The following is a 144,179-nucleotide window of genomic DNA, read 5'->3' on the forward strand; positions in this document are numbered from 1 at the left end:
GCTGGGGAGGAGCAGCCACCCCATGGCTTTGAAGAACAGGTGGAAACCATGGCACCAGTGCTGAGGAAATGCATTTTTTCAAGCAGCAGACACCCCTCCATAGCTATTGCTCACCAATACCCATAGCCAGGGTGCTGAGGGGGAAGAATAAGCATCAGTCCTTTGGCAGTACCAGACAGTGCAGTAGTGCCATTATAGTTGATGTAAAAGACATGCTATTAAAAAAAAAAGAGGAAAAATATTTTTGGGAAGAGAATGTCAACCAACCTGGCCTAGTAAAATTAGAAGACTGCTAATTGTTATTTCTTACAATAATAATCCTGCAGCTCAGAGCTGCTCTTTGTCTTGCAAACCTGAATCACTTTTTTTTACAGAAGATGCAGGTGACCACTCAGGGCTTCGTTTGGGTTTGTTCAGGGCAGACATATCTGTCATTTGACTGCTGAACAATATTTTCAAAATTTAAATTAGTGTTTTGCCTTTAGAAGGCTTAATTTGGTTGTTTTATGTTATTGATTTATTTTGATTGGTTTTTAAAATTTATTTTGATTAAAGAGCATTAAGTCTGTACAAAACGTAACCTGCCATTTTTATGTGAGGATGTTTACTGTGTATACATAGGAAAAGGAGACATCATATAATTACACCTAAGTTCAAATAACTCTCCTTCCAAAAAAAATCCTCTGCTTGAGACTTACTTTCTAGCTTAGTTAGAACTGAAAAAGGAAGAAGAGCTTCATTAGGAAGGACTTACTACTCGTTTATTACCTGTTGCCATTGACCAGAGAGTGTTTTTGTCGTTTTAACACTTCATCTGCATTCTCTCAGATTCTTTTTAAACCTGGCCTACTAGATGTTTCTTGAATTCAGAGGCTGGGCTTTAGAACAGAGCACTTGTGCTTTGTTTCCATGGCTTCTTCAGCAAATTCAAATACACTTAAACTCCTGTTGATAATTTTCCAGGGAAGTAATTGCTACACATGAAGTATTCCCAAAACATCTAAGTGGCATATACAAGAGCAAGCCAAATTTAAGACAAAATCAGTGTGAAGCAAGTGGAACTGGCCCCATAGGCCATTTGCTTCTGGAATCCACTTTTTTCTTTCCTTGCATTGTCTTCCCCACTGTGGGTAGCTCCATTCATACGTGGACAGCTGCATTCAATCCTTGCTGCTCACTTCATGCCACTTACCCACCCCTCATAATCCAGACCAGAGGTTAACGAATTCAAGCTCAGTAAGGAAAAGTGTAGAAGCATATAGGTAAACAGAGTTATAAAAGTTTAGAAATTCTCCAGGCTCTATGTTTTGGAGTGTGTTCTGGGATTTTGGATATTTAGCTTTCTTCAGGTAAAGAGCCTGTTTGAGAAGTAGTGTGTTAGATAAACATGGCAAGATATGTAGATGGTCCTGCTTGAGAAGCCTTAACAGAAAGCAAATAAACATGAGCTTTACAGACAGATTCAAAGGAAGAATGTGATTGCTTGGGAAATGTGTTCTAAGGACAACTGAAGTGCCGTAGATGCCGCTATTTGGTAATTCAGTATGCTAATGACTTCAAAGTGACCTGTGCTCCACTATGCTGCAAATAAATTCCTTTGTATTGGTACACACAGGCTTGTGCTTTCTGGTCCATAGCCTTATTCATTAATCCTTACTGACATGTATTATTGAATTTGCCTTCTCTAAACAGTTGGTTTCCACCTCTGCTATTAAATCTCCATCCTAGAAAATAGATAAAAACTACCTTTAAAACACAGCCTAGTGAAGACACAAGCTAGTGACTCAGACATCCTTTTTTTCTGAAGACAGTACCCCTACTGTTTAAATATAATTTTTTTTTTCTTTTTTGTAGTTGATATTCACATGTGTGTTCAGATCTGACAACAGTTTTGTTCACTTGGTGAGGGAATTTTTCCTGGAAGGTTACAAAAGCCCATTAATAGAAGCGCACAATGCAGTGCTGAGGAGCGTGCATGCATGAACTACAAGTCTGCCAGCTTTTTGTGAAGCTCTGCATGGGGCAGTATACTGAAATAAAGCCTTTCAGACCCTTTTAATGTAGTTCTGACCTTCCACTCTATATTAAACAGATGACTGGAACCAGAAAGATAGGTCATTGTGATTGCAGTTAATATTTGTAAGGACCAAAGCAGCTCTCAGCCTTTGAGGTAGAAGGGAATCATCTTAAGTGTGAAAATGTATCATCACAAGAATGGAGAGGATCAAAGGAAGGCCAGCTGGTGCTCGGACATCTTTTCATAACCTTTATTACAATGCTAGAATACACTAACCTCAATGGGAAATCCATTCAGTTCATGTATTTCAAATAGATAATCTGTATTCTGGTGAAACAAAGAACGTGAAAAAAAACCCTTTCTAAAAAGGGGGTGGTCAGCACAAATTGCCTATGATTTAATCATTTTGGTTTTCTAAAATCAGCTTAGCTTTTTCAATGCAAATATATGAATGTTTAACATGCTAATTTTAGAAGTGATTGAAAATTTGTAAAATTTAGATGCAGAGAGTTCTACCTGATTTTACTGTGGTTTACTTCCACTTCAGAATTAATGCCCTCCATATACTCATTTCCCACGTACAAAAAGTAAGACATAGTATTTCAGGGGAAAAAAAGGCCATACAACAACCATACACATTAAATAAGCCAGAAGGCATGCATATGTGGAGTTGTGAAAAGACCAAGATTAAGGCCGATTAGTTTTGACAAATATCCAAAATTTAAGTTCAGGCCTTCAGGGAGCATCATATCACTGTAAATATGTATGAAATTAGCAATATCAAAGCAGAAAATCGATGAAGATTGCTCTTTGTTGGTTGGCTGCTACAGTGCAGTCCTGTGCTCACAGGCTGAGGGCTGTGCCACCAGTTCCATGCTAAGTGGACAGGGAAAAGCAGTGGGACTGCAGGTACAGACCAGAGGTGGGAGCTGCTGCCAGGATATTTTTTAGATGGGGAATGCTGTATATCACTAGAACATCAAAGTTCAAAGTCAATTGTTAAATGGTTTAGTCATTGCTTTTGTATTTCAATTTCAATCAACCACTTTCTAGATTTATTCTGTGGATGCAGATTATGGAAAGTATCCCTTCTACTTGTTGAGCAGGGACTTTCTTCCAGCCAATTCTATTTAATTTTTTGACTAAAGATTGACACCAATGTCCGAATTGCATTATTTATGAAGTTAGGACTTGCCAGGAAATGCAGTAGTCAGTCTCTTAATATTTCAAAATGCCAAGTGGACAAAAGGATTTTACCTTTTCCTACCCAGAAAGTGATGGCAGACAGTCATAGCATCAAGCTGGATAACAACTGTAGCCTGTGGAGCAGGTCTGAGGGGCACTGAAATTCTGACAGCTCCGGGAGATGCAACTTCATTTCAATTCAAAAGTCATTAAAATAATTTCTGATTTCTAAAACTCAGAAGAAATGGTATTTAATTTTTTTTCTCCAAGTAATTTGCATGTCAAATCTCTCTCCGTCTCTGTCACACACTCTCTCCCCCTCTCTCCTGTCAGTGATGTCTCTCTCAGCAGCTGTCTAGTCATGAATCACTCCCGTCATCTGAAGCATATTTTTAACGCTTCTGGACGTGCTCTAAAAGCAAATGCTGTTAAGAAAACAATTTGCACTGTTTTTCCATACACTTCCTTCACTTCCCCAAACCTTTCATAATCATGACTTTAAAAGCTGGGTCACAGGGGAATCAGGTACTGGAAAATACAACCTTTTGTACTTGTGAGAGTATCATAATGTTACATCAAGTTCTCATGTAATGCAGATATTGTCTGACTTGCAGAGGACTTGAAGTTGCCTGAAGGTTGAGAATTCAGCTTCATTAAGATTCATATAAATGTTGCCTTTGGTTTCACCCATTGTGTTCTGCACCCTCTCAAGCTCAAACTTCACTTTGAGTTTAGGAATTGGGCAGACAAAAAGAAAATCACTGTCAAAGCTTACTGCAGCTGTTGTTACGGTAAAGTAGATTAGATTATGCCATGTTTGCTTCAGAGTAGTTACTTTACAGCCTGAAATGGAGAACATAATCATGGAGCTGATTATTTTCCTTGTAATCATGAGTTTCAGAGGTTCCAGAAAAATTACAGTGACCAAAAAGGTTTGATCTTAAAAGCTTATCTGTTTTTCTCATCTACTCTGGCAGAAGTATGCCTGCTGGGGCCTTAGGGCATCAAGGATATTTGCTAAGTGCCTGGAAGTCAAAGAGGAAGAAAATCGTGTTCTTCTGCCACTGGCTAGTAAGTGACTCTTCTGGTAACTTCAGGAATACAAGTTTTTGAGCTCCAGATCCAGATCCAAATGATTACATTGGATTACATGGGCAAAACAGGAATCCTGACTATGACCAGCTGGAAAGATCTTTCTTTTTCCAAATAAAATGTGACTTTTAAACACCCAGGTTAAAATACCTGGGTATTTAAATACCAGGTTATGTTTACTTTTGCAAAGATTAGAATCAATAACCCTAAAGGATGCTTTTCTCTGAGTCCTAATGAAAGTGTTATACAAACTATGAGCCATGTACTTCCACTTCATGTTTGCATCTGGAATGTTTCTTTCTTGCTGCTTTGATGTCACATCGCTTTGTATTTTCAAATGCTTAGAAGAACCCTTCTGTGACAAAACACTAAATAACACTTGAAGTCTGGAACCATCTAATGTATTTATGATGAGGAGTGCTGTCATATGATCAGTCAGTGGCTGTGATATGGATGAGCATCTTAAGCACTCTGACTCTCTTGGGTACATCATTTCATCTTTCTGAGTAGCCTGGCTGTAGTGGATTCATCAAAGCTTCATCACATTGGAAAGCTTTGTTTTAAACAAGGAAGCTTTGTCAACCACCAGTAATCATATCACCACTATTCAGAAGCTTAATTATGTGATTTGTGCTACTTGCTGTTCTTAAAAATCATTCCCTTTGAAAAGAGGATTAAATCAAACCTACCTTTGAAAGGGGCTCGCACTTCTCATTGCAAGAAAAGCCTAACATACTTTAAGTGCCGGGAAATCAGAAGACAAAAAGCATTTCAAAGTATCTCCGTGAGTGTAAGCTGAGCAGTTTATTTTCCCCCGCGAATCCCCAGAGCCCGTGCTCCTGATGCACCACTGCCGGTTCAGAGCCCGTTTGCCCGCCGGGTGGCAGTGGAAGCCTGAGCTACAGAGCTGGGCTGGGCTGGGCTGGGCTGAGTAGGTTAGGCTGGGCTGGGCTGAGCTGGGCTGGGCTGGGATGGGTAGGGCTGGGCTGGGCAGGGATGGGTAGGGCTAGGCTGGGCTGAGCTGAGCTGAGCTGAGCTAGGCTGGCTGGGCTGAGTGGGCTAGGCTGGGCTGGGCTGAGCTGAGCTGAGCTGAGCTGAGCTGAGCTGCTCCGCTCCGCCGCTGCCTGCCGGCAATGGGGCTGCGGCGCTAGCAGCGGTGATCAGCCTCCTCCCGCTTTGCTAGGCAGCGATAATGTGTGAACTGTTTGTTATCCCCATCTCTAATGAACTGCAGGGACATCATTTCTTGCCCTGGGGCGTTCCCGGCCAGCAGAGCTGGGATTGCGCTGCGGAGCGCGGCCGCGGCTCAGTCCGTGCAAACTGCGATGTGTGTGACACCAGCACCATCAGCTCTGCCCTGAGCTGTCCTTTGTGCTCCGCCCGCCGCCTCAGCCCTTCCCAGCTGTTTCTGCCGCTGCAGGCTGTCACACAGAGTGTGACAATTCCCTGGCACTCCTGCAGAGGTCCCTCGGGAAACACCGAGCCCCGGCAGCGCTCTGGGGCCTCTCGGGACCTGCATTTCCTGATGTTAGTTTTCACACAAACCCTTAACCATTTCTTTCACACGAAGTGAAAATGCTCAGAACAGCATCTCTGCTCTATTCTGATCTTACTGGTAGCCACCTTCTGCCATTCTTCGGCTGTATGATGCCCACCTGCCAGCTTAGGAAGTCACTCCCCACTAACCCTCCCTACAGAATGAGTGATTTGGCTTCTCCTGGCAAGGATCTGAAAATACTGCACAGCTGCATGTGTTCAGGTTGGAAGGGCAGGGATCGCAGGAGCCAGACAAAGCATAAACAGTGAGAAGTCTGTGTTCAGAATAGGAGTGGGAAATGCAAAACTGTTCAGCAATGTCCTCCCCAGAAAAGGAGGAGAATAGGTCAAAAATAATTTTTTTTTTTAAAAATCTGAATTTATTTCATGTAAGTGTAAGCAGAAATGATCTTTTAAAATTTATAGAAACTGAACTCTAATAGTAAAGTGAAAAGCATGGATTTTGCTCCTTACATGTAATTTCCAAGGATGTCCTGATACGGAGTTTCAATATTTGGCTTTGTGATTTTGGCTGTACAGCTCGGTAGTAGATACAGATCAAACACTATTATTAGTTTTAAATCTACTTACACACCTGGCAGCAAAAAAGATGTGTCCGTAAGGTGTTGTAAGTCAAACAGAGTGATTTTGTCAATACCATAGCTTTACAGCCCAGCTACATTTCATTGCTGTGCCACTTGTGGTGAGTGCTGGCTGTAACTGGCATTGCCCTGTTGTTAGTAGCTGTGCCCACAGCAGAATAGCCAAAAGGGATACAGGATGTGCCTCTCCCTCTTGCTCCAACAGGGATTTGACTGCAGTAACATTTTCAGCTCCGTTCAGTTGTATTTTTCCAAGAGAATTTTAAGTAAATGTCACTGTGCTTATTTGTATGTTATTACTTTTCGAAAGCACTGTGCCTTCACAGAGTAACAATTTTCAAAAGTTTTCAGAGTGTACAGCAGCCGATAACCACAAGTACTGTGTTTGTTTATCATATTGTAAATACCCAGCCCTAACAGAATTATCAATTGCTCCATTAGTAGACAGTTTTGTAATACAGATCTGTTCAAATACTGTTCCATAAAACCCTTCTAAACCAACTTGAACCAATTATTTTCTAGAAAACAATTACTTTCCAAATATTTTGGTAATAGTATTTTCTCATTAACTTGGTTTCCTTTACATAATCTAAAATAGTTTTGTGTATTGGATGTAAAGGATATTCAGGCTCTTTATTAGATTTGGGAAAACCCTGAGGTGTCTCAAAAATGCACCCTCCTGTACCTACCTGTAACCATAGAAATATGTAAAAATGTCTCTAAAAGTTGGTTTTGAGTTTCCAGCAGAGCTGGTCACTGGTTTTCTTTAGGGCTTGTACATACAATGTATGCTGGGTTAGCCACACCACTGAATGAATGTAGCGTCAATATTTTCTGTCTATTTGTAGTCACTGTTATTTGGAGTAATAATTTATGCTTGACATAGATAAATGTATTTTTTTCCAAAAGAGAGGAAGAACAAGCTTGATGAGGATGAAATGTCTTTACAGAAATGGAACTGCTATTGTGTGCTGTGTTGGGCTCTGTAGGCATGATGACACTCTTTGTTTGTTTTTTTTTTAAACTAAACAATGTCCCAAACTCATATAGTTGTAGCCTAGGCAAAAGTTGTGTTTTGAACAGGCTTAAATTTCACTGAAATTCCATGAGTTAATATGCTGATCCTCCAGAAAAATATCTTAAGAAAGTAATTAAAATCATCTATGCATCAAGATCACAAGACTTCCCCAAAAGAAAATATTAGAGACTTAGACTCACCAAAGCTCAATGTGATCTAGTTTAAGAAAAAATGTCTATATGGATTCAAAGTTCTTCCCTTACAGTGGGAAGAGGGAAACCAGTCCTTGCTGCTGCTACTTCTAGAATGCTCTGTAATATCCTGAGCTGCCCAGTAGGACTAGACTGGCAGAACAGGCAGGAAAGCTCTTGAATGGCTGATGTCCTCCTTTAGGAGAAGTGATAAATTCTTCCTTGTCACTGCCAAATATTCCCTTACACTCCTTTTTGATTTTCTAGGAGTCAACATTTACATGTGGTAATTGGAGGCAGATGAAAACAAGGACAGACTACTGGGAAACAACAAAAATATCCACCTACTATCTATGTCCATTGAGCTGTTGCTTTATGATCCTATGACTATCTGCAAATTCTTTTGCTGGTATTAGCCAGTTGGATTGAGTTCAGACAAGCAAAACACAGTCAGGCAGCTGGGAGTATATTAAAATATACCACTTGGTATCAAAATATACCACTCTGGACTTTTCTGTAGGAATTATGACCAGGAGATTCTCACTAAACTACCACTATTAATTAGCTTGGCCATCCCAACACTCTTGAAGAATTGTCCTCTTCTGTCTCTCAAGCCTGAGGCCTGATTTGCTTTTCTTTTGGAATTCATCTTTGTCTGTAATAGGAAATGGAACAGGGAATTGTTAGTTCATCTTTGTCCAGTGCTTTGAAGATGTAAAATATTTTTGGAAGCTGCTTGGTACAATTGCCCATATTCTCCTCAGGGAAACTAATATAACATTTGTTCTTCACAGCTCTTAGTGGAGTATTCGAGGAGATCTCTCTTCCCTTCTGTCCCCAGAAGGCAACTGGACGTCTTTACTGCCAGTTCTGATTGAAGACACTGATTCAAGAACCCAATTTATGGGGAGTCTTGAATGTATTTGGTAGATTTCTTCAGCTCATGTACTTTAATGTTTAGTGGGAATCCTGTCTTTCTGGAACTGTTCCTCATTTGTCATTCTTATTTTCTATTTTTCACAACATTTTCATGTTGACTAATTCTTCTACAAATGCACACAATGTTTAGAGATTTGATTGATTTAAAATTCATAAGTATTGGATTGAAATTTCTTAGCATATAGGGTGCTTAATGCCCTCAGCTGCAGTTTCCTAAAGTAACATAAGTAATTCAAATAGAGCGGTGACCATGTTGTGCATTATACAGAATACAAATAGAGGGGTTTAAGTTCTTAGATCTCTTGCTGTGAAGTACCAGTAATCCTGTGGTAATCAACATCTGTGCTGTCTGGATGTAGTTGGCCTTGGGTTTAATTTTTTTCAGCTAGCAGAGAAAGAATTGTTCCTGTGAAAACCAGGGTTAATAACCATTTCTTTGAAGTTATTACTGAAATTGCTTGCTACATCCTTTTGTCATTGTTTTTCACAGTATCTCCTGTTGCATGGATTGTCAGTTTAAAGAAATGCAAAATGGGTTACCAGGATAGGAAAAACTCTGCTGTTTTAAAGCTATGATCTTACAGATGAGTGTGCTATGCAGTGCAAAGCTGCACTGCAAATCACAGCTTTTTGCTTTTACAGTTCTTAATAACAGGCAAGTGTAAAACCCCTTCATTCAGAATATAAAACTAATGATATTATATGTAAATAGTAGTACATTTTTAATCCAAGAGTACCCTTCTGATATTAGTTAATTAGCTACACAGTTCTATTTAATTTATTGAGTTACTTTATTTCACATGGGAAGAGTTCAAAGGTGCACCAGGAGAGGTTCCAACTGGACATTAGGAGGCATTTCTCTGCCGAAGAGTGGTCAAACACCAGAAGAGGCTTCCCAGAGAGGTGGTTGGTGCTCCAAGCCTGTCAGTGTTAAAGGGGCATTTGGACACTTCCCTCAATAACTTGTTTTCACTTTTGCTCAGCCTTGATTAGGTCAGGCAGTTAAACTAGAAGACAAGTTTAGGTCCATTCCAGCTGAAATACTCTAGTCTGTACTGTCCTATACCATTATTTCATTCCCATAATTAGCTGCTCCACCCACCCTGAAAAATGTCAATATAATCATAAGCACAGTACCTTGTTTTTTAGTAACATCTCTGTTTGCAGTTCTTTTTTCAATATACCATATTGAAAGCTTTAAAAAAAAAACCTTCAGAGGACAGCTGCTGCAGTCTAGGCACCTAATTCTAATAATTCATTACTTTCTAAAAGGAATAATTCATCCTTCTGGTAAAGGTAGCTGGCTCATTCATGAGTTGCTTTGCAGGCTCCCTCTTATTTTTCCACTTGTTAGTCATCTGGAGTGAGCAGATGTTTTGTCCAACCCCCTCTTTTGTTTTTGTGACATTTAGATATCTGTGTAAATAAGCATATTTAGGAATCCCCAAAAAACTGCTATAGTGAATAACAGAATTAGGCTTCTCTGTCATTTGGCTGTTTTGAACAACTTTTCCCATAATGATACACCCCTTTCCATTCTTTTCAGCATGTCTTCTCATCATATCTTTAGATATCAAACATATTTTTAAATTCTGACCTTAATTATCAAAAGTGATCTATAATTTCCTATGTCTCAGATTTTAAGTACCCAAATAAAGAGTGAACCTTGACTAACTACCTTTCTTCCCTTGAAGCCTGTGAGAGTCCCTGCTAAAGAATGAGGTACACCAAAATCACTTGGTGCTTCGAGCAATTTCAGTCAGTGAATATTGAAGAGAAAGTGAGATCTTAGAACTCTATCACACATACAAATTGAATGAAAGAGCACAGACACAAAAGATACAGAGCTTTGAATTTACATGTACATTAGAAAATGTCTGATTGCTTTTCCTGCCCCTCCGGCCAAGTTCTATTTGCAAGCTGAAATAAAGCAAGATCAATGCCATGTGCAGGAACTTAAATGACAGCTTTTGAAAAATTGTCCCATTAACATGATGAGTTTCTAATTACAGTAAGATATAAGAGCTTTTTTCCTCATGCTATGTTGGATTTTGTCCTAACAGGTTTTTTTAAAAGCTACCCTGCTGTTAAAATAATTTAACTGCAGTGTTTGAATATAATTTGTCCTATATTTCTTTTGCTTTCTCTGAGGAGTTACATAACTTTTTCATTTCTAATGAGGTTTTCTAAATATAAATTGTGATGTTATATTATGCACCTCCTTTGGCTGCAAACCAATTAATTTGAAGTGGTTCAAGGCCAAAGAGAAGTTTAAGATCACATTCTAGCATTCCTGGTGAAATGCACCTTTAAAAAAAAAATGAATGGTTTAGTGGTTAAGTCCAGCTTCTGTTTGAATTGATCTTACCCTTTAAATTCATGTAATACTCTAAATTAATAGAAGATTGTTTTGGACTACATGACCTTGTGTTACTTAGATACTCTTTGAAATCCATTTGTATAATAGCCAAAACATTATTGTGCTTCTCTAAATCAAGTAACTTTAGCCATGTAAATGACTGTTTAAATCATAAGCAGGATTAACCTGGGAAGAGATCAGTAGAAGATCAACCTCACTTTACCCCTAAAGCTGTGCTTCCTTGTGTTTAAGTATATCCCATCACTGTTGTCTCCCTAAATTCCTCTGCCAGACAGAGCTTTGCCTCCTCATCATAGGACTGTCACTTTTCTGCCCCAGCTCAGCAAAGTGATAGGTTTGACATTTGGGAATAACAGGAAACCTGGAGAATAATTCATCTTCCTGAACTGATTCTTCTCTCCCTTTCTCCCCAGACTCATCTCCCTGCCATATTTTGGCACCTTCTCTTCACCAAGAGATGAACCTGCAGCCTACAGATGGTGTGAGGAGGCACAGGACACAATCTGCCTCACAGCACAATTTATCCCTCCTGCTGCACCTGCAAGCTCGGAGCACTGATTCTCAGAGCAATCCTTCTGGCTTTTACTGCCCTGTATTTCATGTGGGTGTTTCACTGATGGTTTTGTCACCATTTAACAAATGCTGCACTTGAGAATCTGGGTCCTTAGAACTTGTTCCATCTCAGCATTATTTCAATGTGTGGACTACATTCTTTCTGAAAAATCTTATTTAGATAGCTGTGTGAATTCAGTATGATTAACCTAGGGATGCCAGACTTGAAAAATGTTTCAATATTTTAAAGAATTTCAGAGCTTTCCAGTGACCATTTCTCAATTTTCCCCAAAGAAGAATTTAAACTCATCCTTTTCAGTAATTTTGGAAATAACATTTGTATTCTTCAGTATCAATACTTTTATTTTCATTTGACGGTTCTACAAATCTGACAGTAAGTGAAAATCACTATTTTTTCATATTGCTATTTTCTGTCATCAAGGTATCACTTTTGTTCATGCACAGGTTCACTATTCGTTTATCCATTACTCTTTTCAGTATGAATGCCACAATTCTAGATTTGCTCACACATAAGCCTCTCACACACAGAAATCCAAGAATAAAATCCTAAAGAAAAAGCTAAGTTTAGCTTCCCTGCTCTCCCAGTCTGGATTTGCTGGGCAGAGGGAGGCACTAAAGGGGCTGTATAAACTTAGCACTGCCTGCTGAGTGGAACTCCTGGTTGTATCATGTGCTAGTAGCCATGCAGCTGGCTCTACCTGGCTGACTTACCATGCATTTCCTGCACCTCCTTTGGTAACATCACTTAATCCAAGATTCCCTACTACTGACCAGGAGTTTAATATAATTTCTGAAGTTTATTGGCTTCCTAAAACTGATTGGTAAGAATGCTCCTCTTCTTTGTTATTTGTAAGTAACCTCAGATACCAAAGGGACTGGATGCTTTAGGGAAAATAAATGCTGGGACACCTGACAAATAGCAATAGGTAGTGCTGCTTCCCTTCAGCAGTTTGTTCCCTTTCATGAATGCTTATGCTGCACAAGCAATTGCAGCATTGCACTGCATCAGCACTGTTCCTAATCCTGATTTGGAAACATCAACTGGTAACTTGACAAAGCGTGACACATGACACATTGAAGTGTTTTCAGCTGCACTCACACAACAAATTGTAATGGCTCCAGAAGAGACATTTCAGTTGATTGTGTCAGTAAACTACAACTCACAAAGAAAAAACATGGCCAACCTGAATAAAGCATCATCAAATCACAAATAATGGATTAATTGTCACAATTTAGGCCTCATTTTTAGAAAAACTGTTCTGCAGGGAAAAAAAATCCTGTAATTGCTAGATGTTTTGCCCATGATGAATCAGAAGTCCAGCCCTATGGAATGTAGCAGTTTACATTTCCCTAATTTCCATATGTAGAAACTGTGTGACTTTATTCTACATGTTTCTGCTTCAAAAGAAGGGCTTGGCAAGTGGTGAAAATGTAGGCTGTCCCATGCAGTTGATCTTTCTCCAGCTTTTGTGAGACATGAGCCTACTCTTATTTAAAAAAGGCTTCCGAATCGTTTTCTAGACCAAGTGCCAGCAAACACAAGCTTCGCATTACTTCCTTTTTTTTCTTTTTCTTTTCCTCCAGTAGTCACTTCATTGGAAAATACTACACCTGCATGATGGTGAAGTGCAAATTTTCTGCTTTCATAGTCAGGCTGATGGTACATAGGTGAATTCTAACCTCTCTGAGACCATTAAGGGTTCAGAGTAAGTAAATCAGGGTACAAACTGACTTAATGAGAGCAGCCTCTAGGTCATCAATTCTGTGTGCTGGCTGCTTTTCCTTTTGCCACACACCCACAAGAAGCTCTCATGATTCCTCAGAGATAACTAACATGAGATAAAGATTACTTCAGTGGCTCAGCAAAGAGGTGGGTTATTTGTTAAGCACCTGGAACCCAAGTTACTTTGAGGACAGTTCCTTCGCCAGATTTAAAACCTCTGAATAACCATAGCAAAATGACCTGCAGCAGGAGCCCTGGACAAAAGACATGTGCTAGTTTTGATTAATCAGTTTATTTTCAAATAATGTCTATGCTAAAATACACCTTTTCGCCTTGTTAATGCAGGAACTTCTGACTAAAAAGCATATCACTTTTGTAACTTAGCTACTTCGTTTTTCCCCTAAAACCATCAGTAGCAAGTGATAGTTGGCTATTTGACATCAGAAATTAAAGCCTTTCAATTGCTCATTTTACATAGCTGGCAAATAAAGACATTTATTAGTCACAGATATTTGTGTGTGCATGTACCTGCACACAAATACACACAGCTTTTTTTCTTTTATGTCATAGTACATGGGGTGACATGCACCTAAAATGAAAAAGATGGAAGCCACTGAGTGGAAGTACTGAGTGGTAACAAGAGTAGTGTCCCGTTGCTTATCAAAAAGATTTTTTCTGAAAGACTAGAGAACCAGGCAAGACTAGTTAGCATAAGTTCCTAAAAGGCAGATACCATTAAAGAAATGCACAGTGGCAAAGAGCATACCTCACTCTGTAAACAGGCCATCCAAATTTCTCCTTTTCTCTACAACAGACACTAAAACAGAGTAACCTGTGCACATGCTTCCATAACTAAAAAAAAATACTTCACCAGCCAGCTGGGGAATTTACATCCATTCATCTTAATCCAACACTGATTCTTCCTCAGGCACACACTTAATACACAATTTCCTTAAGCTTTTGACCATCTTCAGCCGAAAGGGCACAAATATAAAATCACAAAAGCTAGAGATGAAAGAACCTAGTCAGTCAATTTGTTAAACCATTTGCTGTGTTACTTGGGCTCCCTGTAGTATACTGTCAAATACACTTCTGATCATCACTTGGACTTTTGATGTCATTTGGGTTCTGTATGACTTTGGCTTCACATACAAATGAATGATTGCACTCATCCATCTGTGCGTTATTCATCTGTTCTGTTCAAGAACACTTGTAAGACAAGGGCTTCGCCAAAGTTAAGTAATTCAAGTGTTTCTTGTTTTCTGAGAAACCCCTTCATTTCCAGTCACAGGTGCAATTTTCTATATAAAATGAAACTCTTTTTCTTCTACTTAGCACACACAAGTATGATTTATGAAATGTTACTCAGGTAAGACAAGCTTATTTTACACGTTATTTACTCAGGACAGAACATTGATGGGAGAAATAAATGAGATAGACAGGATGATCCATAGCTGGAGACACGACTTGCTTTGTGCCACAGCCAGAAAGGGCCTTTAGCATTACAAACCATTGACCTCAGGAAACGGGATGCATGTTGGATTGGGAAACTGGAACAAAGCACGCAGAGAGACTGCTCATGCTGGCATCTGTGAGAAGAGGTTGGTGGGTTTTGAAGCGTGAAACTGGCTCTAGGCTGAGCACCTGTCTGCCTGCTCTCAGAGCTGCCCACCAGCCCGGCACTTGTTGCATCGCCCGCAGCGCTTTCGCTCCGCTGGCTGGGAAGCAATGCACCTGCAAGAGGAGCGCGCTGGTTGCCTTGGGTCATAGGGGACAGCGCAGCGCATATGAATCACTCTGGGTTTTTCCGCCCCGAGCCAGCCGCGCTGTAAGATGTCCTCTCGCTGTCTGGGCTGCAAGGCTCCGCAGCACGCCTTGCCCCGGAGTGACGCGAGCCCGGCCCCGACGTTCGCATGCCCCGCTCTGCGGAGCGGACCCGGGGCCGGGCTCTCCCCGCGCTGGCCGCACGCCCGTCCCTTCCCCTCAGGAGGGACCGCAGGGAGCGGAGCCGGCCCGCTCGCCCCGGCCCAGCGGCCGCCGGCGGGAAGGCGAGGGAGGGCCCCTCACCACCGCCCGGCGTAGCGCAGCATCCCCGCCCGAGCCACCGCCGGACCCTGCCCGGGCTGCCGGGACTCGCCGTGCCCGCTCAGGCAGTGCTGAGCGGGGCGGGGCGGGGCAGGGCAGGGCGGCGGCCCCGGCCCCGTTAGCGCAGCGCTCGGCGCGGCCCCGCCCGGGGAGGGGCGCGGGGCCGGGCGGGACGCGCCGCCCCCTCCACCTGCTGCCGCTGCGCCATCGCCGGCTGGGGGAGCCGCCGCCCGCTCGTCCCCGCGGGGCCCCTTTGTGCTGCTGTTGCTGCTGCTCCAGAGCTGCCTCAGCCAGGCGGCGGCTGCGTCACGGCCCCGGCGCTGCGGCCGCCCAGAGCCACCCGCGGAGGGAGAGCCGCCGCCTCGCCCCCCGCTCCGCCATCGCTGCGCGGCCGCGGCGGAAGGACGCGCCCCGAGCCAGGGCCGGCAGCCGCGGCGGTGAGTGCGGGTCCCCGGCCCTGCCCCGCGGGGGGAGCCCGGCCCTGCCCCGTGAGGGGGGCCCGGGGCGGGAGGGGCGCGGGCAGCGCCGGGGCCGCGGTCCCGACCCTGCGCACCCCGCGGGCGATGCCGCACCGGGCTGACGTGTCGGGGATTTGGGGTGCTGCTTTGTGTGCGCGGTGCTTCGGGGTCTTTTTAATTTTGTTCGTACTTCCCAGAACGCCAATACATAACTGAGTCATAACGATCAATATTTATTTTTATTTTTTAATTTTTAATTATTTTTTTTCCAGAAGGTATTTCGGGTCCCCCGAGGGCTGGGCAAAGGTCCGGTTTCTGATATTTTGCATTTCTGTGCGTGTGTGCCTGTGTGTGCCAGCAGAAAAATCCCTCTATCCTGGAAGAATGGTGAAACTGGGGAATAATTTCAGCGAGAAGAGCACAAAGCAGCCCCTTTTGGAGGATGGATTTGACACCATCCCCCTGATCACACCCCTGGATGTCAATCAGCTCCAGTTCCCACCTCCTGATAAGGTACAGTAGGCTTTAGTTTCCACCCTGGAGAATCACACCCAAATCTCAGGCAAGCAACAAAAGAATAGGCTATGGGTAAAGAGCAGCTTAGAAAAGACATGAAATATGGGGTATTTCAAGGCATGCTATTTCCCTCTAGGGAAAAACCCAATCAGCTAAGCTCGTGAAAATCCTTTAATGGTGATTTGCATTAAAAATCAGTGTGAAATGTTAGCAATGTAGAGATTTCAGTGCTGCTATATGAAACATATACTGTACAAATGCAAGCTTCTCTATGCTGTGTTGTCATAGCCCTTCCTTTTCTGTATGTTTCTTGCGTCTGGAAGGTCCTGTGTATTCTCTGTGAATAATATGAATTTTCTGTGTTCAGAAAATGCCCCTCTGATGGGGGAATAGTGCCCTGCCTTATTTCTTTGTAAGGTGGGCATGGGCATACTTGCAACAGAGAGCACTTCCATTTTCCTGCTGTGCTTCAGAAACTAATGCTATCCTCAGACAAGCTGAAATAATGAGATGAGAACAGGCCGTTGAATTTTCTCCTTGGCAATTAATTTTGTTCAAAAACCTCCAAATAGGTGACTCTGATATCCTCTGTAGCTAAAAGGGGGCAGTCCAATGAGCTGCTTACATGTTGGAAGGGAAATGTGCTGCTTCCTGCATTCCTCATTAAATGCCTTGATTATTAGGGATTTAATTTTAAAGATTTAGAGAGGTGATGTGATAGCCTGTAAATATGTTTATTGTCCTCACAAGAAGGAATTCAATAAGTGCTACCACACCGGAGTCACACAGGAGCAGGATTTTTTCAGGGTATTCAGTATCCTGTTTTAATAGGATTCTTACTTGTAATTTCTCATATGCATCTGGTAATAAAAAAGCTTTGTGGTCTTCATACAGTTTTTATTTTTGGTCTTGTGTCTTCCACAAGCTGAATTCTACTTCTAGTTAAACTAATACCTATACATTCCTCAAACCTCAAAAAAAATTCACTTAATCTTAACTCAGGGTAAAGAATTTTAGCTTGTAAAATTTTCCTCGGTAGAGTGTTGCTTGTAGGCAATACAAATAAATGTGTGACCTCCATTTTAATTGCTATCAACACCATTCTGTGTTGTGTGTGGTGACCAGTTGGCAGGCATAAATGCAGTAAGCCAGAGCAGCTGTTCAGGAGCCTGAGGGTCCATTTTATGCCCTCAGTTACATGGGTGTAAATCTTGTAACTGAGGACAAAATCACACCCTAAGGCTTTAGAACAAGCTCAGTCTGATACATCTGCCAACTGGTGACTGGATATAACCGATTACCAAGGACCAATGACCAAAGGAATTAGTTCTGTTCCTGCACTGCTAAGCAGAAGTCTGAACAAGGGATCTGCATGGTAATAGCTTTAACCTGAGCAGAGCCTCTGTAGTGAACCCAGGGGTGTCTGTGCCAGCCTGTTTGCTCCTACTAGAATGGGGCAGAACTCCTCCCACCTGGATGGATGTTATTTGCCTTGAATGAAGGCAAATGTCCAGCTAAGGTAGCAGCTTAAATAAAGGAATATTTGATTGGTTCTTCTACTCTCCACTGTCCAATTGTATATTAGCTTTCTTTTCCTTTTGCAAACATAGAGGAGGAAGATTAAATTTATTGGTCCTGCTGGTGTCCTTCTGTAACTGGTTAGTCATGTCAGTGTCTCTTTACTGGTTGCTAGAGAGCAGCTCTGCAGGAGCAGAGCAACTGATGTGAAAAAAAAGAAACAGTATTAAGAAGAGACTGACATACAGATCAAATTCTGAAGTATGCAGACACTCTTGTATAATGAATAGGAGTACATACTTCATATATCTATGCTTATTATTCACTTGCAAGTCTCCAGTGTGGCAGTGAAGCATAACTTCTTGAATAGTAGTTACTACAGCACTAAGGATTTGATGATTTTGACAGTTTCTAAATTAAAGGGATGAAGTGATTTAAATTCATATTTAGATATGTTAAACAAAAGAAGACATTACATAACCAAGCAGTTAGAACTGTACATTCAGTGTCAGCTGAATGTGATTTGAGTTGCTTGAGATTATGCAACATAAAGGGGGGAGGAAGAGAACTAAAATGTTAAAAAGCATTCCAGAAATCATCAGGCAGTTAACTTCCAGGATGCTGTTGGGCAGCTATAAAGTTAAATAGGTAATAACTACTATCTTACTAATTATAGTTGAAAATAGGTAAGTAGTTTTTAAACTTATATCTTGAACAAATATGTGAAATATTAATACTGAATAATACTGTGAAAGTGTCTAATAAGCTTCATGGTACTGAGTCTAGGTACGGTTACATGTTCTAGGTACCATTCAGGGAAATGAGAAGAAGGGAACCCAAAGCTTGTCATTTCAATGTCTGGCTACCTGAAGTGCCACTGTCTTAATTTCAGAAAGATGGAGAGAGTCTGTTTACAAGGGGATGTAATGACAGGACAAGGGGATATGACTTTAAATTGAGAGTAAGTTTAGTGTGAGGGTGCTGAGGCCCTGGACGCAGGGCCCAGAGAAGCTGTGGATGCCCCATCCCTGGAGGTGTTCAGGGCCAGGCTGGAAGGAGCTCTGAGCAGCCTGGTCTAGTGGAAGGGGTCCCTACCCATGGCATGGGGGTGGAACAAGATAATCTTTAAGGTCCCTTCCAACCCAGGCTTTTCTGTGATTAATGTGTTTGCTGTCAATACCACAGGCTGTGCTAATGATAGAATTTGATTCTCAAAAATCTAGAAGAGAGGTATTTATTCCTTGGAAAAACAGAGGAAATTGAGCAAATTGCAATAAACTGTACCCTAGCTTGAGAACAATACATGGAAAAAGTTCCTGAAAAATGCAGAAGACTAAAATGAGGCAAATAGGTTAGGTATGTGAAAATTTTGTATGATTAGAGTGCCTAGGAGAACAGCAGAGACGACTGACGTAATGAATATTTTGGGAATACAGGTAAGGTGCTAAATTGTCTAGCTTGGGGCAGTAGTTCATAGCAAGGAATGAACTGAAGAGCCTAGGGTGTTTGAAGAAATCTCATTAACACAGGGGTTCATGTGCATCTTGCTGCTTGCAGCTGATAATTCAGAAATTAGATGTTAAAAATAAGAGTGCTAAGGGCCATAGTCAATCACATGGTGAATAGCAACTAGACTACATGGGTTATTTCACTTTTTTTTAAAAAAACTCAGAATCCTGCCATCAAAGAACATGGCATCATCATCTGCAAGATTTTTATGAGTACTCTTCAATAATCTTCTGTTGGTGTCCAGTTTGAAATCCCATTAATGGAATTTCCTGAAGCAAATGGAAGTGTCTGTTTTCAAGCTATACAAAATGGAAAGGTTCATGATTTGGAATTGACCTATCCTTGCCTAGTATAAGAGCACAATATCACCACAGATGAAAAAATTGAACCTTTGCGAAACTGTTGCATAACAAGTCTTGCTGTAGGTCCATCAAAACAATTTTGAGAGGTAGGTTAGTTGATGATTGATATACTGGAAAAAATAATGATTTAGAGCATTCAAAGAAGAATTGCACAAAGTGGGAGGGAAAAGATATGGTGCTAGATGTGCTTGAAAGCAGATAAAATAAGAGTTAAACAACAATTAAGGTTTTTGTGGCCAGTTTATTTGACAGGTTTGTGATTGATTCTTTTTCTTAAAGGTTGTGGTCAAAACAAAAACAGAATATGAACCCGATCGCAAGAAAGGAAAGTTCCGTACTCCTAAAATAGCTGAATTCACAATCAGCATCACTGAAGGGGTTTCAGAAAGATTTAAGGTAAGCAGTGCAATGTGAAGATGTTAATGACTCGCTTGTGTTCGCAGAAGTGCTTAAAAATCAATCACTGATTGTAGTCAGAACTGGCTATAACAGAGTGCCTGTTGTGGATATAGCTGGACATGAGAAAAATTAATTCAATGTTATAATAGTTCAGTATTTAACAATTAGAAGCAAAATCAAATCTTGCAGCATTATTGGTTGTAATCCCTCACTGGCAGATAAATTCCGAAGGCGTTTGTCAGTGTGTGGGTTTCAGAATGTGGCTTGCCAGGGTGTGTGTGGGCTGCACAGGGGGGGGCTCATGGCATAGTTCAAGCTCCTGTTTCTGCTGAAGGACAAGAACCACCAGAATGTTTATTTTCTTTTTGGCTTCTTACTTATCACTATGGCCAAACCATTCTCTTAAAAGCACTGTCATAGTCCATTATGTATTTTTCATAGTTAAATATATGACTTTGCAACCCAGGGATATATACCAGAATTCCTTCTCGTCAGTTTTCCTGGTCCAATTTAATCTTTAACTTTGGTGATATCTGTTAATGCAGTTCAGCAAGAATCTGACTCAGGTTGTGTCCACACAATCCCTGCATTAGTCCCACAGAAAACCTGAGATCTTAACTGGTGCAAGGCTTGAATATCCTTTCCCCCTTCCAACTAGAGGATAGTTTTTCTTAATCTGTGTAATTAAAGCAAAGCAGGAAAGTTGGCACTTCAGCTCATGCTCCATTGTTCTTTTAACAGTAAGAAAGCAGGTTTTCAGTGCTTTTAATTTGGCATCTTACCCAAGGATACCAAAGCACTTCTAAGCAGTAGGTGACCATACTCTTCAATGCAGAAGTACAAATACCTTTGGAAAGCCTAACATTTAGTATGAGGAGTTTCAGTAAAGGTGTGGATTCTGTTGCACAGTTCTAAACTCTGTCTGCGTGACAGGAGTGTTAGGGCACAGATAGAGATTTTGGTACTGTTGTGCCTGAGCAGTGCTCTAAAAGCTGCCCAGGCCCAAGCTGACCTTCAGAAATGTAAATGCAGCTCTCAGTGGAATCATGCTAAACAAACAAACTGAAGGCTCAAGGAGGGATTTGACTGTATTTGGACAGGAACTTTGCAGAGTGTTGCTGCGACAAATGCTTTAAGTGCCACTCACCTGGTGGAGCCTTCAGCCATACAGTGAAGCATGTAGGTTCTCACCCCAGACAGCCAAGAAGAGATGTTATGGGGTGTGGTAGGGTTTTACTAAGGAGGTAAGAAACCTGGTTCCAGCATTTCCTATTCCTTGGTTTGTGGCAAGGACATCCCATTCCTCAGGGAAAATGCTGCATTCTGACTCACATTCTCTCTTTGTCCTCCTGGCACCATAGTCCCAGTCCTTGAGAGTAATCCCCTTCCTCTCAGGTGAGGGTAGGGTAAATGCAAATGGACAGCTCAGAACAAGGAGAGCTTATGTCTGGCTGTCTTTGTCCATATCCTGGTCACACTAAGGTGACTGGAAAATGCTTACTATGTTGTAGAAGAGAAAGGAGAGGCAGTTTTTGGTTTGAGTGCCCTGATAGGACTTTGGTTCCAAGCAGCTGAGCAGAGCCTATAACTGAAGAACTTTGCACTTATGGTTTAGCAGTAGGGCCTAAGGGATTTCATTGCTGGAACATTAAATTGTAGCTAAGGAATGGTTTTGAATCTTAGTCACATCTACAAGGCTTCTGCATCCTTTTGTAAATCTGGGGGGTTTTATCTGTCTTTGTTGGGAGAAGTGAGCGAATGAGACCTTGCTGAAAACAAGTAAATAGCTTGTTATGCTGTTGGTTAGTCTTTTCTAATTTGTGTAGCTGAACAGCTAAAAACCTGAGGATTTTTGCATTGCATTTTAATATACCTTTGGATGGCATACTAAATATCCTTTAGATATTACTTTATGATGATCGCTCTGGGGTTAATCTCGTATTACAGGGTTGCTAGGTTTTGCTGCTAGGTAACTACTGCATCAGAGAGAGATTTCTGTAAGATTTGGTATCTCTTGGGAAATGCAGGGTGATTCACACTGTGGCTGTAAGTCCAGGTTTCCAAAGAAGAGTATGGGGATTGATCAGTTAGGAAAATTTTGGTTCAGTTAATTGAAAACAATGTTCATGCAGAACATTCAGGTCCTGAAAATGTTCCTTAATCTCGATTTAACAATTTTAGAATTGAATTATGCTGCTTGCAACATTCTAAAGGAAATGACTAGTTCTCCAGTGGGGATGGTTGTCGTCTTCACCACTCCCAGTAGTTAATATTACATGAATAGCTGATAACATTTCATAAATATGTAGATGAAAAGTGCTGTGAGGTTTTCTCCTGGGTCCTTATTAATTGTGAACCATCATGTTAACTTCTGCTGTTGATTCTCAGAGAGCAAAAAGATATTTGTTTGAAAATTAAATATTTGCTGTAATTATGAAATGCATTATTTAACTGGTGAGATATTGACTTTGGCTTGTGTTCACGTAAAAACTTTCAGATGCCATTTTAATGACTTCAGTATGGTACATCACCAATGCACAAGCTTGCCACAAGACACAGCCCAAGCATTGTGCTAAAAATAAAGCAAGTCAGTCATATTTACAAATAATTCGCATGTGTATTCTAGGATGTACTTCTTAAATAATGACAAAGCAGATTGTATTTTTGGGATTCAGCAGTGCAGATCATGTAAAGCTGTTCTTCTTGGGAAGTTACACAATATAACAAATGAAGTCACTCCAGCATGTAGATCATTTGGTGTTTTAGCACCTGCTGAATAATCAATTATTTTTCTGCATTCAATTCACATTACCACAGTTATTATAACAGAGCTGAGAATGTTTTCAAAGAAAACTGCAAGCATAATTTTCCTCTATGAAGCCACATTCTGAATTCAAATCAGAATCTCTCAAAAGAATGTGAAGATTTCCTGATTCTGAGAACCCTGTTGTCTTAATTTATTTTTATGGCACTAACCATGCTAAGGAAAATATGATTTTTTCACTTATTCCCCATTGAGAAACAGAAGTCTTGCTTTTGTTCTCTGAAGAGTGTAGGTTGATGTGGAGAGTCGGTTCTTCACATCTAGAAAGCAACTTTGAACAATGCAGATTTTTCTTTCTTGTAAATTCTCCCCGAATTTTTACTCTACAGAGTAACAAAGGATTCTTGTGAATCGGGACATAGGAGGAAGTTAGGGCAGAAGAATATTGATGGTCTAGGTTACCCAAGGCCAAACCTTTGCCTCCCCTATTGACAGAGCAGTGTTTTTACAGCCTGCAGTTGGATTTTGTAGTAGGATGTCTACTCTGGGACCCACTGATTGGGCTACAGCTGGCAGCTGTGTACAAACACACCAATTTAAAAAAATCTGTTGTAGCAAAGCATTACTTTTTTTTTTTTTTTCTATCTTTGAGAAAACCTCAATAAAGAACATTTAGAGGTATTTTGAAAGCAAACACTGATTTTTTTTCATAATAAATTTCAAGACCTTAAATAACACCAGCTGTGATATGCCTTCAGCCTTTGGTTTCTGTTCAAAAAAGTTCAGTTCTTCTGACTTTATCCTTGACATCTCTACCTGCAGAGCCAAAGCCTCAAGCTTATCTCTGTGCTAAGACCATGCAAACCATGTGCTATCGAGTAGCAAGCAGCTGTTGCATGAGGTTACAGAGGATGAATTCAAACTTCAAGATCAGTTCTCACAGTTTTACCTGGTCACTTTAGAACTGCAAAAATGTATGCAATGTATATCTAATGGTTCAAGGTTTTTTTGTATTTTAAAAGGGGCATCCTTCAAACATATTTCTGCCTCAACACCTGTGCTTCTTCTTAGTAATGCCAGTGATTATTATTGCTGCAAAAATAATCAAAATCGAGGGAAACAGTTCTCTTTGCTGCTGTGTGATTTATTTGTGTTGAGTAGCTCTTTGCTCCCACTTTAAAAGTCTGTTAAGAGCAGATGTCAGCTGATTCCTGTACAAGTATCACTTCCTTAAGTAGATTCTGTGTCTGTCACTTAGTGCTGGAAGAGTGACAGGTACTTACTGTCTTTAGTAGTTCTTTCTCCAGTGAAACTACTCACAGGATTAAAGTTGCTCACAAGTATAAGGGTTTGGCAGGCTTTAAATTTTTTTCATTACTACTTCAAATAAGAAAGATTAGGGAGGTGTTTTTTTCAAGATAACAATTCTTTTAAAATAATTGATATAAGTAAAGGTACTGCATGGCAACTGTCACTTTTCATTTTTTTATGTTTTATATTCTCTGATGTGACATTGACAATCCTCCTGTTAAATTTTTGGTTGAAAATAATTTTATAGTCAGAGATGGAAGATTTAAGTAAAGTGGATCTTAACACAACTCCCCTGCTATAGGTCAGATGTTCTCTGCCACTGTCTCCATCAGAAATCATTTTACTGGAACAGAACCAGTCACACAGGTGACACAGAAGATGTTTTGGATCCCTCCAAATGCATCACTTAAATAACCTTTCTTCTCCTTTAATAACATTATGCAGCCTTTTTCCTGGCCTCAGTAATATCCTCTGGGTTTCTATGGGAAGGTAGTAAGGTTCTTATCTTATTGGTGCCACAGGGTTTCTTGAACTGCTTCCTCAGATCTCTTTTGTTAAGAAGCACAATGTATGGTGCTGTGTGATAGAAGATGACAGGAACATTGCCATGAACAGCTGAGTTAAGCTGCACTTCCAGGATCTCAAGGCCAGTGCCTTGTTAACCTGTTTTTGTGTAACAGTGTGTCCCTCAGGTTTCATTAATCAATTCCCTTGCAGACTGGTCCTGTTGTCTTGCACTGTCGCTGTTAATAAGCTCTGGTTCTGTAGCTTCTTTTCTGTTACTGCCTGCCTTTTTTTTGCCTTTTTTGCTGCTATTCCCAGTCATCTCCAAAGAAGCATCCAAGACAATTTTCTCCTCTTTGTCATTTCTATTTGAGAAGGTCAGTATTTTGATTTCTACTGCTTTTTCTCTAAAATCTGTCCCCAAAGTATCATCCTCTTTGAGCATAAAGTTTTGATGGGAGTGTTGTGGTGAAGAAGCTGAGTTTAAATAGATGGGTACCAGCTAAACATGACATGGAATGTTAGAAATACTCTTCTGAATCAAGGCACCTGGTTGTCTTTTGAAGTCACTGGTCATCCTGTATATTCCCGTAGCAAGTACAGGGCACTGCACCAGGATGTTCTGTGTAATTTGCTTTGCTCTGTAATTGAATCCAAGTCAAATATTACATGTATAGATGTAAATGTTCCTTTTTTTCTTTCACATTGCCATTTCCCACAAGGGGAGCATTCCTTAATCCTTGAGTGTGTTGTTTCAGACGTGTTTGTTATTTAAACTTCCAGGGACAGGCTGAGGTAATAGCAAACAGGGACATAATTTGGCAAAAGCAGTGATAAGTGAAAAGCTGATTTTTGTGTTCTCTTAACATGCTGGTATAGAGGGCATTGTGTAGCTGGAGATGCAGGATTTTAGTGGAGAGAGGTGAAATGGAGGTCATGGCCATTAACAAGAAACTCAGTGCAACGTTTTACAAATTTTTGTCTGTGGGATGTAGCCAGACACAATCTATAGTAATTTACAGGCCGTCTGCCTGAAATTCTCCTGTAGTTTAAATTGGATAGCAATAATCTTAATTTCCTGTCCTAAGTAGTTGTACAGAGTTGCTGTATTTCACCCCAGAGGTCTCTGCATTTTGCTGGTGAGCAAAGCATTAATTGGCTATAAATCGTTTCCTGTGAAAGATGCTCTGTAAGTGTATGCTTTCACTCCTCTTGTTCAGTGCTAGCAGCAAGTCTGTGCCTCGCACTTTACAAACTGATCAGAAATGAAAGTTGTGCTCCCAAGAGGCTGCAGTTGAAATAGATAATGCATAGATGTAGAGCAGAGATGAGATGTGACTAAGATCCAGTGATTGAGCAGTGAAAATCATTGCATATCTTGTTAGTTCTTCTAATAATAGGAATGCTTCTACATGGGTTTGTGTGCTGACGGAAGAAAAAGCATGAAAAAAGGCGTGGTGCAGAACAGCACAGTGGGAGTGGGTTAATGAAAGAATCTCAGGCAAGAGGAGATATTAGATAAGTAGAAGTGAAGGCAGAGGCTTTAGTGGGACAGTGGGATAAAATAAACAGCAAAATGGATGGAGCTGAGAGGAGCAAAAAGGGTAGACTTGGGCATGCCTTGAAATATGACCAGGAAAGGGTGTGAAAAGGAGGAGGCACTGTTGGTGCAGCTGATGAATTTTGCTGTAGTATTCCAGCTTGATGAAAAAGGGAGTCCAAGTAACCATTAGTGGAGTGAGGAAGGAGGAGATTGCAGTAGTCAGGCAGAGAAAATATTGTTTGCAATCTTTTGCAGTTTGAGGCAAAATAGCATGGACTGATGAGGAAGATCTGCTAGATCTTATGGTAAAGGTCTTATCACAAGCTGTTTACATGATAGGGTAGTTGTCAGATCTGATGAGTTTAATTTGTTCAGCTGACTGCTTACAGAGTCTGAAGACAGGTTTTTTGCTGTGGGTATGCTTAGTTCATTCATTAGTCATCTCTCATTTCGATTACTCTAATGGCTTCTGGCTAGACATTGTCCTTCTTCTGCTCTTCACTTACAATCTATTAAAAAATCTGCCACATACATAATATCTTGTCATCTTCTCTGTTCACTTCGTTTTGCTGCCAGATCCCCTTAAAACTAATTTTAAATGTCACACTCAAGATGAAAGCAAAATCACACTTTGAATTCCTAGTTAAAAGAAATGGTTGTTTGTCCTATCTTATAGTTACTTCAAGAAAAGTATTTTAAAAGCCCATCACTCTTGAGGTGTGACAGTCACTTGGGAGTTCTGCAGGATGAATGGCTGTGAATGAGCACAGTAATTCACAAGACTTCTGCTTGTGAATGTACTGTGTGGGGTCCTACATTGCCAGCTGGCTACCACAATGAAGGAGATTTGAGATTTTCTTCCAGAAGAAGGGAGGTGGTGCATGTGCATGCATTGCAGCTGCTCCTGCCTGAGGAAGAGGTCAAGTTGTGAGTTGTGTGTTGGTAAGAAGTGAATAACTTTAGTTTATAGCGAGTGTTGTAAAGTTGTTGTGGAAGAAGGCAATAAATGATAGCTTTGGGGTTGCTTGTGATCTGAAGAGCTGCTTGTTGCCTTCTCTTTTTTCATGCTTTTATTTTTGAAAAGCATCTGGCAGGAGAGGGCTCAGAAGGTGAGGCACAGAGGTAGGGTTGCACTGTGTTAGTGCAGGGAGAGAAGCTGACTGCCTCAGGTTCAGAAGTGAACATAGGGATCTAACCATTGTGGACCCTCAGTGGTGGGTTATTATGAGAGTGAAGAAAAATGGCTATTAGAGGGAGAAAAGGATTTTCAGTTTAAAAGGGGAAAGTGGATTAACAGGTGATGGCAATCACCTTGGAAAGAAATCCATTGCTAGATTCCATCTGTGCCATTTTCATCTTCAACTGTCTTTAAATAGAAGTTATTTGTATCCTGAAGGATGGTGAGAGAAGGGAGCTTCTCTCCTAATAGGAAGGAGACAAGAGCTTACTTGATTAGGGATTTGCAAATGGAGTGTGATTGCAAATCATTGGAGATAATGAGAGTAAAAATTTACATGTTAATACCAAAATTAGTAACATTAGGAAATACAGTAAGTGAGAGAAAAATATTCTGTGAGGTTTTTGAAGCAGGACCCATAAGAACTCTTCCCATGGCTTATTTACTGTGTGGCAATGGAAGAAATTGTATAAGCAGTGAGAACTCACAGCTCCACGCTGTCACTGAAAACAGATCCCAGCAAATCACCCCTGAGGCCATGGCTCTGCAACTTGACAGGCTTCAGCAATCAACACAACACTGGGCTCCTATCTTCTTTTAAAGAACAGTTACTTCTCAGAGCAGTTTTAAAGCTTTTAAGAGTGATCTTGCAGTAATTGTGGAAATACAGTTTTTTCTTACTGCCTTAACATTTAGTCTCAGTTACTTAACAGTTAGTATGTTGTCTCAGTATGTTCCCCAGACCTCATCATAAGTCAGAATGGTTACAGCTGGGAAATAATGTTACAATTCTACTGCTGGCTGCTTAGTAGAAGGGCCAGGAAATATGGTTAAAATACTTTGGGACTTGAGAATATTTTTCAGAACATTTTAAACTCTTAGCTCTTATCCGTGGTGGAGACAAATACGAGCTGAGTTGATCTGTGCCACAGCAGTTCTGCCAATGGCCATGTTCCGTGTCACAGGCCTGTGTTCCCAAGGGAGCAGCCTTTGCTGAAGGCTGCATGGAGTCAGAAGCTGGTAAAAAACCTATGAGCTAGGGCATAGCTGGACCAGGAATTGGGATGTGCACACGAGTGTTATGTTCGTTGTTATTAAAGTGGGCCACAGAGAATGACCAGAAAGGAAGGTGAAAATGTACTTTGTCTCTTGGATTCATGCAGGACATACTGAGGCATGGGAGATCTAAGGAGAACACACAAGGTTGGCAAGACAGAGTGAGCTATCCATGTTAATTTTTGTGTATGCAAACAAGTAATAAACTTGGAAAAAGACTAATTAGATACAAAAATTGTTGTCAATGTGAAGTTTTCAGAGGTTAATTAAGAAAACTTTTTTCCTTTTTTGTAATCCAGCGACTGTTGAGAAACTGAACGTTATTCCAGAAAGGTCTTTGCTCCATGTCTCATTTCAATTGTTATTGTTACATTAATATGTACATTTCTTCTGCTGAGTTACTTTTTGATCTGCAGTTCTCCTTGCCACTACTCCAACTTTCCCTTTTCTTGCTTATTTTGTTTCTATCAAAAATCCTTACTAAATCCTTGGCTTCAGCAACACACAATGCTCAACCTTGTTTCTGCCAGGAAATATAGCACTTGGCTGTTGTCTGCCCATGATGAGATTTGCTTTCACAGGATGAGAAGGCCCTTAAGTTTATTGTTGTCCTGAAATGTTTTAATACCACTGCCACACACAGTTTAAAGTGTTGCAAACTCTGTTAATTCAGTGGTTTATCAAAAAGGGGGGGTGTATGGTGGCTGTTTGTACCAAGAGGCAAAGTTACATTTTTTTATTTTTGCTTTTTCAAATACCAGATTATTCTTGTTTCAATTAATGGACCCTGATATGCCTAAGTTTTTTTTTTCCAGGGGGTGTATATAGCTGGTTTACTCATCTTACTTTAAAATTTAGATCAAATTATACTTTGTTTTAAAAAATGAGTCATATAATCTTGTTTGTTTCTGTTTATGACTCTTTCTTATGCTATAGCACATGCCTACTTCTTTCTAACTTGCCAAAAAGAAAATTCTTCTCAATCACTCCTACCTTGTAATCTCCATGACCTACTAATTTGTCTGTCAGTAGAAGTTTTAGAATAATAAAAATACACATCCGGGATATTTTCCCAGGTAATGAATGCTATTTGCTCAGCTCACACCATCCACCAAAATGTATCTGAATTAGAGACCTTTGTACTGTAACTGCTGGACAAAATTTTGTGCTTTCTCTCGTCAATGGGTGACATAGTTCTAAATGTAATTCTGTCTCGTGACACACCAGAAGGCTGCTGGTCTCCAGCTGCTCAGTTTGTACCTGGGGAAGGTCAGCTTGATACTGACACTGATTTCAGGTTTGTCTTGAGGTGTGCCTCGGACTTCTCTGCAGCCCAAGTTCAGGGGCAGAGAGGTACTGAAGGACATGGGAAAAGCCTTGCAAGGCTGTCTGTAATGGCTTTTCTGTGAGCACTGTGGAAAGAGGTGCCACACAACTCCTGGGGGCCAGCCCAGTGTTCAACATGGTGCACTTCCTTATGGATCTGGAGTGAACTACTCCTGTACAGGCTCTGTGTGATGAGGTAGTACTGTTTCAACCTATGAATTGCAGATTGTTGAGCAACTGGTGTAGCTGTCTCTAAGGTCAGAGCAGGTGCAGCAAACTCTAATCCTAACAAGAGAGGGCAGACATTACTTTTTCCATGCCCTGCAAGTCACCTCTGGATGACACCTGTGCTAACTTACTAACACCTGACTCCATTCTTGGACAGGCACAGGGAAACAAACATGTTTATCAGCTGACATAAACTAGACTTAGACTTACATCATCCACATACTGAAAAAACAGCAGACACAAGCTACCTTGGTGTGTCCTGGCCTCATGTGCCTTGAACAGAAATGCAATCATAAAAAGCCTTGCAGTACAGGCAATGGGCCACTGCCCAGATGATCTGCTTTCTTCTCTGAGGAGGGCAGAAAGAAACACATGCTGCTTCTCTGTTCTCCCTCAATAATTAAGCATCTGGTTTTATCCTTTGCTTGATTTTACTGTAAAGTGCATTCACCGCTGACTTCTGCTGCCTGCAGTAACAAGCAACAGAACAAGCAATAGAATAAGCAGTGCATTACTAACATAAGTATGTTTTATTTTTCTTTACAGGTAACTGTGCTGGTCCTTTTTGCCCTTGCATTCTTAACGTGTGTTGTATTTCTGGTAGTCTACAAGGTTTACAAGTATGATCATACCTGTCCAGAAGGATTTGTTTTCAAGGTAAGTTGCATACCCATTCTAGAAAAACAGAGTATGTAATATTCTGTGTTGTTTTAGCCATAACCTTGATTAAGGCATGCTGTATTGCACAGATCTGGTGCTCCTTTACAAAAGTTAGTGTGCTTCCTGCTATGCTTTTGCTTTGTAATTTATAATTGAAGTTTTACTATTGCACAATATTAATAGTGTTATTTTGCTAACACTAAACATTGAAAATATAGCAAAAGTCTAAACACTGGTATCTTTCAGACTTGCTTCACCTGCAGTTGTCTGGACAAAGCCCTCATTTGTGGGTCATATGGTTTAATGTTGCACATTCTTTCAAATTACTGTGTCTTAGGAAATAAGGAAATGATAAAATGTGGAGAAAAAAAATCTGGAATATGTGTCAAAGAAAAAGTGATGTTCTCATTAAGAGTAGTAGAGTTACTTCAGGGTTATTTTTGTACAAAGAACTTCTTGTTCTAGAACAGTGACCTCCAAGCCCTACTGCCAAAAGTGATGCCAAAAAAGGGAAAACATTTATTGTAAAAAATACTGGTTCTAACCAAAAGGGAGGCTGGGCTCACTTTATTTGTGTGAGATGGTGGTGCTGGGTCCTTTGCTATGACCTGGGCTGAAAGTCAGAAAAGTAACATTGACCTCCCAGTTGTAAATTTAGCAGAGTTGAACTTGGCTGTAATTGGGTAAGAAAAATAGCAGTGATAATGGCATTCTTCCCTTTAGTTTTTTAATAATATTTAGTCAAGTAATAAATCAAAATGGGTACCCAGTATGAACCTCAAAAGGATTTAAGAAGGGATGGCTGCCTCAGCACTCCTCAACAATTCTGTTCAGGATTTTATCTGTCACTTCAAGCACATAAATATCTTACAAGAATCTAGTCCAAAATTATAATCAGTGATGCCCTTCTGGATTAATTTAGGTTTGAGCATTCAGTTGGTTACTGCTTCTCCTTTGTTCAAGGGCAGAAGATACTGTGGTTAGAATACTTGGCTGTGACTCAGGATATCCAGCTTTTGGTTCTGCTGATGACTTTTTGTGTTGTCTCAGGCACTGAAACCCCTCTGTGTTCATGTCTCAGGGGACAGTAGGCCTTTTTTTCCCCTAAGCTTTATCTTGGCATTGAGCAGTTTGCAGTATGGACTGTTATGCTCCTTTCAAGCCTGTCTTGATGAGATCCTGACTTGACAGGAACAGGCAGTTCCATGTGAGTCTCGCAACAACCTCCTGCTTCTGCCTCCTTTCACACCGAGTTGTCCTCTCCTTTGAGTTGCAGCCTTCTGGCTTCTTGTGGGGTTTTCTTGCCAGTGTCACAAATACTTCAAGAAAGAACACTTTCTCAGCTATATTTCAGTTGCCTTGTCACCAGAGTCTGGTTGTGTTTCTCTCTTTCAGGTTCTGTGTTTGGGACAGAAGTTAGGCAGAATGTCCCATAGCTCATACTCTGTTTATAAGGTGCAGCACATACACAGGGCTGCATCTTGGTTACTCTGCTGGTGGTGTTCTTGGAGCTGGTGTTCTGTTTCCAGCTGCTTGATGGCATAATGGCAGGAGACACAGCATCTTTGGTCATGTAACTCTTTTAAGAAAGAGTTCTACAGGATAAGGATGTTGGCAAATGATGCGAGGGTGAAAACTGCTACTGTTAAGATGACTTTGTATTTATTTGTGTCTTTTTTTGGAGGAGTCCATGATATGTGATGGCATAGCTTGGCACAGATGTCCTAGGAAACATGAAGTCTGTCACCTTGTGACCAGTGTCTCTGTGGACCTGCTTCTTGTTTCAGATGGACTCAGCAACGTTCTCTGGCCTGGATGTTCCCAGGTTTTAGATGCTGATGTGATTTTTCTGGTTAAGGGCAAAGGTGTGCCTGCCTCAGGAAGCCTGGTACTGCAGGAATCTCTGCATAAAGGCTGAGCTAACCACAGCTCTGAGTCAGACTCACTTTCCTCTGCTTTGATGCTCTCATACATGGAGCGGTTCCAAAGGTTTCTGCTGTGCAACGCCTCCAGGGCATGAAGGTGTGCTTTAAAAGGTGCTCATTTTCCTTTGTACAGCAGTCTTATTTCTGTGCTTGCTTAAGCTTTCTGAGACAGCCTTAGTACTGCTGCTGTGCAGATTGCTTCTCTGGAGCACTCATCAGAACCTACTGGTGAGACTCATCACAAAAATCTGAGTGCACTTACATCCTGAAGAATTTCCCCAGGGTTTCAGTATGTTCTGTACTGTATCTGTTGCCCTTTAGTTTTTGTTGCCAAAGCACCTGCATTCTGACAGACTTGTGGACAGTACAACAAAGTCATTTCAGTGCATTGAAGACCACACCATCATCTGTTAAATTGGGAATTACTGACCCAGCAAAGTTAATGTGACAGAAGATACTATTTATAAGTAAATACCACTGGGATCTTCATGTCAAAGGAACAAAAGGAATCATCTTAATTCAGCCAAATATAGACTGGCAACCAGGGTTTTCTCTGGCATCAAAGGCCATAACCTGTAACAAATTTCCAAAATAGAAGGCTTGTGAAAAAATGAAAAGACTGGCAAGTCACTCTGAAGCATCCCAGTTTCTCCCCATGGCCTTCCTTCTTCCCTCACCTGGGAACCATGGAAACAAAAAGGATGGAAATAAATGTTCTACATACGTGAAAGTCTCAGGCAAGTGGTAGGGTAAGAATCAGCAGCAGTTCCCATCACTCTGTCACTGAGTGTGCATGGCTTACCTTGACTGGCAGGTAAGCCAAGGGACTCTCCTTAGGCAGTACACAAGGGGCAATGAGTAAAAGGAGGTTTTCCCATCTCTTCTAGAAGCATGAAGTCCCAGGAGCAAAAATGTACTCAAGAGGGAAACTGATGTGTGTTTCTTTAGGCTCTTCTGTCAGATGTCTTGCATGTTTGTGACTACAAGGCCCCCCTTGCCCCCCACAAAAAACCCAACCCATTACTGAGTCATTTTTGCCTGCTGCAAAGCAAATTGCTTCTGAAGGCAATACAAGATTCTGTAGCCTTTTTTCAGACTGTCAGTAATCTTGGCTTGTCTGCAGCTCTAATAATTATATTTGCTTGAATTTCCTTGGCAGATTTCATTAGTTCAATGGATTGTGTTCCTTTCCCCATTTAAATATTTAGAATTGTGATTACATCCCATGACTGAGTGAAATAATCACTACAAATATGTCTGTGTCTGTGCTTCTTAGTCATTTTATCACATCAGAAGTGGTGTCAGTTATCCCAGATAAAACATGGATAATACTTCCAGAAGATGACACGGTTGATGTATATGAATGTGCATATCAAATAGCTCTATTCCATATTCTTGGATTATGTTTTTATATATCTAGGTCCTAGTCTTGCAGCTGGCAAATACATTGACTATGAGCGTGGGAAAGCCTCTGTTGATTTACAGTGCTGAATGGACACAGGTGCTGTTTAGCCAGGGTTAAATCTCATCTTTGGGATGCAACCACCCAGCTTTGTGGTGCTACTTCAACAAACCTGGCAGGGAGACTTGCCCTGGCTGCTGCCTTGACAAAAGATTACAGATAAAGGGAAGCAGGGTGGCTGTGGAAACCCTGGGCACTCCTGTGAGTCTGACACACTCTGAGGCCTCTGTCACTCCTGTGGGTTTGAGCCAGTGAGGTGCTGATGGTGGGAGGGCTGTTGGTCTTGTGACAGCGAGGCATCTTTGAGCCATCACATGTGCCAGGTGATTGAATCCATCATTCATCAGGGGCAGGCAGGTTCTAAGACTACCTGTGGGCCTCTTGTTTTGGCAAGTATTCCTTTCTTCTTTCATACCTTCTGAGGATTTTTCCATGCTAGCCTTTTTAGGAAACAAGATTTGTATTAAGCCGAGACTCTCTGCTGGGTCTTCACCCATCTTTTGTTTTATGACTTGAAACTGTTGTTACTGGTGCTTGTCTATGTTTGGTTTTTTTTGACATGGGCAAAAGTCAACTCAGAAGTAAATGTGGACACTTTTGAGGTAGAATCTGGTCCTAAAACCCATGGAATTTTTGCATATTTTTTTCTGCTGAGTAATTCCCAATATAAGATTTTGTTTTCTGAGTAGAATGATAGCAGTTCAAAGCTGCTGTGCTGTAGTATTATAAATTTTAGTCCTTTGGTGCTGGAAGGGAGAGGACTGAATATCCTGTTTCTTTTTAAAACAGCCAGAGTAGAAGTGACTGAATGAATTTTTCCTCAAACTGCAGCTATTTCTAGCTTGCAAGAGTCAATTCAATTGCTCAGGTGACTGCCCTAACATGTTGAAGTATAAGGCAACACTGCCTGGACTGGGCAGTGTGGTAACAGGACCTGCAGAGAGAGCCCAAAACCTTCTTGGGAAAACCTGGTGCGGGTCACAGTATATGTCTAAATAACTTTTTTCTTCAGTGCAATGAGCTGCTCTGTAGGCTCTTCCTGCATTGTGACTGGAAGAGTTCCTGGATGATACCTGTGGCAAACACAGCACAGGCACATTCACTTTGGCTTTTAAGATGACAGCAAAATGAATTTGAATTTTATTTTATTCTCTAAATTACCTATTTCACTTTCCAAAGCTCTGAGCATCTAGCAGTTCTATTTAGTGTTCTTACAGTCTTGGGAAATGAAATCATGTAGTCTCACAGCTCCAGAGAGCTTTTTAAAAGCCTGCTGTTGGCTACATCTCTCTGACAATCAGGAGTGAAGTATTTTGTATGTGTGTACACACTTGCACATATGCTTGGCCACCCACACAGTATCCCTGTAACGTGTGAGCTACTGGGCTGTAAAACTGTTCATATCATGGCACCAATGTATCTGTATTAGTACCTGCCCCTCAGACTGCAAACACCAGGGTAAATTGCCTGAACTTAATCTAACAGTAGGAGACGGACAGCTGTAATTGTAATCCAAACAGTTGGAATTTGGTGGGCAGGAACAAACAGCAAAATGTGGCTGGAACTGGAGACTGAATAATTTCAAAAAGAATTTTAGCCAAGCACATTTCTTGTACGTTAATTGTTCTGGCATATAAACCCAGATTGGTCTTTCTGGCAAATACACGAGTAGTTTAAGGATTGCAGGGAAGAAAATTTTGAACACAGTAGGACAATACTGTTGTTAATTGCTGTATGTTACATCTTGACTCATAGAAAGTGACTGTTGCCTTTGACTTAAAAGAAAGGAGAAAAAACTCCTTAACCTGCTTCATGTGTGTCAGGGAGCCATATCTGAAATCTAAGCAATGGATTTTCTTTTCAGAATAATCAGTGCATTCCAGCTGGGTTGGAAAACTACTACTCTGAACAAGACTCCAGCGCTCGAGGGAAATTTTACACAGTCATAAACCACTACAACCTGGCCAAACAAACCATCACGCGCTCCGTGTCCCCGTGGATGACAGTACTGTCAGAAGAGAAACTGTCTGAACAGGAGACTGAAGCTGCTGAGAAATCAGCTTAGTATGATAAGCTAATTATTAAAACTATGTCATTTGAAGGTAACTAAGGGACTTCAAGGAACTTTTCATTAAATATAATTATGGATAATTTAGAGGTTACTCATGTTTATGGTGTAACTGCTTCTGTTTGCTGATACTGCTTTGCAAAAAAAAAGTAAAAAACTGAAAACAAAAACTTGCTGCAGAACATTCATGGGCATAACCCCAGGTGCATATCAGCATTGCTGTAGAGCTTTGACACCATTTTCAATGTTAAAAAAAAAAATCCAATGTTAGATATGTTCTTGCAGTTTATTGGATACTGATAGATTTTGTCACTGGATTTTCAGGGCTTGGACCTTAGATAAATCATGTGTTCTGTTGTCTGAACAGATACTTAAGTTATTAAGTTTTTGAATTCTTTGCCATTTTGCAAACTGAAACACCCCAGCCATAACTAGAGTGATCTCTTGTTTAGCTGAAAGCTGTAAGCAATGTTTAGTTTGGTCTCAAGCAGGAATGATAGTCAGCACTGACATCGGGGCGTAATGTAATGACTTGTATGGAGAAAGAAACTGTCAGGTCGCATTTTTCCTTACGTTTCCTTTACTGTTTTTTGTAAGTGATAATGAAGTTCTCTGCAACAAGGCATGCTCAATGTTTTCTTATTGCTGTCAACAGGATTTAACTGCATTTCCACTGTGGCTTTAGCATCTTGGTAAGGATGTGCACTGAAACACAAACTAGATAGGCATTTTGGAAAAACACAGGCAGTTTTAGTGGTGGGTGTTGAGGATAGTGTAAAAAATATACAGTTCAGGATGTTCTAATGAGAAATGACATCTTTTGATCATACTAAAGAGAAAAAAAACCTATTCACAGTACATGTAGTCCACTATGTCATTTGTTGGATACAGCTGAGGGAGTAATATGTCTAAATTTTCTCTTGTATTGCATTCACATTTTCCCTTTTTATTAGTTAGAAAGAGTTTTCTGTTTGTGTATGGTTTGCAGTTTGATACTTCTTAGAACATGGAGGATCACCAGTGAAACAGTAGCATATTAGATACCACAACTGGCTGTTAAAGCTGTATGTGAAACAGAGTGAAGAGTAGAACTGTTTGTGTATGGCTTGGGAGGGGAAGACGTAGAAGAACATAGTATTGTGGATGCACGTTAAAATTCCATTGTAATTACAAACTTACCTATTCTTTGTGTGAAATCATGTTTTCATTTTTATTATAAATCTTAAATATACATTATAAAAAGACATCTTATTAATTTAACATACAAAAATGTGTGAAGCATCTGGGCAAGCAAGTTGCCTTTTTATTCATGTAACTTGAATGGGACAAGGGAGAGTGGACATGTCAAAAGTTTCTTTTTCCTTGGTAGAGTCTGTACAAAAATGAAGGAAAAACATAAGTATAGGCTGTTTCTCATGATCTGTAGTAGAACAAATGTGGTCAGCTCTACTTCTGTTTTTCTCCAGCAGAAGCCTGTCATCCCAATAGAGTAAAAATAACCATTATGACTCAATGTCTAAATTCGATAGGAAATGTGCATTACACAGTGCAGCTGTAAAAGGCTTTTTATTAAGTCATCATGGTATGTGGAATGCCTAAGAAGCAATAAACTATGTGCCAGATTTTTCCTTGCATTTAAAAATACCTTTTTCTTTGCTTATGTTAAGATCTTTAAAAAATACCGTTGTTTGCATTTTCTAACAGGCATCTGCTTTATTGAATATAATTAATTCACATGTAACTTTTGACATTTTCACTCTGTGCAGAGCAAAGAATAAGAATGATGCTGCCTGTTGCATAAAATGTATAGAAATATACATTTCAGAACAAAGACAGGAAAACACACACATATCAGTGTACTTGTAGAGGACATTCAGATTTTACAGGATGGAAAGGTCTGTTTCCCAAGACTGTCTTAAATAGAAATTCACAATGCATCTCCTCCCCTTAAATTGAGGACAATAAAAACTTTAATGCATAAGTAAATACTGATGAGAAACAACTTATTTTTCTCCCCATAACAATAAACAATAAAAATTAGTAAGCCTTACAATCTAGAACAGATTGTTTATGCTTCTTGAAGTCAAAACTATTTTCCCTCTGCTTTATCAGGAGGGAGTTTATTGAGTCTTATCTACACTTGTTTTTGAGACTTTTTTTAGTTAACAAATTGCTCCCAGTTTCAGTACTTTGAAGAGTCTGACTTTAATTGTCCTTCCTTTGGCTTTGTTCCACATCCCAGAACATCTGTTTCATTGCACAATCTGCGTTGTATTCTCTCTCTTCACTTACAAGTAAAGCTCTTTCATTGACTCCTTATCATTATTACTACCATTAGATCAAGCTGATTTCTGAGTCAAGTAGTTTCAAAGGATTAGAAGTAAAGGTCATTTATGTGCAAAGTGATCACTGTGTACTGAAGTGGTGTGATGAAATAAACGCCTGAGACAGTGTAGATGCTTTTGCACAGTAACAGTTTTCTCTTGATCTGGGATGGGAACTGGACTTTGCACAGCACAGGTAGGTGGCTGTGACAAAACCAGTATTTGTTGTTTTTTCTTCTGTTAGCTCTGCTCCAGCTTGTAGCTTTCTTCACAGCTCTTTCAAAGACTTTTACATTCTCCAGAGGACAAACGTGGTTTTATGTTTGATACAGGAATTTAAAATGAATGTGCTAATGGATATGTGCACACATTTATTTACTGGAAAATATTTCCATCATAAAATTGTAAGAAAATGCATAAAATATGCAGGTATGCTGTTATGCCCCCTCCACTGAAAAAAAAAAATCAGAACATTTACAGAGTATGGAGCCAATAGTATGTTTAATTAATTATCATACCAGTCCAGGAAAAGCAAGGAGAATGAACACATCACAAGGAAGAAGAGGATCCATACTCTAAATCCAGCATTGTTTTTGATGGCCTGTGAATGAAAGGTTATCCCTGTTACCATTACAAGTAAATAGAATTTCAACAGTGGCAACCCAGAATGCCTTTTTATGGCATCATCCTTCCCTCCCTCAAGGGAAACAACAAAATTTGCCCTTAATTTCAGGTGAATACAGGTCAGGTTAGCTGTACTTCTTTAGATTTATCACACTGAAGTCACACTCAAAATCTTAAAATTGCACATATGGAAAAAAATAAAAACCATTAAAATACCAAGATCTCATGCAATCAAACACAAAGAACTATATCAGAAAGTACATGCTTCAAAGTTAGTTTTAAGTTCCAAAAGTGAAATTCTGTGATTAAAAGTAATCAGGCCTTCATCTTTCTAATAAAGATCTGACTTGGAACAAATGAGAAAACAACAAAACCAACCAACAAACAAACAAAAACAAAATCCCTGACACCTCTGGACATAACTGAGTCACTTATTTCAGTCTCAGAGCCAGTATTTTTCTCTGCTTCTCCTTTCCAAAATTGAGACCAACAGGGGACTTGTTTTTTGCTCTTGTTTTTTAGATTTACATAAAGAATTTTTCTTAATGTGCTACAAACACTAATGTGAGTAACAAAGTTTTTTATTTGATCACCTTTCACTACTCTTCCTCAGGATGAAAAAGTGAAGCAAAATCTAACTTCAGTTCTTGCCATATTTGGTGCACTTTTCAGAAGAGCAGAGCAGTGGATAACTCATCCTTGAGATACCTTTTCTGTGTTCTCAGGAGGGAGAAAGAAGTGAGCCACTTACTCAGTAGCCTAAATCCAGAACTCAATTTTTATTGCAATCTCAGTTCCCAAAAGAAAACAGCCTTTCCTTCTAATTTGTAAAAGAGTGGAAGAGATTTGTTTATTAGGAGCATGGTGTTCAGGGTGGTAAAGAGTCTCCTCTGCTAACACTCAGCATTCTGTTTCAGCCATTTCATCACTGTCTTATATTCGTAGTCTGCAATTTCTGACTTCCCCTTCTTTTTTTAAAATAACTTCACAGGTGCTTAAATGCAAGCCTGGTGACCTGGATGTTTAAAAAACTGCTGAGGCTGAGTAGATTTCTGCAGTCCTGTGTATCTATTCAGATCATGAACTGTTGAGAAGCTCAGCTGCATTGAGCAGTTTTCCCAAACCCCTGTCCTGACACCCAACCCCCACTGCACCGCTCCCATGGGTGAGCTCACATGTGCTGTTTTAAAGCAACACCTGGAAAAAACTGAAAGTTAGGAGAAACAAGTCTAAAACACAGCTTCAAGATATTACCTCTCTTATGTCTTCATTGCCTTCTTTTATATTCTCTGTTGCACCCACAACTAATTGATGGATATTGTCAATATCAGTTTCCTGTTTAAAATAGAAATAAAATTGAGAAACAGTAATGAATGTTATGAAAAAAACACTTCCAAGGACTTGGGGAACAAGCAGAATTCAAAAGTAAAATAAAATCTGGTATAACTAACATCTTTGTTTCATTGATGCAAAGACAGAGAGTAACAGATTTAAGTTGTAATTTCTTTATCAGTGATTTTATGAACCTGAGTGGAAACCACCAAACCAGAAGGAGGTCTCCCATTTATCTAGAGTCAATTTTTCTGATTTTTCACAGCTTTTTTTGGAAGACGTGCCAGCATTTCCAGGCAGGATGCTGTTAAATAACATTTAACAGGACACCAGTTCTGAAGCAGAGGGATAATTCTAACACATCTCTCTCATTTTCCATTCCTGGTACATACTAGTAAGTAACAACAGTAAATTAATGATTTTTAAATTTGAAAAACAAACAAAAATACTTTCCTTCACATTTGCATTGAAAATTTGTTAATTTTATGTACACAAGTTGGCAATCAAGACCAAAATGCCCCCAAGAAAATCTCAAGTTACATTTGCTGCTGTAGCATTAAATTATACTAACCTGTTGCAAGACTTTCTCTGTGAATATCTCTTGTAATCTGGAAATTTCCACCACTTTTCCTTCAATTTGTCTGGGCAAAGAACAGAAATACTCCATTAGAAACCAGCACAAACATGTCTTGCTGCTTCAGATTCAGACCCTCCAGCCCAGTAAGTGGCTGCTCAGGAGGCCACTGCTTTGTCACTTATCTGTGAGGCAGCACTAGCCTGGACTAGGGCTTGCACAGTGCCAGCCCACAGTGCAGCCCTGGGAAAGGCACCCCTAGAAGTGCTCAGTGAGCAGCTTTCACTGCCAGGGTTTCACCTTTCTCCCTTCTTCCATTTAAGGCCCATGCAGTTGATTTTGACACCAGCTGCTCTGGTGTGTGCAGTTCACTTTGTTTAGGACTGATACCCAAAAGCCAGTTTTTAGCTCAAACAGCCTTTGAGTGTTCTGCACAGCTGGGGAGAGTGAATGGCACCACTGCCTGTCTCTGCATGGGGTCACAATGGCACCTCCCCTACTGCTGTCTGGATATCCAGCAGACAATGGGACAGAAATGGAAAATTTACTTTAAAACTTGGTAAGGTAAGGGAGAATGTAAACCTTCCACATGTAACCAGTGCTAGCATTCTTTACAGTGTGGGACAGCACACGCTTCCTTTCCTGGGCACTGGTGTTTTGTCCCAGCTCTTTCCACAGCACTAGAGCAGGAGCAGGCAGAGCAGGAGCAGGCAGGTGTCCAGCAGCCAATGCCCTGGGACCAGCACAGGCCACCATCTGTCAAGTAACAGAAAATTGTACCTGACTTCATCGAAGAGATTGTTCATTTCACCAACAAGTCTCTGGTTCTCCTGTTCAAACTGGAAAAAGGGGAGAAGAAAATGATATAAAATTTATAGGTTTAATTTCCTAGAAATGAGTTTGAAATAACAGGTATGTGTTTGAAAAAGGGTAACAGTCAATCTCACAGAGAAAGGTTTAGTCTTTTGACACAGGCAATTTCTATCATAAAGAATGAAGAAAAAAACTTTATTTAACATCCAGATTTCTTCTTGTACTAAAGGCTCACTGTGCACCTCGTTGGTAAGAACAGCCTTCTCTCCTGGGTTAAAGGAGAGTCTAAGAGGAAGGTTACTAGGCACTGCCACCTTCACTGTGGGGTAGAGGTGTCAGGGAAGGTGCCCAGCTCCATGAATGAAAGGGGAACATACTGCACAGTTCCATAAAGTCCCACTGATTTCCACTCTGAAGATCCAATGGTTTTGTCAAATAAAATAATACCACTGTTGCAATACATTCAAGTGTCATTGTCACTGCTGTCTGTAGTGACACCACCTACAGAGCAGAGCATTTCTGAAAATATAATTGCCTAAAATACAGTGATATTTATTTCACAGCAGCAGATGGCTAAAGGTGTTTCATCACTGCACTGCTTTACATTCATTACTATTGCATGTCTGGTTCTGGTGGAATCACCTCACAACAAAGCCAAGGCACAGAGCAATGAAGTAGAACCATGAGATTTAGCACTGGGATCGCTGGTTGATCCCTGAATGATTAAGTGGGGCTACCATGCTGCAATCGTTTTTTCTGACTTCTGTAAGGATATCTGTACAAATATTCAGCATTAGAAATTCCCTATTTTGCTGGCTTAAAAAACTGAGATGGTAACTAATTGAGAAGACAAATTTTCAGTAAAGAAACAGTGAATGACTTTAATCCTTTACAAATAGCACAAATCCACTTGAGAAAGTATTCTTTAAAAAGTCCCTTTGACATTTAAAACCTTCCACTGGTGCAGATTGCTTTTTAAACTGCTAAATGATCTTTGCAACTTGAAATCATGGCTGATGGAGTGCTTGCACAGAATGCAGTTAAGATATGCTAAAACAAGCAATTGAACAAAGGGTTTGAGCGCTGAACACCTCATATACCAGTGCGTCACAAAGGGATTTACATGATGGGAAGATAAAACCAAGTTCTGGCAATCGGCACAGCTCAGTGATTTATGGCTCATTGAAGTAGCCTCTTTTATGACAGTGAAAGATTCTGTTACCAAAGTATGGCATAAAGTGACGAACTACTTTATATATGGCTAAAAATCCAAGGCATAAAATAAATAATCACTATTCCTTTTAGTTATCCCATGAGAGAAGTAATTAGATGTGCTGTTCCTGAATTTAAGACCGACCAACCAACCAACAAAAAGATAAAGCCAGAGAAGAGTAGATATTTTCATGACTCCAAACAGCAGAGAGATTTTTCTCACTCTATGCAATCACAAGACATCTGCTCACAATAACTGTAAAAAACATTAATATACCTGTATTCAGAGTTATAAACTGAAATGTATTGTGTGAATCATGCAGCAGCCTACAAACATTTTGAACAACATCAAGCTCTCTCCTGAGGGTAAAAAAGCAGTAGGAATTGGTGCTTTAGCAATGATAGGGCTTTAATTCATTATTTTATCTACACAAAGGATCATGGAACCATGATTCAGGATTTGCTAAGTATGATATGACACAAACCTTCCCAATTTAAAACCAACACAGCGGTTTGCAAACTGCAAGCTACCCTTTTCAAAGAATTGTTTAGGATAGAAAAGATCTTAAAGATCAAGAAAACAACCCAAGGCCACCACTAAACCATGTCCCTAAGTGCCATGTCTGCATGTCTTTTAAATACTGCCAGAGATGGTGACTCCACCACTTCCCTGAGCAGTCTGTTCCAAAGCTCAAAAACCCTTTCAGAGAGGAGATTTTTCCGATGATCCTAGGCCTACAGGACACAAGCAGCATTTAGTTTTCAGTCAGAAGGCCCTGTCAAAGCCATCATCCTCAACTCTCATTTCCCCTGTTTCACTGGAAGCTGACAGCAAGGGGCCTAACAATATTGTGCCTAAAGAAAGGAAAATGAAAATATGTGAAGAATTATCTTTTAAAAGAAAAAAGAAAGCAGGAGTAAGCCTCTAGATTTTAGATTGGCACTCAGGAACAGTATGAAAGCATACAGAGCAGCCTCTCAAAGTTTTCTGTTTAACAAGCCATACCATAATTATGTGCAACTTACTCATCTTTGACTGGAAGAATGATGTGTGCTGTCTGGGAACACCTCGAATCACTGCCAAGGAAGCTTCACAAAGTCATACTGCTGCAGCCCTTTGCCCTATAAAGGGTACTGTTCTGATATCTGCACAGCTACTGATTGAAATCAGTTTTTCTTTCTTTATATAAACCCAGGCAGTGTGTGCTAATGTAGAGTGCTTTTCTAAGAATTTTGAGCTATGTTCAAAATGCTAAATTTTAGGAATATCAAAAAATCTGACAGGTTGTCAGCAATCATGCCTATGTCAAAGATTTCCTATTCAAATGTAAGCAGAATCGTATAAATCTATAAACATGTTGATAGCAGAGAAATGTAAAAATGTTAAAATTAATGAAATTCTGTTGTGACAGACACCTTGTAGCTAATGCTTCTAGGAAATCAATCTGATTTTGCTAATAAAAAAATAAAAAGAAATAAAATTAAGTATAACTTCACGGTAATAGTTAAATACGACAACTATTTGTGTTCTAGAAAATATCCAAGAAAAAAAGAGCAAACAATTTATTCTTTCAGAAGTTTCATAATGATTCTTCTGATGTTGCCTTGACTTCTATTGTTTCCTAACTAAACAAAGCAATTAGCAATTGTAATGCTAGAAAACAATTTTAATTTCAATTGTTGAAAGATAGTTTTTATTAACTTCATGTCCCTATGTAAATATTTTGTAGCATTTTTAAATATTAGCTGCTGCCAGAAGAACCAGGAAATCTGAAGCAGAAAGTGTATCTTCTTATGGCATTATTCTGCATAATTGTTAAAAGTTAATGTAGGTGAATCTGTACTCTTTTTTCCTACCACATGTGAATACAGAAGAACATAAAATAAATGCACAATTAGACACAGGATAAACATACCATTTGTATTTCTTCAGGGGACAGCTCATCTTCACCTCTGCCATCCCCCCATAATCCAAGGTTACTTTGGGCATCGGGCAGATTTCTGTCTGTAAAAGAGCCACCAAACATTTCAGACACTGAATAGTACAAGGCACTGAATAGTAAAGTCAAAATAATTTTTCATCCATGTTAGACTGATGATGAAATTGTTGTGTCTTCTTTGTCAGTTACTGAGATTCACCCTGTATTTACAGCACAAAATTCCATCAATAACCTTTAATTTCCAAACAGGGCCAAAAGTCTTCATGTAGGTTTAATTTTGTGAACTAAAGGGAGTTGCATTAACATACTGACAAGAGAAGGATGTAAAACAACTCATAATGCACTAAGAGTTTTTAGGGCACAAAACACTGCAGTAGTTGTCTTTTAACAGAAAAGCCACACAATTTTCAAAATTACATTCTATTTGCAAAGTATCATCTTCCAGTGCGACAACAGAACAACCAGCCTCTCCTTGCAGAAACTAAAGACAGAATCTCAAAGATGTTTTGAACAAAGCTCAAAGACAAACTTGATTTTGTCATGCTGTTTAACTTCCTATTACAGAGCAAATCCCACACCACACTGTGCAAGAGGTCTTCCTGCATAGAACAGGAATCTGCTCCAGCCCCACGAATTAACCATAACACATCAAAGCTGCTTCATTCATTTCAGTTGTATTTCTCCTTTGATTAAAGCTACTCATCTGCATAAATCTTTGTATGTGTCAGGCATAAAAGATCTTGAAGGGCTATTTCTGAGATATTCCCTTCTGGAAGATTTAATTTTAGGCTTAATTATATACTTCTGATTATAGAGGAAGGAGTTAGAATGGGAGAGAAAAGAAACTGTGCTACATGAATCTACTGTTTCTGAAGCTGTTCCAGCATTAGTGTTTAAAAACCTTGTAAGACTGCAGCCTAGAGAGAGCCTCTCTTCTCCCCACTGGCTGTAACAGCCTTACAAAACCCAAGAGAGATCTGCACCGCTCCACAACGGATCAACCCTCAACCTGCTTTGATGCATCAGGTGCAGGTTGCAAATTAAAACACAAAAAGATTTAGTTTCTACCTTTTCATACATTTCAGGCTTCCTAATTATTCCAGTCAATCTTTTAAGCATTTATATGTATTTTAATTTGTTTTGTTATAACTTCCTGGATTTAATTTTTTTCAATTGCTTAAGCAGCACTGATGCATCATCATTCAGAGACTGACTTGTCTAGGGAAGCCTCTGAAAGGAGTAGTCCTATTTATAATATGGAAAGAGATATAAAGAGAAGTTTTCCCTTTTATCCTTCATGATAGTATTTGTGCAAACTCTTGAAAACATTAATTCTGGAAAAGAGTATTGTGTATGTTTCCTTTATAACCTAACCAGGGTGCATAAACAATGACAACTGTTTACAAATGTTACAAATTACAGACATGGATAAGAAATATAATGAATTAAAACAAATAAAACCCAAACAAAAAAAATAGATCAGTTCTTTTTATTAAGTAGTAAAATATAAACCAAACAATCTCTTTAAAGATTGTTTAGAAAGCATCCAACTATTTTTTCCATGGGTTACTATCAGTATTTCAAATCTATTTCATAGATACACAAAACTTACTTGTTTAGGTAATCAATGTATTTACATTATATCAAAATTACAATAAATTATTTATCATATTAAAAAAAAAAAAGACAATTAGTTTATGGAGGAAAAAAAAGAGAAAACCCCTCCTATTTTATCCCAGAGGAACCAATTAGTTGCAGGCCCTGCCAGCACTGTTAAAAAACAGCACCTGTATCCCACGTGATGGCTAATAAGCAAACATACTTATGGTAAGAGGTAAGCAAGAAACATGTATCTCCCCAGGGTTCCTCCTGTCACTGTGGGATGTTTTGGACTCTCTGCAGCTTTCACAGAGCTGACATTAATGCTTTTCTGCAATTCAGCCAGCAAAAAAAAGCCAAACTACATTTCTATTTCAGAAAGAGAAGCAGTTAACTTGTGACAGAGATATAAAATAATGATCAAATCCTCTGAACCTTTTTCCATGCTGAAAGGAGACAGCTGCTAAGCTTGTGGACCAGTTCAAAAGCTACCCATTATTTACATTTATTTCCATAAACTAAATGTCAAATTTGTAATATGCAAATAAATAGTGCCAGTATATAAAAGCGCTCTCCAGAGAGACTATTCTCCTACCATGAGGCATGTCCACTATAATTGTAATGTAAACAGGTGCTTTGCCTCAAAACAAAGGTAATCACATTTTGCTTTGGTTTCTGCCAAAAAAACCAGACAAAACCCAAGTTGTGCTTCAGCACATCAAGTAGCACATTCAGCTGTTCATCCTAGTGTTCAAATTAAGGACAGGACCACAAGCTGCTCTCAAAAGTATCTTTACAGATGAGATTTAACCCAAGGGACACAGGCATGCTGCTGATGGCTAATTCATTCAAAACCAAATTAACACCATTCTCTAAACCACCAACATCCTGAGGATGAAAAAGCTTATTTCAAAATGCAAACGTTTCTCTGGCTTCCTAAAAATTTGAAAAGTTACTTGGAAAAAAAAGTATAAATCAAAGACTGTAAGATTTAAACTGAGCTTCTTGTTTCCTAGTCATCTTGTTCATGTTATTTTCACACTTTGACAACCACCTACCAGCAAAGTCACAAGGCTGATTCCTATAAGCAGCAGCAACCAGCACTTACCCTTAGTGAGGAATCACAGTTTGTGTGCATTTGCATAGTGTTCCAGACAGATTTATTTTGATATACAAGTTCCATAGTTTTCTCAAAGTCTAGTCAGCAGCCCCTTGATAAGTACTGCAGCAGCACCACTGGTGTGGCAGGACCCCTACTTTCTCATAAAAATTAAAGCAAAAATTCATGAAAGGGAGAACTGGAATAATCAAAATTAATGTGCAATTAAAGAGCTGCATTTCTATTTACTGCAGTGGTTTGCTGTGTCCAAGGCAACCAAGGAACAGTATTTTCCATGGTGTGGCACAGATTTTTGGACCTAAAAATTGTAATGACACTATGTGGTGGGAGTGCACACTTCCAGAGATTGCAGGGACATTTGGTGACAAGGAAAGATCACAGGGCAATGAAGATGCTACTATGCTGCTGCTTTCTCCAGTGGCACCAGCTCACAGCTGCAAAACACTGATAACAGGTTAAGGTAAAACTCATCTATGTGCCTGTGTGCTGCATCACTTATGACACACTATAAAAAGGTAAGCACATAATCAAAACCTGTACTTCTTACAATAAATTCAGTGTCAAGGGGAGAAAAAAGGCCCACTGATAGGGCTGCAGAAGTACAAACTGCTTAGGAAGATAAGCAAAGCCATTTTCAGCAAATGAAGTCGTTCACACATTGTGAGGTAATTCAGTGTTAGAGACTTCATCCAGAAGCAGAGCACCCACTTCACATGAATCCACCCTCTGGATGGCCCTGGAGTCACCTAACAGAAGAACTTAACTCTTTTAATAAAAATGACTACAACTGTTTATCAGAATAATATGGCTAACCATTGCATTTGTTCTATCCTGATATAGTCCCAGTGAAATGAAATCAGAAGGGAATAACTTCCTGCTGTAAAACACACTAAAGGAGTACCTTGGTCTCCTTTAGGAAACCTCAAGTCAGGGAAAGCAACTTCAGAATCACAGAAACAAAATTTCTCTTTAGGCATGAAACCTGAAATTATCTGCATAGTGGTGGTACTCCAAAAGGCACTCTGCTCCAAAGCTCTGCCAGCAGGACAGGCTGAAATGGCCAAGAGAATTGAAATGGCTTCTATCCCTTAGCCTGAGAAGCAGGCAAGGAATGAGAACCAGTGCTTGCAAACCCCATCCAAATCTGCACCATCTGAAATGACCTCAAGGTCAGAGATACTGCTTTGGACTTCTGTCTATCTGCTGCCCACTGAAAGACAAGACGCAATCCTCCCAGCAGGGCAACTCAATGCTGTCAATAAGAAAAAGAAAGCCCCAAAACTACTGGATCTGACCAGCCATTAGCCTCCTCTGTGAGCATGTTCCACCTTCTAGTTCCTACTGTAGAAGTGTCCAACTCAAGATCTCTATGCTTAAAAACTACAGAATGTTCCCAGGGAGTTGTTGACCTACCTTCTAATTCCTTGCATTCACTGAAAGGAACATGGTAAAATCAGACAAATTTCAGAAGACAGGATATTGATCAAAATAAATGAAAATGAAAGAGTTCATAAAAAGGTTATTAAGAGGATGAAGAATTCAGCAAAGCACATGACTTGTTTAGCCCACATGTCAAAAAGTTTAAGATTTTGCTTCCTTGGTCTCACAAGATGCTTCACAGAAGCCTGATCAGCTCAGGGAAGATGAAAATGGAAAACATGCCAGTCATAGCAATTGACCCTTCTAAAGTGAAGGAAGTGCTATTGACCAGACAGGTCTTGCCACGAGAAGTAAAATTTAACAACATTTTATTCTTACCCTTGCTTTCCTCTGCAGAAAGTTTTTCTTCAGAATCCTCTGAAGGACTCTGTGAAGATTTTTCAGGGGAAAGAGGTGATTTGGACACATTGCTCTGCTCAGGTTCAAGTTTGGACCTGGAAAAACAAGAGCCTATGAGTTAACTGATACTACAGAGATACATTTCTCTAAAATGAGAACTAAATTCAATACTTTAACTCTTGTGAACTTCACATTAAAGATTTTCCACCCAAGATACAAAATGTACTTAGCAACTGTCAGTGAAATATTGTTATGAAGGCCAAGAAAGCATGAATAGTATTTTTGGACAAAACGCACCACATGCTCAGTCTTGAGAATATGGAAGGTTACAGCATAAAAATACTGACACTTTATTAAACTTCCTCTCAAAAATCCAGTGTATTAATTTTTATTTTTTTTAAAAGTCGACATTTAGGTCAATACTGAAAAATCTTAGCAGCAATGGCAAAACACTACCTCTTTATTTTTTTCAAATGGTAATGATAATTTTACTTTACATTTTCAATTATCATAAAGGGAATACGATAGAATTAGTTTTCTTATGTTACTTCTAAGTCCCTATTAGGTAATTTTACAAGACAATGCAAAACATGAGAAGATTCAGTGATTATATAGCAAGTACTTGTCAAGTATGTTTCAGTGTGGCATAAAAAATGCTGAAAATTAGTGGCAATGTGTTTTTTCCCAGTAAATTTCTGCAGTTTATGTTGTCTATAATGAATTCTGTAACTGCTACATAGAAAGCAGTTAAATGTTTAGTAATGCTGTTGGAGAAAATAAAGAACAAAAAATCCAAAAACCAATGGGTGGTATCACCGGCTGTGCCACATGATTCCACCCTACCCTTTATCACTTCCTACCCTCTCATATATAATCAACAGCTAATCTCACTATAATTTGCAGTTCTCCCCTGTGCCTAACAGAAGGTATTGCTTTTTGTGTTCCTTCTCTGCATTGTGTCTAAATTCTAACCCATAATTAGAAAATTCTGCGAAAAACAGAATATAATGCAATTGTCATCACTGAGTAATTGCTACTTAACAAGAATAGCTGTATAATAAACTATAGCAGGGAACCATTTTTAGTTATAAAACCTCTGCAAGTACTATGCTTTTGGTAATTTTACAGAGAAGAATTCTTCTCTCATCTCCTCCCTCTCAAATTTGCCTAAAAAGAAAAAAAAATTATCTACATATCTGTGCAGTTCAAATAATAGTTTTAATACTAATAAAACACCCATTCCCCAGGTAAAAAAAGTATCAGCTTGATTTGAATAATTGCATACATAATTCACAAAATCTTCTAATGGAAAAAGAAGTTTAAAATTGAAATTAAATATGATCTTGAATACCAATAAACACTAACACTGAAAATCACACCCAAGTACCTTTACAGAAAAAAATGCTTGTGTTTCTATTTCTCAGCTTTTCTTTCTGCAAAACTAGTCCTAACCATCTGAACATTTTAATCAAAAATGTGAGTGAATACATAAAGGCAACCTCTGTAAACACTCAGGCAATTTGTTGAAGAGGATAGGTATCAATATAAAAGGAAACATGATGAAATATATTTCTATGGCAAACTTTTCAGTATTGTCCAATATGCACACATTTTAAATTGACTACACTGCAGAAAGGAAGAGCTGCACTAGGATTAATTTATTTCTAAAGAAACATATTCCTTTATTGTTTGTTGTCCTCACTGTGCACAGTATAGGAATACAGGAAACTTTCAATTTAAAATGAACAAAGTGTCTGGGATGCACTCTTTAAAGGATGCCTAGTTCTTTTAAGAGAAGGTACACATTCTTATCACATAAAGCACTTGCTGAAATCCTCAGGGAAATTACAAATCAACATTACTATTTTTCTTTAAGTCATAATAAAGATAAGGTTATGCCCTCTGATTTATTTGAATTGAATTTTAATTTAAATGACAATCTACCCATTACATCACATCTGCAATGGATACAGACTCCACCAGGTCAACATCTGTTTTCTAGTTCTTGCATCCATAAAGAGAAGAATAGAGAGATCCTCCAATAAAAAGAATGTATCTTTTGAGTTAATTCTTAATGCCTTATTGCTCTTTAGTTAAGTGGTACTCTGATTTCTGAAATAATCAAATTGAGGTTTTTTCTCTGTTTATTCATCTGAGAAACCCTGAACCTGGGTTTTCACATGGAAACAGTAACATAAGAGTATTCATTAGCCACAGCTACGACTGCAGGAACAATGCTCTCTTTCTTTGAAACTCTTTCACATGAAGAATACTGATAAGATTCTGTATTTTTACACATTAAAAATATCACACAGTGTGTTTCTGTATGTTTGGTTTATTTCCTGAAAAGTGGTGGGAGCTACAAAAACAGTAATGCCTTACTTTTCTCTTATTACTTCTTACCAAGTTTCAGAAGTGATTTGTGGTATTTTGTTTCCTTGATTTTGGTCTTATCCTGCACATGTACTACTATTTATGTCTCATGGGTATATATTTGAGTGGATCTAATTGTGCTTAATCAGGCTGAAATCATTCTATCAAAATCAAAATATACCTATGAACTTTTGAAAACATCTCTCTGGGTTCAATGTAACTGCAAGTTGATCAACTCAAACAACAAACTGATAAACCAGCATCAAGTCTTGGAAAAATGCTCAAGAATTAATTTATGTGCATGTTCTAGAATTATATTTTTTAAAATTAAAATATAGATAATGGACCTTAAGGTTACTATTCAAATAATGCAGAGTGAGAAGGTATTAAATATATTGCAAACCTGCTCACTATCCTTATCATTCTCACAGCTGGGAGTATGCAGAAAAAGAAAGTGAAGAAGTAGAGGGTTTGAAACTTGACTGAAAAAAAAAAAAATCCCACCAGACCAGAAAGGCAGCAAGCACATCAGCTGTAATGTCCCCTAGATATTTTCAGCTCCACATTAGCAGCCTTAACAATTGCCACTCTAGGAAGTGGAAGCTCTTGTTTCAGTTCAGAAGTTACATTCTAGTTTTTTATTTTCATCATGTTTCTGCTTGCCATGAACACCTATCATGTCAAGTAGTATTTATTAGCAACAGTCATTTGTTTAGAAGAAAGATAGGACCTTTGGAAAAAAGCAAAAAAAAATATTTTTGTGGGTTTTTAGAAGTTCAATAGGTTTATTAACTCACATTTTACTGATTTGGTGCTTTTATCCTTTACCTGAATGAGAACTACAACACTACAACGGCACTCTGCTGCTTTCAGATTGGACTTCACACGCCTGAAGTGTAGAGAGCTCTCTGGAATGTACCTGTTGACAGCAGAAGTCGCTCATCCAACCACAAGCTTCCACTAAAACAATCTCCTTAGAATCTAAACATGAACAATAGTTTTGCTGAAGGTTCCACAAGTGAAAGGCACAGTTAAACTATTTTTTTACACTACTCACAGTCTTTTCTTATCTACCACTCGCTTAACTCGGATGGCTCTTTGTTCAGAATACAGCTTGCACACTCCTGTTCAAGAGAGCAGTAAACAAAATTTCAGGTTTAAAGAGCAAGATACTTTTCTTGGAAAATACAATCAGCCATTTGTAATTATTCAGTAAACTAAGTACTTTTTAAGTAATCTTCAATGAAGTCCAAGACAGCTGTTCTGTGCTCCTTCACCTGAGCAGACTGGACACCCTTGTGTGCTGAAATACAAAAGAAAAATATAAAACAATCTTTTCACTTTTTACTGAATTCCACAACAGTTTGCACTTTCAGTGGATATGCAAGCTATATTCAAAAGCCTAGTCACATTTTACATATATATAAGTACTTCTTTTAAACATAGTGATATTTAAATTTAGATTCTCTATAACAGCAAGTCATTATAACGAACCAAAACCTGAAAGTAACTAGTGTCCTATAGTATTATTATATATGCCACAGAGGTCTATTATGTCAATTAAACTCTAAACAGGAATAGGTGGCTAAGAACAGCAAAACAGATCTAGAGATTTATCTTGCTTCAATTATCGAACTTCTTCAAATTCTCCAGTATATAGACTATGTGGAAATTTTTGGCATTTACTGTGTCAAACATCCTTTTAATTCACATATATAGATATTTTTCATTTTTATACTATGCAGTTCCCATGCATGACTAACATTCAATGATTCTCAATAATACTATAACTATGTTTAGATGGCATTTTAAAGCTGATTAAAATCTTTTGTGCATCAATAAAATACAGAGATGCAGCAAGCCAGCTTGAAAACGGCAACACAGAAATTCTCTCTCTACAACTTTCACAAGATAGTGTAGTAAAGGTATGATTCCATATTCAAGTTGTCAAAACCACTTTTAATTTATCAGGACTCTGTTAAAGTTATTTAATTATCTCAAACTTGGAAGTATCATACCTGTAATACCTTACAGGCAGACAAGCTTGTAAAAGATAACCATCAAATTTAGAGAGCTTTGGTTTAGGCCTCTGTGTCACACTGCTGAATTATTACTCAAGTAGCAAAGATTTAAAACTCTTTTTAACATTTGTTAACTGACATATTTGAACACAAGCAAAGTTCTATGTTCTGGCTTCTCTTTCCACTATCATTAAAGAAAATGGAATTACAGTACTAATCAGCCAGTGAGATTGCACCAATGTAAACAAAAAGGCAATGAGACTTCCCCAATCTTTTTCTTAAAGCATTTAAGATTCACCATAATTCAGCATTACCTTAGTCTTTATCAAGAACTACAAACACCATGTAAGAGCTGCTTAGCTTACCTTCTGTTCTGAGCTGATGAATGGCATCAGCACACGTTCTCATGAACACCTGGGCATCTTGATCTATCTGGTCACGCTCTGTATCCGTCATCCTCACATAATCAGACATAATATGGCTGAGAAACAAGACAAACTTGTCACTTACAAAATCCCCAACGTAAAATCCCCAAGTACACACCTTAGATGTTCTTGTGACTCACCATCTTCATGAGAACTTCTCTGCAACACTGATTTTCACAGAAGAAGTACAGTAGTTTCATGATTATAAGCCACACCTGATTATAAGACACACGTCTGGGTGTCGGCAACTGTCTTGGGTTACAATACAGGGTGAGATAAAAGGTATCTATTCTATCACCATCTGTTGAGGGTGGGGGCAGTGATCCTTATCTCAGTGGGAGATATTCTGCTAATGGGCCATCCATTGAAACCAGGCAGGGCATTGTTCTTTATCTTTTCACAACCCATCCTTCCTCCAGAGAGTCATTTTCTGCTAATGGCCCATTGAGTCCCACTGTGTGACTGATAAAATTACTGCATCCCATTGGAAGTTGCTCCAGCCAGGGGGAAGAGCCCAACATTTCTTACCAAGATAAAAACAGAGGTTTTGGGACACTAAGGGAGCCCCTTTCTCCACTGGACTCCAGAGGAAAACCGGATTTCTCCACATCACCACTGGACCTTTAGAGGGAAACTGCACCTTCTACAGGAGCACTGCTCCAACTGAATCACATCTGTCACTGCAGGAGGATGCAGCCACCATTTAATGGGACTGCTACCAACACCCTGCCTGACGGGGTGTCAGGCTGTACTCTGACTTTGTCAGGGTTTGGAGTTTGTTTCTCTGTAGTACTGTATTTCTATTTTAATTTCCCTAGTAAAGAACTGTTATTCCTAATTCCCATATCTTTGCCTGAAAGCCCCTTGATTTCAAAATTATAATAATTTGGAGGGAGGGGGTTTCCATTCTCCATTTCAAAGAGAAGCTCCTGCCTTTCTCAGTAGACACCTGTCCTCCAAACTAAAACAGCAACTTTTCGTTCTTTGTCCATATATTGGCCGCACCTGATTATAAGCCGCACTTTGGGTTCAGACCAAAATTTTAGTCAAAATGATGCAGCTTATAATCGTGAAATTACTGTAATAAACAGTAACTACCACTGATAAAAATGGCACTCCTATAATACTGGGAGGCTTTTTTGAGAACACTTTTACTATTAAAGTATGTAGAAAAAGCAGTACCTTCTATGATCTTGTACATAACCAAACACAGAGCAGATAAAAGAGAAATACAGCTAGAAAATATATCATTGCCCTCGGTACTTACTCCAATGAAGTGTCCAAAAACCACAAAGCCAATTAAGATAAAGGGATAGCTCAAATACTGAAAGAAGTACCAAAAAAGGAGCTTATTTTACTTAAATATGCTTTCATTATGCTAAATACAGTGCTTCATTTTTAAAGAAGATGTACCATGAAACTGTGAATTCAAACTAGAGGAAGAATACTAGAAAATAATGCGTAACTTTAGTATCAAATTGACTGCAGTATTTATTAAAACCTTTTCCCATTGTTTATTTCTATTTGAGATTATACGTTATTCATTTAGTATTCTCCAATGTTAATATATCTTTTTGTTGCTAAATTAATAAAAATGGAGACCTGTCCTTAAAATATTAACTCACTGTAGGTAACCAGTAGAAAAGTATACTGTAGCAAGGTATTTAACAGTGTTTCCACAGCCATAGGTGACAGGATGATAAACTCTGTTACTGCAAAAAAAGGTTCATATTGGGTTTCCTGATGATGCAGTGATCACAGCCTATTATATCTGCTTTTTAAAAAAGGAAAGAAAACCTTAATTCATACCTGCATTTGAAATTTTTTATATGTGAAAATTTCCTCATGTGTAATACAACTACATTAATGCAGTAATACAAGTAAAAAGAGAGGATCTTCAATATTTAGCCTGATATTCTTAGAGATCTCTTACACACTTCACTGCAGTAATGCCAAAGTTCCCCTGTGTTTGCTGCAATCCCAGCCACAGGAATACCCACAACCAGTTCACACAAGCCCATCTCAATTCATCCTATACAAACCCAGCAGCTCCTTCCTGCATCATCAATGCACTGCAAGCATGGGTCCAGATCTCTTCCACAAAGCTTTAAGGATACTCTAAAGTCTTTGAGTATGATACCAAAATATCTTAATTCCCATCCCACGTTACTGGTTTTACATTAAAAATCAGCATATGGCCCATCTGATTTGAAAATTAGTTTCTGCTTATTGGTCAGCTAGTACACAAGCACAGACTAGCAAGTAAACAGGAAGACAAATTAATTAGAAGTAATATTCTATATTTTACATGTTTGTTTCCAAAACTGCCATGTATTTGACATCTAAATATCAGGGCTTTTTTCCCCCCTCAGGTTAAAACTATTCTAAATGTCATTAAATTATCTTTTATTCCTTAGAGAAAGCCAGCCACATGTAGAGTTTCCATTTATTTTTAGTAGCTCACTACTCTCCTTTGTTCAAGACATACAGGTTTCATAAATTTGTGGCAAAATCCCTATCACAGCCATAATCAGTGTTTTTCTACGCTGAAACTCTTCACCACACTTGCTGAGAAAGCAGCTTCTGAAGGATGAAAGATTTGAAATTGCCTGATTTTAGAAATAGCTGAGCAGAGAGAACTTCCCCAACCTGGCTAAGATGATACACTGGCAGTTACAAATGCAACATAAGATAACTCATACTGTTAAATATATCAGGGCAGACCTCTCCCCTACTCCCTCTTCACAGCTTGTATAGGTGTTTTTGTTGCTAGTCTGTTGGATAAGCAAGTTCTAAGCATATGTAAAGTCAGGAAATCCATCCTACATCCATCTCCACACAGGCCAAGACAAAAGGGGACCATTAAGACCATCTGGTATGGTATAATTCATAATATCATTCAGTGAGCTCAGCCTAGAGAGTTACTTGAGTTTTTTGGGGCACACTGATTTAGGTGGGAAATAAGGATGGAATAACAGCTACATGAGGGGCTCCTTGATGAAAGAACTCCACTCTTCTATTTCAGATTACACAAATAAATTCTGGTTGATTTGCCACTGAACAGGATATAAAGTTCTTGTGTTTGTATGTCTAGCTTCTTGTACCCTTCCCAGTTTTGTAGTATTTGCAGAGCTCTACACTTTCCAGGCACTTTTTAACATAAGAGGGTAAAATAGAGATTACAAAACACAAACCAGAATTTTCTTTTAAATCAGACTTAGAAATAAATATGAAAAAACTTGCCTCAGGCACACTTCATTTTTTATTAACAGTTTAACTAGTGGTAGTGTAGTGATACACTGAGGATAATTGCAACAGCTTTTTAACATTGGGAACCAAGTTGTTAAGTTACTTTTCCTAGTTACTTATAGAAAAACAGGGTAGATCAAATTCTTAAATAGGAGTTTCACAGCTTCAAAGCTAGTAAAATGCAGCTTAATCCAGTAAACAAGAAACAGAATACTTTTATAACTGCTTACAGCTTACATAGCGTCTGGTACCAGTGCTTTTGAACATGAGCTGGTCAAGCCACTCAGAGGGAAGGATACCTGAAACCCAACCTCCTTGGGAAGGCAAGAATGGAGTCATACAATCACATCCCATTATGTCAGAACACATATGGCATCCACTAGTACTAACAGGGTAGTGAAGTCCCCACTGCACCCCCCAGTAAATCTGGAGATTATACTGAAAATCCATTTAATCACCATCCTCTACCGGAAGAGGAACCGTTCATTAAAATAAAACAGGCCAAAGAAAACCAAAACCACATAAAAACATCAAACAAAAAACAACAGAACAGAAAAAAAATTCAGCTATGTCTTTTATGTCAGAGATAGAAATGCATGCTTGGAAGAGCAGTGGCAGTATCACAGCAGTGGACTGTTCCATCACTAAATCAAGAAGGGCCAAGCAAATCAGGTTTGCAGGAGCAATCAGAGTAATTAGCCAACATATGTCCAGATAAAGAACAGAGAAAGGAGGAAAAGAAATTCCTCTGGATTTTCATCCTTGCCAATATGAGAAAACTTCTTAAGAAACTTGGGCTAGAAGGCAACTTGGTTTATTTGTGATTTTTAACAGTGGGTGAAGAGTACAATGAAGACAGTGACCATCAAGTAGGCAGATTTCATCAGTCTAGAAAAATGAGTAGGCCAAATAGCAGAGAAAATGCAAACCTAAAAAGGAACATAAAAGAATTCATATGAAGTAGTAGTTTTCATACAGAAATTACATTATGATCATTTGAAATTCTGCCCTTGATGAAAAGAAAGAGTAGGCAATACAGTGAGAGAGAGATCAACTCAGCCTTGTTGAGCTCAAACAGAAAGATCAGAATACAAAGTGCAAATTAGTTCTGATTTCTACTGACAAGTCTAAAGAACACAGCATTCAGGGACACACTCAGAAAAGGATCAAGGGCAGGGTGAGACACAACTGGGAAGGGATGTCAGTGGTAACAAGAGATTGCTTTACAAACACTATAGTAAGAAACACTTAAGAATGTGGTCTTGGCTTGTTACTCAACAGAGAAGTAATATTATATGCAGAGTATGAATTCATTCTAGATGTTTATGGCTTTGTTTTGGGTTTTTTTGCACTAACTTTCATCATTAATGTCACTTGAAAGCTGCAGTTACTATTCTTTCAGCTTACTGCATCTGAATAATCTGGGCCAAATTTAATACTTGTCATTTTAAAAAGGTCATAATTCTTTGTTGATATTATCAACAAGAGCAAGTGTCAGACAATGTATTAGTCAATAGGCTGCTGAGTGAACAGTGTGTGAGAGAGAGCTACATGAACCAGGTCATAGCACAAGGGTACCTGAAGGTGCAGTGGCTCCTGGGACAACGCTGAAGGTAAACTTGGAGAGATGCAAATCCCTCCTATCTGTGTGACAAAGCTGTGCTCTTGAACGAACTAACCAACTTCCAAAAAAGCCCAGGGTGTATGCACATTCATACAGTGTGCAGAGACAGGAGACCAAGCCCTGGAATAAAATGGGAAATGCATCAAATGACAGGATGTATCCTCACTGCCAAGAATTAGGAGAGAATAAGCAAGTGACAGTTTGATAAAAAGACAAAGGTTAGCAACTGTCTTTGAAAATAGGGTTAAAGGGACAAAAAAAGCACAGAAGACTTGTAGACCACTCCATCTAGAAAAATACATGAATAAATAAATAATATTTAAGCACTTAGAAAAGAATAAAAAGATTACCAGCACCCAAGATGTATCAGTAGTACATCATAGGCAGTGTAATTTACTGCTGGGATGGAGTAACAAGCGACCACTACTATATTTTGGTGTGGGCTCTTGTTATCATCTCACATAACATTCTCACAAGCTACCAGTGAATGAGTGAGTTAGAAGAAATAAGCACCATATGCATGTGAAACTGCAAACTTGAACTTGGGGGTAGTTATATACCAAAACAGAAGGAAACACTGAGTTGTGTTTCACAGGATCTTGTCCCAAATCTGATGCTATTCAATACTTTCATTAACAACTTAGCAGAATGGAGTGTATACTTACTAAAATTTCAGAGGCATAAAGTTAAGCAAATTAAAACCATATCAAGAAAAGAAGGCTTCAATTCAAAACAATATCGCCTGGAGAAATGACACAAAAAAATTTAATAAGGAATGGTCAGAAGCTCTTTCCTGCAACAAGAACAATTATCTGAACCTACAGAGAATGGGAAACAACTGATTAGGGAGCAGTTCTTCAGAAAGCCATCTGGGATCATCCTGGATCATGAATCAAACACAACAACAACAACAACATGCTGTTGCATAAAAAGTCATCATTACAATGGGATACATTATTCTAGTAACATGGGTAGGGAAACAGGAAAAAGCAGAATGAGAATATGAAATCTTCACTGAAAAAATATTTAAAACAAGCAAAACACTCGTCATTCTCTTTTTGGATGTTTCAGCTGTGGTCCTTCCAGCCTAGCATTTCTATGATCCTATTTTGCTGGCAAAGCACAAGGAAGCAAAGCCAATGTCACGTGAGCTTTTGGAATCAGTAATTCTGCTGGTACATAAAACATCTTCTGCCTACTAATCCAATAAAGACAACAAATCAAGAAGAAAAATGGGGTTTTCCTCTAACAGTGTATTACAAAAAAGTGAGAAGCAATAAACAGAAAAAAATCAGTTGTAAAATAGAAGAGATTTGCCCAACTTAACCACCTGCAGATACTGCCTTGCAAATCCACACAGTAATGCTCCCCATGTTTTAAGTGCACATATGAGTAAGTATAACCTTAGGTGCAAATACAGCAGTCACATTCTTCCCTTTGGGCATCTAGTATATTTTAAATTGTTTGATTTCTTACTTAAAAAAGTTTTATGCATTTTCATTTACTGCCTTTTCCATCCAAATACTGTCTGACATAAAACCAAGCTAAAAGGTCCTTGATTCAAATGACAAAACATTCCACAACAACTTTTACATAGTTTTTTTTAATTCTGCATGGAAGCCTCAGCTTCTAGAATAGGTAATACAGGCATACCCCAATTAGCACTGGTAGTTTTGCAAAATACTGCTGAGATATTCTAGAGTGCTACTATGAAAAATTACTATTTCTGAAATGTGGTAACTTAACTTAGTGTCATTAAAAAAAAAAAGGATAAATAATTTGAAAATAATTTCCTGGAGAACAGAAAAATATACTTCTCCAGGAAGAAAGTCTTTAGAGATAATCTATGTTTTACTACCTCAATAGAACAAAGCAAGCCTTGCTTCTTGTAAAAATGTGACTAAGTCAAGAAAAGAATGCAGCCTGGCATTGTACAGAAGTCAGTAAAACACTATTTTTAGTGTCCTTTAATGGTTACCTCCTTTATTGTTAAATACAAAGAAACACTCTCTACAAAACACTGCGTAAGCATTCAATGATTTTCTACTGAGTGGCAAATGATGTAATAGATTTATTGCCTTGAGGCAGAGAAATGCTTAAGACAGAGAAATGCTAAGGCAGGAGGCATAATTACTGCACTAACATTATTTTTTAAGGCAGAAAGATAATTTGTTAATAAATTTTTCAAGGTATATTATTTGCAATTAACAACAAATTTTCAAACACAGCTGCACAGAAGGACCACAGCAGCATGTAACGAAGATATGTCAAAAGCCATACATGTAGCCTTTCTGGTGGAAAAAGTGACATTTCAATTCAGAAGTCATCTACACTACACTGATCAACTACATAAGTATCTCTGCACTTGCAAAACACAATTAATTAGATGTCTAATAATTCCAGATGGAAAGCTCTTCTCTCAAGTATTTCTCTTTTAAGTATGAGGTGTTCTGTGATAAAAATCTAGAATTCTCTCAATTCCTTTCCAATGTCTCATTAAAACAGTAGGAATAATTACTGGTCTTTAAACTGCCTAAACCTTGAAAGGTCCTTCAGAGAAACTGAAGGCTGTGAAGGAATCCCAAGAGGATAATTTCAAATTTCCAAGCATTAGGGCACTACAGCTAGTTCCTTGAAGTATATTTAACAGAAACATATGAATTGTCTTGGTGGTTCAGTGATCAAAAGCATGAAGGAGTTGATGATGAAAAGCAAAGGCACAAGTTGTTCACAGATGAGACATCAGATCAAAGACTGAAGACAGGATCTCTCCTAGCACAGTAAAAAGCAGTGTAGGAAAGCATTATAGTAAATGGACTGAGAGGAAGAATACAGAATGTATAGCAGTCAATATACTAAAAATGGGACCTCATCTGAAATCTTCATCTGAAAGGAGCTATTGCTTAATAAGAAAAAACGAAAAAGTACCCACATCGTGTTAACAACTTCAGGAGTCAAGAGTCCCTGTCTTCTTTCCAGGAAGTGATCAACTTGTGTGCACTGATTTTGCTTGAGAGAGAATTTTCTTCCCAGCAGCAAGCACGGGGTTTATGTTTTGGATGTGTGTTGGAAACAGTGCTGATAACTCAGGGATGTTTTTGTTATTGCTGGACAGTGCTTACACAGAGCCAAGGCCTTTCCTGCTCTGCATCCCACCCCACCAGTGAGGAGACTGTGGGTGCACAAGGAACTGGGAGGGAACACATCCAGGACAGCTGACCCCAACTGACTACACAGATATTCCAGACCATATAGCTTCATGTTCAGCACATACAGCTGGGGAAAGAATAGAGGAAGGCTGGGACATTTGGAGTGATGGATTTGTCTTCCCCAGTCACTGTTATGTGTGATGGAACTCTGCTCTCCTGGGCATGGCTGAACACCTGCCTGCCCATGGTGAATGAATTCCTTGCTTTGCTTTGCTTGGACATGTGTTTTTTTTCTTTCCCTGTTGAACTCCCTTTATTTCAATCGATGAGCTTTCTCACTTTTACTCTTCTGATTCTCTCCCCTATCCCACAGTGGGGCAGAGAGCCAACGGCACTGCAGGGCTGAGCTGCCAGTTGGGGTTAAAAACATGACAAAAAATTCCTTATCACATAAAGGCAAAAACCCTGTGTGTAAGAGAAAGGAAATAAAAATCTAATAAACAGGAGAGGATAAAAGTACAGTGTAAGCCAGCAAGCCTAGATCACTACATCAAGAATTTAATGTCTTTTGCCACTTAGGTACTTTGTAGGTAATATCAAATCAAGAAGAAGGTATATAAGCTAAGTAATTTTAGGTATTACAGTAATTTCACAACTATAAGGTGCACCCTTTTGACTAAAATTTTTCTCCGAACCCAGAATTGCACCTTATAGTCCAGTGCACCTTATATAATGGACAAAGTTGCGAAATTTGCCAACCCGGAAGTGCGAGCCCGCAACAGTCCCCAACTGAGCAGAGCCCACCCAGCGGCAGCATCGGGCCAGCGCTGGGCCGGGGCGAGCCCGGCAGCATTGGGGCAGTGCTGCAACGGGGCGAGCCCGGTGGACTTGGGACAGCACCGGCGCGGGGGGAAAGCTGGCAGTGGCGGAGCAGCCTGGGCATGGGGGGGAAAGCCCAGCGGCGCAGCCCGGGTGGGGGGTGGAAAGCTGCTGGCATCGGGGCAGTGGCAGCGCGGGGCGAGCCCGCCGGCATCGGGACTGCGCCGGCGCAGGGGAAAAGCCCGGGGGGGGTGCAGGGCTCCCGGAGCGCCAGGGGGGCGCGGGGCTCCTGGAGCTGCACGAGGCTGCTGGAGTGCCGGGCCGGGGCGAGGAGGGAGGTAGCAGGCTGCTGCAGAAGCCATGAGCCGCGGCCGCTACGAGCCACTGCGAGCCACAGCCCCCCTCGAGCCGCCACAGCCCCGGCGCTGCAGGAGCCCTGTACCCCGAGGGGGAGGGGGCACCACGGCACCGTGGAGCCGTGAGGGGGAACAGCATGGTGGCACCATGGAGCCGCAGGGGACAGGCGGCACGGTAGCAGCACCAAGTTGAGCGAGGGACAGGTGGGATGGCAGCAGCGCCAAGCCGAGCGAGGGACAGGTGGGACGGCGGCAGCACGGAGCTGCGAGGGGGAACAGCATGGCAGCACAACAGAGCCGCGAAGGAAAATGGCACGGCAGGAGCCCTGAGCCGAGCGAGGGAACGGCTCGGCAGCTCCACGGAGCTGTGAGGGGGAGGCAGCCCTGTGGCTGCGCTGAGCTATGCCAGCCGGCACTGGGGGTGGGCAGGAGTGTCACGGCCCATTGCACAGGGAGGGTACTTGGGGCTGCGTTTAAAGGTTACGCTAATCTGTGAAAAATGTTTGCAAATTGAGTACCTGCCAGTAAACTCTGCGATTGTGTGATTCCATTACTATTTCGTTACTTTGTTGCACGTGGCATGGCTCCTCACTGCAAAAAAAAAGTGCACCTTATAGTCTGGTGCGCCTTATATGATCTACAAAGTTGCAAAATTTGCTGACTCATGGAGGTGTGCCTTATAGTCCAGTGCTCTTTATGGTCGTGAAATTACTGTAGTTAAAGTTTGATAAAATAGGTTCAGGGTCTTGGTGTCAAATAACCACTCTTCCAACTGACTTTCTCATTGCTAAAAATTCTCCTCTAAAACTGAATTAAAGACATACCCTCTGTAGCGGGATATTTCATGTATACCAAAAATAAAAACTCAATTATTAAAGAATTCATAGTCTTCAATGGTAAGGTCAAAGAAGCAATCAAGAACCTGATTGTAACACATAATTGAGGAGTTTTAAAAGGCACAGAATAATAAGACTTGATAACTCAAAAGCTCAGTTTCACCAACACGCGCTATAGTTGAGAAAACAAACAGCAGGACTGACAAAATACGGAATAGAAATTTTGTTCATGAAATCTGAGACCTACATAAACTTCAGCTCAGCCCTTTAGTATTATATGGTTCAAAACTGTCCCCATTACTGAAGTATTGAAGAGTTGTTAAAACTGCTGTCTTGAGTGAGAGAGGTATTTGCTATGACTGTAAGACTGACAGCACAGATGGTATGATGCACTTTACATCCATGAAGTAGAACAGTACAAGTAATGCAGTATGGAATTTGACATTTTAATGTCAAATTAAACATAAACAATTTAAGTTTGACCATTATGAACAAAATCAACTGCAATCATAGATGAGATCTGCAGGATTATTTTATGGTTTAATAAAGGAAATGACATTTCCTTCTTCTCTATAATGAAGACTTGGGTGGGGAGAAAAGAAGGTGAAAAGCACCGAGAATTATCATAACTTGTTGCAATTTGTTTACAAAAAGAACATTAAAAACTTCTGGAAATCAAAATAACCTGGACACATTTTTACTCTAACCACTTCCATTTTATGCACACTACTGTTAATAAAATGCAAACACTACCCAAAATTTAACTGCAACTGACTGCTCTTACTGGAATTACTTGCAGTTCGTCAACCTCTGCATGCACATGAAGTTTTCACAAAGTACACCCAGTTCTGTCAGTATTAAATTGCTGGCTCCACCTAGTGTTGTTCATGCCCTGTTCCAACAGGCATTGAAAAGCAGAGAGCCAGTCATAACACAGAGTTGTGCACTACTTCTGCTTGCTCCTTGGAAAAGTATCCCACATCCACCTCACACACAAAACTTTGCACACCGTGAGCAGCATTTTCACCAGCACTGGCTAAATAGCTCCCACAGTCTCTCACTTATAAAAGAAGCCATCTTCCTTTTCTGTTTTGTTTTCAAAATAACAAAGTACAGCTTTTAAACTCTTGTGGAGACAAAAAGGGGCGCCAGAAGTCTTCTGATAACTTACTCAGAACACACTTTGATTCCACTGATGAGGTAGAATTGCTGTTACTGTGACAGACCATTTCAGGATTAGAAACTGTTCCTCCAATATGGACTGAGCCTAAGGAATAGCAGATGGCTCATCTATTCTTATTGTCTTTTCCTGGAGAAAGAATATCTGTCGGGATAGCACTTCTACTTGGTATTTAGGAAGATTTTAACACAAAATTATTTTAGGCTGCATTTTATCTACCTTGATCGAACAACAGCTCAGCTTTAGTCACAGCTGTGTCAGAACTGGAATCCGGATAACAAGGTTTCACTACAAAGCAAGTATTACATTTCTCAAATGTTACAATGATTTATACTCAGTTCACCAAAATACAGGCTGCACTAACATTTAGATTTTATGATAACTTGATTTAGTATCTGCAGACCAGAAGATACTATTTTTTTCTTACAAACACCAACTTGTAAATTTGAATTTTAATCTTCTAAAAATCCTACTACTAAAGCTACCGACAAGTAAGCAGATACAGCAGTTTTGAATGTTTCCTAGTGGCTGAAGAGAATCAAAACTTTCTTCATACAGTAACTACTAGAGCTGAAGCCCATAGTTTTTGTCACAGAAAAACAAATCTTGTGCTGCTGTCCCCTGACACTGTCTCCTCACTGGTGTCCTTCATCTGGAATTCACATTCCAGAGCCTGAAGAGTTTGCATCATTGTCCTCCAGGACCTGCTGACTTTATACTTTGGCATGAGAGGTAGGTTTAGTATCACAGAGAAAAAGGGAAAACCTGGATCACCCTGCTGTCCCAGGAACCCCTTCAGAAACTTACTCTGCAGGTCCTTAAAAGGTGTGGGACTTCAACTGCCAGGCTGTTTTCTTTCAGAACTCGCTCCTAAGAGCCAGAAATCATCTGCAAATCCTGAGTCTCATTTTATTCATGCACTGTGTTTTCTTCTGACAGCACTATTCTTCTATCTTACAGTGGTTTACAGTAAGCCAATTAATAACAATCTCTGCTTTGGTTTTAGTCATTATGCCTGTAAGTTTTAAAGTTATTCATTTTATAAGCATTAAGATAAATCAATAAATAATATTTAAACCCGTTTAAATACAGTGCACACTTACCTGTAAGCATTAATGTAATCCTTTCTGTGTTGTAGAAGAAAATCTTTCAGCTTTCCAATATGAGAAATCTAAATTAATAGAAATCATAATTAAATTTCAGATAATGGATTATTTTATGTTTTAAGTTCAGTATTCCACACTTCAAACATGAATTCAAAACTTTCTTATTCTAGAATTAAATAGAATAATAAAATTTTCTATTTTTTACTGGAATTTTCCCATTTTCCAAACAGTCAGTACATAAAAATAATCTAAAAAAGATCTGTTGTATGAAGATCCACCTCGGAAAAGATCAGTAAAAATATGTGTCTTCTTCCCAAAAAGCATACAGAAAACAGTAAATATAAGTACAATATTTAACATTAAAAATATTAAACACGGTAACACAAAACATTATCTAAATTGTCAATCCAGAATTTAACGACTCCAGAATTTAATGCACTCTTTGGAAATAAATTAATTTTGGAAGACCACACAAGAAATTTTTCAACTCTTTACTGATCAGATATACATATTCAAGTTTAGTTAGCAAAACTTGTATTGCAAGGTACTGGCACTCTCCCTTCTACTTTTGCCATAATACAGTGACCAGTTTGTGCCCAAACTAAAGCAGTATCTCTGATAATCATTAGTAAGCTTTGCCAGATCATCTCAATCAAAATTCCTTTTCTGAATTTCCACTTCACTCTGGGTAACTTTTACTATAAATCACTTTATTTTTAAAAAAATCTTTACAAAATCTTTTGGAAAGCCTAAAAGAAAAAAAAAATCTGAAACAACTTTTGTAAACTTCAGTCTGATTTAAAAGATTTGGTGTAGCTTAAGATGTTGCTTATTTTAGAGAATGAAGTAACTACAGAAGTGTCACTTAATTCACCAGAGAAACGAGAAGACATGATGGGGAGGGGGAAGAGGGAAGAGAATTCTATACTTTAGCGGTATATATTTTCTGAGGCAACTTTTAAAACTATATTCTCAAATATTAATTAATAATTCAGTATAAACAAAGCATGCAAGGAATTTTACAAAACAAAAGTTGTTTTCGTTTACAATAAATACCGTTTACTGCATGTATCTGGGAAAAAAAGTATCAGAAACTGTTCAAGTCTTAAAATCCCATTTTCATGCAAATGATCTTTGCAATTAAACAAACAAAAAAAAAAACCAGAGAAAGAACACAGAATAGTTTGGATAAATAGAAGATTAATTCCCCCAATTATTTTTCTTCAAAAGCAGCTCTTTGAAAAAAAGTGCAAGGAAATAAAAGTGCTTAATAAGACCATAGTAATTTGTACAAGATAAGTGTTTCCTTGTGCAAATAAATAAGCCTCCATTTCCCTATTATTATTATTTACTCCGTTTCAGTTTTACTATAATTCATCATATTGGATTAGGATTTTCCCAGTTTTCATGTTTCAAGTTTTCTGTGTGATTAACACAGGAACTTTCATCCCATTCATAGCAAACTTGACTTCTGTCAGTACCTTCAGGAGTTTCCCAAAGTGTGTTAGCACCATTATACAAAGCAAGAAAGGAAACACTGCAATTGCTACAAGACCAATGAGGCAGAGTAAGCTAAACCATTTTACAGATGTTCTTTCTCATTGCCACTTGAACTTATTATTTGTACAGTAATCTCTTTCTCAGCTCAGACTTGGTATGTCATCAAATTTGCTGAATAGATAAGTCAAGCTTGACTATGAAAGCAAAACATCTAAAACAGTTATACAGTGTTCCAGTGGAACAATAATACTTAATAGGCAGAAAGAAAGTACTACACAGGACAAAACAAATGCAAAATAAGAAACATTCCAAAACATTTACATTAATGCACGAGAAAACACTAAACTAGAATATAGATAAGCAAAATTTTGCAACGAATAAATCTTAATATTACTGCAATAGCTACAATTTAGGAGTGATTAACAAGCAGAAAGAATCAGAATGACAAGCAAGAGCACTGTCTTACAGTAATTAATTCATCTAGTCACAAAGAGCATTCTATTTAGGCTAAAATTGTCATCATGTGTTTGAATTGCACTGACCCCACTTTGCCTCTCCTTCATTTGTAAAGCTATTTTCATGAATTTAGAATGACACCATTATGCCCATACCCACATCAAGCTCTTAGTTCCCAAGATTTGCATCAGAAGTGAGACTTCTTGTTTTAGTTTCCCTCAAATTCTAACAGCATCTTCTGCAATCCTGCACTGCAGATATTTCTTTCACCTTTTGTAATCAAGTAGAACTAGCATAGCTTTGAATTCAATTTGTCATAATCATGTGAACAAAATTAACTTTTTTTACTAAAAAGAAGGCCTCACTGGCATTAAAGGGAGGGAATGTTAATTTTATTTTTAAAAAATTGATTGGTTTTCTGTATGATGCTCAATTTTTTGTAGACACAAAATATCCCTCATTATACAAACATAAATCTTGAAGGTATCTCCAGGGTCATCAACTTGCAATTATTCTGCCATCATCAGAGGCCCACCATACACTCTTTACAAAGTTATCAAGCTTCAGCCTAAAGGGAATAAAGTTTCTCCCTATTACAACTGAGTGGCTTTATTAGAATCCCATTAGTCTTATTACCGTCAAATTATTGTCTAATTTTCAGGTTTACTGATTATCAACTTCTACACATCTCTTCTTGTTTTATAACGGTCCTTTCCCTTAAAAGTTCTGCTTCCCTGCATGAGTGTTTGGTTTTACTGTCAGTAATTCATTCTATCTATCTATCTATCTATCTATCTATCTATCTATCTATCTATCTATCTATCTATCTATCTATCTATCTATCTATCTATCACTTTGGCAGCCCAAATAACCCCAAGCTTTTATTTCCTTCTCACAGGCAGTTCTGAAGCTGTGGAACCCACTCTTTCCTCAGCATTTGTTCCAGTTTGTATCCATCCATTTCCAGTGCAAATGATTAGAAAGGCATTCACTGCTGTTGGTACTTTGTAAGTATTTCTGCTGGAAACACTTTTTTCCCTACTATTTTTCCTAGATCCCAGTATGTATCTTGCTTTTACCCCACTGGTCCACAGCTCTTTCCTTATTAATTTAGTCTAGAGTCCATGACTAAACCATTCCTAATCTATACTCCAATTGCATGACAAATCCACACTTCTTGCTAATTTTCTTTTTATTAAAACAGATAAAGAATACTTTAGGAGGGTTTGAATACCATTAGCGACTCATTGTGAATTTGGCCAAACCTAACTTCATCTCTGTAAAAAAGTCTTCCCTTCTGCAATCGTTTTCTTGGCCAGTTTGTCTTTCTCATCCCGTTTTCCACTGCCTCTGGGATAAATTTTTGTATCTTCTCTAATTAATCTTTCAAGTACATCTAGTAGAATTTTAAATCCCACTTGCATTTCAGCATACTCATTTTTACACTCCATTTACCCATCCATCATAACTGCAACTTCCAATTTGCTCTACATGCCTGTTTTCAAAACATTTATACCACCAGTTGACACAGGTGTCAAAAGGATAGATGACAGCAATTTGAAGAAGCACAAACACATCTTAGTACTGGCCTCTTGTCACGGCTCTCATTCTTTGCATCTGGAAATTTACTTTCTTTTTCTCCCAAATTCTGGAGCAGAGAAATAAGCCTTTCCTTCAACCCTGAAATAAAGAAATTATTTCCTGTCCTCCCCCCCACCCCTCTCTGAGATAGGAGGGCTTAGAGAAAAGCCCTTAGTAGTTGCAGCACTCTTGCACTACATAACAACTAAACTTATCTTACAGGGAAGAATACTGCTGAATTTCCCAAAGAACTGACATTTGTAAGGGAATCAGGAGTATAAAATACCTCTCCTCACAATATTGTGAGCACCAGATAAATCATTACAGCAACAGCTTGAGGGTCAATACCACACCCCAAAACACTGAAATTACTTTTTTTAAAAATTACTCTTCAGGAAAGAATTGGTTTCTTTCATTTCAGCTCCACAAATACCTGTATCAGCACAAGGGAAGGCAGGAACTGCACCAGTAGGGAACTTCCTACAAGATGCATCTGCCATGAATGGATAAGGTATATTTAATTACAACCTAAAAATATTCAGCAGGATAACTTCCTAAGCTCAGTTACTGAATCTAAAGAATCCAGGTGTTATTTAAAAACTCCCCCAAGCATAGCTCTGATCATGAAAACCCAATTGATTCTCTACAGTGATGCAGCAGCAGCTTGCCACTATGAGGTAAACAAAAGCATCAACACCACACGAGTGAAAAACACCATAAATTCACATTAAAGCCTGGAACATAACTTTTAAAAAGTTACTTTAGGTTCCAGTTTGCACTCAATCCTACTGTAAACTATCTCTTTAATACCTATATCTGTGTTTTGTTGCCACTACAGATTTTTTAAACATCTCTTATTAAAACATAAAAGCAATTATTGCATCTAATGCAGGTCTGACACAAAAGGAAGTTGTGAATGGCTGCCATCTGCTACCACAGGTGGCATGCACAGCTCTGTTTATACTTGGGGCCTGCACTAGGAATGGTAGATGCTCCTCTGTTTAGAGATTTTTCTAATAGTTTCAGAGCAGGCTAAGTTATTTAAAAAGATGAGAAACAGGAAAGCATTGCCTCCAATGCAGCATCCTGATGAGACACACAGACTTTAGACCGAAAAGTCTTCCTCCAGTCTCTTAGCAATACATACAGCATTTCTTTCCAGTCCCAACAAAGAATTGATCACTCATGAAACAGTAGGTTCCAATTTGCATGCGTTTAACCCACTGCAAGAAGCAGCAGCATTGTTTACGATTAAAATGATTGGAGTAGGTTCCCGTGACATATTGTAGAGAGAATTCAACCGTGCTGAATAGTCATTTTCACTGAACAAATATAGCGTTTTATCAAATTTACTCTTCCCTCAGAACAATGCCCAACTATTTCCTACCATATAAAATTGACTGTTACACTTGGCGCTGTATTGCCACTCTGAATATTTTAAAAGGTCTACTTTGTTAAAAGAAACTTTAAAAATTATTTAAAACCAAGACATAATAGAAAGGCTTTTGTAAAAGTTGTGAGAGACATGGTATTTACTCTTGATTCAGCAGCATTAACAAGCACTGCTGACTATAGTGCCATAGTAATCCTAAAAACGGGGGGGGAACCCTAAACAAAATTTTACATTTAATTTTCCAATATGTTTGAAAAACATTATCTCCAATGTCTTACCTAAATATATTCTTACATCTATAGATGCATGAAAAACTGACTATATTCTAAAAGCCCCTTGCAAAAAGTGGAAAATTTAAGATTGTTATACTATTAATAACTAGACATCTATCACAGTTTCAACTCCAAACATATAGTCAAGCCAAACACACCCATTGCCTATTTCAAGAGAAATTCTGAATTTCAGTTAAGACATCAGCTTATGAACAGGAACTACATGTTTCTGATCAAAAATGTACAGTCTTAGTACTAGAAGGAGATACAGTAATTAGTGTAAGAACACAAACTTGTTTTTCCAATGCTTAAATCATAATTAAAAAAAAAAAAAAGAAAAAAAGAAAAAGAAAAAAGGAAACTTTCCATGGTTAGTGCATGTAATGAAGATAAGGGTTTCAGAAGTCTGAAGTAAAACCCAAACAGAATAGATACTATAAATGGAAGCACAATTTATATTAAATAAATTTCAAAATAAGAGCTTTGGTTCTTACCTAAACTATTACAGTTGAAAATTAGTAAACATTTTATGCAGAAATTACTCCTACAGAGAACTTTTCCAGTACAAACTACCTTTGATTAGATATATGAACTTTTAAAAAATACAGCACAGGACAAGCCAGGATCCACCCTGGTTATATTTTAACTAGATTGTGTTTTAAGCACTGTCAGCCCATTGAATCGACACAGGCTCTTGCTGGATGTTGCTAAGAACTGACAAGATTTTTGTTTTTAAAATACTGTTACTGGAGTCTACGATTTCAGAACCAGAACCTGCGAAAGATGGAATTATAGAATTCGTTGGTGCAGTGACATGTAGCAGAGATTAAACCAATTAAATTCAAGCGAAGTTTGAATCAGGAGCCGGAACTCTGAATTTATTCGTGCCAAGACCACTCTTTAAGGATGTGCTGGCGGCTCTCCAGCACGCCATGAGGTGGAGCTGTGCCCCCAGGAGTGGCAGGGACACACCGGCTGCCTCCACACGTCACCGGCCACTTTGCAGCTGATTTGTCTCTTGAGGGGATACATTTGGTTTAGGTTTCCCCAGCAAACGTGAAAGTTTCTAAAATAGGTCACGCAGATCAATTGCTCTCGTAATCTGAGACCTAAAAGAGCAAATAATATCTAAAGTGCGGCGTGGGGGTGGCCCGGAGCTGGAAGCGGGGAGCAGGAGGCGAGGAGACAGCCAGCCTGGCTACCTCTAATCTCAGGGAAATTGTCACTTGGTTCAGTTCCTGCTTTGCATCAGCATGTATGTGCAGCAGCAGCAACGGGCAGAGAAACATTTCTTATTGCATTTTATTAGTAGTATCGCATATGAAGCAAAGGAATTATCCAAGAATGGGGTGGGGTCACATTAGCAAAATGCGTGATATATGGGATAAGAACTTCCAAAACTGAATTAAAAGCCAGGAAGAGTGAGGCTACGTAAAACTTCAATGTAAAGATGGCACTAAATTTTAAAATATTTTTAAAAAATATTTAATATTACCAGTATTTTTCTGATTTTAAACAACACAATATTTAGATATAAAATGAAAGCAAAATTTTAAGGAATCATCACAGAAGATTTCATTAGTCATTGTGGAATATTGGAAGTTAAAACCTGTCTGCAGAATACCACAGTATTTGGTGCACATTAACAAAGTGATTAAGAAACCTTTAAACTGCAGCAAGAAGCAAAGCCAATTTCCTGGCACCTGGTCTGGAGTAGAGAACACTTCATATTACTTAATATCAAACTGTCAAAAAGGAAAAAGTAAAAAAGCACTGTCTTGTACATTAAAACAAAACAAAAACCCAGTTGGCTCTAAACCATTTTAAATTTTTTTTTCCAGTTCTTGCTTTACTTATTTTTATATATATATTGTCTGTGGTTCAAAAATTGTCTCATTGATTTATGCTACTGTCAGTTTACACTTAAATATTTTGCCTCTAAAGTGCACTTTAGATCTGCATTTGGTTATTTTTATTTTTTATTAATTGTTAATTACCTGCAATGGAAAATTTGGTAGTCAATAACTCACCAGCCTAAAAGCCTCATATTTCATCTTACTATGTTTTCTATAAAAGTAATCCAGAGTTAGTCAGATTCAGTCAAATATATCAAGAAAAAATTATTCTTTCAATTTTGTGACACAACTGCTAAAGTTTGTTGTTCAAGACTCTTCTATTAAGAATCAAACAAAATTAAGATCCAAGAGCTCAAAAACTCCAGTTTCCCACTGACCACAGTAAAGACTGAAAGTACCCAGTATTATCACTGGATGAAGGTTTCACTGGGGATAAGGCTGATAAATGTTTTAAAAATGTACATGGTATCGACATGTATAGAAAAACGTATAAAAATACATTCTATGTATAGAAAAATTACTCTGAAGTCACTGATTTTTTTTTTTAGGAAATTATCCTCAAATATATTGTATATTCTTGAAACTGTTTTTAATGCTTTGTACTTCAGGCATTTGTAAACAAAAGGGAAAAAAGTCTTATTTTTTAGGATAATTATTTGCAAATACTGAATTTCAACTCTGAACCAGAAAAATGCAATATACATAGACTTTAAGAGAGAGGTCTGTGTTAATTTTGTCACCGTTTCCTCGGTTCTGTGGGAACACACTTGTTTGACACCATCACATACAGAAGCACGTAGAGATATTCTGAAAATGGTCTGCAGACAGTCAATAGGAGCATGAGATGACCTGAAAAAAATTAACAGTAGGCTTCCTACAATGTAGCATCATGCTAAATGGTTTTAGCAACTAGTTTTCATCTATTGCCTGCAGCAGCAAATATTTTCAATTAAAAAAAAGAGCACAACATCTGATTTTAATAAAACTTACTATTTCCCTTTTTCTTGTTTATTGTCAAACTCTAATCATAACTTTCTTTAACATTTCTATTTTTACACAATCATCCAAAATGTCATTGACTAAAATATATACCTCACAACAATTGTGGGGAATGTTTTGGTTGAGAGATACAAGGAAATTGGTCAAAACACATATTTGCAATAATTGGCCTTTACCACTGCTGTTGAAAATATTCCATTTACAACCTTTCAGTAACTGCATTCATTGTTGCCTGTGTCTTTCTGCAAGATATATTTTCCTTGTCCCTCGTTCTCACAGTCTGAGTTCATTTTAGTAGTACATTTTCTTGACTGAAAGATGTTCTACAATATAGAGAGAGATGTCCAGTCTCATTTAACAGATACTCAGCAATAAATGGTTACTCCTTCTGACCATTACTCTGAAATATTTTCATTTTCTGAAAGGATTTTCCAGTGCAATTTAGAGAGTCCCATACGCATGTGCTTCATTTCGGGACCAAGCAGAATCTGCTTCAGCATAAAGCCATTGCAGGGCACTGCAGGGGCTGAGCCCGGGACAGGGGCCGAGTTCGGGACAGGGGCTGAGCCCGGGACAGAGCAAGAGCCCCGGGACAGAGCATGAGCCCCGGGACAGGGACTGAGCCCCGGGACAGAGCAAGAGCCCCGGGACAGAGCAAGAGCCCCGGGACAGAGCAAGAGCCCCGGGACAGAGCAAGAGCCCCGGGACAGGGACTGAGCCCCGGGACAGGGACTGGGCCCCGGGACAGGGACTGGGCCCCGGGACAGGGACTGAGCCGCCGCCACGGCCGCGCTCCCTGAAGCCGCGGGCAGAGCCTCGCCTCTCTCAGGCTCTGCAATGCCTCTGCCAGGCCCTTCCCACTCAGAGCTCTACAATTTCGGTGTATTTACATTCATGCACTCACACTAATACAGAGACGAACCGACACAACACCTATTCTGTCTCAAAATCTTACAACTCTTGTCAAATACTATTCAGAGGGGCAAGTATTTTCCTGGATTTTTATCACTGGTACAATAATGTTCTTAGTGCAAAAATACTTGTACTATGTTTCAACACCTCAATTTGTATTATACAGAGGGAATATTACTTTAGTGGTTGCTCTAGCATTTATATCAAACAAGTTCCTCCTCCACTACAACATCCAGTCAGAAATGAGATGTTTATGAATCCTTATGTAAAGAACATGTATAGATCAGGCACAAAAGCAATAAATAACCATACTGGAAATAAACCAGTTCTGTATACATGAAGATTTTAACTCAAGTGCTTTATAGTGTCAGCATAAAAATTATGACAAAGGGCCCTTTCTGCCCCTTTTCTCATGTAAGAGGAAACCCCAAGAGCTGGATCCTCTGTCTGAAATGGTAGCAACTTCCTGGGCCCTTCCATGGCTGATGCAGAGTGACACACAGAGAGGCATTCACATCCTCAGGAAACCCAGAGAGCTTCTCCATCAGGCACACACATCTCCTCCTCTGTCCCAATTCAAATGCTCTGCTTCACCTTTTCTGAGCAAGCCACTACTTCTTTGTTAGAGCACCTAGGAAATAGAAACGTACAAAAAATACCTCCTCCATCCCTGGGGAAAATAACTTTCTTTTCCTCACTAGTACTTATAACAGCAAACTGAGGTAAGGAAAAATATAGCCACAAAGAAAAAAAAAAGAAAAAAAAATATCCTTTTAATAACTCTTGGACCAGAGAGGAATACTTATAGTCAATCTGAATTCACAATATTATCCAATTCTCTTCATCCCATCCCCTTCTGAGAAAGGTGTGTCTTATAAATTGTTGTCAAGGCAAATCATGACAGGTTCTCAACTCTACACAAGCAGAAGTTTATCAGAGCACAAGTGGGACTAAAAGCATCACAGAACAGACATGTTATCTGGTTCTCACTCGAGAATCTGCTGACATGACCCAAGCCCAAGAAAAGAATCTCTTCCTTTAGAGCACATTGCCCTTCCATATTTCCATTAAGTTGACTACCAAGTGACCATTACACTCCCAAGGTAACATATGAAGTGTACAAAAAAAGTATCTCTGAACCCCAGGATTTGCTCAGCACAAAATGCTTTTCATGCTGCTTTTCATCTGCCTAGGGGTATATGCCAGCTGTTTTGCCTCTGAAGAAGATGCCTCCACCATGGGGAGAATAATTTCTATAAAAATTTCTCTCTAGAAAGTGCTTTCAGAATTTGTAAGGAAAAAGTTTTAGCTGTAATTAAAAGGGAAATCAATGCTATTCTCTCACATCTGAGTGGCCCTGACAATTCAAACGTGTATTTTTAATCACTAAAAGCAGAAATCCCTGACAAGATTTCAAGTTGTGAACTAAAGCACTTTTCCTTCCTCACTTTTTCTCAGCCATGAATCTCAGTAAGATTTTTTAAATGTCCACTTCCTGTAATTTTGGTAATTTTAGAGTATAATTATTTTTTCATTTTTATGATGCCTTTGGGGTATCATTACAAATATTTTTAAGCATTTAAACTTAAAAAAATAAAATTAAGTAATAGCTTGTCTTGAGGAGAGACTGTCAGTCCTGTTTTGAATAAACAATCCCTTTTAAAGGAAATCTAGAGATTTATATCCGCTGTAACCATAGAAATTAATCTAGAGTTTAAACAAAATAGAGTAAAACATAATTTATTTAATGAAAATCAGAACAGTGCTATTGCAAATGAAAGTTGGGTTTCTGGTTTTTTAATTCAACAGACAGCTTTGTATGCAATTGTAAGATTTTACTTGATGGGCTACTTCTTACAACTTAATCATACTCATTTAACCAATTTGAACAAAGCATTCAGATATCTGAGTTTTAATTTTACTTGATATAAATGCCAATCACAGAAAAAAAACCAGCTAAGGATTTTCAGATTTAAAAAGCTAAAATAAATATATGAAACATTTTTAATTATAACAGCAATCATGAGAAACTGCTTTGACATTGCAAGGCCAACATGAACACAGCACAAAAATTTTTACGAGTTTCTCATATAAAAAGTTTGGGAATAGCAGAGAAGAATAAAAATGCAAAAACTGGAAAGCATTATATATGTCAGCACAGCTAAAAAAATATTCAGAAATACTGGTTCCTATAGACTAAGTATTTACAAGTTTGCCTGAAACATTCCAGCATGCTGACCCTCAACAACAATTGTGCTACATAAAGAAATTCAAGGTCAAACTAATTAAGTATTTAGAGTTAAAAGAGCAAGAGCATTTGTTTTATTTTCAAAAAGCAAGAAAAAGAATTTGATTCACATGAGGAAACACTGATGTGCTTTACAATGTAACATCAAAACAAAAAACATTGCCCAAAATCTAGAAAAAAATTCACATCACAATAGACTGACACAGTTTCCTGTGGGAACATCTGTCATAGCCATGTAAAGTTCTGAAAAATACTGAAGTAACAGTTGAAGGAAACTTCATCCAAAAAATGCAGTTAAGCAGACAATTTCTCTAATTCCTGTATGTTTTACAAGAAATTATTTTGTGCATTTTTGGTGGTTCTATAACCTGTATATAAGTCACCATGCAAACCTTCTTTGACCATATCAATAGGAAATAATCAAACCACATCAGGAAAACACTAAATATAAATAATACAGTTCAGTCTTATTTACAGTTAAACTATGAATGCAATTATTCTATCTATTATACAATGACAAACACATTACCAAACAAGAGAAAGAAAAGAAATTAAGGTGCTTAAAAGTCGAAAGTTTCTAGTAAGATAGGAACTGTTCATAAGCCAGAGCACAAACTCTGAAAACCTCATGAGATACGAGCTTCTGGTCTCCTTCTCCTAACTCAGTCTGTAGGAGAGAATGATCCAGGAGACACAGCCAAACCAAGGGGTCACATGGCCTTAACAAAGCTGGGCTTGTAGTACAAATACCAAAACAGACTCATTGAAGTGAACCTTGCAAGACAATGCAAGACACCACAAAATACAAAATCTGTTCCTGTCTCCTAGTTAAGTGACCTGTATCCTGTAATTGCCTACCATTCCCTACAACATATTACTAATTTCTGAAAGCATTTTATCTATCTCTAGAAAGTCTCAAATTCATAGGAACCCACAACTTCCCACAACAGGCGGCTTTTTGACGCTATACATCCACAGAAAAGAAAACACACAGTGGTAAATAGGGAGAGAAACAAACACAAACTAAGGCAAAACCAAGATGCACAAGAAAAGGAAACAAAAGGGTTGACTGAAATAAAATGAAATATCTGTACTGAGACCTATCACCACTGTATGTGCTGCATTAAGTCTGAAGTTCTACTCAGCAGTCAACTCCAAAAGGCATCCAAGAAGAGAGGGCTGTAACCACAGCATTATCCTCATGGCTGCTCAGGAGAGGAACACCGTCTCCATTCTGAAATTACCAAATGCCCGGCCAGCCGTGAGACAATCTTGGGAAACAAGATGGTGGCACAGACACTGACATGTCTTTATGGACAGATTCCTGTTCACAAGGACTTTGCAGTGAGAGCCACATCGGTTATCCAGCACCTAAGTACACTGATCTAAGATCACAGAAACCACCAGTGCAATGAAAAAGATTGTGCTTACTCTATAAACTCTGATGAATCAGAAGAGCTTCAGAAGACAAAAATCAATTAAAATACTTATTCTGCAAAATGAATTTGAGTTCTTAAACACTCTGTTAGAGAGAATAAAACAGCGATTACTTTCCCTTGTCTGATTTTTTTTATTTTGTAGGCAACATCATAGTTTTTCAACAAACAGTTCAGGCATATGCATTTCAGAGATGCTACAGTTTTCCTGGAGACCTTCCTTTCACAGCTTTCGGCTGATATACATATGGGCATTGCTGTAGCATGTAGGGCAAGAAGGAACCATCAAGTAACTAAACAACTACCACCACGTCAACAAGTAAACACACACAGGCTGTCCAGGAGCTTACAGACTAAGCTGTAAAACTTACTAAGATGCTTTGCGTTAACACTCAGCCTCTATCAAACAGTTTCACCGTATCTCACCAACTCATACACAGTAAAAAAAAAAAAAAAAAATCAATGTTACCTCTGCCTTTTGCCACAATAACTAGATTGCCCAAGTTGGGTTGCAGTAGCAAAATGCCACTTCACTGCGTGGGCAAATAACAGAACAACTGGATGAAAAATACTTGTGTTTCAGCAGACAAGCATACTGAGAAATTGGAGTATCTCTTGTAAGATGGATACTGGTTTGTGTATAATTTTCACTCAAGGTTAGACTAAAATGCTATTGCAATTTGCCACAATGTATCACAGTTCTTACATGAATTAGTGAACAGTCTCTCATGTCAAGGACAAAAGTGATACTACATTTTCCAGTTTCTATTTGGGTTACAAACACCTGATTTAACAAATGTCACACCACTGCTCCACAGCTCTGCTCTGCATTACAGATGAGTCAGGATTACTGAAATACATTTCATCAGTATTTCAGTAGTCTGCTCATGCACTGGGCATGAGCTTAAGAAGAGAGAAAGGTAAACATGAAGTACCTCCCTACTGAGGAGCTATCTAATTAGCAACTTTAAGATGAAAATGTTATGGCTATGAATCACAATTAGGACAGGAAAACGTAATACTAACAAGAGAATTTATCATACAGAGACTGGTCAAGATTAAGTGGTAAATGTCAAGCAGATATCTGACTATGAATAAAAGGAACAGGAGCTGGTAAAGCTCACACAAGGGTGGAAAAATAAGAGAAACATTTAAAAGTAGAGAAAAGGAAGAATTGCAGATGGAATGGGTAATAGAAACAGAAGGGCACGGTTTAAGGAAAAGAGTGAAAAAACATGAAAAGTAAGGTACACCCAAGCTAATGCAGTAATTATAACTACAGTGCAAATGAGAGAACAAATATCAGAGACTCACAAAAGCTAGTATGGATTGGAAGAACAGGACCCTTATTCAGGGTGACAAACAAAAAAACCCCAAACGTTACACTTAAAAGGGAAAGAAACAAACTCCAAATCCAATTATTAAATCTCTTAGGATGTAAAATATTCTCCTTGAAGGTGTTACAAATAGCCTAAACAAAACACCTCATACTAGCAAGGAGTGGGTTAACCTGACTTGATGTTTTAATAACATGTTCTACTCCTCAGCATATCAGCACTAGAACCAGAGCATTCCAAAATTACAATTTTCTCCACAGAAACACACAACAATTTTAAATGCCTGCAGCTCTAATGTCATACCAATGGAAAAGCACATTGTTGAACACAGTGTATAGCAGCGTTGCATCCTCAGAGTCAGAATATCTAAACTAGTTTCAAGTTATTTAATCTTTTTTCGTCCTGAATGTTCTACAGTCCCCTACAGAGCAATTCAAATGTGGTTCCTGCATAAGCAACTCAAGTGTCTGTCTGACTACAGCATCAACAAGCATGCAAGAGACAAAAACGAGTAGGGATAGAAGAATAAAGAGAAGGAAAATAAACCCCAGTGTCTAAATTGAAAGTTTTACTCACATAGCTTTGTTTAGTTCTATCTCGGTGCACTGTATCGAATTAGCTGTACTGGGACTTCTTGTGTAGCCTAAGTAACTCAATGTGATTTTTCTTTTATTCAAAATGATTTGAGAAATTTGCACTTCAGTAAGTTTTCTGAAAGCATAACTTTAATGACTGCAAGCATCTTTTTATTGCTTAATTGTCATTATTAATATTAATTAATGTCACAAATGGAGTCAAAAAAAGGAAGAAGTCTAAAAAGCAATAGCTGGATAAGACGGAAAAAAAGACAAAGGAAAAATTATTTATAAATATACAGCTTCACATAGATGGCACTTTGAATTCCTTTGTCTTATACAAGAAATCAGATAGCAACAAGAGGCAAAAGCCTCTCTTCTACTGCAGAAAGTAAAACAATTGACTAGGTATTTGTGGGCAACCAAATTATCCTTCTTGTAGTTAACAGTTTCTCACTAGTTAAATAAACAAGTGTCTACTAATTCTGTAATGGCTAGAAAATCAGACAAAAATCAGGAAATACAGTAAAAAAGTAATCAAATGGAGAACAATTAAGAATACCAACAATAAGAAATCAGTGACACTAAAACTGTGACAGATTTCAACAGAATCCTATGACAAAATACAATACACAGAACCAGAAAGAAAAGCACACATCAAAAATGTATGAGTTGGAAAAAAACAAATGAAGAAAGAAAAGTTACTTTTTTTAAACAAGTGAAACATGCGAAAATAGGGTGACTCCTGAAGAATCTCAATTTTTTTCCAAAATTAATACCAGGGATTATAATAAAATTAATATTCCCTTTAGATTTAAAAATGATCTTACAAGGGAAATTCAATGCATTTCCTTGAACAGAGGCAGCTAAAAGATGCGTGCTCTCCGCCGGGTTTGGAGCGCCTGCTCCGAGGCAGGGGACACACACAATTACAGGAGCTGATCTAGAGGGATCTGGTTTGAAGACAGCCGACACACAAATATCCACTGAGCACAAAGGACAAATGCTTTCACTTTTAAAATTTCTCTTTCCATTAAATTAAAAACACAGGGTTTTTTTAATACTGTTTTTATCTTACACTGCAAATACAGTGTATGCAATGCCCACAGCAGAAAATCTATCAGGCTTGTTAGAATGCAACTGAAAATTAACAGTAGTTTCTTGCAACAATCACAAAACAAAGTCCTTTTTCTAATGAGCAAAGAGATGCAACTGAACCAACCAACCTTCACTTGGGAAAAACACTTGATGTGGTCATGAAATATCTTTACACTACAAAACAGGTTGTTTAGTGTAACACAATTTCTGTCTACTTCAGCCAGCATAATTTTTAAGTTACTGTTAGCAACCTCAGAATTTGGGGACAGTAGTGTCACTAACCCTCAGAATTAAAATTATGCAGATTTGAATAAATACAGTGCTAAATCTAGACTTCTCATTTCAGGTGGCCTGCAGACTACAGGTACTGTCTCACTCTCACAACACACTCATTTCAGCTGTTGGTCTTAAATGCTTTAATTTCTGAAGTTCTGTGCAAAGCTGAAGCTGTGTGAAATGAAATGGAGCACAGGAAATAGATTCTGCATTCTAGTCATAGCAGATTTTTCCTATGAAGTTGTAACACAGAATTATTAAAAATTCACAAACTTACATCAAGCATCTCTACTTTCCATTGCAGTCGTGGTGGTGCATTCTATGATAGCATAAACTTTAATAGAATTTCTAGGTGAATTTTATTTTTTATGGTCATAATGATAAGGAGGAAGGAAAAAAAGTGCTAGGGGACTTACTGGAAACTGATTATGGCTGTATCTTCTATGACAAATCTCCTGATACAAATATGATTGAGCAACAGATGATGATGCTATTAGCAACAGCTGAAAGGTATTCTTGGCTCCTGATGTGGAATTAAGGCAGGGAGAAATAAAGAACTTGCCAATGCCCTTGTAAATAGGACTTTGATGAAGGACTGAAATTTTAAATTGGATTTCCTGACTTTTGAGTGCATGACAGTCCTTCCTTTTTGAGAGGGGAAAAAAAAAAACCCAAACAACAAACCAGACTGATGTTATAGACTACTACATTTCCTGATAATACACTATTACAACTTATGCTTTAAAATTATGATTATGAATATAATTTTATACATTTCCATATTACCCCTTCAGAACAGTATCACTCATCCCAAAAACTACTATACACTAAGAAAACAAACCAAACAAATAAACCAACCAAACACCTCCCATCCAAAAAAAACATGCCAAAAGAGAATCATTAGAGAGCTTTTCTCATGCTTACAAAATATGTAGACAAAATACATTCCATGCAATCTCTTGGGCTTCAGCTTTATGATCAACGCAACATTCATTAGATCTTTTTTTTCCTCAAGTGTTACAAGGAAAGCCAATTAAACATCAAAAGACTCCTGCTTGTCATGTCAAATTTACTGCTTACTGAAACAGTGTGCCTTATTCATCAGATACGTGTTGACTCAGAAGTCATCATGAACCACATTCTTAACTAATTACAGCAACTGCTACAAAATACTGATTATTATTAAGAATAGTAAGTTAAACTAAACACAGTAATTATCATAGGCTTCACTTGCCAAGAAACACCATTCTATCAAAAGTAAACTGCACAATTAAAAGTTAAAAAATAAAGCATTTGTTCTGTTCTTAACCATTGTTCCTCCACTGCTACCCAAGAGATAGGAAAGGTTCTCCTGCAACAACCCCAGTCCTGTGCACTCCACTGGGTCCTGCAAATGACACATCTTTGTTGGAAATAAAGCCTGCCAAGGCTGCTCCGAGCCGTCCTATAAGGAACAACAACACCATGTCGGAAGTTGTGTCAGACAGTGAATGCAGCGTGAGATTCCTCTCAGCAAGATGGATATGATATGATATGAGATATGATATGATATGATATGATAGATATACCATGTGGTTTGCCCTGCTTGTGGGATAATACCAAAAGATACCTGGACTTCAGCTTGGTGGGCAAAGTGATAACTTACACTAACTGCTGTGACTTGTAGCTATGTATGTATTCTCTAACACCACCTGTGGCTGAATGGATACTTTACTTGCTTTAAAATAAAAAATAGTTGAAGATCTATTTTCAGCACAGTTTCTAATCTGTGTCAACTACTGGTAATATTGCATTCAGGTAGTCTGGGTCCATTTTTCTAAAAGAGTCAAAACCATCAAAGGTGGGTGTTTTAATCTGAATATTAAATATATGGATATGAGCACAGAGATTAAATTACATAATTTTGTTCAGATTCTTTCATAATTTCATTGTGGCAATTATCAAAGATTCAAAAGAGCTGTTTTATCCACTTTTTTTAAAATTTAAAATTATTTATACAGTAAACTCCTAGGACTTGGTGCCATTTTATTAACCTCACTGGAATAAAAAGTGTCACCAATAAATACTAAGTCAACAATAAAAAACCTTCATGATCTAGTAACTAGGTAGCAAAATAAATCCTTTAAAAACTATCAAACTACGCTAAAAAAAATTAGATATAAATTCAAGTTTTAGACTGTGGTCAGTTGAGGTCTAGACAAAACCCTATGTTTGTTCACTGCCTAGTCTCCAGTCTGCTCCAAGTTTGAAAAGGTAATTGAACTCAGTCTATAATTACTGGATTAGATACAGATGGGCTCTGTACATTTCAGGGGAGGAAAGAACTGTTTTGATTCATTTTATGATTGCCTGTAAGGTCAGACTTTTCAAAATGTACTTTCATCTGTTAAATAGTTTCTCAAAGTCCCAGGGGGACATCTTCAATAACTGATGTTTTAAGCAATTTGAGTCTATCAGATCCAGTCTTTGAATGTAATATGCTGTCCATTTTCTAGAATTATAAATGTGCATGTAGGTTAATTGCTACAACTCAGAGTTTCAAAACTACATTTTTTCAGAAAATTGCTAGTTTTACCCAACAACTGTTATGCATAAATATTTTCAGAATTATTTTGGTTTAGGATACAGCATATCTTTGGAAATACAATTAAGTGACACAAATTAGAAATGTCCTTACTCATAATGCCTTCCCTTTTGGGAAATGCTCTCTTAGGACCCAAGTGAACAATATTTGAATAGCCTCAACTAAATCAGTTCACTTCTTGCAAAACAAAAAAAAAATGAGAAATACATCTTAATAAAAAATCCTTAAGAACACTTTAGAAGACTTATTTTTTCCATAATCTCTTATTTGAGTCTTCATCCTCACTCTCACTCAAGAAAAAATGCGGAACAATGAGTAAGCATTAAACTTCCACTCAGCTAAGAATTTTTTGCACAGTATTTTCTTCAATTAAATCAACCGTAACTCTGCAGCCTGTTTCAGTACAACCAGGATTTCATTTTGCATCATTCAATGTCTTGCTTAGTTAACAGTTCAAATGCTCTGCAAAGGGAATCTAGCTCTGCTCTCAGTTAAGGACTCTCAGAGCTACTGTAATAGCAATTTAAAGCAGAAAACACACCATGCAATCAGAAGGCAATATAATAGTTCAGTTCATAGTCTTAAAAGATGTAGGAAATTTAATTCCAAACATCTTACTATTCAAGAGTTTCAGTTTCTTTGTATTACAACAATCTTCTTCCTTATAAAATTGCAATAAGAAAATATATTTTTTGTTAAAACATACATTTGTGTTTAATCAACAATATCTCACTGGAAACAGTCTCAGTCAAACCAATTATCTTTGTAGGATCTATATCTAGACATCTATAGAGCTGTTCAGCCAGAGTCTTAGCATTAAAGCACCGGCAATAAGGATAATTGCAACTATGTTAATATAATCTCCTCTGTCTCCAGGTGGGCTAATGAAAAAGCATGTTATCTCATGTAACTTCCATGATTCATGTTTTATTCATATTATTTCAAAGTCGTCCACAAGAGGGACAAAACCTGAAGGCAGAACCAACCATCACAAAGCCCAAGCAGAAAGAACATTCTAATAACTGAATTATTTGTATGCCTGCTCAGACAGAAGATCCTGTCCATCACCATCAGGCTGCACAGAATTCCCACCACAATTTACAAGTCTCACTGAGAAAAGAAACTTGTTCTGCAGCATTTTAAGAACTGATTGATACAAATCAGTTTGTTCAAAATACTTCAATCCATAAAATGCTTGCAAGCAGACTGTGGGTTTCTGCAATAGTAGCTCTTTTTTAAATATAAGAGTATCAATAGCAACCATGTTTAAGCAAATAAAGGTGGTCTTTGAAAAGAGCACGCAATTTTACTCAAAAGATAAATCCATTAATATTTGCATATCTTTTTTGCCTACATCTCTAATGAAGGTTTTTAATGTATTTCTTTAAAACTGAAATAATACTCATATATAGAATTTGCATGAGGTGCATAATTCAGTAAAGTCTTAATCTTTACTTAAGAGCTGTATAGAAAAGGTTTCTTCTCTTTCACTGTAAGCAACAAAAAGTTTCCTTCAAAAAACACACATGCCTTATTTTCCCTAAAAAATAAAACTGTAAGTATTTCCAGTGTATTGCGGGAATCCATATACTATTCCTGAAACTACTGTAATTTTTTAGACAATAAAATGTGAAAAAATGATCAAGTAAGTGAAATGGCCAGGCCATAGCACCACGCATTCTGTATGCTGTAATATGGCAGAAAATAAATCCAATATACAAAGTTACACTAGGTCACATTTTAGACCAACTAATTAGCTCTTTAATATTTTTTCCTTTTTCTTCTGCTTCACATTTTCACTGTCCGTAATAAGCATTTTCCTGTATTTGCTGTACAGTCCTTTACATCATATTCAAACCTGTAAGAAACAGTATATGAGCTCTCATATTTCCCATCTATACTTTAATGGATTCCACAATGAGCAAAAAGTTTTGGGATGTGAAAGCAACGTCATAAAGAAAAATAAAGTGTATTCTTATGAGCTAGTCTCACATTATGTTGTATCATTGTGTCTTTACACAATCTTTTAAAACAAAAGAAAGATATGCCAATTCATGTATATTAAACTGAGTCTGTATACAGACTACAGTGATGTAGTATTAGTTAATCAACAATCACCTCATATCAGTTAATGATTCCTTCAGTTCTAAAAAACAATAAAATAAAAATATCATTTAACCATCTTTGGACATAATTCATCACCTAAAACCTCTGAGGAAGAAATCAGACAATTAAAAAAAGCATTAAGTTGTTGAATACTTCACAGCAACAAACTTCTGTGGTAGATTAAGCACCCTGTGAAGTCTAATACAGCTATTTTACTTAAGAAATATTGTATCATGATTTGTTTCCTGTAAGTTCATTTGTTATTAAAAATGAAGAGAGAACACTCATACATTGGCACAGTCCAAGGTCAAACTGATCAGTGTCACAGGTCACTGGAGCAGTAGTCTGAGATCTGGAAAACCAGTATCCAATTCCTTGTTTTGGTATGAAGTAGTGTCCCACATGTAAAAAAGAATTCCAAAGCCATCTCTGTGCATTATTTACTGCATTACTTGTTGAGTAGCGCATGCATTTTAAAATACATGCACTCAACTAATGAGATTTCAAGTGTTGCAGAATCTACTAAATCAAGGATCAGCTGAATCACACCTCAAATAATGCATACAACTTGCAGCACTGTATCTTACTTTGCTTCTTCATAGGATCCATGAAGAAAACAGAGACTCTTTTTCTTGTGATTATGTGTTATAACAAAATAAGGTTAAAGGGCTTCTCACTACAAGGTAGATTTTTCAGACTTCAAATAATTTTTGTAACGCTTTCTATTAAAAAAAAACCCCAAACCCAACAAAGCAACATCCTACCACTACCACACTTCTGAAAAAGGTTGACATCAGAACTGGACACAACATTTTGTCATTTTAATAGTGCTATACACTCTACCTTTAAGTAATCATTCCCTCTATGTTTCATTAAACTTACATCTTATAAAAACATAAGTTCCATTATTTTGGTATTGGTCTGTATGTGCAATATTTACTAGGGGTCAAAAAGGCCAAATTATGCCCTACTACACCCACAACCAGAACCAATAAATGCCACCCTTACACATGCAAAGGCAATATCATGCCCAAGAAATACATATATGTATTTCATACATGTACACTTGCATATATGTAATAATTTTTCTATATAGTTGAATGAGGGATGCCTCAATTTAAGCCTACACAAAGCAGTGCTTTCCCTCGAAAATCACGAAGAAACTGCAGCTGGCAGTGTGATCACTGTCCAGCTGAAGAGACCCAAAGAAAATAATGTATAACAAAGACAACTGAAGAAAGAAAAATTTTAAATTAATCAAAAATTTGTAGCTGTCACTTGAAAACTAGTATGCAACAAAGTTCTGAAAGAAGAATATCCCAAGAACACACACATCTGTTTAATATTACAAGCAAACTGTCAACATCCTAAGTGAAGATTTAATTTAATATTTTTTCTTTCTTGATGTTTTACCTTTAGTTAATTCCTTGTGAGAGTATCAGCTTTCTGTAAGAAACTGTTAGATATAAAGAAATGTTATTGTAGTATGTTTATAAAATCATAGTTCGAGAACTTTTTATTTTTGTAAGGCCTGACCACAACTTAATTATCTGCAGGACATTCCAAGCTCACAATTGCAAGCTCCAGTTCCCAAGCAATTTTAAACAATATCTACTGTACAGGACATACAGCACTGCAAATACCTCAACATGGTAGTGTTTCGAGAAGTCATGATTAGAGCCTTTAGACATGGTTTTTATTTTCAATAAATATGTTTCTCTACTAATCATTAAATGGTTTTCATCACCACCACATGTTTGTCTTTCACGCCTGCTTGCTATCAGTGTTTATTTTAATATAAGTGAGCTAGTCATAAAAAAGGCCAAAAAAGATACCATGTATGACATGATGGATGTTACACACAAAGAGTCCTAAGAGCAGTGTGTTCTTCTACAGCTCACACAATGTTTTCATTCTTTTCCAGGAAAGAACTAGAGTAGGAAGTAGGAAAAAGTAGGAAACAAAACTTGTTAAATTAGAGATAGGGGGAAAGTGAGATGACAAGCTCAGTCAAAAACTCTCAAAAGGAAGGTTAGGTATTTTTAAGAGAGAGAAATCTTGGAAGTCCTGGGAATTCAAATTTATTTTTAAAAACATCCAAATTACCTAAAAATAGTCAAGGAAATAAAATCCATCATGCAATTACGTCCAGATTTTACCCGCCAGTCTGAAAACCAGCAGATGACAGAACACTTTTATAACAACTCAGAACTCCAAGAGTCTGTTTTCCTCCCCAAAATACCAAACACCTTTATTTCAACCCATCACTGACAAACTCCTGTTTTCTTACCCTTTTAATCACCTCCCCCATTTTCTGGATGCTGATGACTCTGGTTACTCAGCACTCACAGGCACGCTGCTGCCACAGAGCCAGTGAGGAGTCCCCAGTGCACTCCTGGTGGGCTCCTGTACAACCTGATGCCAACCTGGTCTCCTACTATAGTAAGATTTTACTTTCACCTTGACTAAACACTGGAAGCCTTATGTTTTTTTACCATAAAATTTACTGAATGACCTTATTAAAATTATAGTTATTCTAGTTAGAATATTAGAATACTTCATACTAGAGGTCGAATAAATTTAGGAGTAAAACCAAGACCTCTTCTCTTATTTTCCACCATTAACTAACATAACATTTGAGAGCTTATGGATCTCCCCACAGAATCCCCACCAATATCCACTTGAAACCCACTTCACTCTTCCTACCCAGCTGAAAAATTGGAAATGTAGCAAATACCAGTCAGTTGCATCTACAGAGGTTTCTCAACAGAAATTAAATATCCAATTTCGAATTGGTGAGATTACATTCATATTCAAAACTATTTAAAAGTCCACAAGGAAATATCCAGTGTGAAATGACAAGCAATCCATTAATAGTGGAAAATCAAAGAGTGAAAGAAAGTTTGATTTAATTGTATCTGTTTTTTGTTTTGTTTGCTTTTCAAATGCTGGACAATACCTGCAGAAATGGAACAGATGCAAATCTGAGTCGATGCAATACATGCACTTTTCTACAGGTCTCACCAGCCTTCATCAAAAGAGAAGGCAGAGTCAGAATGAAAGGGTAAAAAGGGACAACAAACACCTGATCACTATAAAATGTAATTTTTTGCCAGACAGAAAGTTTTGACGCACCACCCTGAAGCCAGGAAACTCTCATTTTCAAAAAAGTATCCATCATTTAACATTCTATGCAATTATACCACAGTGTAATATTTTCAACACTAAAGAACATTTTCCTAAAATTACTGGAAATGATTCATACCTCCAATTTTCACCCTTTAATTGCTCTCACTGCTGAAGCTATCATACCGTATTTTAATATTTGCCAGTCTGAAAAATATTTTCAAGTATAGTGGACTGAAGTTTCAAAGACGGAACATATAATTACATAATCTTTCACTGAAAAATTGTACCCTTTTATCTATAGTGTAACACACAAAAACTTAATCGACTCATTACCAAAAACTCACAAGCTATCAGCTCAGCATTACAGCAATAACTAAACCTGATGACCAAAATGAGTTTCAATTAGCAAAAATGCAAGTGTGAGTACCACTCATTGAAAGCAATGATATGTAATCAATTTTTGTGAGTTCAAACACCCTTATGTTTTCAAATAGCTGTTCTCTAATATTAAACTTTTTTTTGTGAAGCATAAATCCTAAACAACAGTATCTCCCCCTTTTATTAATATTTCAATACACTTCAGAGTTTAAACCAATTAACATGGGTGATGACTCAGAAATTGTTTGATAATTGTCAGAGAGGAGAAATCTCCTTAGCCCAGACTCGATTTAGCATAAGATAATAAAAGAAGTTACTTTTCCAATGTCCAAGAACATGCCTCTCTACCTAACTGAAGAAGCAGGATACACCATGCACACAGAAAGAACTGCAGGATGCTGGAAGAGCCACAGGCAAGACTTTCTCTGGGCTGCTATCCACCAAACTTGTTCTATTTTCAAAAAAGCAGAGGAAGAGAATAATCAAATTCCTTAAAGTTACCAACTTCCAGGGAAATTAGCTTTATTTTGGCCTCAGTATTAATAGCTGGAAAAATAAACCCCACAGCTGCATCACTTAACAAATCACACTGATGTTCTTTCGAGTTTGCTTATTTTTTATGTTCATTTCTGTCCCAAACAAGCAATTATATTTCAAAATACATAAGTATAGAGCCCAAAGTTTGTAGTAAAGGCAGTGCATCACAATACTCATAACAGTAAGCTGCTCTTGCTACAAAATCTTTGATAAAGAACTCAGAGAAACAGCAAAAACCTGAAAATATTAAGTTCCAGCTTTTTCTCCCTTCTTTCACTTCCCTTCCTCTCTTCCCTATTTAGATGAACTATATCACAACCTCATATAATTTCCTTCTATAATCTTGATCACTCCATTTTCTTCCAACTGTTCCTGCACACTTTCTACTGTCTATCTTTTGCACTGTTATCCCTCTAGCTTTTCAGACACCTCGAGGCCCACCACCTTGCCCCCAGCCCGTCTTTCTCCTTCAGAAGTTATGCTAATGTAAACTATGTTTAAGAAAAGAAGGAGGCTACCTAGGATAAACCTCAGCTTTCTTCCACTTCCATGTGCCCTACAAACTGTCATCCTTATTTGTGGCAGGACAAAAAAGCAAGAACTTGCAAAAGGTGTCATCTTAATGGAACACCAAAGTCAGGAAAAAGTTCATTGTTACCAGCTGCAGGATATAACAATTCCTCCAACTCCAAGCCAGGAAAGAACCTCCCACAATCAGCATGGAAGGAGGTGAGGTGAGGACGAAGACAACATCCTCCAAGGGGGAACTGCAGTGTTAGATACTTTTGGACTCCTCAGTACCCCATGAGGTCCAGTTAGTCAAAACAAAATTAACAGACAACTAAGGAAAGTTGTCTCCAAAGCCAACTTTCAATCCTGCTGTTCTGTTACATTCAGAAAATAATTCCCATGGAGTTGAGAATGTACTTTAAAACAAACAAACAAAGCAGAGGGAAACAATGACAGACATTTGCACAGACATTTCCCAAAATGCAGGAGTTCATAACTTTTCCCCAAGGCCAACCACTACCCTCCTCACTGTTTCAGAAGTGATTTTTGCTAAAACCAGAAGCATCACATGGGGAATATTAGTGACTTGGCATTTAGTCCTAATGTACTGAACAAGGTCAGCATTTCATTCTTCTCCAAGTTTGTTCTGTGGGGTTTTTTTCAATCTTTATTTTGCTATTTCCTTAACCAGTTTTTTAATGTTTCTCATCGACTAATTAAAATTATCATCTTTCCCTTCCATCTCTGAGACTAAACTTCTCTAACAAGGATGAAGGAAATGAGAAGTAAAACTAATAAATGCTCATAATAAAAAACTAACATTAACTGTAATTTGCACAGGGGAAGAGATAAATCTGAGATATTAGACAGCAGTACACTGTAACTCCCCATTTGAAAAAGTACAGTTTAAAATTATATTTTCTGCCTACAACATGGAGGAGGGAAACCCATGTGTGCGTAAATGAGTACAAAATGCAACTTCATTGGTGAACTTTGGGGCAAAGAGTGACTGTTCATAACTGTTCATGGGAGAAGTAGAAATTAATCCTAATGACTTCAGCAATGGACCCAATTTAATAGAACTTATCTCTCATTAAAAGTTAAGTGAACTGAAATATCACTCACTGTTCAAAATTTGGCACAGTCATTCATTTCTAATAAAGACTCTAATTTGGCTACACCACAAACAGTATATATTTGCCCTGCATTCAAATATTCTCTCATGGGAGTTATTCTTATGTAATCAGGAGAGTCAAAATATTGTATTAAATAACCGTATTAAATCAGGTTATAATTTTTTAGTTGGAGTATAAAACCAAAACCTTTAAAACACAGAACTATAACCATTTCTGACCATTTCCCTCACAGCACTGTATCAGCTATTCAACTGCAACAGAAGCAGGTCACTACATGGACCATGTAGTCTTTGGTGCTCTGCCTGTGTTTGCCCACAATGCTCCCACTCTTGGGATGTGGAAGTTTTAAGGATTAAGACACTTTCAGTTCTGTTTTAGACCTGGAAAATACATGTCCCATCCCATAAAAGTTAATACAGCAAACCGAATATTTCATTATTTTGGTTATTTCCCAGTCTTTTGAAATGCTCATATATAACCTGATTTATTCTGGAGTCAGCAACCTGAACTTGACTCAGAACCAGCATCATAATAATAAAACATTTCATATTTGGCATTTTTATTTTTCTATAACTTTAACTTTTAGAACAGGGATAGTGTTACTTCCTGCATCAGCACATTGGAACCTGCCAATCACTGAAGTTATGATGTATCTGAAACCAGCAGGCAGTGTAAATGCCTGTGGACCTCCCAGTCTTTAAGTCAATTTTTTCTCATCATATCAGAATTGTATTAAGCATGAGGAATCCTCTGTTTGAAATCTAGATCTCTAGATTTCATCTACTAATATTCTTCAAACTTTTTATTTGTAAACACCTAGAAATTTTCCAGTGAAGGTCTTGTCTTTCTCTAGTAGCACTGTGTACATTACACAGTATCAGTGGCTGAATTTTATTCTTGGTACCTCTTCCAACAATCCTGAATACTCTGAAAAGGATGAGAAAGTATATATGTTTAAAAACACTCCCTTTTAGTTATGCTATGTCAACAGTTACATCATGCTATTCAAGGTGATCCTCTATAGTCAGTTTGGGGGACCAGCTTCTGTTTGGGCATTGCCTGTGCCTTTTTTAGGCTTTATTTAATGCAGTGACAGTGGCAATGAATAAACTGTGATACCATATACAAACACTCCTACGATTTTTCTGTCCTAGGGGAATGCCCTAAATACCAATCTGTACAAAAATGTGCAGGAATATCTCAAATCTGGCATCAAGGACAAAATACCAGCTCACCATCTCTTCTAATAGCACAGCTATTTAAAATTATCCCTTAGGCTGCATTCCAAACAATGAAATAAGTTGGACTTTCTCAGGTACATATGAAAAGCTGTTTTATATACAGTATGTAAAATTTAAAAATAAAATAAAATTATAAAGTCACCACTGCCCTACATGTAGCCAAAGCAATGCACTACAAAAGTCAAGTGGCCTTGTAATTAAAAGGTTTGCTTAAAATTTATATTCAATGTTATTTGTTCTGGCTTTCACAGGAACTAGTTTTGGAGACAAGTTTTATGTGGGGATTTTTCCTCCTCATTACACATTTGCAGAGAGCAGCTGAACATATTTTTTGTGTGAATATTGGTCTATTGTACCAACTTTTTTTTTTGAAGAATCAGTTAATCATCCTACAGAATCCATATGCAGAACTTATATGAATAACAGATGTTGCAGTCTCATGAATCTGGCCTCCTTATGTGCTCAACAGCTTCAAACATGGACATTTGATCATTCTGAAATTTTGCATTTAAATATTTAGAAGCATTTAACCTTTCAAATTTTCCATTCTCAAGGATATTTCTTCAGATATGCCTGACACCCTTTTTTAATAATTCATGCTCCAACTCTTCAGTTTTTATCTTTCCACAAAACCTTAAAGAGAATTTCCCAAAGCAAAACAGATTTTATTCATGATTGCGATTAAATCCACCATGAAATTTTGTTTGACTATTAATTTATATTTATTTCTGTTTATAGGTTGCATCAGCCTTGATTCCATTTCTCTAACACATATTGAACAATCAGCAATCGTAAGAATTTCTTGTTCCTTCAATATTTTCAAATATCTAAGAAATATATTTGACAGACTATATTCCCAATTACTGATATTTGCCATAAAAAAGTAAAAGGGAAGGTCTAAAGAGTCAGATTTCCCAATACTGTCCTAAAACAGAAGCTCAAATGCCAAATACTTTGTAATACCAACAATCTTTTAAAACATCCAAAACAACATATTTAAGGCATTGTAAAGCTGTGAACCAGTGCCACATAAACTGGGATTCTGAACGGCTTATATTTGTCACTGAGCTCTTACAGCAAGTTCTTGTTGTTTTTTTTTGCTTAAATACTTTTCCTCTAATCTTTAAAATTCTTCAATCATTTAGCTTAATTCCAAACCTGATACCATACCAAGGAACAAATATATTGGATTTGTGTGGCGAGGTTTTGGTAGCGGGGGGCCACAGGGATGGTTTCTGTGAGAAGCTGCCAGAATCTTCCCCCATGTCCAGTAGAGCCAATGCCAGCTGGTTCCAGGACAGACATGCCACTGGCCAAGGATGAGCCCAGCAGCAACAGTGGCTGTGCCTCTGGGATAACAGAGTTAAGAAAAGGGGTGGAACAGTGTTACTGCACAGCAGCAACTGCAGCAGGAGAGAGGAATATGTGACAGGAACAGCCCTGCAGACACCAAGGTCAGTGCAGGAGGGGCAGGAGGTGTTCCAGGTGCCCTGCAGCCCCTGGTGCAAACCATGGCAAGGCAGCTGTGCCCCCGCAGCCCATGGAGACTCCATGGTGGAGCAGGTGGATGCCCATGGCAGTTGTGACCCCATGGGAAGCTGGCACAGTCTCCTGGCAGGACCTGGGGAGAGAGAAGCCCACACTGGAGCAATTTTGCTGGCAGGACGCCACAAGGGATCCACACTGGAGCAGTTTACAGAGGACTGTCTCATGTGGAAGGGATCATCCTCTGGACCAGGGGAACAGTGTGAGCTGTCCTCCCTTGAGGAGCAAGGACCAGCGGAGACAACATGTGAAGAACTGATCTCAGCCTCCACTCCTTGTCCCCCTGTGCCACTGGTGTCAAGGAAGTAGAGAACTGGGAGTGAAGTTCAGCCTAGGAAGGTGGGAGAAGTGGGGGAAAAACGTTTGTAAGATCTTGGTTTAATTCTCATTATCCTCCTCTGATTCGATTGGAAATAAATTAAACTCATTTTCCCCAATTCAAGTTGGTCTTGCCCATGACTCAGTTGCTGGGAGATCACTCCCTGTCCTTACCTTGACCCATGAGCCCTTCATTCTATTTCCTCTTCCCCACCCAGATGAAGAGGGCAGTGATAGAGCAGCTTTGGTGGGTACCTGGTAGCTAGCCAGGATCAAACTGCTACAACTACTGCTACAACTACTGTTACAACTAATGTATGAAGAAATGTAAACTTTCATATCCTTGGATACTGCATTTGAAAGAGCCATGTGACTACTGTAAAGTCTAAGAGAAAGAAAATGTTTTGTTTTCATTCACTAAAAAACACTAACATAAACACAACGAATTTTAAGTTTTTTATAAATTGCAAGTACAGTAATTTCACAATTATAAGCTGCACCATTTTGACTAAAATTTTGCTCCCACACCAGAAATGCAGCTTACACTCAGGAGCGGCTAATATATGAAAAATTTTCTGAAATTTCCAACCCCAGAAGTGCCAGCCAGGGTGCCGAGCCGAGCACCTGCCAGAAAAACCCAAGATAATGCGATTGTTACAAATTGGTTACTCTGTTGCGTGGCGGGTGGAGCCGGCTCAGTACCGGCAGCGCGGGGGCGGGGGGGAGGGAGGCAGGGACTCCGAGCTGCCATCCCCACCGCCCAGGGGTAAAGCGGGGGGTTCCCACCCCCACTGGCCCCTGTGGGAGTGGGGGGGCTCCTTACCCCCTTGCCACCATGGGTGCCAGCGGGCTCCGTCCCCGCCTGCCACTGTGGGGCAATGCCAGGCCGGGGTGAGCGAGCCTGGCGGCAGCAGCGACCAGCCCCAAGCAGCCCCACTGAGTGGCAGCGCTGAGCTGGGCCACCCGGCCCTGTCGGCAGCCCCAAGCGGGCCGAGCCCGCACGGCCCGAGCCGAGGCAGTAAACCTCGCCATCCCGCGGTTCTGTTACTAATTGGCAACTTTGTTGCACACGGGTCCTTGCTGCGAACGACAGAGCGGCTTATAATCAGGTGCGGCTTGTGTATGGACAAAGAACGAAATGTTGCTGACACCCGGAGATGCAGCTTATAGTCAGGGCGGCTTGTAATCGTGAAATTACTGTAATAGAAAGTCTGTCACTGTAATTGTAGCTTTCCTGTAGCTACAGGATACTGTCAATCCTTAACAATAGTTTATTACCCGTTCCTAGTTAATATGAAGCTGGTGAAGAGATTGAAAGGTGCCAAAAATATTCACCATAAAAAAGCATAAGTCACATTACATATCAGACAACCCAACAGCTGTAAAATGGCAGCTGACAGGCCAAAAAAACCCCAAACCAAATAAACAATGATGGGTCAAGGCCAGGGCGAAGAAAATCCTTACAACAGCTCAGAGCCATAACATTCATCTTTGATTTATATGAATGGAACAGTTTTATCACAGTTTAATAACATCACCAACAACACTAGCCTCTGCAACTAAGATTACCATGATTATAAATGAGCTTGTAACATTCTTGTGTTAAGAACTTAGTCTCAAGTACAAAAACATTCTTCAGCTCCCCAGAGACTGCAGCAACACAGTATACCTAAGCAAAAAATAGTCAGCTTCAAAAAAATATAAATTAATACATAATGCTGAAATATTTTCTTGTGGTTAACACAAAACACCAAGAGCACACATCTCTAAACCAGCTTCCCCACACAATAACGATTCAAAACTCTAATATGCTACCATCTCTGTGCCTCCTTCAATCCACCTAAAAAATCACGTTAAGTTTGAGAATGTAAAATAGGAATTTATAACTTTATCTCCCAAGTGCAATGAACCTTTACCATAAATACAGAAGCTGTGTAGGATTCTGGTTACAGTTTTGCCAGCTTCTTATCCAAAACTAAGCACCTTCAATCTTCCATCTTAAACATCACTTAGTGACTGAACAGAAACAAGTCAAAACCTAAGAAAGTCTCCACAGTTCTTGGATCATACAGCAAAACTCACAGTCCCTCAGAGGCAGAAAGGAGACAGAGAACATGCAATGTATGACAGTTGTATCACTTAACACAGTTCAGCAAAGTGCTCAAACACACTAATTATGTGATACAAAACCTCAGTGGGATGGGTTAGAGAGATCTCTGATCCTACAGCTGACCTGCTCAGTCCCACGCTCCAGCTGCGTTGCAGCTGTGAGCAACTTGCGGCTACTCCTGGAGCTTGGAGCACAAGCAGCATCAGCACAGCTCTACCTGCAAGATGCTATGCAAACCCATACAGAATATAATGTTGAAAGGAGTAGTTCTCTGTGTAGACTCTATTATTTCACTATTTCCATATTTTCATATCAGATGGAGAACTTACACTAAGGACTTTGGGTTTCTCTAGTTTGGAGAAAAGGAGGCTGAGGGGCAACTCCTGAGGAGAGGACATGAAGAAGGAAGTGCCAATCTTGTCCCTCTGGTCTCTAGGGACAAGGTGACTGGGAATAGCTCAAGGTTGTGCTAGGGAAGGCTTAGACCAGACATTAGGAAGCAATTTATAATGAGTGGGTGGTCAAACACCAGAAGAGGCTTCCCAGAGAGGTGGTTGGTGCCCCAAGCCTGTCAGTGTTCAAGGGGCATTGGGACAATGCCCTTAATAACCTGTTTTAACTTCTGCTCAGCCCTGAAGGGGTCAGGCAGTTGAAGTAGATGATGGCTGTAGGTCCTTTCCAACAGAAATATTCTGTTCTGCACCCAAGAAAGGCATAAAGTAAGTGGTGACTAAGTGTAGTTTATTCAGGGTATTCACTATTATCCTATATGGGCTCTGACCAGTGTAGTTCATTAAAACTTCTATAGTTTGTTTTACTATAAAGCTTTTTCTTCTAGCTGCAGTTTCAATGTTTTATTCAAACATCAAAATGATGTTCTGTGGTTTGGTGGGCTCTTGGCTCACTGTCAGAAATGTACAGGAGCAAGGCCAGTCCACCTCTCTCCTTCTCACTGACCAGTTGTCAACAGGCACCATGTGTTCACACAGCAACACATTTCAGCTTTTGCTTCCTCTCCAAAGTCATTGTTTATATAAGTACCATTAATTTAAACCACTGTCCCCCTCAGAAGGTTCAGCTTATCCCCACTGAAATTAGCTGTTTACTTCACCTGATGCTCTTACAAATTAAACAAGACACTTTTCTCCACACCTTTGTCCTTCTTTCTGTTGTCTGGACAGTGCATTGAGGAAACGCAGAAATGGTGAGGAATTCAGAGAGAAAACTGGGATCATCAGGAAACAGCAGCTGGGAACAGGGGGATGCCAAAGAACCCAGGGCACAAAAAAAAGGACATGGCTATAGCATGCTATCACTGCACAGGACTACAGCAGGGCAAGGAGAAGGTGGAGGTGAGGACAGGCTTGAGTATGAACAGAACTTTAAAAAAAAAAATCAAACTTAGAAAGAGGCAAAAGCAAAGAAGGAAGTAGGAAGGTAAAGGGAAGCAAAGACTAGAAGGGAGGAAGAGGTTGTCATGAACCTAGTCTGAGACTGTAAATTATTTGAACACAGAAACTGAGAAGGAAGAATCAAAACGCAGACAGAGATAATACTGGGGCAAAAGGGTTGATCAGAGGGAACAAACAAACCTGTGGCTATAAGAGTATCTAGAATGGAACCTAAAAGTCTTAGATTTCCTTGTGCTTCCTCTGCTACCATAAACCACCTGTGCATTCCTCATTTAGCCCCAAACTTGCATATACACTCTGTAAGTCTGTCTCCTCAGAGTTCCTCTTAGTTTTTCAAAATACAGTCCAGTGTTTTATCAAAGATAAGTTATTCAAACCCTGCCTTTGACTCAGCGTGGAGGAAAACAATATCCAACAAAACTGTTTTTACAGAACGACTGGACTGAGGACTGCTGTTAATGCCGATCAGCTTTCACCTCTGTAATTCCTCAACTTTTGACTGCTTGTCTTTTCAAGTCTTAAAACGTTCCGATTACCACTGTACATGCAATCCGCCTAGGGCTGGCACTTCACGGCCACACCGTGTGACAGGGGAAGCAGCCAAGCCGGCGGCAGCACTACAAATGCTGCCGAACGCATGTGCTATGGCAGCGCTGTTACGTGGCAGCCGGCAGGAGGAAACAGCCGTGCGCACGCAGGCACGGCCCGGAGGGGCGGCAGATCCGCGCGGACACAGCCGCAGCCCGGCAGGAGCGGCCGCGGAGCCCCCGGGAGAAGCCGCGCCGCGGGGAGCGCGGGCGACAGGCGGGCTCGGAGCGGGCCCCGGCAGCGCCGGGCCGCGGCTCTCACGCCGAGCTGCCAGCCCACACCCGCGTGGGAAAGCGCTGCCCCGGGGCTCTCTGCGGGCGGCTCCGGGGCCCGCTCGCTCTCCCCGGGGAGCGCGGACGCTCCGCGGCGGCGGTGAGGGGCGGGCTGCCCGCCCGGGCGGAGCCGCTGCCGGCGGCCCCGGCTGCCCCTCGCCCTCCCCCGGCGCCGCACTCACCACCTCCCGCGCCCTGCTGGTGAAGTCGCTTTTGGAGCGGGCGGTGCCCCGCTTGAGCAGCTCGTCCCTGGCGCTGTCCCCCGCCGTCGCCACCCCCAGCGCCTTGTTGCGGGTCTTCACGGTCTTCACGCTGGCCTTGAAGAGCAGGGTGATGTCCACCGCCATGGCGGCCGCCGGTGCCGCCGCGCGCCCTTCCCCGCGCAACGCGGCCCCGCGCGGCGCGTTCCGGCTGCGGGAGGGGCCGGGCCGGGCCGGGCCGGGCCGTGATGGGATAGCAGCGCCCTGCGAGGGACGGGAGGGGCTGGGATGGGCCTGCAGCCGTGTCCCGGCACAGCCCGCACGTGTGGGCAGCGCTGACTAAACGCTGTACGGAAAATAGAACGTGTATGGTGTAACGGCGTCCTGCCAGGTGTCACCAAGCGGTGCTGGCGCAAGGCAGGTTAATTAGAGTTGATTAACACATATTAACCGGAGCTGCAGTGGGGTGAAACTCCTCTAGGAAATGCCATCACGTGTGATCAGGTGCTGATCTCTGCTCCGTGGAGACGAGGACAGGACCCGAGGGAATGGCCTGACGCTGTGTCTGTCAGGGGAGGTTTGGGTTGGATATTTGGAAAAGGTTCTCCACCCACAGAGTGGCTGGATATTGGCACAGGATCCCCAGGAAAGCAGTCACAGTGCGAAGCCTGGCAGAGTTCAAGAAGAGTTTGGAACCTGCTCTCGGGCACACAGTGACTCTTGGGGGTGTCCTGTGCAGGACCAGGAGTTGGACCCGGTGATCCTTGTGGATCCTTCCAACACGGAATATCCTGTGTATCTATGTTGTATGTCCCATGTCCACATATCCAACACAGAATACCCTGTGTATCTGTGTACCCCATGTCCACATATCCCTGTGTAGGCGGAGCAGCCTTGTTACACCTGGAGCGTGCAGCCATGGTTTCCTCTCCTGTGCCCCGATCTGCTGCCATCCTGCCCTGGGACACTGTCACATCAGTACCTGCAAGATGGGTCACAATGTTTATAATCTGATTCCACAACGAACTTTGTGAAATAACCTTTGTTATCCAGTCAACTTTATTATCATGTTCTGTGCAGTGGCCTAGCTACGTGAGGTTGGGTGGCACAGAGGGGAAAGCTTTTGACCAAATAACTAGTGGTGGTGTTTATGTAAATATGCTTATTCGTACATATGTGCCATCCAATGTTCTGGGATCCAGCAGACACCATGTAGTTTTTAACTCCTTTCACTGCCTAGAAGCACATTAATTCCCTATCACAGTCGCTAGAGAACACAGTTTCAAAATCCTACCTCACCCCAGCGCTGAAACTTAATCAACCAGAACTATTTTTCCTATCTACTTCAGGGTATCAGGCTTTCTTATGTTGATTACTGCTCTGCTTTCAGTTAGATTCCCATCAATTCAGCCTTAGCTGTATATTAGTGGTTCCTCCATAATTATATTGTAATTAGCATTCATTCATACTTCGTTATTATTGTTCAATTTTAAATCGTGTTTTTATTGTGGTACGGATACATATTTCTAATTAAAGGAATAAACTGTTTTAAGTCTCTGTCCTAGGTGCTGGATTTACCATGAGAATATATTTAAGGTATTAAATAAGTGGACAGTGAAGGAGATTAAAGTTGGCATTCCAGGAATGCCAGCAGTACTTGATTGAACCCTGAGTCAAATGCTTTCTCTTTCAAGATTAGGAAATTCAGTGTAATGATACTTGAGCAAAGGATGTGTTTCATAAAGCTATGTGAAACACACGCATAGTAAATCAGATCCTTTCAGGTATGTTTCCTAATCTTGACAGATTTTCTTTTCCTTGCATTACCAAAGCTTGAGCAGTCACATTTAATAAACTTTCAGGATTGACTTGATCATGATGACATCCTCAGTCTTAACCTCCTTAAAGACACTTCTGAGACATGTTCATGAATGCTACCTGTTAAGGTAATTTTCATGTGCTGTGGTTCTGCCATCCTTATCATAACTAATAACTCATTCCACATACACTTTCTTTCACAGGCACTTGCACAGGTTAGTTTTTGTCAGTAGAAATAAGTAGGGCACATCTTGGGCCATGGTAGTATGCTCCTAAAAGTGTAAGTGATAGCATTAACCTCTGGTTTGGGCACGTTCAGCTATATGGTTTGTTCCAATATTTAATGAAGCAAAGATTTACACTTCCTAAAAGTATTCTTATTTAAGTGGCCATTAGATAAGAATCTACGGACTTTTCCTGTTATTAGAAAAAAAAACCCCACAGTGTCAAGTAATAGTTTGATTAATTTCTAATGAGATTTAGATTCTTTAAAATAACTGGAATACTCTATACCTATTTTGACCAAAAAAGGAATCAACAGTTCATTAAAGCAGAGTTAGTTTAAACAGACATACTATAGTTTATCTCCTATTTTTTGCAAAGATTTATACATATGTTAAACTACTTTGAATACTCTCACTGAGGTCAGTGGAACCTCACAAGGCACACACAATTAAGCACATAACTCTTTTACTAGATTGGGACCTTAGCTGGAAATTCTTTGGAAGCAAGATCATGTCTTTATTTCTACTTTTCCTTATTTATTTTGTGCTTCATACTATGTGACCAATAGTTACTGAAAACACCCTGAAACAGTAATATTACACAACCAATTTTGAACCTCAACAGTCTTAAAACTGCCATTCCAGCCCAAGGAAATAAACAGAGACACATTTTAGAAGAAACAGCGTATTAAAATTCCATATAGCTGATCTCATCTGTCAGAAATAAACTGAACAGTTAATCTGGCAAAAGGAAAAGTTAAAGTACCTTTTTAATGTGAAAGAAGGTTACTCAAATGGTCTAACTCATTAGGTATATAATACCCAGGGCCTCTGCTGTAGAGATAGATAGCTTTGAAGATTACAACTGCTTTAAAATCAGTTGCTAGGAACTGGTGCCCAGAGCTTTCATTTGAACTTGATCCGAGCTTCCTGTGTACAGTAACTGCATCTCCTCAGTAGTCGTTTGCACTTCCACAGCCACCTTCTTTTAAAAGCTTAGAGCTTGCTTTGGAGCAGATAGCTTTCAAAAGTACATGCTGGAGCTTCCTGTAATTGCTAAAAACATTCACCTTGATATTTAAGATTTTAAGGTTGGTGTAAAATTCTGAAAACACGCACAAAGCATTGCAGTCCCACTACAAGCAATGCAGGTAAATTGGTGAGACCACATGCACAGAGCACTCTGCTGAGCCCCAGCAGGAGCATGTCTGGAAGAAATTAGGACATTGGAAACTACAACAGTTCTGTGTGCAGTGAGAGGACAGCAAGCTGATCATCAGGTCTTGATATACTTACCTGCTTAAAAGGCAGTTCTAGGAAAATCTGCCCGTGAAAAGTTGTTCATGTTTCCCTGTGATTATCAATCCACGTGCCTGGTAAAGAGGGGCTGCTGGGGTTGTCTCAGAGACAGGTAACTCCTCAAATTGTAATTTCTTTTGGTGTGAAAAACAAACAAAAGGAATAAAGCTCCTGAGCTTCCTCCCAATGTTACAAAGGTCCTAATTTGGCAAAATCTACATGTGGTCCATTTTATACATTTTTATTTTTTCTGGCATAAACAACCCAGTAACTTTCTTTATATGATGGCAGTGTTGCAAACTGAAGAGAATATCAAGATGAAGGCAGTTTGCTCGCAGTGCACATTTGTAAGAAAAATCAAAAAGAGAGAAACTCAATTTGATGACAGTTTGAACTTTTAAGCCAATAGCATGCATATTTACTGGGTTACACTTAAAGTCGGTACAACATTGTGAATGTGCAAAGAAATCTTTAGTGTTTAAAAGTAGAAGATGGTACAACCTGTACAAGGGAAGTATGGTCACTTCATTGAAATAAAGTTTTGTGGAAAGATTGGATATGAACTGCAACTTGTATTGTCTGTGGACACAAATATTGACTGCTAGGAGCCAGTTCAATTGGCAGGAGAGTGATCTTCCATTGATTCCATGTTAACAACATGCAAAAGTGATGGTAGAATGGCCCCTTACAAAAGAAAAGGGTAAAACAAAAAAGCAAAAAGGGTAGAAAAACTAAAATGTAGAAATAACCTATTTAAAGAATTACTGTAAAGGAGAAGAAGGGAGAAAATGGAAAGAGCTTTTCTGAAGTTATTTGCAGACAATGATAGGAGAAAGGGAGTTATGAAATCTAGGCCATTTTTTCAATTTTCTCATAAGAAACTCAAATCCTGCTGTGTACATAATAAACCATCCCACGTGATGGTTGGACAGGCATTAAATTGATGTTATTTTATGTGCTTTGAAAGTAAAAGAAGAAAAATAAAATTGGTATTTTAATTCTGTTTCACTTGATGTAAACAGCAGTGACCGACTGATATGTCAGGGAAACAATGTCTTTCTTAATGCCTGAGTGCTTCCCACATTTACAGGGTCAGAAATAACAATAAGCCAAATGAAAGAAATTTCCATTGCTGGGATTTGAGTCAGGCCCAGCATACGTCACTAGAAATCCTACAAGGTCTTTGCCAAACCCACAAAGGACTGGAGTAATTCCACAGCTCCACTTGGACATTTCTGAGGTTAGTCAATGTTTCACTATCTGCTGGATGCCATGCAGATTAGCAGGAGAGTGGCTTGTCACAGTTGCCTTTACAGTAACTAAAACACCATTAAAGACACCAAATTAATCAATGTTGCAGTACACAAAATTAAGTTATCTTTAGTTCTATTACTTATGACTTTAAGCTTCTGTATGTTCTCCCAATATTTGCCTGGTTTTATTACAACTAAGCTCCTTGACCCTTTTCATGGTTCGGTTTCCCAAAGCACTACTGTGGATACGAAGGAAGGAATAGGAACAAATAGTGGAAGAAAGGGTAGGAAGGTGCTGCCACAGCCCCAGCTCAGACTGGTTTATTCTGTCAGAGAAGAAACACTAAAACACAAACCAGCAGAAATAAAGCAGGCAGAGTAGCCTTACAGAGAATAATTTTATTCTCATTTGTTTAGTAACTCCACAAGGCCAGTGGAAGAGACATAGAAATAAAGTGTTTGACTCTATTTTTGTTTATCTTGGTAGAAGCAGGAGTCAACTAGATGTAAATAGGTGTCAGAGTGCTTTTGGCAGGTTTGTAGCCTGCATAACAGCTTTGTATAGAGATCCTTGAGCTGGCTCCAAGCAGACTGGCATGTCCACAGTGTACTGGATTCAGTGCCCTGGTTTGTCTCTGCCAAATTGTAACCATATCCCTCTTCAGCTTAGACTTGTACAAAGGCATTATTATTGCAATATGGAATGTACCTTACCTGACAGGGTCTTAGAGCCAACCCTGGTATTTTCATGTTGATGACTGAGAGTCAGTGACCTGGTTTTCCTGGTCATTTTGTCTTTTCCAACTGATGAACCTGCAGTTTAGAGCAGAAATCTTTCTTGTTAGTCTCCAGAGGAAAAGAAGGAAAAAATTGATACTCCTTAAATCTAAATAATCTCAGAGCTGGTACACAGTCTCAGCTCATTCTCTAGTCGCCTCTATAGCCAGCAGCCCTTTTGGGCGCATGTGCTGTTCATTCTAAGAGACATCTGTGGTGGGGCATCTTATTCTTCCAGTGCCTGTTTTCACAACCTGGTTTAGATCAGACTTTTAGGGCAGACTGAGCATCTTTGGAGATTAGATTAATATAATCTTTCTTATCATGATGATTCCTGTGATAAAAAAAGTAATACACCAAAATGACATGATTCAATACTTCCTTGAGAACACTGGAGGGAGCTCACAGAAAGAGACAGGAAAAAAAGAGAAAAGGTGGCAAGAAAGAGACGTTGTTTCAGTTCTCTGAAAAGTTCCCTGAATATTTACACTTACAGATTGCATTTCATTTCAATACATGTACAAATGTAGAAAAGAGGTATTTTTGCTTCTATTAAATTCTGGTGATTTTTCTCTGTATTTGTATCCTGGCATAATTATAACTTTCTATTTTGAACACATTTACTCAGAAAACATGCTTAAGAGGCCTTTTCTTTTTCATTTGAATTATGTTTATTTGAATTCTCTTGTTTCTGTTCACTTGGCTTCATGTTCTGCAGTCTGATATTTAATCTAAAATGAGAGAGAGGGACTTTGGCAAACTGTAGTTATACATCCCCCAGGAAAATACCATAATCTTCAGTGAACACAATATAATGAGGAGGTGTCCTATTACATAATTGAGGAGGCATTGTCTTTTATATGCATTCTGGTTCATTTTTCACACTAAATTAATCTTAATAAACATCTGCTTTGAGTAAAGAGAGTTTTGTGATATTTCAACCATGACCTCTCTGGAAGTCCAAATGATTTTGCTTTATGTTTCAGACTGGAGTATTCTTTTGAAACATTTCCCTTTACTGTATGATAATCAGTGTGTTAACATGAGCTGATTAATCCCATCAGTCAACACTGATACCATGGCTCTTGTGCCCTTTCCCTAATAAACTCCTGGTTACAAAATCACTGGCTTCCTAAATGAATTCAGGACAATCCTGCAGATTATGGTGGTCAAATTTGATGATCACAGTGGTCCACTCTGGCATATAATCCATGAATCTGTAACTCAAACTGGAAGAACTACAAATAACTGTACAATAGCAGTAAATGAAGAAATTAAACTAGCTGTTTTTAAGAGAGATCTTGATATATTCATGAAAAGGGTTATATAAACTGGTTGTCTGCAATAGCTGGAGCAAGGATTTGGTGGCTCTGCAGCACTTCCACATCTATTTTACTGTGTTTCAATTGCTCTTCAGTTTGCTCTCATTTTTAATATTTGTTTTATAACAGTTTTTGATACAGTTACTAGGATAACAAATTAAAGATGGGTTTTAGCTTTTTTAAAGAAAGGCTCTCTTTCATTTCAGATGACAGACTGAATTGAAGGCTATGAATAATGCTTGTGTTGACCTGCCAGAATATGTCTTCACAGCAATGAATTCTCAAATACCCAGGCTGAGCTTATTCATTTTGAAGTCAATGGGAGGGAAGGCAATACAGCCCAGTGCTGAATCAGGCTGCATTTTAGCATAACAGTGATCATATAGTGGGATGTTTTAAAAAATAAGAAAATACTTTGCAAAAGCCGCATTTGGTTTTCTGTGCGTGACTTTTGCCATAGAGCTGATCGAAATTCTGCTACCATACAGCATGTGTTAAATAACAACGTTCAAAATGTGTTGCAGAGTTCCAGAGTTCCAGTTCTTTCCTTTCCTAGTAGTTTGTAAGATTGGACTGAGTTGCAGCTCAGGGAAGAGCTGAACTGAATGAATATGGGGTATGGAGACATTTCCAAGAAAAGTAGGAAGTGGGTTTGGTAATTTATTCGGTAACACACTAAGAATCTGGTCCAATTAAAATAATGGGTAAAGTTTACACTGGCTCAGAGGGAATAAATACAAAGCAAACCATTTTAAAAGCAAGCTTTTTACTCCAGAAATACATCTCAGATGAGACAAAGAAGTCTCCCATTCCTTTTTGTCATTACCAGTTTCATGGCACTTTTTAACAGGATTGAGACTGGGACAAGGATTGTACCGTCATGTCTTGGCTAAATTTCACCTCCAGTAGCTGTTTAACTACCTTAATTTCTTCTTGTGGTTTCCATTATTTATAGAGGGGCTAGATTTTACTACCCCTGCTTCATTTTCCTCAAGATGTACTTGCCTTCCACTAACAGGTGACTGGCTCCTGGTATGTTTTGCTGCCTCATGGAAAGATTTATGGAATTTCGCAGGTGTCTGTGAAATACTTGGAGCTAGTTGTTTGAAAAAGAGCTTGGAGACGCTAGTTTAAATTCATAATCACTTTAAATTTCAATATGCAAACCAAAATATTAAAGCAAGAACATAGTTTCTTTTTTTACTTTTCTCCTCACTCTAACAGGCAGTTAAAGTACCTATTTTATTAAAGGTCAATATTTATTGTGCTGTTTCCATTTCCTTGGCTGCTCATTGGCAAAGCATCAGCAGGTTGCTTACAGGGTAGGAGAAGCAGCCAGGGATGCAGTTTCATCCTCTCCCAGGGCAATGCTGACAGACCCGTGCTGCCTGTGGCCAGCCCTGGCAGCCTGTGCCCCTGTGCTGTCACTACCACTTGTGTGGCTGCCCAGCCAAGCAGATCGCCTTGCATTTTCTGTAGGTTTATGTTTCCATCAGATTGGCTCGCTCACCAGCACGAGTGCCAGCACATTTAATGCAGAGAGTGCATAACCAGAGGCGACGGGGAGGTTAGGACTCCCTTTCCCAGCAGTGACCCCATGCAAGGGTGATGTGAGCTGAGATGGAAACCATACCTGTGGGATTTAAAGATTTACCTGATTATGGCTGCCCTTGTTTCCAGGTACCTAATTTAAGATATTTTTAGAACATGTGAAGTTAAAAATCGTCTGATAACCAAATACCTTTAAGGTTCTCAAATTTAGCTCTCTCACACACACACAGAAAATTCTGAAAATCTTGGCTACAGTTCTTTTTCTTGGGGCTTTGTCTCTAGGGAAATCTTTCAGACATGGATTATTTGGTTGTTAACAAGTAATTGGTAACAGTTACCAAATGGAGCTGAGCATCAAAACCCCCTTTATGACTGTGAGATGCTATAATACAAATATGAGATAACAAATACCACTAAGTTAATATTCTAAGGTTAGTATCAAATGTGTGGATTTCAAAGATGCATTAAAAGTCCCATTTGTTTTGTTTTAAAAGAAATTTAGAAACTTTTCTAAAAGTTAGGAAAGTTTTAAATGAAAAGTTAGAAAAGAAAATTTAGATACACCTCGGAGTATATCATGTCATGTGAATTTTAACATCTCTGCCTATAATCCAAACTTTGAATCGAGATTGCTTGAGTGGGTATCAGCCATCATGCATCACCAAACCCATTTATTCAATTCATTGTCTCCTTTCCTTTCCATTTCATAATTGCTTGCAAAATACATGCTTAAATTTGCAACTGTAATTCATTTGTCAACACATTTCCATTAACTAATCACAAATTATCAGCTTCAGTTCTATAGGTCTGAAGACAGGTAAGTTTTCCCTTCATCCAACACACTTTAGAGCTCAAATGGAGATTTTGAGTGTGATGGCAAGTGATAAGATATGTAATGACAGCAATATTTTGTTCTTTAAAGGGTATTTTAAGACTTCCATGTTGTGAATGCATTTGTGTAGAGCTAAATTACTATGAAAACATTTATGGTGTACTTATATTCCAATGCATATACCTATGCCTATGCAGGCATATGCATATAGTGATTTTAAAAAACATGTTTAGCAATTAACTTGATTCATATGAACTATAAATATCTAAGTTAAGAGAATTTTAAAGGAATATTTCATGTAGGAGAAATGTAACTGTGGATTAGAATTTTCCCTGGAGAAGAATATTTCTTTAGTGAGGCAGAGTGGACTTTCCCAGCTGATTCACCAGGTAAGAAGAAACATGAGGCTCCTCCACAGCTCAAAATCACTTCCCAAAAGTTCTGACATAGCACTGTTAGAGAAGTCTGGTTTTCTGGAGTGCTTTGTGAGCAGAGATGAAGAGGCTGTAGGTCTGCAGGGAACAAGCCCACAGCTTCAATGCCTGGAAAACTCCTGTATTACTCACAGCTGCCAGAGAGGGAGCTGAGCAGAGCTGAGCTTGCTCGACTGCCACAAGAGCGAGAGCAGGGGGCTGGCAGACAGTCATGTGTGTTCCAGCTTTGTGAATTAGGAACCTTAGATAACCTGTGTGATCACAGGCAACTTATGAGTGCTGATGGACACATGCCTCTAAAGCACACTAATTCAGTATTTTCTTACTATTCAGAAATATTTTCTTTCTCATAATCCATAGCAAAAAAAATAGCTAACTTCTTCTAGTGCATTCAGTTTCAAATAGTGTTAGGTAGGGCTAATTGCTGATATTAGTTATAGCAGAGAGCTTGAAGGCATAGGTTTTCATGTCAGCATGCAGCAAGTATTAGCAGACATCACCTACTGGAGAATGCTGTCTTGAAACAAAACTTCAAATCAGAAAACTCCAAAGCCTTTCTACAGGCACATCTGTTATATTCATACACAAACTACACAAAATAAAAGGCTATTTTTTCTGTTCTTTCAGATCTGAAAGATTGCACTTTTCTCACTGACTTGAAGAATGGCAGCCAGGCAGATAAAAAGCTAGTGAAAATACGAAAACATGATTGGTTTAATCTGAAAGAGGCCTCATTCTGTAGTTTTTGAGATGGCAGCAATAATCTTATTCCTAGTTTCAAAGGATAGGTTTACATTTATGAATATTTCTGTTTCTCATTTGCTTTATTGCATCACTTCCTTATTTGCATGACAGGTTTTACAAATGAGATAGTTGGCTACAAAATATTAAAACTTGACAGCTTCTAATTGAAACAGTATAAATTCTGAACCCACTTGTTCAGCTTTTTCACCACCTTTCACCAAGAAAGTGACCACAGATTTGCCCCCAAAGTAATATTAGATTGGTACATCCGAATTGTTAAGCATGCTAAACCATTCATACATATGATTTCACATATATTTCATTTATACATAGAAGTCAAATTGCTCTAATCATGCAGATTCCCAGTCTTTGTGAGGCGATTTTGAAGCAATGTCCATGTTCCGCTCCTGTCAAAATTTAGCTAAATTAGTAAAGGATTGTCAAATCAAAGCAACCCTTTTACATTGAGACACTCATATTTAGCACAAACATGGTTATAGACTATTTCTTCACACTTGACTAAATTTATGACAGCTTAACTATTTTAAAGCGAAAATGTTTTTATGATAACATAACTGCATCCAGATTAACGGATTATGGCATTTTAATTTGTCTTTTTGTTTGTTTATTTTCTTGTTGCTGGCTTTTTACAAATTATTGATTCGGTCAAATTGTTGGGTGCAAAAATTGAGTATAGATCAGGCCTCAAATCATGCTCTTATTAGCAAACCAAACACTGGTTTTGTTTTTGTTGCTGACGTTGTTTGTTTTCATTGCTGTCTGAATGAGCCTTTTATGGTCTCTGGCTCTGCCTGGCTGACTGCACCCGATTGTATTTAATTACATTTACTCAGTAGTTTTAGCCGGGATTCCCGGCCATTACCTATCAAGTCCAATCGCTATTATTTAAATCCAATGACTCAGAATCAGAGAATTTATCTTTTACACAGTTATTGCCTAAAGAGCCAGCACAAACACGCAGGGATGTGGAGGGCTCGTTCTGACCGTGCTGATTAAAGGCAAGGAGCAAGATGGATGGAGTCAGTTGTGATCAGCAGGCTGCAGCTCCTGCTGCGCTCCAGTCTCTGCCATTGTGCGCGGCTCTGGGTACCAGACTTGCCATGGTCCTCTCAGGTCTAAAAGGAAAGCTGGCTTTGTTTGCCTGTAAGCATCTGCAAACTGTTCTGACACATGATCTACCCTCTCAGCAAGGCCACTCATTAGGCTGATTATCACTTCAAAGTTTGTATTATCATCCATCTCTAAAGGCAATTAGGAATGGGTGGCTTTGAGTATCAGACACTGGGTGACACTAAGTGACTCATCTTTATTGATTCTTTTGTGAGCAGAGACAGTGATTGAGATGATAGGATTGCAGCCTACCTGCCCCTTTGACTGGTAAATACTGAAGAAAAACGGTGTGTAATTAACTGACAGTTAATATAGGTTCTGTTTAGTGTTCAGAAAGCACAATAGTGGAAGCTGCCCAAAAGGAACAAAGTAATGAAACTCCTTTGACAAGTTAAACTCTAAAGCCAACTGTGTAATTATCTGACAGTTAAAGAGGGGAGGGGAGGGCCGGGCTCAGTATTTATGAGACCAAAGGAATTCCTGCGCCTGAACAATGGGGACAGATACTGACAATAATCATAACAGCTACACAAAATATTTGTTTGTGCAAGCCTGCCTTTCAAGTGAATAATGATCGGTTTTGGGGTCAGAGGAAGCTTTGCCGTTTTGGAGCTCCGGTTCTCCAGATTCCCGGGGCTGGGGCTGGAGCTGGGATAGAGGCTGGGACTGGGGCTGGGACTGGGACTGGGACTGGGACTGGGATAGGGGCTGGGACTGGGACTGGGACTGGGACTGGGACTGGGACTGGGACTGGGACTGGGACTCGGACTGGGACTGGGATAGGGGCTGGGACTGGGATAGGGGCTGGGACTGGGACTGGGACTGGGGCTGGGACTGGGATGGAGCTGGAGCTGGGATAGGGGTTGGGACTGGGGCTGGGACTGGGACTGGGACTGGGACTGGAGCTGGGGCTGGGGCTGGGGCTGGAGCTGGGATAGGGGTTGGGACTGGGACTGGGACTGGGACTGGGACTGGGACTGGGACTGGGACTGGGGCTGGGGCTGGAGCTGGAGCTGGGGCTGGGGCTGGAGCTGGAGCTGGAGCTGGAGCTGGAGCTGGGGCTGGGGCTGGGGCTGAGCTCAGTGCTGCCAGGCTGTGGGACATAAATCAGATCAACAAAAACACCACTGAGAAAGTCAGACCATCATGAAAGGGCCATAGCCTGGGCTGTGTGAAGAATTGTATTGGCAAAACTTGATTCCCCCTGGCTGGCATCCGTGTGTAATGTTCTCCCACTAATAAGCTCTTCACTTTTCCAGCATAGCTCCAGACATTCCTGTTTACACAGTGACACAAACCTTCTGTCAGAAGAAGCCTTCTGTCGATTTCCACCAAGGCAATCTAGGGTGTCACTCACTGGTCCTCTGCTGCAGCACAATAAACTATTCTCCATTAATACACTCTCCCACCACGCAGTGTTCACTGTAGGAGTCACCCACCTGGCATCATTTTGAAATCTTCTGCATGAGGATCACAGTAAACAAGGAAGAGAATGTCCAATTTATGCTCGAGTTTGACCCATATTATTTTGGAAAAGGATATACTCTGTAGTTTTCCTCCTGGAAGTGTTAAGGAGAGAGCCACTGACTCTTAAGGTTCAAAAAGAGGGAGTTCAATTACTGAAAGGAGCCCTGTGGTAGGTATTGAAGTACTAAAGTGATGATCAGGGTCTTGGAAATGTCTGAGTAGGTCCTTTCAGAGTGTTTAGGGTGGCAATTTTTGCACTGAAGGCTATTTAATATTACTTGTGATTTCATCACCCTGCGAGCATGGGGACTCCTGTTCTGATATTGTATAAATTGTCAATGCATAAGTAATGCTTTATGGCTTTTTGTCAACTGAGAACCACAAAGTACATGTCAGACTAAATAAGCCTGAGACTCTCTCCATGAGATGGGCAAAAAAAGGAAACATGACAGTCCTGCAAATTTAAAAAAGTATATGCATATTTTTAATATTAAAAAATTTCATTTATATAAATGAAGATGAAGTAGCTTGTTGAAAGAACACTACTACATGTTTTTCTTTCCTTTTGTCTTCTGTTAACTTCCCACTGACCTTTTCCTTTCTAGAGAGTAAGACTTTGGGGACACACACAAATGATGGCCAGGGCTGCTCGTTTGGGCTGTCGCTGATGTAAATGATTTTCTGACAGATAGCGCTGATCACATCTTGTTGGACATGATCACAGCAGGGAAGAAAAATGATCTGTGGCGGTTGTGGGGTTCAGTGAAGGCCCAGGCAAGGAAAGAATTAGGATGACATAGGGAGCTGTGAGGTTAGGCATGGCAGGGAAGGAACTCAGTGGAGGATTCAGTTAAATGGGGTGGTCAAATCTGCAAGCAGTATCAGTAACTTGTGGCAGTGGGAGACCAGCAAATCTGTGTGGACAGAGGCATGTACAGGTTATCTACTTTTTGTCATCGTGGTAAATAATGAACTGAATATGGTATGGCTGGAAAATCTCTAGATGTGTCAGCAGAGGACTAGGCAGACACAGGGAAAATATTGCAACTGTACATGGTTTTCTGAAAATGGTCCATGGTTTCCTTCTGAAACTGCTGCAGAAGGAGAATATTTTACTAAGTTTGGATACTTGTTTTGCCAAAGGAAAATACTGGCAAGTTAGAAGTACACAAAACAGCTGTAAAGATGTGTGAATGACTAAAAATCCTAATTATTTAATTCATCTAAAAGAAGTTTAAGACCATTCAAAATAATAAATTTAGTTGAGATATTTTAATCTTTCAGACAAATACTTAACAAGAATCAACATCTGGAAACTGAAAGTGTCAAATCCAGAAAAAATAATAAATCATACATTTTAAAAAATGTACCATTGAAAGATGCTACACAAGAGTGCAACGTTACATAGGGGTGATGTGGCTTGGGTTTTGGTTTTAAATCAGCAAGTCTGTCATAATTAAGAAATAGGCCGGAGGGAATGGAAGAAGGGTGCCACTATAAAATTATCCAGCATATAGGATGGTGAAGGGGCATTGACTAGATAACTGTGTTTTCCACTCAGCATTTGTTTTTTATGAGAGAGTGAAGTAAAGAGGAGCTGAGGAGAGAGTGAGAAGGGGAAAGATGCATATACAGCAGCTGCAGATTCTGCTGAAGCAGGACAGATCTCTGGAATCCTGGCCCTGACGCTGTTGGCCTGCTGTGCCTTTGGCAAGTCATAATGTCTTGCAAGGATTTTAATTCCCCAGGCATCCTGTGATTATCTTATCTACTCGAAATGAAGTCGTAAGAGTGCTGCTTCTGAAAAAACCAGTTGAACTCTCACAAACAGGTTTTATTGCCACACAACAAGAGAGCAAAACCAGAGAATTTTAACGTGGTTAGTCTCACTTCGAAATTGCATCCCAGTCAAGTTTCTGGGTCTTCTTGGAAAAAATTTAAGATCAATTTGAAAGACTTGCATTGATACAGCAATTAAAATTAATCAGTTGAGAAATGTAGAGTATAACAGGAAGTAATAGCAGGTACTGGAAGGATTGTCAGCAGGCAGTAGTGTGACAAAGGACCTGACTATCATTTAATTGTGTTATGTTATTTTATTCTTCACAAGATATTTTCTTATTACAACACAGAGACATTTCAAATTCACATGATCTGAAGAATTTCCTTTGGACATGCTGTTATAGCTACTCTTTTCCACAAAGTGCACAGAAAAGTCAGACAAGGTAGAGAAAGCTTCAAGCACGATGTTTGGTAATTCATTTTGACCTCCACTACTCATTTGTAAGTGCATTCTACTTTCTCTCTTCACTTTTACCTTCTTTCCAATTTAATCTGATCCAAACAAATTATACACGAACAGTCATTTTCATTTGTGTCTTGTTCACTGAGATACTTTAGCAAACAATCAACTGACGAACAAGATAAGGACAGAAAAAGAAAGCTAAGCTTTTGTTTAGATAGTGGGATCACAGATAAAGACCTAAGCAGGCCTGCAAAAACTCAAGAAGCAGCGATATTATCTTTGAAGCTGTGGCACTGTAGTTGCATTTACTTGCTATACATGCTCACGAAGGCTAATTTAAAAATAATTGGAAAATATACACAGTCCAAACTTTTTTTCCCCTTTTGGATGAGAGAAAGGTTTATTATTTGCTTTTGAGCCTTTGTGGCTTTAGTCTGGAAAAATCACAGCAATCCCTGCCCACCACCCCCTCACCAAAATCACAGAAATCATCACCTGACAGGACAAGAGGAAACAGAAAATTTTTAAAGTTACAACATGGAAGCCACTCTTCTCATTAGGACTCAGTTTTATTTGTGGTGTTGGAGAGCTGGTACCATGACTATAAATGTGGTAGCAGTTCTATGAGAAAAAACAACACCATAGGAAAAAAGCTTTGCTTTCGAGTCAAATATTTCAAAGGACTTAATGAACATTAGCAAAGTAAACTTCATCACTTGCCTGTGGAGTGGCTAGGAAAGATTAAGGCCCCCTCATGGATGGGCAAACTGGGTTACAAAGAGCTCAGGTGAGTGGCCTGAGGTGAAGCAGCAGCTCCTGCTGCTCAGGGTGGACAATGGAGCCCTGACCTGCTGTCGCAGCCTCTCTCCCCTGTACACAGGAACTGGACCTTCTACAGTTGTCCCTGTAAAGTAAAAATCTCTAGATGAAACCCATAGGAAGCTGCAGTCTCTGAAGACATTTGTTTGCCATTTTTCACTAGCACTGCAGTTATTATTATTTTGGGAAAGCATGACCTCATTTAAAATACACTGAAAACTGTAACATTTATTCTGTGAGAAAATATGTGTGTACAGTTAGAATATCACCAAATATTGAACTTGATGAATGAAACAAATATTTTGTTTGATGAATATAAGCTTCGCTAGCAGGTTTTGCTAGGAAGACATACTTGAATGTTGTTCTAACATATATATCATATATATTTGCAAAAAACTGTTCCTGGAATGTATGTTTTGTTATAAATATGTCCTCAAATGATATTTAAATATGGATCTAAGGATTATTTTTTTTTTCCAAATATAAGCAACTTAAAACTTGAGCCTGCAGATTCTCCACATCAGAGAAACAGGTTTTTTGTAAAGTTTTATTGGGACAGCTTTGTGTATCTGAGGAATTGTTTCCTTCATTTAGTTTGTGTCATACAGAAGCTTTAAACCTCCACTTCTACAATTAGCACTGTACAAAGAGAAAGGTGAATTTTCCACAGACAATCTAACGAGTGGATATACATGCCAAGAGCTGTACTGATTGAAGCTTTATGCTGACTGCAAATGAACACTCCAAGCCAAGCTACTGTCTCTGGACACAGGTGTTCACAAACTTTTTAAAGAGGTATGAAAATTGATGTTGTGCTTGTTTGCTCTTTTACCTCCTCAGAAGATCAAAGTAGAGGCAAATGTAAAACTTTCCAATGTTTTGTGCTACAAAACTCAAGGATGGAAAGGTGAAATTCGGCTGCTGGGGAGCAGAAGGGTGTGATCGATCAATATAATAAAAAAACCAGTAAGACAAGGAAAAGGAAAAGTTTAAGGTATTCTGAGGGAAATAAGGTGTGAATGTGGTGCAGTGGAATGAGAGAAGCTAACAAAAGGATTCCGTGCAAGGTGAAGACTGTAACAGCCATGTTTTAAACAGGCAGGTGGTGCCACATGGGGACAGGAAAGGAGAATCAACTGAGCATTCGGAAAGTCAAACATCAAGGGAGGACATGAAGGGAAATTTGAGCCATCAGAAAAAGTCACACTGTGGAAACATTAGAGGGAAAGCAGTAATATATTTTATCTGTGGTTTGGAAGTTTGGAGTGAAGGACAGGGAAGAGCTGCGGAAGAAACAAAATTTCAAAGGAAAGAAAAAATTCCTAAATCAGATCTAGATCTGGCTCCAGGTTTCACAAAATCTGGAGTTTTGCTGAGCTTACAAAGGGAGGAGCCTTTAAAGACTGGATTCAGATTCAGTCACACTAAAGATACAAGGTTTTGGTTTGACACCGTCTTAAAAGAAAACCCCATATAAAACAGCTTGGAGTTAGATCTCAATAGAGGCCAAAATATAGAGTATTATGGTGATTGATATTTGTTTGGGAGTCAAATTTGTTCTGCATGAAAAAGCCAGGGAAAGGGTTCCTCTTCTCTGATTCACTGAACAGAAGGTAATTGAAAGATCTCTTTATGGCAGGATTTACAACCCCGGAGCCTCAGTCGTTTTGAGCTAAATAATAATGCATTTGCATCGTAAGTGTATCTAATTTGAATTTCGCTTCCTGCCTAAACACTTTGAAAAGATGCATGCCTTGAGGTGTCTGCCTGAATAAAATTCCTGTGGAACTAAGGCTAACAAATAAAGTATGTCGTGGTGTGTTAGAATCTGCTCTGCCCTGGAGAATAGCTCCCCTGATAAACTGTCTGATTTATAATGACAACTGCTCCCACTGTTGTATACAAGTATACCTTACAGTAATGGGGAATTAAAGAGGCTTTCATGTGAAGCAAATATTTAGCTTTGAAGTCAGTGGGAGCTGAGACAGCCCAGCACCTCACAGGATTAGTCCCTTGGGAATTAACCTTTTCACCTTACTATAGAAGAAGGATGAAATTTTAAGACAGGATTTTAATGGTGTGAGCCTACAAAGTAATAGGAAGGATGAGAATTCATAACAGTGAATTGCCTTCAGCTGACACTGGGATAATTCTACAAGACTACATGAATTTCTCAGCACCTTATCCCTGCTAAGAGTTACACAGAGTAAGTTTTCATGGACAATGCAGCCTATGGTCCTTTGTCATAAGCTTGATCACATAATATAAGAAAGAGCATCAGGAGGGCACTTTATGTTGTTTAAGCTGCTGTATTAACTAACTCATCAGCACCACATCAATTGCGCAAAAACAAGAGCAGTTTTTATGTTTTCCTGTGAGAAACTTTCCATCTGCTTTTTAGCTTCTGATCAGTGTTTGAATTAGCAAAAATACCATGGAAATCCAACTCATTCTGCAGTTTCTCTGTCAAAAGTGAACACATTTTTTTCCAGGTATTCTTTTGTTGATGATGATATTAAAAGTGACTTTTAAATTGGCTGTTGTGAAACAAACAGAATCTGCCATTGAGGGAAAAGACAAACTGCTTATAATTAGTTCTGGCAGCTGGAGGATGGCACTCCTGCTGTTTCTGCTGCTGGCACTGTCAAGTACATCATGTCACAATGCATGAATTATCTGAGGTCAGCTCTTCAACACACCCAAATTGCTACCAATTATTAATTAATTAGTATCATTATGGGACTGCCTTAAGGGCCTTATAAGTCCCCTTGAAACAAATAAAGTGACTAGGAAAGAAAAGGCAGTAGAAGTGATTAGTGGTGAGTAAAAAAAATATTTCTAAGGACATCACATGAGTTTAATCTTGCAAGATATTTAGTGATCCCCACCTGATCTCCAATGCTCTCCTCATCATGTCCAAATGCATTTGAATTACATGAGAATATAAATCACTTGTTACTTGTTAATGTATTTTTCATGACTAAAATTTTGCTATTTAAACATTACTGTTCAATTGTATTCTTTTATCTTGCTTTACCTACTCTTCCTCTGAAAGCTCCACCTACCATATTTTAGGAGCTGTGTCTCATAAGATGTACATTATAATGCTAAATGGTGCTGTAGCTAACATTCTGTCTTCTGAAATTACCTGGAGAACTTAGTACTGCAAAGCTTCCAGTGCAATGCAGAAGTTAAATAACTTAGAATGGGGTTTAAAAGAAAAAATGCAATGAGAGGGGAAGAAAGATGCAGTTGATTATCTGGTGATTACAGATTGAGAATGGGTGAGACAGAAAGTTTCTAATACTACCGGAGAGCCACTTAAGGAGTCAAATTCCCTATTTATGGAAGAAAACCCCATCAGCAGCATATACTGCAGTCATTGTAACTGTGCACAAATAAATACATCTCTAAAGCACATCTTCTGCCATGCCATGGGATTTGGCAGAGTAAAGGGTGTGCAAACTTTGTCAGATTGTGATAGCTTAAGATCATCCAAGTTTTCCAGAAGCCTCCTGTCACTGTAAAGTGCTAATTATAAAATTTCTAAAAATATGAGGTGATAATGACAAAAAATATAGTGAGTCAGGCAGTACTGGACCATAGAAATGCAGACTCTGTGGCTATGTGCTGATTGTATGCCCCCTCTCTGCAGAAAAGTCTGTCTGATAAAATGTCCATCAATTGAGATAGAAGGAAGATGAAAACATATTTAATTGATGGACATTAATAAGCAGTCAGCAGATAGTTGTTTAGCTCAAGTAAGTGTTAAATGTGTTTTTAGGAAATGAATAGTAGGATTTTTTCCTGAAAGTAGGTTGTAGTCTAAACCACAGGAAATAGATACTTGTAACCTTTTCATTTTTCTAGAGTTCATCACTGGAATATCGGAGAGCCACTGTTTGAGAGAAATTCAGCACCCACCTAGACAGGAAAGTTTACTCAATAGGTAAGTGAGACTTACATTTCAAATGTTCTTGGCACACAGCAGATCCCAGAGTACATCTTATGGGGAGGGATTTTCTTCTGTCAAGTGGTGCTGAACTCTTGAAGATCAGCCACTTATTCTGGCAGAGAAAGAGTTCACATTTTCCTAAAACACTTCTAAGACCCTCAATTCTGTGTGTGGGAATAAACTGTTAAGAAATTAGAGCAATGCAATAGGTGACTGTCATCTCCGTTTTTAGGTCTTGATTTTGCATGTTTTACCACAAAACTCCAATGACAACTCTGTGCTATTCTGTTTTAAATACTTTCCGTAATGTTTCTAGGAAATAAGTGAGGCAAAATAGCTAATCTCAGACATAAGTGATTTAAACCATGGGTGTTCATTATTGTTTCAAAGCAGCTGTCTCAGCGAGCCTTTTTAAAAATATATTGCCACTATTATATGTAATTGCTGTAATTGTATTTTGGGTCCATAATGAATGAGAGGTTTATCAACACATACTCTTTCTTCAAATGTACCACAATCATGATGAATACAGTAATAAGCAAAGAATGCCAATGAAGAAAGGAGAAGAGAGTTCTGGAGAGAAAAATTTTAAAAAAGAATTTTTCCAACTGAGAAAAGGCCATTTCCTGTGTGGATTCCAGTTTTCAAAAATCGTATCTTAAAAATGTTTTAATGCGGACAATAGGGAAAATATCAATCTTACTGTTTGTTCCCTCCATCCCCAAATCTACCTCCTTTGTTGGTTAATAATTTAATTATTGCTTTTTTAACTTGAATGATGTTTTTGCTTAGCTTGGGTAGTAAGGATTTACAGCAATTTCACGACCATAAGGCGCACTGGACAATAAGGCGCACCGGACTATAAGGCGCACTTTTTTTTTGCAGTAAGGATCTGCCCCCAGCTCCCCCCGCGTGGTTGCTGGCTGAGGCCCTGCCTCAACCCGGCAGCCATGGGCCCCCAGGCCTGCCTGTACCTGGCGGGGCTGGGCTATGCCTGCCGCCGCTCAGCCCTGCCTCCCCGGGGCCGGGGCATGCCTGCTGGGGCGCCACGGCACCACGGCCCCACGGCCCCGCCTCCACCCGGCACCTGCGGCACCAGCTCCCCCCGCGGCTCGCGGCTCACACTTCTGGGTTGGCAAATTTCCGAACTTTTGCCCACATATAAGGCACACTGGACTATAAGGCGCACTTCCGGGTTCGGGCGAAAATTTTAGTCAAAAGGGTGCGCCTTATAGTTGTGAAATTACTGTAATTAGGACTTCAGCATATGGCCTGCTAAAGTCAGTAAGTAAAAGGGCCTAATGCATAATTTTGCCATTCTTCTTTCCAGTTTTGTTTTTACAGTTTTCAATTTAATTGCTACTCAGTCATATTTGTGCCCTAGGATGCATTTTCAGGGAGCAGTTAGACTTACAAATGTGTGATTTGACCTGACTATTAGGAATTCTATCACCTGAGACATTAATGACAAAGAAATGTCCCCATGGTTGTAGTTACTGTCTCATAAAACAACATATTTTATAACTAATTAATTAATTACTGTAAAGAACATAGAGTTTCTGTGCTACATTTTAATTTCTTCTGAAATACGTCTGTGAACAGATCAGAAGGTATCCTTCATCAACAAAATTGCAAAATTGCATTTGTTCATATGGACACATTAGACAAAAAAGAGTAGATATTTCTTAGAATTGGTGACATCAGGTTTGAAAGTACAATGTCAACACAGTCTTCCCAAATAACTTATCTCCAGTAGGATGATGAATATCTAAAGCTACTTTTTCCAATACTTTCAGTGAACACATTCTGTTGTGAGTTTACCCACAACACAAAAGTGTTTTCTACAAGCACCTTTGCCCAAAACAGTCTTAAAGAGATTTTCATTATGTTGTGAGAACATAAGAGAATGAAGAATTTTTTGGTGATTTTTGTAGAATCAGGACATTCATAATAAACTGTTCAGAACGGTCTATCATCTTTGCCTTATGTTGCTATGTTACTGAGGGTGCAAACAACTCTCTAAGTCTTTCCTGTGAAGTAGGATTCCTTTTTCTCAGGTTCCCATTGTTCAGCTCTTTGAAAAAACCACTTTTAGGAGATGTTTCTGGAACAGCCTTTGGACACCAGTGTGATGCAGAATCTGCCAAACTGCACCTCACAGTGATCATGTTTGGATGAACACACTCAGGGCACTGGGATTCAAGGCCAATTTCTGCAGACAAAGATAGACTAAGGAAAAAGTTTTGTGACATTCCTGTGGTTTTGATGTGACACATCAGGCATGCTTTGTCCTCAACAGCACTGTGTACATTGTACCACAAGTAACAGATCCAGACATGAGACGTAACCTGCTACTGATAAGACCTATATTAAATTACTTTCAGAGAAGACAGAAGAGTCACAAGAAACATAGTTCTAGTCCTGATTTATTTTTTTTTTCTTGCATCAGATGCAGTGAAGCCAACTTATCAGAACCAGTGTAAGGTCTGTCTTTTTCCTCAAGAAAAGAGCTTTCACATCATCCACAGCTGAGTGGAAATTAAAAATATGTGACAACTTGCAGAAATAGTAACTAGCAGGTAAAATAACATTTTTTTCAGATTATTTTTTACCATTAGAAGGACTATGTCATGTGGTTTGAGGCCTCAAATTACATTTCATGAAGTTGGTTTTTGAAAGACAGTAGGAAAGGAAATATTGCCATGATCTCTGCTCACTATAAAGGGAAGTGTTTTGCATTTGAACATTCTCTTTCAGTGCTGTTAGCCCAGCTAACTCTCCTAAGAGTTCCTGAGAACCAGACTATGAACCAGACAGAAAAAAGCTATAAAAAAAGTAACATGGATCTCTCTGTTTCCCATTTGCCTTTAACTCAAGTACAAGGTAATAATAAGAAAATTGGATTAAAAATGTTTTGCTCTCAGTTCTGGAATTTGGGCTCCTTGTACAGGCATACGCTAAATTGTACCTTCCCCAAAATCTCCAGACCACAGACACCCCACAGAAGCTCATGAAACAATTCTCAGGCAGCAGACTAGGGTCAGGAATATGCACTTTAGGGCATACATGGTCTTGTTTGTCTCAGCTCTATGCAGTCTTTTTATATGAGAATCTTTTACACTAAAACATTTTCATATTAGTGTGCTTGGCCACAGTGGGTAGGGGGCTGTCCCTACAGCTGCCTCTGTGGGCTATGCCAAACGAGCTCAGTGTTCTCACAGAGGTGGGCTGAAATGGTACCATCACAATTACTCCCAGAACTTTAATTCTTTGAGGCCTTTCAAACTCCTTTTTGGGTGTCTACAGACAAAGGGATTAATAAAAAGGATCTGCAACTACGACCCAACTGCTGCACAAAGACAAAACACATCTGTGTCCTTTTCTCCCCTTCAAGTTAATAAGGTTAATTTGGAAGGAAAACCATGGACTCCAGAAATATCTGTCAAGTAGTTATGAAGATACAAGGATTTATTAATAGAACTGGCTCATTTTCTTACCACAAAGTTTCTTCTTATCAGAAAGTGACATTTTTTTCATCAGTCTGGTATTTTTTAATGAGAAAATGGTTGATTTAAAGTTTTTTATATTTCAATTAGAAATGTTTTATATCTTCTTTAGAAAAAAAAATTAAACCCCAGTGTTATTTTCTGAAAAAAACAACTCTGTTGCTAGTAATATACAGATTTTGCCCCCTGTAAATACATGAATACTGTGTTGACAACCTCCCTATAAACATTTATCCTTTTCTTATTTACACTGTCACACAAAAGTATTGGGACTGACAGCTCTTAAATCTGAAAAGGGTTCAACTATGCAGGCTCAGACACATTTCTGAAATGCCAAGAAGATGAAATGCAACCACATCCTGTTGAGTATCTCTGGGTAGTAATGACACTGTGCAAAACTTTGAGACCATGTGTCCCAATTAATTAACCTCTTTGGCCAGATTCCCTTTGTTTGGTGCAAGTTGACATATGGAACCTCTAAATTCTTGCATGACCATGAGTGGAGAATTTGCTAGATATGCTCCCATTATTTAATTCAAAGATAATTTTGAATATTTTTGAAAAGGTTCCTTCAGGTCCTACTCATTACCAAAATGCATCGCTCAGTCATCAAGTTCAAAATAATTATCTATTGACAATAAAATGTAATGGATTTTACTGACATGGGCATCCAGAACAGTCCTAATAAGAATGTCTGGGTTTGGTTTGGGTTTTCTTTTTCCACAAAGCCAAACTGAATCAACTATTTTCTAAAGAAAAGAATATAATGTATTATAATGGTTTGCCACCAGAGGTTTTCTTAGAGGATTTTTAAAGTCCTTTGAATTTTCACTTGTCCCATTTCTCCCTGACTGGAGATTTATCTTTTGACTAGTGTTCTGTCAACCTTGTCCCCATCTCAGCCACAATGCCAAACAATCTGTAAGTCACGCGAGAGCAAACCTGTTTGAGCCCTAGGGCCTGATGGCCTCTCAGCTGAAGTCATGAGAGTCTGTTAATTGATTTCAAAGGGAGCTGGATGAAGTCCCAGTGTCAGATATAACTGTTTGGAGAGTTTTGGGGGGATACGGTCTGGGTAAGCAGCTAAACATTTGAGTCATTATCTGAACCCAATTGAATTGCCAATGCAGAAGGTTCATCCATCATTTCTTTCTGCTATCCAAGTTCAGAGCTCAGGGATTTATCTGCTCCTCTTTCATCAGTGAATCACATAACTAACATGATTATTTCAAGCAATGCAGAAGCAGAACACTCCCCAGCGCTTCAGTGAAGTCACTTGGAATACAGTGGATAGAGGATCCTGTTAAAGGGGTACTGAGCACATCTGACATTAAGGCAGCCACTGAGTTTTCCTCTGGTTTAGCTGAGCAGTCTGTGCTGTCTAATATCACCTCAGCAGGCTTGGCAGAGTATTTAGGCAACGAGCTTCAGACAATCCCTAGCCTAAATCCCTTGGAGTCTTGAAAAATTCAGATTAGTAAATTTTTACTCCAGGTTTCAGCATTTATACACAAGAGTTTTTCTAGCAGAGGAAATTCTGAATCCTATTGCCTCAGTTTTAGTGGCTAGATGAAGGAAGGACTACGTTTAATTGACACACTTGGTGGTTTCTGATGAATTTTATGTGTTTAAAGCAGTTTAGGACACCTTTAACCACAACTGTATAATACACAAGGATGCTGCTTCAACTTCAGAGCTCAAGAGTCTTTGGGGTCTTGGGGGCCTGGAGTTTTTTGGGCTGGACAAACCAACCATCTAGTGACGCCAGAGTCCCCCATCCCCTGCCTCCCTACCGTCAAAGCATCTGTAGTGCTCTCACACTGCAATTTCCTCCTCCATAGTCTGACAATGACAGTGTAGCCACGGGACTTTTTCTTTCCTTTCCCTGTTCTTGATGCTTCTTTCAGCTTTAAGGCTGCTACACCGTTGTCAGAAGTCTGGCTTCAATGGTCTGAAGGGAGACAGACACTGATAAATTCCCTTTTGATCTTTGCTCTGCAAAACCACTCAGTCAGGAAAAAATAGAGGGGTCTGTGTGTGTAGGGGTTGGAGGATGTGAAAGGCAAAAAGCACCCTCTCATGCCAGAGAGAGTGTAACTCCCACTTCACATTGGATCTGAAAGATGAATATAAAGAGTTTTGTATACATTTTGCAAATCAGGACAATGCACTGTAAGAAAATGAAGCCAATGAGTAAAATGGGGATCATGATACTGATCTCCTTTCTAAAGTGCTCTGAGATCAGTTGATGAAAAGGACAGTACAAGAGCTAGGTATTATTATAGTAAGATCATTGCAATTGCTTTTCTCAAAACCCTTATCTTTTTGTCGCTAATTCATCAAGATCAGTGTTGAAAGGTTACAGTTTATAACAACTACTCTGTTATGCTATAAATGAGGCTGAAAAAGCACTTTTTTTCATGGGGCTGCAGAAATTTGCACATATCATTTGAGGATGCATATATAGAGCTGTAGCAGGTGTCACTCAACTTTCTGTATTTGCCCTGTGTAAGGGCGGATGAAGACAATGCCCCAGTGATCTGAACGCTGTCAAGTGAAGAACACAATATATAAACCACAAAATGTTCACTGTGATCCTGCCTAGACAAACTGTCATGAGCTTGATGGGCACAGTCCAGGAGCCAGACCACTGCATCAGGGAGCCCTGCTCCCAAAACTCTCTCCACCTCTCGGCTGAGACAGCACGGTGCACTGACACAAAGCAGCTCTGACAGGAGCAGCCTGGAGGAGTCCATCCCAGGAGCAGGGCAGGGCACACTCCTGTCTCTTGGGGCTGTGAGGGCATATTCATATGTTCCTGTACCCAGTGGAACTCTGCACTGGTCTGACTGACCCCCATTTGTCAGAACTAGCAGAGGTGTAAAATTTATAGATGAATAAAAAAGCCAAAAGGATAATGCTGCAGTAGGATTACTAAAGCAGCAAAGGGTGTCTCAACATGAGCTAAGATCCAAGGAAATGACACAAAGTGTTGATACAAATCCCAAAATAGCTTTTTTACCCCACAGCTACTGGGAGACAGTAATTGCATACAGGATATGTACAAATACAAACAAATTTAGAATTGAAAGCACAAAGGAATAACTAACACAATTGAAAAGGATTCTTCCTGACAGAAATACATTATGCATTCTTTAACATTTCACAATATATTAGACTTTACAAGATAGCTTTTAGTTAATATGTGGTAGTAAAAAGTGACAGCAAAATACTAGTTATGGAATGTGTGAGTGAAAGTAACAGAGCTTTTACATATGGCTTAGCAAGGGCTGTACTACATTATTTACAGTTTATAATAAAGTCTGCGATGTGTTTTTTATTCATGACACCACTAAATCACATGACATAACCATATAGTCACAAGTGAGTCTTCCAAATGCACACAAACAGCAAAGCCTAGAGCTACATGCAAAGGTTCTGGCTGGGTGCTGATAGATTGTGAAACAGAGCTCAGTGAGTGTTAGTAAAGGACTTCTACTACTTTTGCCTCTCTTACTACATAAAAAATATTTTTCTTACAGCTTTAAAATGGAGATATCTCAATGTTTCAATATCAATGTTGCATTTCCAGTCGTCTGTGAAAATTCCTTTTTGAGTGAAACAGCTTTCCCAGATATTTACAAAGTCAAAATACAAACTCAGTTTTATTATCTGTTGGGATTTTACAGACCATGAAGCAAAATCCACAGTAAATGAATCTGCATAAAATTATTGAAAGAAACCTCAATTTAACTGATGCATTATTTGCATAGAAATGAACTTGCTGCTTATTTATAATATTTGTAAGAGGTCATTCAAACCCTCCATGTAGGCCAGCAGGAGTTTACAGATTCAAAGCAGAAATCCAAATAAAAATAGTGAAGCAGTTTTGCTTAGCTTGGGACATGCATGGAAATATGTGTATGTAGAAGAGACTTCAAATTAAGAAGTGGAACAAGTTCAGTAATAAGTGAAGACATAAAAAGAACTAATACTCATGTATGCCTTAGGAAAAGTCCACAGAGTATATTATTGCAGAGTATATTATTGCTTGGGTACTGAATTGGGGGTGCATTATTTCTGGCAGCTTAAATCCTGATGTTTTCAAGAAAAAAGCAATTTCTTTCTTGGAAATAAACTTTTCAGAAATAAAGAAATATAAGTATCAAAGAATATTTACCCCATCAATTTCTCCATCCAGTGGGAATAGCCTATGAGATCTCAAAATATGGTTAGTTGCTCAGATCAAAAAGAGTAACCATATGTTTCTCACTATTGCTAATTACAAAGAAGACTAAATTATTGAAAAAGGTCTTAAATTTAAACAATTCCAATAAAAATAAGAGCTGGTTTATTAACAATTATGTGCTTTTAGGTACAGCTGAAATTCAGTTAAGCCTTTAAGGTATGGTTGTTACTAACAAAATCAAGTGGTGCCTTAGTCATGGACTGAGACTCCACTGTGGGAAGAGTTCTCGTTTGGATAAACCCCACAGTCCTCCCTCAAAAATCATCTCAGGATAGACAAAGGAAAAGACACAGACAAATGAGTTCGAGGAAACTAGGCAATATCAAACTAATTTATCAAAAGTAGTGATAAAGGTCTCTGCAGGCCAGTAATCTCATGTTTGTCTGATCATCCACAGAGATCAAGGAAAGAAGATTCTGACTGTGAAGAAGCCATGTCCTGTCAATGTTAGTCAATAATTACTCCCAAGCATAATGAACAAAGCTGGAAGAAGAATGAAGATCCTTGCTTTAGAATTAGTGAGTATAAGCTGCTGGGAGCACCATTATGTTTGTGTTACTATCTGTGAGCCAATAATGGAAACTGAGGGAGAGATACAAAGCAGGATAAGGATGCATCATATAAGGTTTGAAAAGACCTTGGCAATCAACATTGTGGTAGAATTTGGCCTTGGATGGAACCAAAGGAGAGAAGCTCAGTTTTACATCCAGTGAACCTGTAAATTAGGACGTAAGTAGGGCACTTGCTGGGGAGGTGGGATAAAGTGAAGCAGGATTCTACTGCAAGGGGGAAGTGACAAAAGTTATAGGAAGAGTAAAGGATGAAATGGAAGAGTGAGGTGAAGGGATGGGACTGCTGAAGAAAGCAGAGCTCTGAGAAGAGAGCCACTACAGCACCTCTGCCTCAATGGTAAAGGAAATTTAGGGTGAAGGGAAAGCAAGACAAAGCAGAAACCTTTGCTGATTTCCTCTCCAAAGATTTTAATGGGATGCCATCTGAGTAGAGAGATAAGTGGATAGAGGAAGATGAGGAGATTAAGGAACAAGTCAGAGATGCGGAAAAAATGAGTGGAATTAAGTAAATTTGCTCTGAACAGTGTTACTTAGAAAAATGGGAAAACTGGGAGAGAAAACACATCTATGATACAAGAAGGCTTCCAAACCCCCAAGTCACACAGCGCTCTGCGAGATCAGGAAGAGAGGAAAGGAGCAGTGGGAGCGAGTTAATGTTCTGCTGTCAGGGAAGAGATAAAAACAAAATGAAGAGTGAAAGACAGGGAATAACAGAGGCAGGAGTTAGGGAGAGAAGGGAACAGACTGAGAGCAGAGAGCTGTGAGTTTGCTAGTCAGGTTTACAGATTGTTCTGGCCTCAGCTCAAGAAGTGGTTTATTTCTGTGAAGCTAATGACAAAGTCTTATCCATGCAATCCATCAGACCTTTAATTATCTTTCCCTGGACACCAGGTCCCAGGCATGATTTCTGTGCCACCTTTAGGAGGTCAAAGTTAAAGAACAATGATTTGGTCATTTGACACTGTTTGCCTGGTCCAAAAATGTATCAAGTAATACAGTTGAGCTTAAATTTGGAAGAAAAATTCTTTCTTACATCAAAACTTTATAGAAACACAGCAAAGCAAACATGTTTTAATAATAAACAGATAATTAAAACCACTTGAAACAAATGTATGTGTTTTATTAGTGACTAAAATCAATGGTATGTTGCAATTTAGTTATGCAGGCTGATTTAGTATCATGTTATGTACCAGTTACATAGACATGTGCTATGGGCTTAGTCATAAAAGTGTGGAATGCACCACTAACAAATTCAATTTTTTGCCCTTAACTACTCACAAAACTCCTCTTCTTCTAAAGGGAAACCACACAACCTCTCTTATAAAGGGCTCAGTCAAAAGGAAAGCCAAAATAAAGACAGTCCTTAACGGCCCACTGGACCCTCACTAAAACTATGTATTTTGGGGGAAAAAACAAAGAAAAGGAAAAGTAGTTAGGAAAGTTCACCCCCATCCTTAGGAGAAACTGCTGTTCTTAACAGAGTTCAAATATTGCAATGGGATATCCATGTCATTTGGAAAAGCTGAATGTGTGAGTGTCTAAGAAAATGCTGACAGTTACTTTTCCTGTCATTCTGGTTAAAGAGGCAAAGCACATGGCTGGCTCAATAGTATATCAAGGATTTCACTCTTTAGCTTTGTATTGGAAAATGTATTTTCAAGTGACTCATTTATTAGGGCAGACATCTGAAGAAAGAGGTCTCCCTTTGGAATGCAATATCACTAATGCCAAGAAAATTAAAGCTTAGGCATTTTTACAGATACAAGTCCAAATGCCCAGCCTTGGCGTGCTGCCCTAGGAATCCTTCAGCTGCCTCATGGGAATTGTAGCTTGAGTGACTCAAGCCTGGTGCTCCTTCACTGGCTGAACATCCATTATAAATGTCCTTGGATGCCCTGTGTCAGACAGTCCCTCCTGCACAGCAGCCAGAAGGGAGATGTGCCCTTGCTACATCGGGGACCCGACTTCAGAGGAGAATAACACCTCTGAAATTTAACACTGCTATGGCAAATGTATGCTAACATCAAACTGATCCCAAAATAAAATGTATGGCTAGAAGAGACCTTCTAGGTCTCTGTATACTGCTCCAACAGCATTTTATATAAAAGCATTGAATTGCTTATCACACTTCAGATATGATCAAATACTTAGATAAAACCAAATTCTTATTTCTACAGTGATTGCACACTGGTCACAGGCCTTATCTTTCCCTGTAGACCACCTTTCTCCTTGAGGGAAATTAAGTTGTAAGTTTATGAGCAGCATGTGGAAGAAAAATGACTTTTTACTTTACTTTAAAATATATTTGTTAATTAGAAATCCAATGGCTATGAGAAATAAATTGCACAGGAAGAGAACACCATGAAAACTACTCATCCAACTGCTGTTGGCTTTTGCTGGAAAGTAGATGAACCAGTGCTACCCATGCATTGAAAATCTATAGTGCCATCAGTTATTAAAATTCACTCTGAGAACTGGCCTAGATCTAATTCTGACCCTCACTGTGCAAAAGTCTGTATTGACCTGTCAGACCTGCTCTCCTAAATTATTTATGGTAAACAAACTTATTTTGGTAAAAGTTTACACCAACACAACTACATACATTTTAAAATATTATAATTAATTTAAATATATTTATTAAATTTCTGATGTAGGTAAAGCATTATGCTTAATCAAATCCACTTAAATTGAGATTTCCTCAGACATGTATGGGTGATCTATCTGAAAAAGCTAATAAATCATACTTGGTCTGATGTGGATAATATGGAGTATAACCATATAAGCTCTGTAAGTATAACCTCTGTGAAGGCACAGTATATGAATTAGAGCTTAAAGAGAGTCAAAACCAGAATATTTAGTTGTAATGCATATTAATGTGTGAGATGTGCTAACAAGGCAGAGTGTAAATAAAGCATATTTGGCTTTTCTCTGTGCAAAATGAACTTGATCTCACAGGAAGGTTGTGAGGAAGCTCAGGGGCTGTGGCATTCCTTGGGAAAAGGAATAACATGAATTGTTAGAACTCTGTTATAAATGTTGTATTGCTGGTTTATTGCTTATTTGGGTGAAGGAAGGAGTGCCCCTGAGCACTAACAAATTTGGCAGGCCCTGTGAAGAAGCTGGAGTGTAACCTGGGTAGTATTGACTCCTTTCAAAACGCAAGCATGTTTTTTCTCTTTTTAGAGGGTAAGGCTTCATTTTGTCCTTGAATGCCAGCAGTAATCTAACAATAGCAACAAGGACAAATCCTAATCTGTCCTTCTCTAAAGGTATAAATAAATGTGTTACAGTGAAAGATAGCTTCATGAGCTTCAGAAATTTATTGAGCTTAGAGGATTGATCAAGCTAGGCAAGTCATTTAGTTTGGTGTTTGGTGCCCAAATCATGGAATATACTTAGAAGTTTTACTTAGGCAACTTTTAGTCAAATTTTAACAAACATTTTGCAATGCAGCAGCCTTGGGAAGGATTGAATCCTAGAATATATCATCTTTCTGCTGTTCAGGCCTTTCACTGTCAGTTTCTGGATGTATTGGTTCCCAGTAAGAGTGATGAGGAAAGACATTTCCACTCTCACAGCAGAAGAAAATGAGACAACCAGGAGTTAGGACCTAGAGCTGTGTTACAAGAAACCTGCATCAGGCACTGCTTGGGAGGCAAAGGGCAGGACTCTAAGGCAGTGGGGATGGTGTCCTAAAGCTCAAGCAGCACCTACTGTGTGTTATCTCTCTTTGCCAGCAGCAAGATGAGGAAGAATAACAAAAACACTCTCTAGCCAGTATCAAACAGTATCAAAACACCCACACTCAACAGATTAATTTAACTTAATTCTCTCTGAGGCACCATGAACACGATTCTTTCCTCCAGCAGAGCTCTGGGGCTGTGGTCTGCAGCCAAAAAGGAGCAGTAACAGTTTCAGCACATCCTAATGTGCCTGCCTCAGGCTCCTGAATCCCCATGAATGGCTCCATCTGCTTCTTTTGAGGTGCATCTTCTCAGTCTTTTTATAGGGGCTGTTTATACTAGATATAAATCCTGAACTTTCTTCTCTCATATCCCTGACACTGACTAATCTAATGTGGGTCACTCCCCTCCTCACTGTGGACAAGAATCGCACCTTCATTGGAACTGGTGCAAACATCCCTCTGAGAAGTTTTGATTTTGACTGACATTGATGCAAATGACATGACAGGAAGTCCCTGATGAACTTTAGTTGCCACCTTTACTTCACAGGCACTGAGGAGTCATAATGAATCAAAAGCAGACCTACTCATAGGCTGCCTTCAGGATGTTGCCAGACGATAATTTTTAAATTACTTTTGTTACATGAAAGGAGCGGGACTCCACACTCATTCACAGTGTACCTTCTACTAAATTAACCCAATGGTAAACAAGTTTTTATTGATTTATATGTTATAAAGCTGCCAAGCTATCTCAGATGGTACATTATAGATCCTATAAATCCCACAGAATAATTTGGGCTTATTTTTAAATAAACAGCCTTATGAACCTAAGGTGATGAGCAACAATAGGAACTAACTAGGGTGTGAGCTTGGGAATCAGAGCACTGAAGATGGAATAGTTTTACACTAGCAGTGTGAGACAACAGTGAAGCACTGCAAAGCTTGGAGAGTTAATTTTGTTGAAATTTGGATACATTTGAAAAGGACTTTAAAATTTTGAACTCTAGCAGTAGGTTTTGAAAAACCAATAATTCCCCAATACTTGTGGCACAGAAATGAAAATACAGAAAATCCTGAAATGGAAAACATCATAGACAGTATCGAATTAAAATGAAATTGATTCTATAACTCATGATTACTATTCTGCAAAAATACTTTCAAAGATTCTACAAGTTAGACTAACATCCACTGGTATTTGAATCAAAATACATTTTAGTAACAACGTACATGTATATAACCATCACAGTAAAAGAAGTTTTTATTTGAAAGGGCTGATTAACCGTTTGACATCTGACGTGCAACTGTGGTTGATATGACTTTGTTTATATTTCACGCCAAGGAAAATTTGTTAGACTAAGTTGCCAGGTTTTTTGCATCTGGATTTTATGATGTTTGTCTTTTTAATGGCTGTATATAGAATTGATTCCAGTACTTGAGATTCTGGTTAAACGTAATTAGCTTAAGTGCTCAGAAGATGAAAGTTTATTTGCTTTATACTGGATTAAAGTGTAAGTAGCAAAGGTAGCATGAACAGACTGTGTGAGTTACCTCCAGCTATTCAAGTTTCAGAGATCTACATGGCAGCAAAGGACAGTGGTGGCCAGAAAGTCTAGGGATGTTTGAATTTATTAAATTTGCTCTAAGAAAACATCAAATATGTTCATGGACTAAAAAGGTTAAATGAAACCATAGCTTGTATGATGATTTGTCTGATCCTATTTCTTCTCAGAAAAGTTATCACATGTGCATATCAGACATTGGTGCTTCCAGTTCGAGCAGCATTATAGCTGCATAAACTTACTGCCACATTTCTCTCACTTTCTGCATGAAGAATTCAGCATAATTCTCATCATCATAGGAGTTGAAGGGTAAGAAGAGGGAAATGCTCAGGCGATTACTGGTGTTAAATTCCAGTGATTTATATGAGCTATTAGAACAGGAAAGCAGACGTAACAAAAATGATGGTTAAGACCCAGACACTGGCAAGCTAATCTTGATTTTTATGAATTGTATATTAAAGTGCTAAATGAAAATAAGATTAAAATGATCAACTGCCAAAGCAGTTCCACATAAGAAAGATCTCTGTTGATCATTAGATATGGAAAATATATAATAGGAGAAACCCCAACCTTGTTGGCAGAGACTACAGGTAGATGGAATACTTATCTTTTCAAAAGAGGTAAACAGGAATGCTTGGATGTTATTCTTTATTTACAAAAGCAAATTACATTAGTTTTAACATGCTGGAATTAATGTAAAACACACAGTGTCTGGCAACTGCTTTGATTTCTACATGGTACTATTAAATCTTGGCTAATTTATAACTTTTGATTTGTTTTCTCCCTGCTTTGGTATGGAATAACCTGCAACTTTTACATCATACCAATAGACAAGTGATGTGCCCACCAGAATCCTCTGGTTTGTTCACTTTCTGAATGTCTACATAGACTTCTTTTTTCCATTGAGGTAGGAGGCTGCTAATGCTCAAGGGCAAGAATTTGCTGCCTTTGACTCAGTTCTGTTGTGCTTTTCTTTTTAACCTGGAGTTGAATGCAATTAAAAATGTGTGGACACAAATAACCTGTTTTAAAGTTCACTTTTTCTGATCACAAACATTTTTAAACATGCCACATTTCAATTTTTGGTGAGTGTGATGAACAAACTAGACAAGATTCTATTGATGATGCAAGTGAGAAGATAGAGTTTTTGGCTCTTAAAGCAATATCCAGCATATATTTTTATCAAAAATAATGATATTTTGTTAAGATTTTTAACAATGAAAATAATAAAAATAATAAAAAATGTAAACATGACATTAAGTGTCATTAAAGTGTATTTTTATATGACCTAATTTTATGGAATTGTGTGTAATTGTAGCTGCCATGTGTGAGAATGTGGTGGTATCAGTCTTCTTGGTTTCTTAAGCTGCACCAGAAAATCGAAGTGTCCATCTAAGTGTGTGTCTTCTTTGACACACTTAGATTATATCTATAGCAATGAATAAAACAGGCCCCATGGTTAAGTGCTGTGGCACAGCTCACATCTTCATGGTTGAATTCGCCTGGTATCAGGGAGCCAAATCCAGGCTCTGTGTTGATAATGTTCATTGCCCCAGATGCAGTTTGGGAGATTAAGGTTTTTTTTGGTTTTTTTTTTTTTTTTTTTTTTTTTTGAACAGACTAAAATTGCCCCAGGAATTGTGCTAAAAGTTTAATATCATGGCTGATCACATGTATCTGCAGCCTGAGTTTGTGTTTGGTTCATGAACACAGATATAATCCTGTAGTTTTAATTTTAAAAAGAATGGATACTCAAATATTTGTCAATCCTCTGTACTCTGAGGATTCAGCTGAGTCAATGGATGATATTAATTTAACTATTTTACTTAATTTAAAAATTAAGAAATATAATGTTAAGTCTCTGGGTCTTACATTGTACTGCAGATGAAGACGTAGGAATACCCAAGTTGCTCCTAATTTTTTGTATTTTAGAGCTATTTTAGGGTGTGCTCTCAGAAGATGAAAGAGGCTGGGTAGTGTCTTGCATCTTTTCTGTGGTTACTATGGACAGTCATCGTCTGTGCTTCTCTGTTAAATCAAGGGCACCAGGGCAACCTCATTAACCACTTTCAAGCTCCGTGTTTTCCCAAGCATTGTTTCATAATGAAAACCATGAAAGTTCATGAAGATGAAAGGCCCCACAATAATATTGTTCCACATGTAAAAAATGGGAAGAAGCTCAGATACTTGGAGCTGAAAGTAGCTCATTGTGTCAAGTACCTTTCTGTGGCTTATGCAGGGGAGAATCTGCAGGTAAACTCCAAGTGTTGTACTTTACCCCTCTCTCGAGCTGCTGTAAAAAATAGATAGAATAACTAGACATCAAACATTTTTTAAAATAGAATCACATCCTTCATGTGATGCTGACCTCTGGCCTGGATTCTGCTGAAACCTGTGAGAGTAAGCACTGTACATCCCCAGGTTGCTCTAAGACAGAAAAAAGAAAATCAGAGTTTACTGTCTCATGGGGAGGATGAAGGAGATAATAGTAAGCATAATTAGTACAAATGCTAGTGATGAAATCCTTGCCTTGCAGGAATCAATGGGAAATGCATGCTTTAAGAGTCAGGATTTCACCTTAGATATTTTTTTCCACTAAGACATTTCTATATCTTTATTTTTGGTTCACAGCAGTTACTGATTTCCTACTCTATTTTCTGAACAATTATATAATGAAACAACTACTGTACTTGTTATCTTAATCCTTGGAAAACATTTTTACATTTTTTAAAAATACAGGTTTTTTTTTAGTATTCGCATATGCCTATTTTTTACAACAGGTTGTCACAGGAAACAAAATGAAAGAAGTATTAAGAAAACTGTATGCAAGAATTACCCTTTAAAATGCCTGATGATGATCATTACATTTACTAGATGGACTTAATTTTTGGGTTTCAGAAGGCAGACATTTGGCTGAAAATTAGAGATCTGTTTTATCTGCAAGCAACAATCAGAAGAAGGTGCAGCCAAGTGGAAAGTGAAGCCTCTCTGTCCCCTGAAGAGGTGGAAGTTGCAGGATATGCCAGAGATGACTGAGAAGGTGCAAAACAAGAGAAATAAAACTTTTACACTGAAGGGCTCCCATACCTATGTTTAATAGAACAAAGGAGGAAATACATGTTATAAAAATCGATTATACAAAATATGCCCAAAAATACATAATGGAGTTGTTGGCCTCTAATCCATGTTTTGTGTACAGCTGAGTCCCTTGAATATTTAGGTTTTACTGTGGATTTATGCACAGCACTTTCTTCTAGCAGAGCGAGTCTGTCTAGGCTGGTAAAACATGGAATTTTTTTTACCCAACACATATAATATTTCCTTTCAGAAGTTAATTAAAGACACATTTTATTTGAATCAACAGATCAAAACCAGAAATCATATTCAGAACGTTGTGTAATATTTATAGATATTCAGAATAATGATTATGCTGAAAATGATCTTAGCAGAACAGAATCCTAGAATCATAAAACAGTTTAGTTTGGAAGAGACTGTTAGATTAAATAGTTCCAACCCCTGCCATGAGCAGGGAGACTTCCCACTAGACCAGGCTGCACAGAGCCCCATCCAACCTGGCCTTGGACAGCTCAGGGGTGGGGCATCCACAGCAGCTGTTGCAGTTATTTCTGCAGAGAACATGAACCTTAAAAGCATAAAACAGACAACATGCACAAAAGGATGTAACAAAATTACAACAGATGGTATTTCATCTGCAGATGGTGTTTCATCCTTTGTGTTTCAGAGCTGCACCTGATATCCATTGTGCCTGGGTGTAGTCTCATGTTTGTTTTGAGATGATTTAGGAATGAACTACCAAAGGGACCTTTTTCTGCTCGTAACTTGACATTTCCTCCTGTGCCAGGTCTAGCAATTAGATAACTACCCAAAGATCTAGACTAAGGAACTGACATACCTGAATTTCAGTTTACCAATAAGAATTCCAAAAAATGAAGCTTTTTTGTTTTTTTTTCTTTTTTAAATCCAGGGCTTGGATTCGCTGATTCTTCAAAGCATATCAGATGAAATTAAAGCATTTGTAGGACTGGGATCTGAGGTTTGTTGTACTCAAAGCTCTGCATCCTCTGGAATGACTGGTCACATTCCCTTCCTGCACGTTTGCTTTTTCCCCCTTCTTTGTGACAGCTGCAGCAGAGTAAAAGATGGTTCAGTAAACTGACACAAGAGAACTTTTTTTTCTTTAAGTGGATTACTTTTCCACTGGAATAGCAAATTAACTAATACTCTACTAACTCACACATAGGTCATTGGTTGTTAGGTCCAAAAAAGTGACATGGCAGGGAACATACGAAAGAACCACTGTAAGAGTAGGACAACCCCATTTGAGGGGGGTTGCAAGTGCAATTTCATGACATTAGATGTAACTTCAAACTACACTAGAATAATCAAACTCTCTTTCAACTCACAGTAAATAAGTACATGTCATTAATTTCAGCCTTAGGTAGTTGCTTCCTGTCAATTTAGACAAACATCTTACTTAAATTATTTCTTCTAGATAATGTTGAAATAGGAGAACACATTCAAATAAATCCCTGATGATTCTACCACCCATCCTTGGGTTTATATTGCAGTAATTGCTCTTAAATATGAAAGCTGAGAATTCCTGAGTTTTTTTTTACAGCAGCAACTGGAAGCTCCAATCAAGGGAACAGGTTAGATGTTGCTTGACTAGTCAGTTTATGGAGTTTACCATGAAGATAAGATTGAATAAAACAGCAGATTATATGGTCCCTTAAGACTGCAGTCTTTCAAGTTTTTTATTTTTCTCAAAACATGTTTGCAAAAGCTGTAAATTGTCATTACAGAAGGTAGGGAGACTACAAAACCATTTACTGAACTACAAGGAACAAAAGATTAAAATAGCATGTTTTGGGGAAGAAAAGTTTCCTGTGGAATAATTCTTCTTCAGAAGAGCTTCAGTCTATCAGGGATAATGTCTTCATAAAGAGAAAGATTTTAACTAGTGTTAAAAAAACAACTATGTTCTAACCCCCAAACTGGATTATGCTAACCTGCCACATTGGTTTTCCCATTCGGTGCTCACCAGATAAGTCCTCATATACATATGTATTGATTGCTCAGTCTTAGCTGAGAAGTGGCAATTCACTACTGAAAGCAGGAAGGAAAAGCTTCTTAAAATACTTGCTTAACCTGATATTACCTTAAATTCTGAAAGTAGTTTAACCTGTCAGGTTTGACTTGGCTTTGAAAACACAATCTTCATACAAGAAATGGTTTTTAAGAGATGCTGATTTTCAGATAGTAGCTGCTCAGCTGAGAAGTATGGCATGCTCTGTGGTTTCTACAAGGCTGTTTAAGACAAAATGAAACCAAGAGGCTGGTTGAAATCTCTGCTAAGGAGGAAGCTTTAAACTTACCCACTTGTTATTTGAAATAGAATAAATTATCCATACAGTCATAGCTACAGTGGAGAGATGGAGCAGGAAACTCTTGTGTATGGCCTCTCAGCAGTATGACTTACACCTCTGATCCAAAACAAAATCTCAGCTCCCAAATGCTTGCTCCACTGCCACCGCAATTGCTACAGCCTTGTGAGATCAGCATTGTCTGCAGCCTGTCCTTGCCCCTCTCATCAATTTGTGTGTGTCCCTACTTAATCATCTCATAGACTGTATCTGGCAACAAAGAACATAAACAGGGCTTCTTTGAAGTCAGAGCATCTGTTGGAAAAAAAGCTAGGTAGGAAAGGCCATGCAGAGCTAACCTCACAGAGGTGTGATGCAGTGAAGTGCTCTGCAGGCTGAGAGAAGCTGGAAGGAGCAGCACACACTCCATGATGCTTTAGGAGAGCATAGCTATAGATTCACAGTGGTGCAGCAGCAACAGTAATAAAGCATCCAAGGTTGATGGAATTTGTTGCATAAAATGACTGTAGTTTTCACTGGCCATGCAGGATGTCTGGGTAAGTGGTGCAGACTAGATTCCTCACTTTGAGGCAGCTGTATTTAGGCAAGATAAATCCCATCTGCAGTTTCTCACTTCCTCCAGGGAGCTGAGTAAGGTTGCTAAGCCAGGGGTAAACTCATAGCTCTTTTGAAGTGAGAAGAATAGCTTCTATGAGCTTCAACTGAATAAAACAAACACAATTATTGAATGACTACTCCAGTCTTTACTGCTAAATGATAGTTATATGTGGAAAACAGCTAATAACTATGTAACTATGGAGCTAGTAAACAAAAAGCTCAGCCACCACTTCAGAAAAGTTATCATATTACTGTCTACTTCTTAGCTTAATTTTAATATTCATATTCTTGCCTTCTAGGGAAATATTTTAAGCTTTACTATCACCCTGGAAGCCTTCCCTGTGACTCAAAATAATTGTGAGCTTAATGGAAAATATGTATTTATAAACAAAGTATTAATTTGAATACTCTTTTGTGAATGCATGAATATTTATCCTGAACGGACTAGAAACTGCCAGAAGGTAGGGCAATCTTGGTCTCAGACAGGGCGTTGTTGCAACATGGAGTATTGAATTGGCTCAGATTTTGGGTATAATCACTTGTTCAGCCATATTTTGTGACTCTGTGGGCTTTCAATAAAAAATATCCCAAAAACTGATGCCCAGTGTCCTGTCAGAGGAAGCAATAAACACATGATGGAAGACTCTTGCAGAAACTTAAAGCGTAGATCATATCCTAGCTTAAAACACACTATGTTGCTTTACATAATCAGAAAAGAAGAGTTTCAAATATTTTTTAGTTGTCAAAAAGTGCTGAAAGGAACAGAAAATGAGTGCCATGAACAGAGCAAATTGTTACTCATATAGTCATGGCCCTTCATATTATGCAATTGCTTGTAAAATGCTTCTGCCAAAATTAGATATTTCCTGTATAGTGCAGTGAACTGTGTTTCCTTATTTAGAGCTTGACTGATTTTTCCCATCCCCCCCTATAATATTGAGATACCACTTGGCTTTCTTTTTTGTTTAGTCCTCATTCAACAAAGCATTAAAGCAGGCATCATAACCAACTTCATTTCAGGATGTAGATGGTGCCATTTGTCTAGATTTCAGTGTATTGAGGTTGAATTTCCCCTTTCCAAGTAATGGGAGCACAGAGAGTAATTTTAAAAAAATTTAAAAAACATTATCACTTGGTGGCACAGACTGAACCATACTGAATTGCCAACTGCATTGAAAAAGATTGTGACAAAAAGGAAATCTGTATAAATGTTCTTGCTAATGGCTGTCATTGTCATCCATTTTATTCAATGGGAGGCAGCGTTCTGTTGCATCATCTACTGCCACAGTTCACCTCGCATGTCTGACTGCAGGACTGCGATCACCCCTCTTGGCTGCACACGACCTGGGAGCACTGACTGAGTCAAACCTTACATTTTCATGTTTTTCCTGCAGTTGACTGTGACTCCACAAATGCAGGTATTTCTACTGCACAACATGTCGAGATTGCCAGGTTTTGGTACAAAAAAGAAAAAAATTAATCAGTTTTATGCATAAATCTTTCAATGATTTTTCCTAAAAGTTCCACCTTTAATTTCAGTCTTTTCAAAGTGTAGTGCTTGGTCATTAGTCATTCAACACCGATAACAGGCAAAGATAGCACTCATGATTATAACATGCAAAACACACACTCTTAGTGTTTCTTGCTGATGATCCCATTCTTTAAATAGCACCCCACTGGTTTGTGGGTATCTTGGATTTCAACTACATTCCAAACCTCAGGCTGTTGGTAACCTTTTATCTCTGTTCTTATCAACATTTACTACTGAGTGGCTTGAAGAAATAAATATCACAATCAAAGGGTGGTGCTTCTCCCTAGATATTGATCAAAGGCATTTATTGACAGACCAATTTGTAGTAACATATGGAAAACAAACCTATTTAGACCACAGACAAGGTAATTTCAAGATAAAGACAAATAAACTGCAATGTTGCCTGCAAGAACTTACTTTTTGTGTTCTGCTGGAACACTTCTATGTTCTATTTTAAGAACTGTGTCTAGAGAAATACACTCTGTAATCGAATTCCAATAACATTCTAACACTAGGAAACATGTACAAAATTTAAATAAATTATATGTAATGTAAAAAACTGCTGAGATTTTATTTAAAAGCAAATTCTCATACTATATATGAAGATATATCTATTGAGCTATAATGATTTTCCTTGTATATCCTACTGCTAGTGCATTAAATTCTGTTGAAGGAAAGTATTTTTCAACATCCTGTATAAATCTCTTGAAAATGAGCTTTTCCATTGATGTAGGCTGATAGCTACTAGTTTTAGAAATCAATTACTTGGTATGCACTCATAAAAAACTAAATTAAGATGGCGTTAGACCTAAGGAAACAATTAATTCAAGGAAAAATATTTTTCTGATTTGTTTCAATTATATCAAATTCAAAGCTGGAAAACATGATTAAACTTAAAAGATATACACTCATTAAGGTACTGAACAAAGATTAAGGCTCTCACAGAGCTTTAACTCTGTGGTAATTATATTAATATAATTAAAGCATTCTATATTTATTTTTAATTTTCAAAAGAAGATGAGATTCTCCAATCCTATGTTTTCTCTACTTGTGGTATCAGGGAAGGGCAGAGTTAAAGTCAGGTGCCAGACTGCCCTAATCTTAATATGTTTGGATTACGATTATGTGTAACCAGACTCAAAGAAAACAGGGACACCAATGGCAAATTTCTTATAGGACTAACCAGTTTTAAACAAATTGTGTCTAAATTTAAAAAAGTGTATTCACCAGGAGACTCAAAAAGACTGACCCTGTGGTCCAAAATTGTGGTGTAAGTACAGGGTGGATTTGCTGGATAATGCACTGTTGGCTTTGTGCTCACAGTAACTGAGCCTTTGTGACAGAGGGACAGGCAATCTCTCTACGGTGGAAACCGTGGCAAGGTACCCTGGGTTGAGTGATTGTACATGGACATACAGGGAATGCAGGGAACTGAGCATCACTGGGGTGTCTCTGCTTGCTTCAGGGATTCTAGACTAGGCGTGTGAGCAGAGACACTCGTTTGTCTAAAGGTTGTACATTCCACCCAGAAGAGCAGAAAAAATGCAGAATAAAGGGAGGATTCCCATCCACCCTCCATGCAAGGACGCTGCCCCCAGGATTCCTCTGCCACAAGTCCTTCCCTGTGTCCTTTGGCTTCAGGGCACATATGAATTCAACACGGCTGTTGGTGTGAAGTGCAGTTTAGCCACCTTAAACAAGGCCAAAATGGCACAGGAAATGTCTTCTGCAAGGCGAGGCTTTCAGAGGACAAGCCTCTGGCTGCTATGTGAAGGAAAAAAGTCTGCCTGATACCTACCCAGCAAGTTGCAATATGAGGGCTTTGCAGCCATTCAAACACCTGCAAGGAAAGCTATTCCTTAATACCAGTATTTATAAATTATTTTAACTGAATCTGTTGGCATTATTGCATGCTGCTGGCTCTTTCCCAAATATCAGGGGCTGTTTGTTCCTTTGGCAAAATGTAATGGAGGTAGCAGAATTTTCTCCCCATCCAGCTTCCACAAAACCCTTCTGAAGTGATGTTGAGCCTTCCCATCCCCTCGTTGCATTATGCTCTGTATCTAAGTTTGTTTCTTTCTGGGTTAATGCTTTTATTTTGCACTTTCATTTAAAATGCAATGCACTTCCAAACAGCATTTTCTTACAGCCCAACTAGTTTTAAAACTTGACAGAAGTTGTGATCATACTGCGTTCTGCCAAAGACTAAAAGCAGTATGAGAATGAAATTAAAGCTATGGATAAAGAGTGTGCTTACAAGGCAATACAAAATGGAAAAAATATGGACAAATGAACACAAGATAAAATCTCTTTCTAACTCCTTACCAGTTGGCAGTTTTTACAGTAATTACAGTGTTATAGAAATTCCTGATTTAAACTTTTCACCGAAGATTAAAACCCCAGTTTGCACTGACTTATGAAAATAATTTCAGTTGTTATTAGCAGACTTTAATTGCACCAATATGCTTTTCACTGCTTAAAAAGGCCTTTGTTCTTTACAAATAGTGATACAAAGGTAATAGCAATACTTCAGCGGCTTTTATTGCTTGGATGCAAAATAGGAGTCCTTAAGCTTTAAAAATCTCTTCTCTCAGAGATACCATCTTTTGCCTGGAGGTAA

At 38.8% G+C, this 144,179-nt stretch overlaps 2 protein-coding genes across 5 annotated transcripts; one reads left to right on the plus strand and one right to left on the minus strand.

Annotated features, from left to right (window-relative positions):
- Nucleotides 1-15,553: 15,553 nt before the first annotated feature.
- Nucleotides 15,554-37,323, plus strand: NSG1 (neuronal vesicle trafficking associated 1). 2 transcript variants are annotated; one of them, XM_033061149.2, is made up of 5 exons: nucleotides 15,554-15,778; nucleotides 16,161-16,312; nucleotides 19,984-20,100; nucleotides 30,559-30,669; nucleotides 35,924-37,323. In XM_033061149.2, the coding sequence occupies exons 2-5, from the start codon at nucleotides 16,184-16,186 to the stop codon at nucleotides 36,122-36,124; spliced, it is 558 nt and encodes a 185-aa protein (XP_032917040.1). In that variant the 5' UTR covers nucleotides 15,554-15,778; nucleotides 16,161-16,183; the 3' UTR covers nucleotides 36,125-37,323. The 2 variants fall into 2 exon arrangements, with proteins under 2 accessions (XP_032917040.1, XP_032917039.1); XM_033061148.2 differs by having other exon boundaries at nucleotides 15,555-15,778; nucleotides 16,072-16,312.
- A 1,610-nt stretch (nucleotides 37,324-38,933) lies between these two features.
- STX18 (syntaxin 18) lies at nucleotides 38,934-100,772 on the minus strand. 3 transcript variants are annotated; one of them, XM_033061145.2, is made up of 11 exons: nucleotides 100,570-100,772; nucleotides 66,580-66,647; nucleotides 54,204-54,319; nucleotides 53,043-53,120; nucleotides 52,875-52,941; nucleotides 49,424-49,539; nucleotides 44,923-45,011; nucleotides 41,762-41,820; nucleotides 40,979-41,048; nucleotides 40,330-40,410; nucleotides 38,934-39,052 (listed from the first exon to the last, which is right to left on the minus strand). In XM_033061145.2, exons 1-11 carry the CDS (start codon nucleotides 100,732-100,734, stop codon nucleotides 38,957-38,959), a joined length of 1,005 nt encoding a protein of 334 aa, XP_032917036.1. In that variant the 5' UTR covers nucleotides 100,735-100,772; the 3' UTR covers nucleotides 38,934-38,956. The 3 variants fall into 3 exon arrangements, with proteins under 3 accessions (XP_032917036.1, XP_032917038.1, XP_032917037.1); XM_033061147.2 differs by lacking the exon at nucleotides 66,580-66,647 and having other exon boundaries at nucleotides 100,570-100,641; XM_033061146.2 differs by lacking the exons at nucleotides 66,580-66,647; nucleotides 100,570-100,772 and adding an exon at nucleotides 59,091-59,256.
- Nucleotides 100,773-144,179: the final 43,407 nt, after the last annotated feature.

Source organism: Catharus ustulatus, chromosome 5, assembly GCF_009819885.2.
Source record: "Catharus ustulatus isolate bCatUst1 chromosome 5, bCatUst1.pri.v2, whole genome shotgun sequence".
In the NCBI taxonomy this organism is placed as follows: domain Eukaryota; kingdom Metazoa; phylum Chordata; class Aves; order Passeriformes; family Turdidae; genus Catharus; species Catharus ustulatus.

Coding starts and splice junctions, on each gene's coding strand:
- NSG1 (XM_033061149.2), top strand. CDS start 16,184: ATGGTGAAACTGGGGAATAATTTCAGCGAGAAGAGCACAAAGCAGCCC. Junction 20,101..30,558: donor GGGTTTCAGAAAGATTTAAG/GTAAGCAGTGCA, acceptor TTTTCTTTACAG/GTAACTGTGCTGGTCCTTTT. Junction 30,670..35,923: donor CAGAAGGATTTGTTTTCAAG/GTAAGTTGCATA, acceptor TTTTCTTTTCAG/AATAATCAGTGCATTCCAGC.
- STX18 (XM_033061145.2), bottom strand. CDS start 100,734: ATGGCGGTGGACATCACCCTGCTCTTCAAGGCCAGCGTGAAGACCGTG. Junction 54,320..66,579: donor GATTACATTAATGCTTACAG/GTAAGTGTGCAC, acceptor CTTGTTTCTCAG/CCATATTATGTCTGATTATG. Junction 41,821..44,922: donor CCCCTGAAGAAATACAAATG/GTATGTTTATCC, acceptor CCCTTTTTCCAG/TTTGAACAGGAGAACCAGAG.